The sequence below is a fragment of the Natator depressus genome, chromosome 3 (genome assembly GCF_965152275.1).
Source record: "Natator depressus isolate rNatDep1 chromosome 3, rNatDep2.hap1, whole genome shotgun sequence".
Classification (NCBI taxonomy): Eukaryota; Metazoa; Chordata; order Testudines; family Cheloniidae; genus Natator; species Natator depressus.
Window position 1 is genome coordinate 154,822,251 of NC_134236.1, and position 142,176 is coordinate 154,964,426.

At 47.7% G+C, this 142,176-nt stretch overlaps 1 protein-coding gene across 2 annotated transcripts; it reads right to left on the bottom strand.

The window, feature by feature from the left end:
- Positions 1-34,988: 34,988 nt before the first annotated feature.
- Positions 34,989-110,658, bottom strand: LOC141985216 (uncharacterized). 2 transcript variants are annotated; one of them, XM_074949125.1, is made up of 5 exons: positions 109,865-110,658; positions 88,413-88,491; positions 84,094-84,584; positions 54,556-54,606; positions 34,989-37,427 (listed from the first exon to the last, which is right to left on the bottom strand). In XM_074949125.1, exons 1-5 carry the CDS (start codon positions 109,967-109,969, stop codon positions 37,299-37,301), a joined length of 855 nt encoding a protein of 284 aa, XP_074805226.1. In that variant the 5' UTR covers positions 109,970-110,658; the 3' UTR covers positions 34,989-37,298. The 2 variants fall into 2 exon arrangements, with proteins under 2 accessions (XP_074805226.1, XP_074805225.1); XM_074949124.1 differs by having other exon boundaries at positions 34,990-37,427; positions 54,556-54,609; positions 109,865-110,651.
- Positions 110,659-142,176: the final 31,518 nt, after the last annotated feature.

Here is a 142,176-nt window from a genome sequence, read left to right on the forward strand (position 1 = left end):
GCCCCGGAGTTCTCCCTCCTTGGAAGGGAATAGGAGAGTCAGAGCCCTCACCTTCTTAACCCAGTTCAATATGCTGTTGCCATTCCGATGTGTGAATCAGAGCAGCGGCATTTGTACCATGACATGTTGGAACCCGCCGTGACATTTATATTATGTGCGATCCCCTCCTTTTCTTTTTCGGTTTACCACCTCCCACCCACCCCCAGCGGTGCGTACAAGGATGCTGTGATTTGGGCACAATGCAACATTCATTGCCCAGGCTGTGGCACATAACATTAATGGGATGAAGTTTGTCATGGGATTTGCACCGGAGACTGCCTGCTCAATTAGCATCCACCGTTATCTGAGGGGGAGCGTCAGAGCTGAGTGACTGTTTGCTGCTGAGCTACATGGGTAACACACCAGTTGTTGGGTGACCTCACCTTCCCAACTCCCCCCATCTGTCTGCCTGCCTGCCTTTATTTGCCATTTATACACATACCCTCCTATTGTGCATCTTGTTTGTCTTTAACAACCAATGAGCAGGAAGGGGACATTTTTGAAGACAAACATTTGGATGGAGTTAGTCCTTTTCTCCCATGGTAACAAATCTCCTTGGCTTACGCTTGTTAACTTTTACTGGCACAGGGGATTGAAGAAGCAAAGAGGAAGGGAATGTAGTGGAGAATCTGAGAAGAGGGAGTGTCCAAATTCATCCTTGGTGTAACCCTCTTGAGTCAAGTGGAATATTTTTGTTTCAGATAAGCCTATATACACAGTCGTCAGCTGTGTTGTTGAACCTTTATCAAACAGAAAATCTCTGGGGGGAGGGATTGAACCATGTGCATGGGTATAGAACACTGCTATAATGGGTGACAATGTAATAGGGGCATAATTCCAGGAGTGGGAGAGAGATGTGTCATGGGCTGTTGGTAGTGTTCCAGAGCAACTTGTGATGACCTTCAAGCATATAAAATAATATAGCGAGTCACTGTACAGTCATGCACCTGCCTCATACTGATCCCCTATGGAACTTACTAGTCGAATGAAAATATTCTCCAGCAATTGCAATACACAATAGGGAGCATCAGAACATGGGAAATTGGAACAGTACCCCTGTAATCCATGGGAGGCACCTTTTAAATATATTGCTCTCCATGCTTGGCCAAAGGCCTTGCAAATCTCACTTTGGGGGTCTTGCCTCTTGCTATAGTATGAGTGAGATATCAGTGCCGTGCAGGGTGTCCAGTCCGTGGGGAGCCAGCTTGGAGCCCACACGCCAGGATTCCAGAGATCCCTACGTGACGAGAGCTTGCCCCAGAGTCTGTGTGTGCGTGCGGTAATTCACTGTTAAGGTTATTTCTAGCTGCTTTTCCCGCCATAATAAATGGGGAGTGTTTTGAAAGGAATTAATGAAAGACTTAAATAGTAAATCAAAATGTTCAATGCATTTCACCTTCTCTGCTTCAATATTTTCAAGACTACTAGGAAAGCAAATGCAGACACAGGAAATAAGGAACAGATGCACAAGTGCATCGTGGGATATATAAATTAACATGCAAGTGAGTGGACGTGTGTGTAGTAATAAGGAGTTATAAGACCACACATGTGCCATTGACAAGGGGCTGTAATTTCACATGCTGCCAACACCCTGGAGTACCATAGCAGAGCAAACACTGTTCTGTCGTTGGCCCTGGTAAGCCTGAAGTCAGGGACATTGGCTAAAAGTACTTAGCCCTTTGCAGACATTAGCTAATCCGTTATCACACTGGCCTCCCACAACTGAGCAAACTTTACAGAGGGGCTCACAGACAGACAGGTTCAGTGTGACTTGCCCAAAGCAGCTCACGGAGTGGGTGTCAGAGCTGTAGGCATTCCAGGCTCCCAGCCCGGTACTCAGGACACTAGACTGTTCCTCTCCCTCAGGACCAAATCCTGTTTTGCCTTTGCAAAGACTAAGTACATGAGACATCCCCAGGGGCAGGGAATGGAATACCAGTGCAGTCATTCTGTTGCTGCTATTCCAGCCCATAGGCCATAGTGTGGCCTGCACTTCCTTTACCCCCATCCCCATGTACATAAGAAAGTGGTTTGGGCCACTGGATGCACATAGTTGCACCCCTGCTGCCTATCTCCCCAACACTCCACCAACCCCTTCACCTGCAGGAGTGCCTCCTGCAGGGCTTTTCTCTGGCCTGACCTCCCTCACCGCAGAACCGCTGCAGAGCCCATGCTTTGCAGGCGTTGTGGGCCCATTCAAGAGGGCACATGCTTTGGTCCTTGATAAACAGCTAGAACCACCTCAGTGATGTCTGTTCAGCTTAATTTCTTCTCCCCTCATGAGGGCGGAGTGGCTTCTGCAGTGCACCGTGTGCTCCATACTATTCACAGGAGGAAGGGCAGTGGCTGACCTGCCAGCGAGGCATCTGAGGCGCTGCCCCACTCAGAAAAAGCAGAGACTAAAGTGCCATCAAAACGAATGCACCTCCATCGCAGTGCTATGCTCCACTCACAGCTGTTAACAGCCTAGCCTAGCCATCTATGACTTCTGTACGTGCACCATTGCACTGTGCCGTGAGGAATTAGGCCAGCTGGAGTATTTGGGCCAGATCACTGCTTCCCCCAGGGAAAGCATGTGGAAGGAGAGACAGGGGAGTGGGGAGGGTGATGAGCCAAATTCCGTGTGGTTCCCCTACCAGAGGATTTCGCCAGTTGTTCCATCAAGGGGTTAAGGTTTGCCACCCCCCGAGACAAGCAGCACTTCACCCCTAAACTGTGCTGATCACTCAAGATCCAGGAAGCTGTAGCCTGTTCTGTAGCTAAGTATTCCACACTCGGGGGTTATGCTAAGTAACATCGTGAATCATGAGTGAGTAAAGTGAGGGGGGTGATAGAGACCAAGAACTAGGGCCAGAAATAGGGGGTCTCTGAGTTACTGACAGGAATGTGTCACCCTCCCTTGCTCCATGTAGCAGATTTCCCCAGCATGTACTGTGATGAAGGTGACGTGTGACACGTGTACGCATGTAGAGTGGCGTGGCGGGGAGCTGTGAGAGGCGGATATTCCACTGGGGCCGAAACATGCAATAGAAATCCCAGAATGGAAAGGGAGTGGGGGGGGGAGCAAAGGGAGGAGGATAAAGAAAGCAGCAGCAGTGAGTCCCCATTGGTTGTGGGGGGGAAGATGGTGAGGGGGGTTCTTCTGGTGAAGGAGCCATAACAGTTTCTAATGATCTCCAGCTGAAGGAATGAAAATCCTGCTCTGGGATTCATTAATCTGAGTAAAGGCCTCCAGTCCTCTTGTAGGAAGTTTGGGTTATTGGAGGGATCAATTAAAAACCCAGAGAGGGGAGGGCGGGATTATTTTAACATCTGGTCTGTGAAATACTAGTACCTTGTTTGGAACAGTGGCTGGCCGGTCTGACTGGGCGGAGTGCCCCCCCGGGCAATGTATTCAGCAGGCATTTCTTGGTCTTCAGGGGGTGGCATGGGGGGGTTGTCATGCGGGGGGAATAACATTGGTGGCGGCAGCAGGATTAGAGCAGGTATGAAGCAAACACCCAAAGCAGTCAGCGCTTCTATCAAGGAATGTGAAATGAAAGAAAAGCCTCCTACCCTAACACACTGTTGGTGCAACTCCATGAGCCCTAAGGTGGGGGAATGTGTCCCCTGCAGGGTAAATCTTGTCCAGTTTTCCTCCATATAGCCATACCCCTCCACGCACACTGTCCATCACTTTTAGAACTGAAACCTGACGCTTCGGGCCAGTCAGTCATTAGTCAGACAGATGCTGTCTGGCCTGTGAAGAGTAATGGGGGAGGCAGGAACTTAATGGGAAGTGAGTCTCAGTGATTTGCTCAGAGGCAGCCTTTGAGCGAATACACAGAGCCCATTTCAGGAAGCCCCGAACTGCAGGTCCTTATTCCATGGGAACAGATTGGAGAGCGAGGGCAGCGGGGTCTGTCCATCCGTTTGCCATGCCTCTCACTGGAGCTCCTCCAGGGAGCTATGGAAGACTTTTGTTCAAAAGCCCTCAACCACTCCGCTGGTTTCAGGTCTGGGCCTCTCTCACCCTCTTCCAAGTGAATCCCTGGCTTCCAGGGAAGATTTATGGTTCCCTTTGAAACCATGCAGCAGCTAGCAGTTTCCAATGAATATCATTTTAAGCCAAACCCCAGACTCAGAGTATGAACCCACACACTCTGAAAAACAAGGGCGGGGGTGGGCAGGGCCAGGGGTTTGCACGAAGCCCTGCAGCCTGACACATGTCTTAACCCCTGCAAACGGGAACGGTGGCGTTTCACACGTTGCTGCAGCCGATGATGACCCTCCTATCTTCTGTCTAGGGCCTGAGATGCTCAAGAGGTGGGCCTGAGTCACACAGTGCAGAGCCAGACGCAAACATTCCCCACGACAGGTCCAAGCCACCAAGTTTGGATCAGAACTTTCCCAGGTTTGGGAAAAACCCCTCATGGTCTTACTCATGCACAAATATGGAGCTCCACCCTGCATAGCAGCAGCAGTGGTGCAAAGACCAACCTTGATTGGTTAGGAGATGGACTGACTGGACAAGCTCTCCCCCAAGCTCTGGTTGGGTAGTGTAAGGTGATGAGTCATTCCTGTGCTAGGCTCCAGCCAATCCACAAGCTAGGAACTGGTCTGGTGACTCTCAGGGCAGGTATATAAGCCTCACAAGAGGCCTAGCAGCTCAGTCTGCTCAATGTCTCTCCAGAGTTTGGAGTGCTTCCCTGCCTGACAGTGGCAACAGACTCCCCAAACCTTGGCCTACTCCAGACCTGTTCCTAGTCCTGCTCCAGGCTTGCTCCCACTTTGGCCTTGCTCCAACCCTGCTCTGGACTCCAGATTCTGGCTGTGGCCCCTCGGCTCTGACCATGAGGCCTGACCATCCCCATCATGGCTTCTGGTAGCAAATGTTAACCCTGTCCTGTTGCTAGCTATACTCTCATTGGAAGATGGGAAGGACATTCTATAAAAGACCATGAAAGGGGCCGGGGGGTGCATGCCTGAGTATGAAGTCACTAGGTTTGCACTACACTTCACTCAAGAATCAGCCTCTGCTCTGAGAGCTGGTGGGTTGAAGCTGGAGGAGCCATTGGACTGTACGGTCACTGATGGCGTTAGAGCTCCTTTGTTAAGCAGCTTGGATTTATTCATTCTACTTGCATTAACTCTGCCGGTTAATGACAGTGTGGTTCTGGCCACGCAGATAAAGTTGTTGGACTAGCTCTGTGACTCTGAGTTCCCAGCTCCCCAAAGGCTGTAGTAGGGTTTGCCACCCCAAAGCAAGGGGTGGGAGTTTGGAACAACCTATCTTTGTGAGGGGAGCCCCCTCACACAATTCCAGTGACGTTCAGACATGGGAGCCCATCTACATATGCGCGCACACACAAGCTCACTCTCTTTCATGGATCCTCCTCCTTTCTGTCTCGCATGGAGCTCTTCTTCACCTTCCTGTCAGGTCCTGGATGTATTGGCTTTTCTTCTCCTCGGACCTCTCTCCCCACGCAGCTGAATGTTCTTTGTATGTTTCACAACTCACTCTCTCCATGCCCTTGACATCAGGTGGGTTTGGTAGGTTCTCTGCCCCCAAAGGCAAGCTGGGAAGTCAGTTGACAGCTATCCCTCCCTGGCAAAGTGCTTGGCCAGGTAGAGTTAAAAAGAGGGGCTGTTGCTATAGGGCTCTTTGCATACCAGCTGTCAACAAACGCAAACAGTATGGAAAGTAAATAGCAACTTTTGCTCCCACCCTTCATAAGCACAGAACAATACTTAGCCTGAAGAGCGGTCATTGTTTCCATTCTGAGAAGGCCATTTTGTGTCACACCCTGAAGCGTCTTGGAAGGAGGAAAAAATTCCATTTACTCCCTTTCTCTGTCTCCACCCTTCCCCCACACTTTTTTGTGGTCTCTAGAATATCATGACCAACACCCACAAGGCTAGAATATCTAACCCGGGGCACTAGAACAATTTTTATAGTGGGAGTGCTGAGAGTCATTGAACTAATCTGTAAACCCTGTCTATGATGGAAACCACTTCAAGGTGGGGTGCAGCAGCACCCCTAGTTCCAGCAACTCTAATCTAACCTTTTCCTCTTTGAAAGCTGAGCTCCTGAGGTTAGTCTCATGTCAGACTCCATATTTTCCCTGAGCTAGTCAAGGGAATATTTAGAGAATCAGAGCAATCTTTATATTAAAGACAGGCCAGAACCATCTCTGGATCTGGATCCAGGTTGGAGCTTGCTGACCCAAGTCCAAACACCAATTTCCATCACCCTGAAATCAGTGGCAATTCATATTTGCAATCCCAATGTTTAGGATTGCACAGATCCAGGCAGGGATTTAGCTTGTTCTCTTTGCAAGATGAGAAGTTTGTATCTGGATCTGCAGTTGGATCGAGGGTTCTTGTCTTCTGCTACGTTATATAGACCCTTTCATCCAAATGGATCCCAAAGTGCTTTATCACTTTGTCTGTTGCTGCAATGAAGCCACTAGCGGGGAGTATTGCAGATCCAGAAGAACACCCTCCAATGATGCTAAAGAGTTTCATTCATGAGATGAAGAAGGCAATTGCATCCAGTTGTAATTTTAGGGGGAATTTAAGGTAGGCAGAATGTAACTATCCCAACTGGAATTTTACAAGAACAGAGTAGCACCCACCTCTTGTCAGAACCTTGATCTCACCTGTCCTTAAAAAGACTGAACCCCCAGCAGCACAGTGTCTCCCACCAGCATGCTGGGACATGGATCTAATAGGGAGTCAGAGAGAAGAGCGCCACCTACTGTGAAGCATCAACAAGCTTCTTGTCAGTCTCATGACATACAGAACCATGGTCTCGGTGCTTAGGGCACCAGCCTAGGGCTTGGATGACCTGGGCTCAAGTTCCTGTTCTGCCCCAAACCTCCTCTGTGACTGTGGATCTGAGCCTATGTGACTTGCCCACAAAGGTATTTAGGCTCCTAATTTCAATGGAAGTTAGGAACCTAAATACCTTTGTGGATCTGGGCCTTTGCCTCTCTGTTCCTCAGTTCCCATCTGTAAAATGGGAATTGTAGTACTGTCCTGCCTCCCAGGGTTGGTGGGAGGATAAATTAATTAAAGATTGTGAGGCGCTCATAAGTGTCACAGTTCGGGACAACAGCATCTGTATTCCCCCTCCAGGGTCCAGCAAGAGCACCCACATTCAGGTGCTCAGCTCTCCGCCCATTTCTTGGGCACAGACACACGTGTCGCTCCCTCCTGACTGGGGTATCTTCAGGCTAAATGGTTCCCTGACCACACTGTGAGTTCCCCAGCAAGTCAGACTGCCTCAGGAGGCCTGCTTAGCTTTCTCCTCAGAGGCTATAAACAGTGTAACTGCCCCTAGGTACATGGCACCACACAGCCCTTTCTGAGCAAGCACGTTTATACTTAAGGTAAAAGCATTACAGAGAAAACTACTAAACAATAAAAGAACCGACTCAAGTGCTAACAAGGTTACCAGATCACCCCCAACTCCAGCAAGGACTCTGGCCAGTGAACAGTCCTTCAGACCCCGCCCAAGGGGTTTTTCCAAGCTCACAAGTTTATAAAAGCTGTTAGCTCAGAACAAGCACCCCCATGAATCTGAGAATCACTCCTTTATGTAGTTTGAGCCTCTGGTCTGGTCCTCGTGTAACAGGTGATCCGCGGACAATGGGTTTCTCCTCGGGGGCAGCTTCATTTTTAATACAATGAGCTGCTAAAATACTTAAACTTAATTCTGTAAGGTGTACATTAATTCAATCAGGTTTGGCCAAGAAATTGCCATACCTGTCACAATAAGTATCATTCACAGATAGTCTACTGCTTCCCTTCGCTCTTAGGATCTCTTATAAAATAGGGTGGCTGGGGATTTCTGAGCCTCTCTGAATGGGCTTGTTTGAGTCTGTTGACCCAAAACCCAACCTTATGAGCGTAGCAGTCTCAATGCCACCATGTAATTGATTCATGTTGCCAGGTGATTGTGCTACAACTGCAGCCCAGAAGAACTCATGCTCCAGGAACCCATCCCCAGAGCAAAGGTGGTAGGAGCAGGCTCATGACACTGGTGTGTGACGGGACAAGAAGAGCCTACAATTTGGGAGGTGAACTCTGTGAGTGGTAGGAGAGTTTCTACAGCAGGTGGCATTCCAGAAACCCCTTTACAGAACATCATGAAAAGAGAAGTCAGGAGAGTTCTCCATGCTGACAGCCCCTCTCTACCACCCATGCTTCATCCTCATAGCATGAACTCTACTGTGCTAAGCATCATGTTATGTACGTTACTACTATGTAAACACATTGTGATACAATCAGAGTTTGAAGAAACTATGAATCTAGAACCTGAACAAGACCCATATTTCTTAGGATGTATTCACCCTAAAAAATACCATTTCCCCCAGTCCCTAATCAAATGGTTCAAGCTAGAACCTCTTCTCTCTTCAGTATCCAACGCATCACTTAGCAAAGATCTCTGGGGTGTATAGGGCCTGGAAGGTGCTAGAGAGAACCAAATCTTGTGTTTTTCATAGATACTTTTATCCCAAAACACATCGCCAGAACTAGACAACACAGTTACAGTATTCAATAGCAGGAGGAGGAGGGGAGCGTGTTAAGAAGCACTGGTATGGAATTAAAGAGACAGCATCTTTTCAAAAGAGAGTTAGAGAATAAGTGAAGAGATGGAGAATCAGAGAAGCCAAGAGATACAGGAAGGCTGCTCCAGACTGTTGGAGCTGCAAAGGAGAAGACTCTTGCATCAATAATACCAAGATGGTGAGGAGCGAGTGAAGGGCTACAAAGGGCATATCTGAGTAGAGAGGGTGGGAGGGCTGTAAAAAGATGTCAGGACCCTAATTCTCCTTTCTCCAGGATATTACATCCCTGTAACTCCATTGACTTCTGTCGGGTTGCTCTGGATTTTCACTATGTCAGTGAGAGGGGAATCAGGCTCCGGGATCTTGAGAGAGGTGGAATTAGCTCTGTCCTGGAAGATTTTTAAAAGCAAGGAGGGCAGTTTGGATCTGGACCTTGACATGAGCAGGGAGGGGAGCCAGTGGAGTTGTTTGAGGCCAGAGATGGCGAGCACTGACACACAGCATGCCCCTCGCTGCACAACTTCAGAAAACTGGCTCGCAATAATCTGTTGTCCAGTGCAGCGTTCGAAACCCAATCTTAGTAAACTCCAGTATCAGCTCTAGATTTCAGTAGTTGTTATTATCCGTATACTAAACAATACCAGTGCCTTATTGAAAGCACATTTGCAGAAGTTTAACAGCAATTAAATGCACATGCATCTCTTGCATGGGAGTTTAGTCTCCTGGAATATGGGTTTAATAATCGAGTGGTATTTAGTTTACATGCCGTGAGTGTGATATTAACTCTAAATGAAAACCTCATTGGAGATGCCAATTTTTAAAGTGTGGTGGCCTTTGCAGCTGGAAGCAGGATCCATGGGTAAGATGTGAGAACTGCTTTGGAGGTGCTCAGGCTGGTAAAAGTGTGAGGATCACACAAGTGTAACTGACCTCCATAAATATAAGGGCACAATGGTCATGAGTGGAGATTGAACCCAGAATGTTCCTCACCCAAAGCACAGCACTTGAATCTGAACTAAAGTAGTGTAGGCTAGTAAAAAGCTGTTGAAATCACTGTGACTAGCCACTAGAGGGAGACATGATCACATGCACTATGGTAGATGCTAGACCATGTCTCTCACTAGTCGCTGTTGGCCACAGTGACTTTAAAAGCCTGGTAAAAGTTCCGTCAATTTTGCCTCACTCCCTCTTGTCATTTTTCATTTTGGGGAATCTCTCTGCACATCCTGGCTCTGGGCTAGAGAGGAAGCAGAAAGAGCACTGTTTCCATTTTGGCTGGAAGCAGGCAATCCTGGAAATCTCACCAGACAGCCCTTTTCAGGAGATGTCCAGCCCCATTTCTGAAGACCAAAGAAGTTCCAAACTGGTTCTGAGCACAATCTCCATTCTAGTTCATGGGAGTTGCTGGTGCTCAGCACCTTTCAGGACCGGGCCCACAGTTGGGGTGCTGGCATCTGTTCTTTGGGTGCTCATGTAAAACAAGTCTCTGAAAGCCCTGAGCTTCATCTGTTATGAAAACACACTTCCCTGATCTCTGGGGTTACAGAGTGTGGAATCATACATCCTAGCCCTTTAAAATTGCTCCAGTCCTGGAGGAAGAAGCTCAGTGTAACTCAGTGGAATTCACCCTGCAGGTAGGAAATCCTCTGTAAGACAGGAGGAATTTTAAAGGGCTCCCAGAAGCAGTGTGAGCTAGTGATTAAGGCACTGAACTAGGATTCAGGAGGCTTGGGTTCTCTTTCTGACTCTCCCAGTGACAGCAACCTTCAGGAAATCACTTTGCCTCTCTGTGCCTCAGTTTCCCCACCCACCCTGTATCTGTCTTGTGTATTTAGAGGGTAGGCTTTTTGGGGCAGAGACTGTCTCTTACTATGTGTTTGTACAGTGCTTGGCACCATAGGCGCCAACTCTATGGGTGCTCCCATGGAAAAAAAGGGCGGGAAGAAGCGGGGCGGGGGCTTGGAAGAAGGGGTGGAGTGGGGGCCAAGCATCCCCTGGGATCTGAGTAAGTCAGTGCCTATGCCTTGGCACAGTGGGTTTTCAGTCTTAGCTGGGGGTCTGCGAGTGCTAAAGTAATACAAATAATAAAAAACAACAGGACTTGTTGTCTTCATGTGTAGGTGAGTGAGATTTCAGAAGATAATGCCTATTAATGCTCCATTCGGTGGAAGCCTTAAATCAAGGCTGGGTATCTTTCTAAAAGAGATGCTCTAGCTCAGCCAGAAGTGATGAGCTTGATGCAGAAATTACTGGGCGAGCTTCTCTGGCCTGTGCTATGCAGGAGGTCAGACTAGATGACGCTAATGGTCCCTTCTTGTCTTAAAATCCATGATCACTGCTTAGAGTTAATTTCTTCGCCATATAGTGCGTTGAGGACTTTCCTGCAAGGAAAGTTGCTGTGGGAATAAAGGGGCTGAGATTAAACGGTACCTTCTCTTAATATTAAAAACCAAGCCGACTGTCCTGGGCTGAGTTTCTCTGCCTAAGAGCCATGCCTGGCTAATGTCAATGTTTACCTAGGAGATAGCAGAGCTGTGTTTCCATGTGGCCACACATGGAAACACAGACAGGATTCCTTGGCCCAGAAGGATGAATGAAGGAGGGGCGGGGGTTATAATCACAGCAAAAAAAAAAACAAAAAACCAACAAATCACAAAGTCACACAGCCAGCTAATGCAACCGCTCCTATTTTTACTTAGCAATTTACATCCCTGGCTCCCTTCCTTAATTCATCCATTATTAATCTTCTACAAATATCTCCCAGTTCTGCTGAGCTAATAAATCAGAGGCTCTTTGAAGATGTTGAGCAGCAGTGCAGCAACAGATACACTTTTTGAAATAAACATTGTAGGGATGAATTCTCCCTTTGATGTGTGGCATGCAACCCCCATCCTACACACCACTGTGATTAACACATTACTCTCTGCTAACACACTGAGACTGTGTTAATGGACATAGCAGAGTTCTAAGCATGACAGAAATGTATAACACACACACACAAAATACCAGGTTAAAAGAACATTGTTAAGGTTGCAAGGTCAAGCACTCAAAAACAAAATGGCAGCAGTGGTAGCACAGCACCTCCTAGTCCCTATGCCGGGCTAAGGGTCAGTCGTGGCTCAGAGACAAGAGTGCCACTTGCTGATCTGACATCACATCATGCAATAGCCAGGCTTTCCCTTTAAGGGTTCACATCCATGTACTGACCTGGACTGACCCTGATTAATTGATATGAACTGACAGGCTCTCAGCAGGAGGTAGGAGAACTGTGAGCTTATTGTCTGAGCTGCAAGCTGATTCCACTCTGTCTGCAGGGCGGCCTGAAGCTGGGAGTATGAAGTTAAGGGAGGCGAGATTCTGTGAAGCACTGTGTAAGGGAAAGTCGCTGCCTCTCATTAATATTTGTAATCGTCAAGCCCCCGTGTATTCTGCAGTATGTTGGCCACAGAATTGGGCTTCTAGAATCCAAGATTTCATTTGAAAAAATGTTTCTAGCCCTTATGGTCATGAAAAAAACCACCTTGAAGATATGACTTGAGTGTAAGTGATACAATGTTGTCTTCCTGAGTCTGCAGAGAGCCTGAAACAATAGGTCTGAGAGTGATGCACTTTTTCCATCTCAAAAAGCTTGTTAACTCTGAAACCTAAAGATGATTCAGGTGTCCGTTTTGTTTAACTGTTTCACTACTGGGCATTTTGTCAGAAACATGCAGCTGAGGTTTCAGTGCCACAATCCTAACCAGCCTCTCACACCTCCCCTGGTACCGAAAGCCCCAAGTGCCCCTTGCTCACCTGCCAAAACCTCCAGCTTCTCCCCTGACAGCATTTTCAATGGAGATGCTTGTTGTCAACAGAGAAATCTTTGGCATATCAAAAAATGAAAATGTGGCAACAGCTGGGGGTTGCATGGGGAGCACCTGGACACCACTCCAGACTGACTGGAGAGGCCCCTTCACTGGGGACATTCCATGGGGCCATCTCTGCCAGTTACCCACCCAAGGCATAAAGGGGTGGATCATAACGAGTATTAGGCCCAAGCCTTCCAGTTCCATAACCTCCCACTCCTATTTGCCCCAGGTTGTAGAGGCCTGGCCATCCCCCAAAGTGTATAGGAGTTAGGGGGTTCACGTCGTGCTTTGAGGCAACCACTCTGGCTTTTAGCAGTCGATCCGGTGGAGATATGTTCCAGAATCAGCATGCACTGCAGCAGGGACAGGGTAAGTTAGAATATCAGTGGCTTATTGAATCAGTTTCTTCTTCATATTACCTTCCTCTGCTCTCCCAAAAACAGCAAAGCAAAGGAAGGACTGAAGAAATCATCTGACGCAAATTAATTTCCTGTAAATACTGCTGAGCGAGTTTAACCAACCCCTGACATCCGACACAGTTCAAGTCCTGGTGAGACAACTTGACAAGGGGGATCCGGTGAGCTCTATAGGCCTCAGTGTGAGCTGGAAGCAAACCATGCCGAGCTGTTGTTGATTCATCTCAGGGAAGCGGAGGAAGGGGCTGGTGTTTAGACAGATGTAGGTTGTATATCACAGGCAGAAGGGCTGAGCAGAATGCAGAGTTCCCAATAGTCTGTTATGGATTTTTTTTTCCATTACGGTTTTAACGATCTCAAAAGAGCTTTCACTCCAGCTGCTTCTCAGCCTATCACTCCAAGCCATTGAAGGCTGCTTTGATTGAGGTTTGTGGATGAGATGCTCTCTGCTGAGGAGTGGACTATGCATTTTCTGTCAGGCAGAGAGCAGTGAGGGATAGTCTATTGTGAGTGATGGCTGCAGGAGAAATGGAGACGCAGAGAAGTTGTGACTGGCCCCAAGTTGCAGAACTGTGACTAGAACTCATGAGTCCCAGGCTAATGCTCTAACCACTCTCTCCTTTCTCTTTTGAGATGCTTAATCATTTAGTTTTTTGCTTCTGTCTCAGAAGTCTTGCCGTTTCCTGCCTCAGGATTCACTGAAGCCTACAGCAAGGAGGGCTGACTTCAGTGTGATTGACACTTGTTATGGGAGAGAAGAGCCCATGCTGTCCTACTTCCATACAGCAGGTTAGGACACAGAAACTAACCTTCCAGACCCATATCTGAACAGAGACTGGAAGGAATTCATGGGCACTCTATTAGAGGTGGACAAACATCACCAGGTCCCAGGGGTTCCATTCAGGTGAGCATCCAGAAGTCTGGGGGCCTGATTCTCCTCTGACTTAAATTAGATTGACACTGGTCTGACGCTATTGATGTCGCTTGAGTTACTCCTGATTTATATCAGTGTCAGTGAGAGGAAAATCAAGCCCTGGATTCTCATCTGAACCTTAGTCAAGACTCTTAGCTCTGAAAACCCTGAGAAAACTGGTTTTCTCATGAGATTTCTCATAATACCTCTCTTAGGTCAAGTTAGAAATGCAATGATATCAGCCCTTCTCAGGACATTTGAATGAACACTAGCACTAGTGGTTACAGTGCAAGCCTGGGGATGGAGTTGGAGAGATGAGTTTTGTTCCTACTGCGGCCACTGATTTGCTAGATGGCTAAGTCATTGCAACACTCTGTGCCTTAGTTTCCCCATGTGTAAAAAGATAATAGCACTCATGTCTCACAGAAGATGGGAGTGGGAGGGTTGTGAGGCTTGGGTTGTGAGGCTTAGCTTGTGCATGTTGATGCAGTGCTTTGAGATCCTTACATGGTAGGAGCTACATAAGGGCAAAAGTTTTCAAGAAATACATTTTTAACTGAAGTATTTCCACTCTCACTTCCTATCAAAATTAGGAGTGCAGAGGAATAACAGAGACATGGGCCCAAACCAAACATCCGAGTTTTCACCTTGAACCTGTCTCTATAATAAGCCAAATCTGACCATCCAAAACCTGGAGGAAGTTCAGGTTCAGCTATGGATTTTGAACCCCTGCTCTCTCCCCCCAAAATTTAAAAAATAATAATAAATGTGGGGTTATTTTTCTTTGCCTTCTGGTGTCTGAGTCTTTAGGGGTCATGTCTTCAAGCTTTTCTTTACAACCACGAGGTCTAGAACTGTGCTTTATTTTTAAATGAAAGTTGAAATTCTCACATAATCACATGACTCCAGGAGCTGGGGCTTTTGTGAGACATGAGATAACATCAGGAGCCTTGGCACCAATGGGTATGTTTGTGTCTGGTAGCCCAGTTTAGAGACATGGGGCCAGATCCTCAGGTGGTGTGAATCAGTGTAGCTCAGCTGGCACCCAGGGAACTATGCCGATTTACACTAGCTAGGGATCTGGCCCTCAAAGTTACCGAACCTTTCAGAACTTCTGTAAAAGGTCCCAGTTTGGGTGGCTATTGGTGGTCGGGATTCTCCCCAAACTGATTCTTCCGTTCTTATGCTGTAGCCATTGAGATGAACAGCAATACTTCTGCATGGGAGTAAACACCAGCGTGGTGCCTATCTCCGCTGAGCAGCAGAGACTCCAGTGAGAGGTAGCCACCCTCTGATCTTGACTTACTTCAATGGACTATCCCAGGAGCTGTCAAAAGACATTTCCCTGCTTACATTTTGCTCCTCCAGTCGCACATGAATGCACAGAGACATTTGCACTTGGGTGGTTTAATGCCACATTGCAACATTACAATGCCAAAGATCACAAAGCAGATGTCAGATATTGTGTTGTCACTGAAGATGTTTCAGGAGCTTTTCAGTGCCTTGCCTGCAATATGAAGGACTAGCAAAAATAGTAGGGCTGGCTTGGGAATGCCTTAACAAGTCTCAGGCAGATGTTGGACTGACAGATAAAGTCAGGACAAAGTGGTGGGATGCCTTTACTTTTCACACAGGAGGGAGTGTGAAGACAGATTCGAGTCAAGAACAAAGAGCCAGAAACATGGGGAAGCTGAGGGGAGGAAGGGGAGAGCTGTAGATGTTTTTCCTTGCTTCCTTCAAATCTCCATGAGCTTCACATGGTTCCATCCTTCTCTCTTCACATTTGGAACCTCAAGAGTCTTCCAGATGGGCTACCAATGAAGGTCACAGCTCTGAGGTAATATCACCACTGGGAGTCTTAGGGAAGTAACACGTGTGAACTTGACTATAAAACTCAAATCACCGTCAGAAATCTGATGACACTGAGTGTAAGGTTCTGATGGGAAAACAGGTCACTAACTGTGTGGCATTGTTCCATCCTATGGAAACAGCCTAACCCTGCCAAGGTTTTCAGACAATGAGATGCTTTTATGTCTGTGAGTTTCATAAATGACGAGGGCCTGACTCTCCACTGCAGTGCTCTAGTTTTATCCTGGTGTAAATCCAGTGATTCCAATGGAGTTATATGGGTGTAAATCAGGAATAAGGCAGTTGAATAAGGCATTCATTTTTAATGGAGAGAGTAATTAATCATTGGAACCATTTACCAAGGGTTGTGGTGGCTTCTCCATCACTAACCATTTTTAAATCAAGGCTGGATGTTTGTCTAAAGCTCTGCTCTAGGAATTACTCTGGGGAAGTTCTATGGCCTGTGTAATATAGGAGGTCAGGCCAGATGATCACAATGGTCCCTTCTGGCCTAAAAATCTCTGAATATATTAATAAACTCTGACATTACAACTAATGTGGGTCTTGGCTTATAGTCTATCTTCCCAGACATAAACTTATTTCCTGGAGTCTCAAACTTTGTTTATAACTAACCCCTTCAGATTTAGATTGTAAAGTCCCAAGATAGGGACTTTGTCTTCTAGTCTTCCGTTAAGTATCATGGATATTTATGATGCTTATATAAATATTAACATCCCAGATTACATTGTAACAAAACTGTGAAAACCTGGGATTTCACAACTGTTGCAGTACTGCACACCTGTCACTTGAAACTTCACTACAAACAATGGGGCTAAAACTCAGACCTCTCTGCTCTAAAAAGCATTGACTGCTCTCAGTCGAGCAGAAGGAGGATCCCACTTATCTGCTTGCAAACTAGGGCCTATGACACAGTAGAGCCATTCTCATTTTCTCCTATAGAGGGCAGTAGTCGTGCACATTTGCAAGGTCATTCAAAATGTCATTAGCCAGGTTCTATTTTTCTTGCTGGAATCCTGATGAAGCTTGTAACCCCCGCTGATGGTTCTCCAGAGGTTAACGTATCTATTTGGATCTTGGTTAACAAGCTTATGAAGCTCAAGCAGGAATCTGAGGCCTGTTTTATTTCCTCATAGAGCTCGTGATGGGGACAGGGCTCTGTTGATTACCTCAGGATGCTCTTTGACAGCTCAGCCAAAGCGCAGATGCTTTGTGTTCTGACCCCAACATTGAAGTCAATTCTTGCTACCAGCTTTATGGAGGAGAGGAGGAGCTCTGGAGCTCTGCTAGTTGCTTGCTGAGGGTCCCTTTTAATTTGGTTTAGTAAACTCTAGCAATGCTTTCAAACACAGCCTGCTTTAATTCACAGCAATCTCTTGAGTGCACCATGAAAGGAGAGCTCCATATGGGCTGGATTATAGGGTGGTGCAGTTACTTTTATAGCTCTAGATTCCTGCATGTGTTTCAGAGCTAGGCATACATATGCACAGAGAGCCTCCGGAGATAAGGGCCAGCTTCCCAGCTTGAGACACCTTAAAGGGCATGGAGTTTCACAAGGCAGGTGCGCCGCACTTTTGAAAATCAGGCCTAAATTGTGTCAAATAAGGCCCCTTAAAAAAAAAGCTGAGGTAAGCTTATGCTCAAATAAATTGGTTAGTCTCTAAGGTGCCACAAGTACTCCTTTTCTTTTTGCGAATACAGACTAACACGGCTGTTACTCTGAAACCCAAAATCAGGCGAGTCACTTGAAAATATAGGCCAATGGGTGGGAGTTAGACACACCAATGTGAAATGGGTGTGAAAACACTATCATGCTGATTTGTGAGCATTTTACATCTACTCTACACTGAGTTTACCTGAGTGTAAATGAGTGCCCTGGGTGAAAGGCAGAGGAGAATAAGACCCAGAGTAACACCACTGACATCAATAGTGTTACACCAGATTTACACCCATTAGTAAGCCAGGGTTAAATTCTGCTTTCAGTTATACCATTCATTTCAACAGAGTTACTCTGGATTTTACACCATTGTACCGAGATCAGAATCCGGCCCCCTAGCCTTTCACCAATACCTCTGTTTCTCACATGTCCAGAAAAAGCTTCTTGTAGTTGCTCCAGTGTTTTAAGAAAGGAGACACTGATAATGTGTGGATGGGAAGGCCAAAAAAAAAAAAAAAGCAGTGAGATTCCAAAGAATTTGCAGCTGTCCCTCCTTTCCACCCCCATCCATTGTCAGCTGTAAATATTTATCTGGCAGGCTCTAATGAAAGACATGGACCAAAATAATCATAATTTCAACATGGCTGCCCTCCAGGGCTCTGAATTCAGAGGACTGCATTTTCCACCAGCGTTGTATTAGCCAATGGTGCTGTGGGTTCATATGCAGTCGAATGAATTCTTTGTAGAGAGTTGCATAACATCACAAATGTATTTTGTTTAAAAAACAATAAAAACCCAAGTGTGGGGATGCACGTGAGCCCTGCCATCCTGCAGTTAACAAGCTGGCACTGGTTTGAAATAGAAATGGTGAAAGTCAGAGGAAATGTGAAGTCAGATGGGGTTAGTTAAGCATTTGTAAATCTTTCCCAGAAGCAGCACACTCATTGTACTGATCTTACATTTCTATAGTTCATCCCAAAGTGCATTACAAACTCGGCAGAGAGGGGAGTCACTTTGTTCACCATTGGCAGGTGGCACTTGCTACCGGTTCTGTAGTGTATGGCAATGCTGTGCAGCAATTTCATACACGTGAAGAAGAACACCCGTGACCAGCAATTGTGTGTGCCTCAATTTGGTAGTATCCCACTTGCAACTCTTGTTTTTCAGAAAGTTCTGCTCCCTTACTGCCTGCAAATCGGGCTATGGTAATGTGTCCCCTTTGGGCACCCAAAATCACTAGTCACTGGACAGTGTAGGTCACTCTCTCCAACTGAAAGTGCAAAGGGGATTTTAGGGAAATAGAATGTCGTAACTGAGTTAGAATTTGGCCAGGAGAGTGGTGTTAATAGCCTTGATCTTGTGTGGGCGCGTTAGCTCCAAAAGTGGGCAGGACCTCTTTGTTTTTTTGCATCTTATGTGTATCGTGGAAGGCTGGGTCTGTGGTTTGTTGCATTGGCCTGGAACATCAGAGACCTGGATTCAATTCCCTGTGCTTCAGTTCCCTGTCTGTCAAGTGGAGCTAAAAGCACTGCCCTACTTCACAGGGGGGTTGAGAGTGAGTGCATTGAAGATCATGAGGTGCTCTGACAGTATGATAATGAGTAGGCAGGGGCTGTGTAAGTAGAGAAATAAATGAAAGCGAAGGATGGCACAGAACCCCTGGCTCAGGGATAAAAATACCTGTCAGCATTTGATGGGGGTCAGTGGTGTACGTGAGAGGAGTGAGGTCCTTGGGAAGACCGTTCTTAAAACTCTGCCACCATACTGAGAGGATGTCCTAGCTTTTGATGGAGTCACCTCCTCTGTGAATGCTGTAAAACCATCCCAGGGGCTCCAAAAATATTTGTGAAGTGCAATTATTTGTGCCTTTGGAATAGACCATTGCAGAGATTTTTTTGAAATGTCCCAGAGGAGGATTCTCTCCCCCCCATCACACACACACACACACACACACACACACACACACACAAAGTTCTTCACCCCCACCTGCTCCACCAACAGCCCTAGCTGAGCACCGTGCTATATCTCAGCATGCTCAGGATCTTTTTCTGGAACAAAGTCTAAACATTTCCAGCAGCAAGTGCACTTCATAGAGCTTGGTTTGCCAAGTGGCTCTGCCTCCTTCTTTGGCCATGGTTAGGAGAAAGTGTTTCTGTTTAAATGGGAAAACAAACAAACTAGCTTCCCATGTCCCTCACAGAACACCTCTGCAAATTCAGCTCCACCCCGACTACCCCGATGGGGCACAGGATTCATGACTGGGGATGGGGGTGCTATTTCTATGGGAGCCCCTGGTTAAAATGTTGGCAACACATTGCTGCACTGGGGTGTTTAGGCGCAGGGCATGGAGGGGCTGTTTTTATCTAGTGCTCTACCCTGCACAGACTAGTCCCATTTTCTTCTGTCTTAACCACCCCTCCTTTTTACCTTTCACCCGTCCTTCTTGCCCCAGTCACACCCCCTCCCACTTTGTCTCTCTTTCACCATCATTAAAAGTGCTCATTAAAACAGAGTGAGGGAGTCTCTCTCCTGCTCTGGCCCCTCTATGTTGCTGTGGCAGCCTGCAGGGGTCATAGATAGTCAGCAAGGTGCAAATGAGGAATTTCTCCAGAGCAGAAACTATGTTGGACCACCATGGAGGATCCTATGCAGGCCCCACCCTCAGCTTGGATGCAGGGGCTGTGTTGGGGGTCAGAGGAGGCATGTCATACGGAGTGGGGGCAGGGCCACCGCATACCAGGCTTTGGCCACTGTGGCTTGTGCTGCAAGCCATAGGCCACCCTGGGAAGTTGGCAGTAAATTAGAGCTGTCCCCCTCTCCTCCCACACATGGTGGCATAAGTTAGACCAAGGTTTGTTTCCGCCCCCACAGTAGCCTGATCCAAAGCCCATTCAATTCAATGGGAGCCTTTCCATGGGTTTGGATCTGGCCCTGTATGTACTGAGTTAACCAAGCCTTTGCTACTTGCCTGCTAGAGAGGCAGCAGGGTGCATTAACTTTGGTCCTTTACTTCCAGCGTCACAAACCAATCTGCTGTACAGCTCCCTTTTGTAAATGTATTGAGCAAGCCAATAATTTAGTCTCTAATTAATGGGTCTGCAGCATTGCCTACGCGTGCAATTTTATCACCGGTCTTGTGAAATTTGGTGTATTTCTTAAAGCCCCAGCCCCTGGAGCCAAGTCATTATATGAAAACATCAGCTTGCATTTTTCAAAAAGTAAGTTTCTAGCTCTTGAGATTACAAGAAAAATCTTGAAAATGAGACTCAAGTGCATCCTAAAGGTAGAAGAAGAAGAAGAACCCAAAATGTTTTTTTTTTTAAATCTTTTAACTTTTAAACCAATTTCATGATTCTGGGGGCCCAACTCATGATTTTTGAAGACTTGAGGTTAACAATACTACATCTGTTACCTGTTCAAATGGACACAACTGTTCACTTCATTACCTGTGTCTGGAGCATGATGGTCAATGGTCAGTCAGTCCAATAAATGATATTACCTCACCCACCTTGTCTCTCTAATACCCTGGGAGTAACGCGGCTACAACAGTACCGCATGCAATGCTCTCAAGTGGTCCTAGCATCTCGTAATGTGTGTGCCTTTCCAAACTGACATACTGGCCTGGATCAAGGGACTCTTGACATTTATGGATGTACATTATGGGCTGTACGGCAGATTTCCAGTGCCACTGGACCAGCAACTTGCAGTGTGGAAGATTTCACTCTCTCTGACTTCTCTTCAGACCAGCTTGCCCTCAGGAGCATTTGGAAGCATTGCAACCACGCCCTCTGGATTAAGCTTACTCCTGCCACCCTAGAATAAAAGAGGATACACAAAGGAATGCTAGGACAAGACCGATGTTATTGCCTGATGCCAGTCACATGACATGAGCCAGGGTTACAACAGGTTGTTCCGTTGTCACATGGCAAGGCTCAGCATGGACTGACTCCAGCAGCTATCATGACAGCAGACCAGCTTATTTAAGGGGCAGGTCTATGAGCAACTGGGTGTTCTGTCTTCCCAGTAGGAATGGCTCCTGCTTGCACCCTCATCGGGTTAAAGCTGCACCCAGCTCCCTCAGCTGTACTTCTAATCATCTGTTTTGTAACAGGCCCGACGTCTGGCAGGCCGGAGCACGAGGTAGTTGGCTCCTCTATCATTCTCATGTCTTTCAGGGCTGACTGTTACCACAGCGATCTCCAAGCCGAGGCAGACTGCGGCGGGGCGGAGGGTTTATTATTTCACTGCAATACTGAAAGTGCTGCCGCTCTGCCAGCCGCCAGCCTGAGTCTTGTTATCCCACGGTCCCTTCACCTTTCTTTCAGCTCAGTGGGTGAGATGCCAGCTCAGACTATCGCTGCTGGCTGCCTGTCAGTGTGTGGGGAGGCTGAAGGGCTGCTTGGCCTTTGCTCTCGAGTTTCTATCCCAGACTCTGAGCAGGATGCCCTTTCGGTGATGCACTTTGTCCTCCTGCTTTACTGAACCAACAGTTGTAACTTTAATAAAACCTCAGCGTAGAAACAATTCCTTTTATCTCTACCTTTGTTGGGGCTTGGTATTAACTGAGCCCACATTAGGGTTTCTAGGCTCTGCATTTGCTGGGAAGGAAACAAGTTCCACATGCAACGTTTTTTTAACTGGTTCTTTGTTGTTCAGGGCTATCGCTATTTCAGATCAGAGGCACTTTTCATTTTGCATGACACTGTCCGTTGGTTTGTGAAACCAGAGCTCTCATTTTGATCTCACTCCTCCAAGTATGCAGAGTCACCCAGAGAGGGCTGTTGGAGAAAGCAATCCAGTTTTGCCCCGTTGATTTTTTTTTTCTGTTGCTGTCATGTATACCAAGCAGCTCAGTTAGGCCGAGTTCATAACATGAAAGGACAATCTGAGCTACATCCTGTGTGTTTTCATCTCCGCTCTTTTGGCCCAATCCCAATCCAGATTGCTAACCAGACACTGAGGGAGGGGATGGGGAATGACTTTGTGATCAAGAAACCTTTGATTTTAAGGAGGAAGAAATATTGCCCACTCTGTTGCATTATATCGCTATCCTGCCCAGGCAGCAAAGAAAGGAAATCTGTCACTCCCTTCTGTTAAATCTCACCAAGAAGCATCCAGGCCCAGGGGCTGGCTTTAAAAGACACGGCACTTGTCCGGAGACTGTTCCACCTCAGGCTAAAGTGGCCATGGCTGGAGAGAAAGGTTCATTGTAACACTCTCTATAAAGCAAGATGCCACAGTGGAGCCAGCCCTCATGGGCAGACTCAGTAGAGTCAAGCAACACACATGCAAAATAAAGGGTGAAATCCTGGGGCCGTCATCAATGGCAAAGCTATTGGCTTCAATAGGGCAAGGATTTCACCCAAAGGGCTGGTGTAAATCAGCATAACTCCATTGAAGTCCACCTCAATTTGCACCAGCTAAGGATCTAACACAAAGGGTCAAATCCGACAGGGCTTAGGGCAAAGGATCCATTCCTACCCTCATTGACATAGTGCAGCAGCCGTGACCTCAGGTCAAGGACTGACTTCACCCGAAATTGTGCCCTGCCTCCGACAGTGAGGGCAGAATTGGGTACAATGGACCAAATGTATCTCTTGGGTAACTCTGTTCAAGCCAATGGGATTACACCAAGAATGAATTTCGCCCTGAATTTACCCTGAGGAAGACCTGAAGCACTACAGGGTTATTGCAAGGAAGGAGCTCAGTTTTGCCAGGCAAGTGCTAGAAATCTCTAGTCTAACAGGCCCATGCAAGGAGACAGCAGTGACTAGTACAGCTGTGTGAGATGACCTGGGTTCTATTTCCAACCCGCTACTTTTGCCCCATGCTCTGAGAGGACCTGGTGAGTAAGTGTGAAGTCTGACTATTATTATGTTATTATAATATTATTATGTTAGTATTAATATACCCAGACAGCATTGCCCTGAGCCAAAAATATATGGACAAAGGAGGTAGGGTTCCCATGACCCACGAACGGTAATACACATTTTTCGTTTAACATAACTCCAGCCGGGGATACTGCCAGTTATCTGGTAGTAATTTGGATGGTTACTCATCCTGCAAGATCTATCTAAAGCTTCCTGGATAGAACAGACACTTTAACCACCCAATTCCATTTCTGCCACAGTCATAAATTCCAAGTCAGCCACTGGAGGAAATTCAGCATAACAAGATGCTTGGATCTCTCAGTTTTGGCCAGTCGTGCCCAGCATGTGGCCAGTACTGACTCGCTTCCTGTACATTCCTTTTACGTGTCAGGAAAAATTTGAGTGATTCTTCAGCCGTCTGTGGGCTACTTGGGACGCTCTGAGGGTTTGTCTAGCTGGAGCAGTTGTGTGCGACAAGTTAGGGGTGTCAAGCTGTGGAGCATGAGTTTGCAGCCCACTAACTGTCTGTGTGGACCCTACTGCCACACTATCAGTTCCCTAGTGCATGCTGACCTAATCCCATTTGAAACAGCAGCAGACCAAAGTTAAAAAGCGTGCTCCTGAAGTTTGATCAGCTGAAGTCCAGGTCTTGGTTCAAGATACCTTCCATAGCTGGTCCTCAAGAGGAAAAGTCATGAAAAGAAGGAAGGCAATGTGATATAGCAGTTAGAACAGGGGTCTTGGCAGCAGACACCTGGGTTCTTTTTCTGATCCTGCCACTACCTTGTTGTGTAACCTTGAGCCAGTCATTTAAATGCTCTGATGCTCTTACTGGCCATATGGGCAAAATAATATTCCCCCACCTTTGCAAAGTACTTTGCGATCTTCACTGCAAGGTGCCAAGTTTTATTCTTAACACCATTAGTTAATGCCCCATAGCCGGGGCTGTACATAAGAAAGCAGTGCTGCATATGGCGAGTGTCCTGCTCTTGGGCTGTGCAGCGAGGTGCACAGGCAGAGCACTCTTAGGCCCAGACCCTCACAGGTATTTAGGCTCCGCACTGCCACTGAAATTCAATGTTTTGGAGGATCTGGGCTTTACTGGCTGAATCGTCACCCTCTGTCAAGCTGGTATCCTACTGGCTCATTTTTCCAGTGTTAGTGGAGTTTTCAGTACTGATGGGCCTGAACCAAAACCCCTGGAATTTGGGAGGAGGATTGGCTGAATTTTGCAAATAGCCCCTTACCATGCTGGGCTGAACTATAAACCCAGATCACCCCAAATTCCAGCTCCAAACGTCCTGATTTGTGTCCCTCCCTGTTTTCAGAGGACTCGCCTGGCTTTGGGCAAGGTTATGATGATGAATCCAGGTTGGCGAACTTTTCTTTGAGCCTTGGAAGAAGAAATGGCTGAGCCCTTATGGTATGGTTTTGCCTCATCATAAAGCTTTTTTTTTTTTTTTTTTTTGGCTGAGCTTAGCTTTGAGTTTCTGGGGCATTTGAACTTCTAATTCAAGGGCTTCAAAGCCACGTGAACCAAAGGAAAAAGGTTTACACAACTTTCTGCTAACTAAACAACCGGGATTTGCACAGCTCCATCGGAGTATCTGAGGGGCAAAGGGATGGTGCAGGCTTTTTGGGGGTACGGGGGGAGTCTTTTTTTGATGACATCACCATTAGGAGGAGATAGAGAACCCATCACCGCTTTACCAAATTTACCAGCCATCCACCACTGACTCAACCAGCAGGCAGCTGAAGGGGACAGTTCATCTTTTCCCAGTACAACTCAAGCTTTGGCCTATTCACCTTCAGAAAGCAGCCCATGTGAACATAGAAAACAGATCTTCAGCAGTACTCTAGCACCTGGCTGTGTGTGCATGGGAGGCGGGGCACCTAAATTACTAGTCTTTGAATGGCCGCACGATCCAACCATTGCTTGGCTGTGTTAGGCACACTGTGCACTATGAAGGAAAGGTGGTGGTGAGATTAATGTGTGTGTGGGGGGGTGGGGGTAGTATTTTGGGGTTTTAGTCCTGCCTCTGCTTCAGATTTTTTGTGATGACAGGCAGCTTGCATCACATCTCTTTGGCTTCCCAGTCTGTGAAATGGAGCTTGAGCTATTTTGCTGCCTCCCCGAGTTGTTTGGAGGCTTTGATTACTGATGCTTTGCAGTCCTTGGATGGAAAGCTCTGCACCAGGACAAAGTACGGTTATTAAAACACAGCCACTGGCGGATGGGATCTGTGAACATCCCACTTGGCAAATACTAAATAAGACTCACAACATCCCTGTGGAAGTTGAATGCACTCAGCGCCTCACAGGATGGGTCCTGTACGGACCAGTATCATCACCTTGAATTGCTCCCAGAAGTAGACAACCAGTGCAGCATATGGTGCACCAGCCGGATCTGCTCCCTGTGGTTATCCAGTGTTAAGCAGGGCTGTACGGATGGAGTACTAGGGCTGAACCGCTGACTGAGCTGCCTCAACATACAGAAGCTTTTACTGACCAGGAAGGTCAGCTTTCAGGGTGAGTGCTGAAGCCTTCTTATTTTTGGCAGGATGAATTTTCTCATCAATGAGTGAGATGGCAGGGCCGGTAAGAAATCGGTGTAACACCCACTCCACCAGCAGGGGGTACACACGCCACGCCAGGCCTCTAGTTCCTTCACTTTTAATGGGAGCAACCGCTTCCAAGTTCTGGGCTCCAGGAATGTAGGGCCTGATTTTCAGGAGCTGCTGCTGAGCATTTACATGCCCCTTTATTATAACTGGAATTGTGGTTGATCAGCACCCATGAAAATCAGGCCCACCCAGTTGGGGAGGGGTTGGGGGGATTTGTGAGCAAACGATACATCCTGGGAGTAGGAAACATCAATCAGCTGAGCAAACAGCACAGGCTGCCTCTGGGGCACAGGTGGATGGTCCCCTGCGCAGGGCAGTAGACTGAGGTTCTGAAGCCATTGGTTCAATTCCTGCTTCTACCGTGACTTTGCATATGACCTTAGGCAAGTGTTTCAGTTTTCTGTAAGGTGGGGCTGATACCTCACGGCGGTATTGTGAGGCTGAAATCTCGTAATGATGATGATAACTGTATAAATACCACTATAGAGAGAGGTTCTGTGGCATAATATGAACTGTGTATACTACCCAAGGAATATTTACTGGTGAACTCAGCATCCTGAGTGGCCCCTTGCACTGGACTCGGCCTGAACCACTGGATTACAATGGTTGCTGCAATCTTCTTCTTCTTCCTTGTGTTAATCCCAACAAGTGGAGTCCCCTCTATGAGTCTTCTTCTCCCTCCAAAGTGCTCTGTTCAATGCCATATCCTCTATGTCTTCCTCTATGACATGCCACCACTTCTTCTTGGGTCGGCCTCTGTCTGTTTCCTTCAGTCTTGATCTGTTGGGCTCTCTTACCCACATAGTTGTCTGGACTGCGCTTTACCTGACCAAATAGTCTAGGCCTGCACTCCCTCATTCTTTCATTTATGGGTATTACTTTGAACATGTCTCTAACATACGCATTCCTCACATGAGTCTTCTTGCTTACACCACTCATCCATGTTAACCTTCGCATTTCTGTGGAACAGATCATTTGTTCATGTTTCTTTTTTGTTGCCCAGCATTCAGCACCATATATTAAAACCAGACAGACTACCGTTTTATAGACTGGTATTTTCCTGTCGCATTCTATACTACTTACGTCTTTCTCATTTGAGCCAGGTATTTATTATCCTAGCTCCAATTTCATCCTCCATTTTCCTGGCTTCTGGAACCCAGATCCTGAAAAAATTGTGTTATTGGTACTGTGTGCCCATCTAGTTTCAAGGATAATTCTTCAGAATTTAGATTATTGAAATGATATACCATACGCTCTGTTTGTCCTTTGCTTATTTTGAGTCCATGTCTCTCCAACACATCAATTTATCAAGATCTTCTTCTAAACAGTCTTTCTCCTCACTACATAGAATGATATCATCTGCAAACTGCATGCACCAAGGTGCCTCCTTTTGTATGCTCCTTGTGAGGGTATCCAGGACAAGAATAAACAAGAAAGGACACAGATGCACTCCCATTTTACCGACAGTTCATCTGTTTCTCCACTAGAAATTCTGAGCACTTACCCTACGTGGCTGGAGCAAGCCGCACATAAAGTGCTGGTACCCTTTACTCACTTATTCCCCGCCAGATGACTCTTGGAACTTCGTCAAAGGCCTTTTCCAGATCAATGAGCACCATGTGGATATCTATCGTCTACCTTCCTGGCACAAAGCCATATTGATTTGCACTAATATCTACTGCCTTTCTTGGTCTCTTATCGATGACTCTCTCTCTCTCTCATCGTTTAATTGTAGGACTCATCAGCTTTACACTGCTATAATTTGTGCAGTTGCCAGCAGCACCTTTTCTTGTGTATCTCAGCACCAAGAGACTTTACCTCCATGGGTTAGGGATCCTCTACTATCTCATGATTGACTTGAACAGGAATGTCAGCAGATGGATGCCTTCTAGTTCAAGCTTTTCCCATGCTTCAGAATGAATTCTGTGTGGGTCTAGGGTCTTATTATTTTTCATTTATTTCATCTGGTGTGATAGGCTCCACTACACCAAAGTTCATTATTTTGAAGTCACATTGTGCCCTTGGGTTTTCTGCACTCAAAAGCTGTTCAAAATACCTTCTCCATCGATGCTTTATTTGCCTATTATTAATCAGCACCATATCATCTTTGATGAACCTCACTTCCTTTAGAGCTTTGTTACTTCTGTTCCGTGTGTTCACTAGTCTGTGTGCGTCTTTTCCCACTTCCTTTGTTCCTAGTCCTACTTAAAGTTCCTCAAACACCAGTGCTGTCACTTTTGCAGCGACATTCCTGGCCAATCTCTTTACATCTTTGTATTCCTCCAGATCTTGTGTGCTCCTACTCCTTTGCCAGAACTTAAACTTTTTTCTCTTATCTTTTATCACTGCTTGTACTTCTTCACTCCACCACCAAGTTTCTTTTTGAAGAAAGGTTTTTCCCTTTCGATTCACCCATAACTTCCATAGCACTCTCCAGTATATTTGTGGACATCAAATCCCAAAACTTATCCATTCCTTCCATGTGGTACGGACCTCTTCTTCTCCATAACCAACTCCCTAAAGTCCTTCTCAGCCTTACCCTGCAGTTTTTGCCACCTTATCTTTGGTGTTATATTATTTGATTTCCTCTGTATCTTCATTCTAAGAGACATATATAAGATGCGCGGTCTATATTGATTAGTAAGACTCCCTTCTGCAATCTCCTTGAGGTCTTATATCTTTTATTTTCCACCAGGAACCAAGGCAATCATCAATCTGGCTTCTAGTCCTTCCACTCTTGTAAGCAATCAGCTCTTTTTGTAAAGAATGTGTTGGATACATATACATATATGCTGCACTTTCACCCCTTATTCTTGGATTTATAAAGGACGAAGACGCTCCTCCAGTACAATTGTGATGGCTTTGAATTCCTTTTCTGCTTCTATTTGTATTGGATTTTTCTCAGCGGTCTCAGGTAATTGTGCTATTGAATTACCATTGACCTGGCTCCTCTGCTTTCCCCTCTCTTGTTTAATATCTGCTTTGAAACAGAGGTGGGTGGGTATGTTTGAATAATATTACATAGGCCACAAATGACTAGGGTTTTTTGTTAAATGTTTTATAATGATCTAGTTAATGCAGTATTTATCAGCATAGACAGCAGCATGTGGTACCACCATGGGTTTTATGTTTATGGGCCTAATGCAAAGCCCTCTGAAATCAGTGTGTATGTTTCCATTTACTTAAATGGGCTTTGGAGCAGGCCCTGAGCCCTCAATTCTTCCCTTGGAGCCTTTCAGAGTTATCCCCATCCAACTGAGGGTTCAGTATGGTTAGGCCCAAATGCTGGACCAGTGCATAGCAGAGTACCCAAACATCCTGGTAGTTTACAAACTTCCTGCCAGGCCATGGAGTGGCAGGGGAGCTAATCCATGGCCACTGCTACCATCTCAAGGATGCAGTGGCTCCTGATGCTATTGTGAAAACCCTCCTCCTCCTCCTCTTCAGGGGGAGGAATGGGTGGTGGATCCATGTAGTCAAGCCAGATTGACTCATTTAGACTGACTGTCACAATCACATGTGGCTGTGCTCACTCATGAAGAAAGAGACTCAGCAGTTCTGGGTTCTAGCCCTGTCTCTGCCACATATTCCCTATATGATCCTGGGCAAATCTTTAACCTCTCTGTGCCTCAGTGATCCCATCAGTAAAATGGGAATAACATTTCCTTGCCTTCCAAGATGCTGTAAGGCTCAGTTCATTAAGATCTCTGAAGTCCTTCACTGTTCTTGGATAGCAGGTGTTATGGAAGTTCCAGGTATTATTAATACTGTAGCAATAAGCCAAAACTGGGTTTCTGACCTGGCTGGTTACGGCTTGCCTCAAGCAAGTATCAGACTCAAAGACTGAGGGACTTTAACAAGACTTTCCCCAAGTGCAATAACCCTGTACAGCCTGAGTATAGCTGTTCTGACATGCCATCACAAAACAAAGTTAACAGGACTGGATATCTTGGGGCTTATTCATGGGAATAAAGAGCTTTTCACCTGTATATCACTGGGGCCAATCCAGGTGTAGGTCAGGAGAGGCTTAAAGCGATCACTGTCCATTGTCCAACAGCCTGTTTGGTCACTGATGTTGAAATGACTTGGTGGTTCCTTGAAGCTGAACAGCACCAGCACTTGACACCCTTAGTGCCAGGCACAATCTCACAAAGCCAATGAGAAACAGGCCTGCTGCATTCACCGCTACCATTCCTGGGTGCTGCATGGAGGAGCAGCACCCTTTGCAGCCAGTGCACCAAGGACCATTTCATAACTGAGGTAAAGTTGTCTCTGCTTTCTTTCCTGCCACGAGGACACTGCTCCTGCTCTGTATGCCCGGGGGAGGTGGGGAGAGAACCATGTATAGCAGACAGATGGCCACACAGCCAGCTCAGTTATTACGCAAGTAAATTAGGTAAATCACAGGCTTAACAGGCACTCTCCCTGAGGTAGGAGTGGAGCTGAGGCCATGATTGAAAATTAACAGCCTCTCAGAGGAGGCAGAGGCAATGCGGCTGGGAAGCTTGCAGGGCTGGGGAGTTACACTGAAAAGGGTGTTGTACGAGAGTGTGTTATTATTGCACTTTAAAGCACGAGAACAAAATGTCTGGGACATGCTAATGACACCAGGAGAAACAGCCGCACTTTGATTGGGTAGTAATTGTTCTAATTATTTTCCACCAGAGCTGACATGAATATAACATAATTGGCCTGATTATGTGTCAGCACTGAACAATGCCCATAAATAGTGGTGGATTTATTTGGGGGGATTAGTTTAAAGCTAGAAAAGGGCAAAGCATCCCTTCAGGAGAGGGACCAATAACCCACTCACAAGCTGGAAAATTTACAAAGGCACTTCAGATTCAAAGGAGATTTACAAAAAGAAAAGGAGTACTTGTGGCACCTTAGAGACTAACCAATTTATTTGATCATGAGCTTTCGTGAGCTACAGCTCACTTCATCGGATGCATACTGTGGAAACTGCAGAAGACATTCTTCTGCAGTTTCCACAGTATGCATCCGATGAAGTGAGCTGTAGCTCACGAAAGCTCATGATCAAATAAATTGGTTAGTTGTCTTCTGCAGTTTCCACAGTATGCATCCGATGAAGTGAGCTGTAGCTCACGAAAGCTCATGCTCAAATAAATTGGTTAGTCTCTAAGGTGCCACAAGTACTCCTTTTCTTTTTGCGAATACAGACTAACACGGCTGTTACTCTGAAAGGAGATTTATACACTCAGGGCTTTGCTCTATTATAGATGGATTGGTAGCACTGCCTAGTGCTCGGGTTGCCCAACACTTCTCACCATAAGAACCTGTATTCATTTGCCAAACTTTAAGCGTTCAGGCTGAAATATTCCATGCCAAGTGCCTGCCTGAGGCAGAATTGGTTTTGGAAAGTTTCAGCAAAAATGGCTCAGCCATTTCCAAGAATGGGGTTAAGGAAAACTACAGTTGCCCATGTCAAAACTTTCTTACAACTGAGACTGGGACAAGGAGCCCAGGGAGGGAGACTGGAGTGAGAGCGTGTGGGAGAGACACTAGGATCAGATGAGGTGCTCTGTGGGGGAGACTGGGACTGGCTAGACAAAGAGCCTGGGGAAGGAGACTGGGACTCAGAGGTCTGAGCGGGGGGACGCTGGGGCTGCCTATGCAAGGAGACTGGGATAAGGAGCCAGGGGTGGGGGTGGACTGGAGTGAGGGGTAGAAGATATAGGGCTGCGACAGGTTGGAGGGCACAGAGCAAAGAGGTTAGTCTTGCAGGGAAGAGGGACAGAAGGTTGTATGATCATTAGAGAACACGCCCCCTCAGAGCCTGAAATGAAACCCAGTATTCCTGAGTCTTACCAGTCCTCTGCTGTCAGCAAATTCCTCTGAAATCCATTGGCAAAGTATGTCTCATCCCCTTCTCATCCCCACATAGAGCATATACTCACAGGAACTAGGGGCACCCCCAGGTTTTGCGCAGGGTCTCGGCCACCAGCCCCACACCCGGGGGCTCTGCTGCTGGCCCCAGGTCCCGGCTGCTGGCCTTGTGCCCAGGTGTTCTGCTGCCAGCCCTGGTCCGGGGCTCCACACCTGTCCCCAGCCATAGCCGCAGCCTTGGCCGCCTTACCCCTGTCCACGTCCCCCGCTCCCGGAGCCACAGCCCTGCTCCCGGCCCCAGCTCTAGGGGGCGGTGAGGGGTGCGGACAGGAGAAAGGGGGGCGCTGCTCAGCACCCCCACTCTGAAAACTGGCTCAGCACCGCTGATAGAGGATGACAACGTACTACTGCCATCAGTTACTACGTTAGTTCAAGGTGGCTGTGGTGTGTACCGTTGTGATTACAGTGAAATTCCCAGAGGGCCACTCTGTAGAAAGCAAATTTCCTGCTATTGAAGATGATGAATGTTTTGCCAGTAGAAGTGGTTACTCTTTGCATTTGTCATAAGATGCTTTTTAAACACATCCCTCTCTGCGTTTCTTGGCTCAGCGCTTTGACCCCCTTCCCCCCCCCCCCGCCCCCAGCAGTTTCAGTGCTTGCACTCGTTTGACCTCGCAGCTAGTAGGCTGTGAACAAGTCGCATTGGGACAGGCAATCGACACCAAGCTGGCCAACCCGCTAACAGGCAGAGCTATTATTATAGTGGGCCGTGATGTGCTGCAGCCACAAAAAGGAAAACAGATTGTTGGGCTCCTTGTGTGTCCGGAGCTATCTGCATATCCTGTCCCGGGCTAACTGAAAACATGTGGTCAAGCACTGTCAGCCTGGCTTACAGCTACGCCATTTGCTAGCTCCTGAAATCTCAACGTCTTTTTTCTCCTTAGCTCATTGCTTGTTCCTTGAATAAGTCAATTAAAATCTAACTGACTCTCTGCCAAGATGCCTATTGTTTAAATGCATTTGTTCTCTTCACAAATACTGCCTAATTTTCCTTTTGAGGATGCCATTGGCCTTTGAAGAGTTCCTCTCTCCCTTAGTGAGTCCACTTGCCCGTTGCATCATGGGGCAGCGAATTATCGAGGGAAGCCTGCCCTTGCTTGTCCCAAATCCCAGACAGTAGATCCTTGCTCACCTGCACTGTGCCCATGTGGAATTCACTCATAAAGCACGGTGGCTTCTCACCATTTCTCAGCAGAGATTCAAGGGCAGAGTCACTAGTGAGGTCTTGCTTTGCTAAGACTTTTACAAAATAGAGGCCTGATTCTGCTCCCATTTAAAGGAGCGGGAATTTGGCCCCTGGCTTCAAGGCAAGTAGAATCAGAACATTTGGTAGCAGACTGTGACCTCCTATGAAACAGAATTAAAACTACTTTTGTCCAGTGACAAAGTGCAATTTGTGATGGAGCATCTTTGTTTTTAATTATAGTTGTCCATTTAAGGCCCAGATCATGTGTCTGTTAATGTGAACAGCAAAAACACGCACTGACGTCAAAGGTGCAGAATGAGGCTCTCAAAATTCTTGACTTTTCAGTCAACACAATTTGAGGAGACTTTATCAGCGTGACAAGCTGGGCAAGGGGTGCCAAAAAGTCTGCCAGTTCGTAGTGCAAATTGCCGAAATGCTGCAGAATCCCATTCCAGAACTGTTGCTGTCTCCCCTGCTCCAAAAATTGACCCAATACGTGTACACATACCCTACATGCGTACACCTCCACCTACAACTTCCCCCCCAAACACACATGTCCTGCCCACCCCCACCCACACACACATACTGTAGGGGACCTCAATGCCCATCAGCCCCCTCCCCATTGTATATCTCCTTCTTCTGGCTAAGAAGGGGTTATGATGGCGTGTTTGTTTTTCAATTAGTTATCTTGGGCCTGATTATGATTTCACTGACTGGAATAAGTCCCCTTGCTTCGGTGCCATGACTTCTGTTTTACCCTCAAATTTGCCTAATGGTGGGTTATTAGCGAGAGCTTTGTGCTGGAACACCAGCTAGCGGTTAGAGCAGGTTTTTAAATGCCTTACCTTTCCTAGTGTGTGGATGATAAAAAAGACATGCCTGCTGCAGGTGTGATGCAAACCAGTCATAGTAAAGCAATGCATAGGATGGTCTGGGCGTATTGAGGGGGGACTTTGGATGGTCAAGTGGATAGTAAATAGATTTCTATGGGGATGGATGAAACTCAAAAGGACTGGCAGTTTGGATAAGCAGCCAAAAGGTCAGATGCTCATTTCAAGCTCTTTGCCCTGGGAATGGGGCCAGATAAAGTTAATAGGATTTCTGGTCAGGTGGTACATACAGCAGCCCAGTGGGTAATGCCCTGGGCCACATTCTCCTCTCATGTCCCTGAAATTCATGAGGAAGGCCTCCAAGATCGATGGAGAATCTGGCTCCCCTCTCCCCAGCCGCCTCCCCAGGGATGGTGAAGGCAGCAGAATGGGAGCTTCTGGGCCACACTGAGGCACGACAGTGTTTCCCACGCAGAGCCCAACAGTCTGTTTTCTGCTCTGAGGGGAAACACCTGCATGTCTCCAGCTAGAGACACTAGTAGCAGGGGTGAGGGCTGGGAAGAGAAGTTACAGGCTCTGCCCTATTACTCAACCACAAGCAACCCCCCGCCCTCTTCCCCCCAGTTGTGTGCAGCAGGGGAAGGGCTCACTCTGACGCTGAGATCCCAGGAATCAGGAGGAGCAAAAAGAAGCTATGCTGAGCTAGAACGTGTTTTGTTCACACATCGCATTTTTATAGTGGGTGACATGATTCCTGGATATAGTTTGCACAAGGTACTTGGGAATCCACAGGGCTGAAAGGAGCTGCACACATCCAAGCTATTTATTCGATTACTGCTATTGTAGTTGATTGAGAAATTCCCTTTTGCCAGCTCGCGGGATCTTAGCGCAAGAATTGTGATATTTGATCTTTAACTTAAAGCCCTAGCTCCTAAAGCCAAATGACATGGGCAGAGACTCAGCTTTGGGTTTTTTTTGAAGTAACCTTCTAGCCCTCATGGCTGTAAGAAAAGCTTGAAAACACGACCCAAATGCACCCTAAAGGCTCAGAAACCAAAAAGCAAATGATCCCCCCCCACGACATATTTATGCAGGGTTTTTAAGTCAATCTCCTGATTTGGGTGGGAGGGGGTGCGTGACTCATAATTTTTGAAGACTTGGAGATGGCCGTACTGCCTCAGAGCTTGTCTCATTCTCCATTCCCTCTGTAAACACACCCAAGCCTTAAAAGCCAAAGAGACGAGCTCAACAACAGGCGTGAATATAGCAGCTGTTAACGTTTAACTTTATTTTTCTTCTGATTGAAAAAGAAAAGAGAGAGAAAAGTTACAAAAGTACTAAAGAAAGGCAACGATATTGACAGGAACTTTCTGTTGTCCAGTCCCACCTCGTGGAATATCGTAAGAAACGGCAGCACACGGCATCTCCTCGGGCCAATAAAAACACCTCACCTTGCTGGGCAATCAGGGTCCGATTCCAGCAGCACCGACTGAAGCCTTAGAGTTGGGGGCACTCAAACTTTGCCCCACTGAGGGCTACACTGGCAGTTTGAGGCCCATACTGAATATGCAGAAAAGGGAGCCATGATATGGCTGCCCTCGTCTTTAATATGGAGGGGTGCAGCCCTAGGGGATGACAGTTCTCACCGTGCAATGCTCCAGCTTGAGCCGGTGGCAGTTAAAGATCATGTGCATCATCAAAAGAGGGTATAAACAGAAACCCCTCACCCCCGCAGGGAGAAAGATCAACTGGGAGCGACATCTGTTTTGAAATGAGCATGCCCTGCCGGAAGCCACTAGAGCTTTCATTCCCAACAGAAGCACCCAGGGAATAAATCAAGCCAATGCCCTTTATTTAATGCTGGTGAAAGGGGCTTTATCTGCAGCCCCAAAATCCTCTAGTCACAGCAAGGGCAGTATCAGGACACAATTCCCTCCCACTGCCCTCTCCTGCCAATGTGCCCCAACTCAGAAGTGCAAGGAAAGAAGGGGTGTTCAGTCTCTGTGGCCCAGCTGGCTTCTCTGCTGAGGTTCGCAGCGAAGAGGCCAGTTAGTACTGGTTTGCCATGTGAGCTGTCCTAGGAGAGTGGGACTGGGAGCCCACCAGCTCATTTTATATGGGGCACCAAAGAGCTCTCCATACGAGAGCTCATGGAAATTTTTCAGAAACTCACAATTCCTCCACTGGGCCCCTCGTACTCCAGAGAAGGAGAGGAAGTTACTGCAGCCGTGCAAAGGATGCAGCTTATGCCCCCTCGTACCTGCCCAAGGCTCAGAACGGGGGAGCATCCAGGGAACAGGGGCTTCTGCACCAGACAGGGACACAGGATCTGAGTGCACCAAGCACGGGGCCTCCTCAGCTCAGCCAAGTGAAACAAGGGCAGCCCAACGTTAACTGCACCTTTCATGGCACAACACCCCCCCCCCAGCTGTCCAGTGAGACCTCAAAACTGGTTCAAGTCTCACTGGTGATGAGGCCTTGTGACATGCCTGTGACATGCCTACCCTCTGGAAACTGCCGTGGTCTGACAACAAGAGCTCCCTCCAACACGCACCACCCGCCACGCCTGTGTCAAAATCATTTGCTCTGCTGGTGTGACCAGACTCAGGTGAGCTCAGCATTCACCCCAGCACAGTCTACAAGGCACCAGCAGAATGTGGGTTCAGCAGGCTTCCCAGAGAGCGTGCTGGACTCTGCTGAACGTCGGGTGGTGTCACCAAACTCAACCCTGTCTGGGGCCAGTCACAGGGAGACACCCGACGCCGAACCCCACCACACCTCTAGGGTGGACACAGCCCCAGTGGAGAGGGGCACCAAGGACGCCCCACCCGACTCGGTTTTTCACTCTAGCCCTGTAGCATGAGGACTGAAAGTGGATGTCTCACTGTATCCATGGACTGCTGAGGACAGACCTTCCATTTCCCACCGCAAAGCCCAGCAGAGGACATGGGGATTCCCTTAATGCCGGTGCTCTCTGCCTGCCCATTTTAAGCATCTTTAGATTGGATCGATGCCCCAACAGCAGAATAATCAGGGTAGGCACCTGCAGGCTCTACATTCACACTCCCCACCCCCCAATTCCCAGGGCCCGTCAACTGCAGCAGGGCTTCAAATGAGCAACCTCGCAGAAGGGGCCCATTCTCTTTGTAGGGCGCCCTAGGCAACCTCTGTCTCCAGCCCTGAGAACTCTTCAGTTTGGGGGAAGCGGCTGGCCCTCCAGCAAACCATTAGAAGGCAGAGCATCTGGGGAGAAATCTGCTCAGTTCTGGTGGGCATGCGGTAGCAACCTGCCCGGTCTCCACCACTGCCCTCTACGCAGTGACTGCCTGCTAGCCCTGGAGGGCTAAATACACCTGGCATGTCCGTGGGGCTGACGCCATCTTCATGGCTTCACAGTAGCTTATGAAGCAGACTTGCTCATTTCACTCCGAATGATGTGAAACTGGGCCCTGGTGCAAATCCACCTGTTTCTCCACTGCCACGGAGATTGCTATTGCAAAGATGTTCCCTGTCCCACCCACATTCCATCCCATCCTTGCCGGGGCGATTGGTGGTACGACAATTCCTGAGGTTTCGGAGAAACTCCTTCAGTAGGCACATGACGGTTCTTCAACTGGAGCTATTGGGCTCAGGGGCTTCAAGGTGCTGAGGGAACGGAAGGCAAAGGTTGATGGGTCGTACACCAAGTGGGATGGTGGGCGGCTCCCGTTCACACTCTGTATGGAAAAAAATAAAGGCAAAAGAAATTTGTCAGTGCTCATGCACGCTGCAAGCAGCAAACTGGTTTGTAGGTACGTACATGACTATCCTCTCCTGGATGCAATCATATCTGCCCCAATGTGTGTCACAGGCTCTACACCAACAGCTAATAGCAACAGCACAAACGGTAAAGTTATTTCCTCTTTTTCTTCGTCCCAAAACCATGTCAGACTGGAGGCACCTGGGTACCTATGTGATTAGGACCCCTGGCCTTTGCCAGTAGTTCAGTAATGCAGAAGTGAGAAATAGCGGAAAGGATGTACAGGGTGCAACCAGAGTCAGGGGGGCCAAAACAGTCAAGCAACCACAAAGCATCCCAGTTGTGGCCAGTGAACTTGAATTTAGCTCCTCAAGTGGGTGCTGGGTTAGGATGTGAATTTAAGAATCACCACTCCCAGGCCTGTCAATTCCAAGCTACGCACCAGATTATCATCACAAAATAAGCAGCTTCTGGTATGTCAGTCAGTATCTGTTAGAGGTGGCCCAGACCCAAAACCCTGGGCTCATGCACCCTGAAACACTGAGGATCTGGATCCAGGCTCTGCACCCTGGGCCCATCTCTACCATGTCCCTCTCAAGTCTCCCATCTATTCTCTCTCATCTCTCTCTATTCTGTCTTTAGCTTCTCTCTAGTACATCTCCTCTCTCTCTAATCTGTTTGATCTCTCTAATCTCTTTCTATTCTACCCCATTGATCTCTAATGTCTCTTTAAACTTTCCCTTCTCTAGTCCACCCACCTCTTGCTTTCTGTTGTCTACCTCTCCAATCTATCCCATTGCTTATCAAATCCATCTCTCTCTCTCACACACACACACGTACGTTGCTTCTTACCTAGAACCACGTCACCCTTTCTCTGGGGAGGTTTGAGTCTAACTGGGATTATAGTTTGCCCATGAACCTCTTGGATTTGCAGTCTCCCTCCCTCCCTCCCAAAGGAGTTACCCTATCTCAGTTCAATATAGGCAGGTTCCTCTGTATGTGCCTTATTTTCAGAAGCTCTGAGCATCAGCAGCTCCCACGGAAATCGGCTGGAGCAGTGTGCGCTCAGCATATCTAATAATCATGCCCTCTCTGGATTTTACACGTGGCCTTGAGACATCCAGCCTGCCATCCATTCTGGGCTAAACTGAGCCCCACGCCTCAGACCAGCGTCACTGTCCAGGCTTCCTCCGTGGGAACAATTCCACATGCGTGAACCAGGTTGAATAAACAAGAAATATAACAACCCACAAGGTTGCAAAGACAGCCCAGGATGGAAAGCGGGTAGGTGGTGACCAATGGAGTCGATCTTATCTGCAGAGCTGGGAGAGAGCCTGTCCCATGCAGCAGACAATGCAGTCCCAAAATAAATCACACTGCCTTCGAAGAATGCCCAGGAGCTGGCCGGAGCTCACTCAGGGCCCTACAGATCATCGCAGTCAGGGCCTCACAGCCTGGTTTGTACCACAGCCCCCATAGACTCCTCTAACGACGAATCTACCCCTAGAGCATGACACCATCTCCCCCTTGGCCAGGAGTGGGTATCCGTTAGCACCACCAGGGGGCAGCAGAGCATTCAGGTGGAAATCCTGTGTAGCCCCACAGAGAGTTTATGCCCTGGAATTGGGATACTGTCAACTTATGGTTAGCATTCCCCAGTCCTCTCCTTCCAGTCCCATCCTGCTTCCACTGAAGTCATTGGGAGTTTGGCTGTGGTCATCACTGAGAGCAGTGTGCGGCCAGAAGAGAGGGCAGCTGTGGGCTACACCTTAGGCCACCACGGGCTACATTTGGCTCAAAGGCTGCTGGTTGGATGCACCAGGACCCGACTCCAGCCTCCGCACAGTCTCTCCTCTGCATCCCTTAACAAGGACTTGCCGTTTTCCTGAATGCTAGTGTTACTCGCCCAGCCTGGGTGGACGGCCCTTTTGTCGAGGGAGCAGAGCTTTTAGAAATTATTCGCAGGTCTTTTGTCCCACGGTACAGAGCCATGACCTCTGACACCTCAAGGTCATGTCTAACATGTGGCGGTCACCAGACCCAGAGGCCTCAACCTTTGATCCCCTCTTCCCACTCCCTGATGAATTTTAATTTGTGACCAGCGGGGGGGGCCCAGCCTTTCCCTGCAGGCTTTCTGGCCAGCTGAGGTAGTCAATGGGGTTGTTACACCTTAGAGATGGAAAAAATCTGTTAGATCATCCAGCCCCTGCAGCATTTACTCTAGTGTAGCGATGAGAGCAGGGATTGGCGTGCGATGCAGGAGGTGCGGGGGGAATCAATGTTTCTAGGTTCTATTCCCAACTTTGCCATGAATCCGCTGCGTCCCCAAGTGACAGCATTTATTTTAAAAGGAGACCCGCACAAAAGCATGCGTGCGCCCTGCCTTGCAAGCACAGCTGCCCCGTCATCCCCAAATCGAGGTGGTCCGTCAGCATGGAAGATGCCAAGGTTGTGCCTGGCATCAGCTCGGCCCACAGCTCCAGCCAACAAATCGTGCCCTGCTACTTCCCCTGACACCCTGGCCGGCCCAATGAGAAACAAGAGAGGCATATTTAAGAGCCTCTGCTCAATAGACACCTGCTGTGGGGTTATATATGGTGCGTGCTCTGGCAGGGCTTGGAGCTGGAGAGTAACGTAGCAACCCCTATTCAGAGCTAAGGGGGCAGAATAAATCAGCAGATTTGTCCCTCTCCTGAGCAAAGAAGCTGCCTGTCAATGCGAAGAGGGGAAGGGAACAAAGAGCTGGCAGTGCCCTCCATTTTGAAATGCCAGCTGTGATGAGGGGAGATGTCTAAATGAGATGATTTCTGCGGGGAGGAGCAAAGACCCAGGCAGCAAGAGAAAGATCTGGGGAGAGAGGGACCCAGAGGACCTAAGAAAAGCCACCCACAAAATTCATCACGTCTTGGGCAGAAAGGAGCTCTTTCGTCCTCCGGGATCCACGTGTGGATGAAGCGGCCTTCACACTGGCCCCTGAAGAACCCAACCTGAGGAGCATGGCACAGAGCAAGAGCAGAGGTGGAGCCGAGAAAGACATGGTAGGAAAGGAAGAGTTCCCAGGAGGCTGGTCTGCTCCGAGAGCTGCTTCTAACTGATCCATTGTTGCCCTGCGTCCAGCCCAGCCTGTTTGTTGTATCCAGCTGCTGTTTCACATCACACGCAGTTGAAAGGGATTTGGGGCAGGGCTGTCTGTTTACTATATCTATGTACAGCACCTTCTACAATGGGACCCCCATCCCTGGTTCTGGCTTCTTGGTCTGGGTAATAATGACATAATAAAAGAACAATAAATAATGTTACGTTTGTTGTCATTTAAGACAAAGGCACTGTAGAGACGGTACTGTAAGAATCATTGGAATGCAGCCACCTCTGAGGTAGAAGTTGGCTCACAGTGCACAACAGCCCCACACAACAGCTGCGGACAGGAAGTGAATATTGTATCCAATTGAAGCCACAGGGGAGACAGAATCATGGAATTGTAGGACTGGAAGGGACCTCGAGACGTCTTCTAGTCCAGTCTCCTGCACTCATAGCAGGAAAAAGTATTCTCTGGACCATCCCTGACATGTGTTTGTCTAACCTGCTCTTAAAAATCTCTAACGGTGGAGATTCCACCACCTCCCTAGGCAATTTATTCCAGTGCTTAACCACCCTGACAGGAAGTTTTTCCTAATGCCCTACCTAAACCGTCCTTGCTGCAATTTAAGCCCAATGCTTCTTGTCCTATCCTGGGGTTTACAAAGAATATTTTTTCTCTCTCCTCCTTGTAACAACCTTTTATGTACTTGAAAACTGTTATGTCCCCTCTCAGTTCTCTCTTCTACAGATTAAACAAACCCAATTTTTTCAATCTTCCCTCATAGCTCATGTCTTCTAGACCTTTAATCATTTTTGCTGCTGTTCTCTGGACTTTCTCCAATTTGTCCACATCTTCCCTGAAATGTGGCACCCAGAAGTGGACACAATTCTCCAGCTGAGGACTAATCAGGGTGGGGTAGAGCAGAAGAATTATTTCTCGTGTCTTGCTTACAACACTCCTGCTAATACATCCCAGAATGAGTTTGCTTTTTCTGCAACAGTGTTACACTGCTTAGCTTGTGATACACTATGACCCCCAGATCCCTTTCTGCAGAACTCCTTCCCTAGGCAATCGGTTTTCATTTTGTATGAATGGAATTACTCGAATTGAAACTTACTGAGGACACCCGTAGGCTTGCAGAAACTGCCACTGGATCTTTTAAAATCTCAAGTGCTCAGGATCTGTTTGATGTCTGATCCAAAAGATGGGCTCTCCCGCAGCACAGCACCCCTGAGCACCATGGATTCAGTAGTGGTTCAGAGGGAAGAGCACCCTTGACTGAATTGCCATTATCCCTTCCTGCAGAGCTGGTGTTTTCTTTGGAGGTCAGCCTCCCATCCTCCAGGTGACCAGACCTGACCCTGCGAGACCATTTGGGGGTGCAGCGTGTGGTCATCTCGCTCTAATACTCAGGATGATGTGAAGCCCTACTGATCTCCTCCTTTCTTGGGAGAACAGAGTCACCCTCTGGTTCTGCCTAGTGCCTTCACTTAGTCAGGGGAGCTTTCCTACCAGCCCTGTCCTTCCCTCCGGCATCTAACTGTGCACTGTGGCCAAGGTGAGGAGAGCTGACTCCTGCTGACACAGGAGATCCAAGTCACTCCCCTGTTGGCAGGTCTTTGCAGAGCTTGCCATAAACCTGCTCAGCAGCTGCTGCTGTGCAGCCACAGCCCGATTCTTGGGGCAGCGCCTTGGAAGGCAACGCTGCGGTGGGTGAGGCTCCAAGGCACGGCCTCCACTGTAATGGCATTCTGGGCAGCTGGGAGACTCAGACAGGCCGCAGTCTAGTATGGCTGCACATTCACTGCAATCATTAACCGGGGGTGGGGGGGGGCCTTAATGGATTAAGCAATGTATTTACACAGCTGGAGAGCAGGCTGACAGGCCACAACTCAGCTGCTGACAGAAGGGCGCATACTTGCTTGGACCCACACCTGCTCAAACACACACATCTGGCACCGACTGGCACAGTTGCTTGCACAGGCTCACTTGCCCCTTCACACGTGCACACTCGTTCCCACACAATCACATGCATGAGCACACTTGCACGCACGCACCCCCCCGATCGCTCACCCTGCCCCCCACACACTGTGACATGCAGGCACTCACAGGGCTTGGCTTCCGCGCACCGTTGCCCTAACTTGAGTCCCAGCCACACCCAGAAGCCTTCACGCGGGTGGGGTGGTGCTTTTAACTCATGTTGCCTGGGCCTGGCAGGAGGTATCGGCTACAGTTTGCGCCATTGCCAGCTGCTGACCCCATTGCCCCGTGCAGCAATCCGGTCCCTCTGTGCAGCTGGAGTGCCACTTCACCCTGCAGCTAGGCGAACTTGAGTGCAGTGTGAATGGCAGCTCCGGTAGCTGTACCTGCACTCGCCCTTCTCTAGCCACCTCACTCACAACAGCAGGGAGGACGCTGCAGCCTGGACTTTGCGTGGGCGGTGCATGAGCGTAGGTGACCGGGGGGATCAGGCGGGCCTATGCAGCTGGCGCTGAAGCCCCTGCTGTGGCTGCATGGCAGCTATTTTTAGCGAGCTAGTTCGAGTCCAACTAGCAGGAGCTGCCATTCATACCCTCCCATTTACAACACAGATGTACCCTGAGCCTCAATCACATGCACTCCCTAATGCCGGGGTTCTCAATCTTTTCCTTTCTGAGCCCCCCCCAAACAACATGCTATAAAAACTCCACAGCCAACCTGTGCCACAATAACTGGCTTTCTGCATATAAAAGCCAGGGCTGGCATTAGGGGGTAGCAAGCCGGGCAACTGCCCGGGGCACCCCGCCACAGGAGCCCCCGCGAAGCTACATTGCTCAGGCTTTGGCTTCAGCTCCGGGTGGTAGGGCTCAGGGCTTCAGCCCCAGGCAGTGGATCTTCCGCTTTCTGCCCTGGGCCCCAGCTAGTCTAATGTTGGCCCTGCTTGGCGGCTCCCCTGAAACCTGCTCGCAGCCCCCCCAGGGGGCCCCAGACCCCTGGTTGAGAACCACTGCTCTAATGCGCGCACACACACACACACACACAAACTCACACACTTGCCCTTGTTTGTATATACTCACTCGACACACTTGCTCACGCGGACTCCCGTTCGCCCACTTGCACACTCTTGCAAATCTCGACCATAACAACAGCCTATTACCAGCGTTGTACAAATGCAATAAATAAGAAACCCATCTTGAAACACATTAACTAAAGATCAACTAGAAAAAGTCTGGATGATGACTGGACCCAGGGGCCCCAAAGGCAGGCAGGGACACCACACAGATTCAAGATGACAGAAGAAATCCAGAATTCCAGAGCCCATCTGATTGGCCTCTCTGTGAAAGCAGAGGAGTTTGCAGCTACCCCACAAATTGGCTTTCTGCCTGAACTGTACCTTAGGCATGAATAAAGAACCATGGAAAAAGCTAAATGGGGAAGAGATGGTGGGTTTAGGGCTGCAGAGCTTAGCCCCATATAGGAGTTAAAACCTAACACTACCCAGGAAAACCCAAGGACGGAAAAGGATGAAGCCAGTGCTGAACCAATGCTGTAGCACACTGCTGTAGGGTGCTGTGTTGGCGATGCCATCTTTTGGAGCTGATAGAAAACCAGGGGCCTGACAGCTTAACAAAATCCTGGTCCTTGTCTTAAGACCGAGGAACTTAGCACTGGTTTCCTGGCCAAATTCAAACGCAGGTTAATTCGCACACTCTGCCAGCCTAAATTTCCTTTGCAGTTTCAACTGGACACAGGAGTCTTCTTTTCTCCTTGATCGACGTTCTTGCGAAGTGCTGCTGTGCTCTGTTAAATAGCTGCTGCATTGCACACCAGAGGTGGCTGCCTCTTGGTGGTGGGTGAAATTTGTAGGTCCATTTGTGAAGTCCTTTGAGATGAAAGGCACCATGTAAAGGCTCATACGATCCCCCCACCATGTATGGAAAGGAAAAAGTCCACAGTGGGGCCCTGCAAAGGAAAACCATGACTGTGCGTGGTGCTCTGCCTTCCTGAGTGGGCAGGACCAGAAGTGTACAGGAGGATGTTTCCCAGCCACCGCTTGCAGAGGAGCCTACAGAAAAGTCGGGGAGAGTTAATGCTGCCTGAGTCCACGTGGCAGCATTGGCGGGCGCAGTGTTTTTAATGCCAGTTCCTTCTCTCCTTCCTGTCACCCCTGCAATATTGTCACAAAGCACCAGAGACCTTTCAACTTCAATGTATAAACTCATAAACTGTGGGGGAGGAATCAGGGATCTAGTCCCAGCCCTGTCATGGACTCGGTGTGTGGCACCAAGCAAGTCACATCACCTCTCCTGTGCCTCAGTTTCCTATCTGCAAAATAGGGGGATAATCCCCACCCCACAGGGATGTGCTCAGGATTAATCAATTAATGTCCATGTGCTGAGATCCACAGAAAGGCAGTTTCCTATAATTTACTCTCTTGCTTCAGGTACTTTGCAAAATATAGATCCTCAGGCAGGGTAAGCTGCTGTAGCTCCATTAACTTCCATGGGGGTCCAATGGTTTGCACCAGCTGAGGCTTTGGAGCTTAGTCTGGGATAATATCCAAAATACGTCTCCTGAAAGAACTTAACTTTGGGACCAGGGTTATATGTAAACACAGGTCCCTCTACTGGAGTTAGGCATGAAATCCCAGATCCAAACACTCCCTCGCTTGAGGGAGTTCAGAGCCAGAGCTGAAGTCTGCAGCTGTGGCCTGTCCCTAATGTTTACGGACATCTTGCTGACTTTTCCATCTCCCCACATCCTTCTGTACAATCATGGAACTCTCCAGGTCTTTTCCTCCACCAGCTAAGAGCTACCCAGCACCCACTTCACGTTGTACAGCAATGTTGCTAGGGCCAGTTCAGCTTGTGAAGGTCACAAACACACCGGTGTCCTCACAGAAGGGAGGGGAAAAAATAAAACCACCAAGTGTTTGCAAATGTGTTTGCAGGGTTGTCAGGTGGCAACTGGCAGTGCTACAAAGGTGCCACCAGACAATAATATGTGAACTTCTTTGGGAAGACCTTCGAAGAGGCGTAACACATGCTTTATGGTCAGTTACCCATAACCCAGGAGAGCAGGAAATGTGCCAGATCTGGGTTCTTGCTGACGCCATCCTACGAGATAAGCCTTTTCCTCCCCTCTTTCTGGCATGTTACTGTGCCTTTGAGAAAGCAGATCACAGGCCCTGATTTAGCCTGCCTAATAAGCTGAGGCCCAGAGGGCATGTGATGAAATGAAAACAGCAATATATTTAGCAAGGTATGCTTCTGAATGCAATATGGCTCAAGCTGCGTGGCCCACTTGCCACCGAGACTAAATGAAGACCTGCATTCTGGACACTGTTCTCGCTATGCTCCCATGCGCCGGCCAGTGCGAAGCATAGCAGGGTCACAGCTCATCTGCTTTGTCCCTCGCTGCTTTAGAATAGCTAGTGCCCCAAGCTGTAGCCTGTATAGTGCAGGGACTGCAATTATGCCTGGCCCCTGTGCCGAGAGCACAAGGCGGGATCTCCTGACCTAGCACACCCATGCATGGACAAGAGACCACCTGGCCCTTATTCTCTCAATTACAACTCCACCGAGTCTTTCCTGATCACTTGTCTGTACTCGCTGAAGTGCAGTGCCCCCCTGTCCTCTTCCTATGACAAGGACATCCACCCCCCACAAGGCAACATGGCCTGGGTCTGAAACTTACACTCACTTTTAGTTCCATTCAGAGGCTGGCCCTGGAACCTGCAGAGCAATGGGACCAATTGTTTTGCACATGTTGTGTGCTTATGTGTGACCTCCATCCTCCACTCTGTGTTAGCCCAGGGCAGTGCAATTCCACAGAACTAGGTAGTTTGGCATGGAGGAGATCATCCTTCCAATTTAGAAAGAATCAAAATTAACAGCGCAAAGTGAATATTAATCATCCTGGCATAACTAGGCCGCTGGCACAGTGCACTTGCCTCTGGACAAACAGCCTCAGTCAGGGAAGCCAAGTACAGTAACTGGGGGTAGGATGACACGAGGCACAGACGGAAAGAGGATTACTCTGCTGTGGATTGTGTGAGCGTGAATGGGAGCCAGGTTCTCACAAGCCTCGCGAACAAAGGGGAGCCTGGACACAACTGCAGCAGCATTAGATGCAGTGAACAAGGAAAGTGCCCCACCACCTCTGATTTTACTTCCTGCCGGCAAACAGAAGAGTTCTGATGCAGCACCACTAGCCACGGTGCAACCCTCATCTCCCCCCCACCCCAAAACATTCGTGCTGTGCCACCTCGTGGGCCACTCATTCCCAGAACCCACCCGGTGACCTCACAGGCCCCTTTCCTAGTTGCGTGACCCCATGCCCGCGTCTCAATTCCTCTGTGCAACCCTATAGGTCTCTCCCGCCACCTCACTTGTGATCCCGCAGGCCTGTTTCCTTCCCCCCACAACTGTCACAGTCCTGGGCTTTTTGCTTCTTTGCTGCGGCTCTCCATGTGAACGGCGCTTTCCAACTCATCTTCTTCACAAGTCCCTCACGTAGGAGCACAGCAGCAAACATCAAGGATGGCGCCTCCGCTGGTGCTGGGCCAGCCTCAGAAGGGGCAAGGTTTCAGTTTGGAGGAGCAGCTGAATATCCGGATACTTCTCTGGATTCAGATTCAACAATGTACTGAAAATCTCAAGGAGAGTTTGGGCAACTTTAATATCCACTTCCCACTCCTTTCTCCATGAGCCACTGGAGCTCCTTATGGTACACGATAGTGCTGTCAGCCCCAGCTCCCTAGAAGGGAAGGAAGGGGTGTGACACTACATGGTATGGGATGAACAATGATGCCTCCTCACTAGAGCCATTCCTCCCACATTCACGTGATTAGAGCAGAGGGTCTTGGGACTAAAGCCCAGGACTGAGTTCACCTCATTAAAGACTTCTAGGTTCTCTTCCTGTCTCGCCCAAGGTCACCCAGCGAGGCTTTGGCAAAGTCACTTCGCCTGCCTGTGCCTCAGTTTGCCTCTCTGTGAAATGAAGATCATGAGATTTACTGGTCTGTGAGGCTAAATTCATTAACGCTTGCAAAGCGCTGATAGATGTGCAAAATGCCATCGCCCTCTAGCTCCTTGGGAAGGCACATTCTTTGCGCCTCCCTGCAGAGCGGAGATGTGCATCAGTGATGCTCTGCCACCTGGCATACTTCTCATTGGCAAACAGCACGGGCCTTTGGCAAAGGGGCTAAGGCCAGCACATCTTCCTTTTGGCTCCAAGATGAAAGGTTCCCTTGTTTTAAGGGAAGAGAACATGGTGCGGTTCTCCAGCAGCCATTTAGGATACAGATGCCAAAGATAAGAGGCGGGGAAGCCATTCCCGGGACCTGGCCCCTGTCCAAGCAGGGGACATTCTCAGGCACTGATAAGACTGAGGCAAGAACACAAGGGAGTTTATGTTCTGATTTTTAATCCCTGTTTTATTTTCACATTGCAGAAAACATCTCCCTGATCGGGCAGATTATCAGATTGGCCCAAAATCCACACTCCTTCTCTGCCTGCCCCCACAGAGCTCTTGAGACACATGGGCTCTTAGAGGTTGTGTCCTCTCCATGCCTGTTGCTGCTGAGATAAGAACAGCTCCGTCAGGCTCCCATTCAGGGCTCCTGCACGCACGGTATGTGAGTGAAGAACAAGGAAATAACACAGGGTGATCCCCAAGAGGCAGGGGACAAAAGATTCTCCAATATTATCACGCAGCCACCTTCCTTGGCCAATTGGATGCCTCCCTTCACACACCCATACCCGACCGCACTCACGTACATTATACCCACAGACACACACACACGCTATTCCGCATGCGTATGTACACTGCACAGAAATGCACTACTCACATGCACTCACGCAAATCCCCAACACACACATTACACACACACATCCCCGCACTACATCACAGCTGCACATAGCCATTACAAACGTTGCACACAGAGAAACCCAATGCGCACTTTACCACACCTTGTGCACATGCACCTGCATCACACATGAAGGTATTGCCTGGACACATACTCCACATATCCATTACGCACACATCCGTATTTCACACACAGTTTGTTACCTCCTATTTATTTGTTCACTCCTGCCTGTGGGTGGTGATCCTCCTACTCCATTATGCCTTGAATCCTCTCTGGGGATCTTGTCTTCCACCACAGCACCTGGTGCCTCAGAGTTGCTCTGCAGGTACTCCTGCAAGTGTTTCCTACAAGGCCAAGTCACTGCAATGTTTGGGGTTTTATCAATCACTCTCTATTAATCTGCCTAGGTTCTTGATAGCCCATCACCTTGCTTAAGAAAAAGAACTGCTGAACGGGATGGAAGGGCTGCTGCCTCACATGCCCTGAGCTGGCATAAGGAAAGCAGCGTCTTAATGCAACTGGCTGGGTGAGACAAAGTCTATGCAAAGGTAAAACCCAGGCTAGGTCAGCAGCTCACTCCCGGGAGCACAAATGTTTCTAAATGCTAATGCAGCGTGTGTGCTCCAGAGCAGAAGGGCCAAAACCGCTATCGCTCATCCTGACCTCTACTCAGCGGTGCTACTTTTCACACGATGCTCTCAAGTCCCAGATACTCCAGGGGTGTGGGCAACATCCTCACAATGTCTCACTGAGACACGATAACGCTGGCAATGGAGCCCCGAAGATGTCATGTCACAACAACTATTTACAAGAACAATATTTTTGAAATGGCAACTCTCTCACGGAGATGTAGGCTGCCCTCCTGTAGAGCCTTACATCTGAGATCTCAAAGTGCTCCCCTGACATCACAGTGCTAAGCATCAAAACACCCCTGGGAGGTAGATCAGTATCCCTCTCCCAATCTCTCAGATGGGGAAACCGAGGCATGGAGCGGTGAAGTGATTTGCCTAAGACTATTCAGCAAGTCAGTGGCAGGGCTAGGAACAGAACCCAGGAGGCCCTTGATTGCAGGTCCCTGTACAGGGCCGGCTCTAGGCACCTGCAAAGCAAGCACATTTCCAGGGGGGGCACATTCATAGGCGCCGACTTTACCCAGCACCGGTGGGTGCTGGTGCCCCCCCGGCCCTGCCCCAACTCCGCCCTTCCCCATCCCCATTCCAACCCTTTCCCCAAATCCCCGGCCCCACTCCTCCCCCGGGGCGAGCCGCATTTCCATTCCTCCCCTCTCCCTCCCAGGCTTGCCTCCTTTGCTGAGGCAAGCCTGGGAGGGAGGGGAGAGAAGCGGAGCGGCAGCACGCTCAGGGGAGGAGGCGGAGTGGAGGTGAGCTGGAGCGGGGGGGGGGCGTACGGGGAGGGCCGCAGGAAGTAACCCTCGGCGGGGGGCAGAGGAACCGTTCCCCACCCCAGCTCACCTCTGTTCCACCTCCTCCCCCGAGCACGCTGCCACTTCGCTTCTCCCCCATCCCTCCCAGTCTTGCCGCGCAAAACAGCTGTTTCATGGCAAGCCAGGGAGGGAGGGAAGAGAAGCGGCGGCGCGCTCAGGGGAGGAGGCGGAGGCAGAGCAGAGGTGAGCTGGGGCAGGGGGGCGGGGCGGGGAGCTGCCGGTGGAAGCAGAGCACCCACCAATTTTTCCCCGGGGGTGCTCCAGCCCCGGAGCACCCACGGAGTCAGTACCTATGGGCACATTTCCAGGGGTGGCACATTTCCAGGGGCGGCATTCCAGCCAAAAAGGGGGGGCGGCCAAAAATTTTTTTGCTTGGGGCGGCAAAAAACCTAGAGCCAGCCCTGCCCCTGTACAAACAATTAGACCACACTGCCTCTCCCCCTGCTACACTTCAGGATGACTCTGTTGCAATCTCTCCTTATGCTGCGACAGAATCTAGGCAGTTGCTAGCAATCTGAATTTAAAGAGAGATTGTAAATTCTTTGCAGCAGGGACCGTTGTTTTGTTCTGTGTTTGTACAGCACCTAGCACGATGGGGTCCTGGTCCTTGAGTGGGGTTTCTTGTCGTTACTGCAATGCAAACTGATCTCACTTAGGTACTTATGCATCTAACCTGCTTAGGCACTTTTGAAAATCCCACCAGGTGCACACTCGCACCTTTACACACCTAAGACCTTGAAAAGCTTGCCATTTTTGCATCAACGATGTACATGTATTTGGAATGTGAAATTTTTGCCTGCTTCTAATGTCAAACCATCCTTACTTGGAAATACTTCCATTTCCACTCAGGACCCAGCACTCTCAGTGGGAGGAGCAATTGTCTCAGTTCACTGCGAAGATCACTGACTTCCAAGGTGGATTCATGGGCCACCAAGAACAGCAAGCCACGCACAGGAGCGGAAATGCAACTGGCTTCCTTCCAGCAGCCCAGCCCCCTCCCGCAAGCGGTAATCATGGAAGCACTGATGGTAAATAGAGACTTCGCCTGTGATTCTGACCTTCCTGGATGGTAGAATAGAGTAGAAAATGTTTGGGGCCCTACGTGCACAGATTGTCAACACCTCCTTTGCTGAGGCAAGTCTACCACTCACCTTCAACTATTTAAGAGTCTGACCACTACAAAAGAAACTTTCACTTGGTGATAGAGACCTATGGAAACGACCATTCAGTGTCTCAGCGGCTGTCTCCAGGCAAGCTGAGTCGAGCACCTAGCAAAAAAGTTTCCAGGGCCACTTGTCAGCCCCCATAATCCGGGATCGCTCAAAGTCAGGTTTCAGGTCGGGCCATGGTACAGAGGGAAGCCTTGCCTCTCAGACAGTTGAGCTCCGTACACATCCTACTAGGTCTCTCAGCCCCTTTTATACTGTTCATCACCAAGTACTCCTATCCCACCAGCTGAAGGGGGAACAGAAATGCCCTGAAATGACTCATTCTTCTTCTCATACCAAACCCAGAAGGTCATTATGGGCATCTTTCAGAGCCCTCCCCTCTGAGTCACGCACGCTTCAGTCCTCTCTCCCATATTCCTCAACATGTATATGATGCATTTACGGGAAACAGTGCAACCACAAGGGCAGAAGTGCTAGCCCAGTTCAAGGTATCTCCTGATATTCAAAGCTCTTAATGGCACTGGGCCTAGCTACATGAGGGGTCACCTCTCCCACAACAACTATATTCCACTGGAAAAATGAAACTATTGGGGAGGAGGGAAGAAATGAGCATGGGGTACAGAACTTTGATAGGATCTGGACCTACACTATGGAACTCACCCCTCACAAGAGGTAAGGATGACCAGGAATGTCACCTCATTCAGAAACAAATGCAAAACTATCACTGACATGGCTTCCCCTCAATACGATCCTCTCACGTTCACAAAACCCCAACAGTCTAATCACAAGACTTGCTCCTTCCTGCAGAGCAGCAAGAGAGAAAGGTGCTGATATTTTACATCCCTGGATGGTGTCATAAGAACCCAGATAGACAAATTTCTACTTCTGTGAAGTCCACGTGAGTTCCGCCAGAGCAAGGACTGAGTAAATGCTTCAGGAGTTGGACCAATACAAGTGTAGTAATATTTTGCACTCCAATAGGGCCTCACACCTAAGGATCTCAACATGTTTTAAATATTATCTCCATTTTATAGATGAAGAAAACGAGGCCCAGAAAGGTTAAGAGATTTGCCTGAGGTCACACAGTGAGGCAGTGGTTTCTGACCCAGCTCTAACCACTAACCTCAACTCTACCTTTCTAACATTTGGCTCTTTTCTGAATTAAACCTCCAAATGGCTTTCTTTTAGCCCATCACCAATTAGGACTGCACTGCATTGTTATTTATCAGCAATGCTGCAACAGGACTGACCCAGCCCGAGCCGCTACCGAACCAATGTCACACAAAACCAAGGCAACCACCCAACTCAACGTTGAGCATATGGCACTAGAAGTCTTCCATGTAAGAAGCTGGTTATGTGGCTCGACAACAAGAATGGTCCAGTGGTTAGGGTACCCCTGGGCCTTAGGTGACCTGACTTCAATTCCCTGCTCTGTCACAGACTATCTGGGTACCTTCAGGCAAGTCACTTAGTTGTGTGGTGCCTCAGTTTCCCAGCTGTCAAATGGGGATAACAGCACCTCATGGGGGGAGAGGGGGCAAGAATAAATCCATCAAAGACAATCAGGTGCTCAAATCCTATGGTAATGGGGCTCACATAAGTATCTCAGATTGAGAGATGCCCTTATCCCTGTTTTCCTGGGGTGACTTCAGAAGCATGAATCTCACCCCACCTGTCAGAAAGGTTGTGCTCTACTTGTTTGTTTTAGTGAGGCCTGACATGGTCTCAATAGGGAGGGAAGGAATAATTCTGTCTCGGCTTCTCCAGGGCATACGAAGTGAGCTGGAGTAATGAGCTCACAGCACTCGGGGAAACCTCCCTTGAGTCTCTCACCTCCCTTTTAATAGGTGCCACTGAAACCTGTGGGGACCGGTTACCCAAGCAGCACAGGAGTAGCCACCAGCCCAGGGACAGAAAAGACAAGGGGACTGAAAGTGCATGTGCACAGGTGTATGGAAAAGAAGGAAGCTGATAAACAGCTTGCACCAAAATACGAGGGCCATGACTAGACTGGCAGCCTGTGTGTGCAGGACAGATACCGCCCTGGGGAAGCCCAGTACTGGAACAGCAAGAGATGGTTGCTGGGAAGGCGTGAGCTGCACTGACAGAGCACTCCAGAGGGTCAGGCTGGGAAAAGAGGGGGTGCACTTCAAGTCAGGATGGAGAGACTTGATACGAGTTGTGCTGGGTCACAGCTGGGGTTCCTGCAGGACGCAACTGGAGTGCCTTGGCAGAGGGGATTAGTATGGAGATGGGGGGAGGGGGAGAAATGATGGCATGGAAAGATAGTGCAGCAGATTTGGGCACACAGAGGGCCTTGATGCTCCAGTTCTCAGTTCAGTTTGCTTTTGGGGTGAGATGTCATGAGGATACAGCATAAACCACGAAGACACTATCATGCATGTTGGTTTGCATTTGCCATTCATCACCTACAGCTGCCTAATTGTTGAATGCAATTACTGCAATGATAGTGGCTGTTTTTACACAAGGGACATTTGCTTTCTTCTCTCTGGTTAGCTGATGGTGTTGTTTTCGCCTGTACATTACAGTTACACTGCAGATCATCTGAGGATCATTTGGGACTCAGCTGTTAGCTGACTGAGGCATTTGGTTTAGTCTCAGGAATGCTAGAGTGTGGGATATCACACACAAATCTCCCACAATGCCTTATAGATAGAATTGCTAGCTACTGTTCACCAATATGGAGCTAAGATACCTCTGAATGAGATGGTGGTTAGTCAAAGTGTCAGCGAGAACAAAGTCAGTGTATTAGGAGAGTATTGTGCAAACCCTCCCATGAAGCTCTACCAGCAGACCTCGATGCCAATGTCCCCTTGGAGAAGGGCAGTGTGGTTCAGTGGTTAGGGCACTGGCAACCTGGGTTCAATTCCCTGCTGCACTCCACCTTGTACAAGTCACTTAGCCTCTCTGTGCCTCAACTCCTCATCTGTAAAGTGGGGCTAATAGCACTGCCCTGCTTACTAGGGTGCTGTCAGGATACCTTCATAAAGAATGTGAGGCGCTCAGGTACTCTGGTAATGGGGGCCACATAAATACTTAAGATAGTCCTGACCTGCAGCCCCATCCCTGGTTATTCCAGTCCTGAGTCCCACACAATTCTCTTCAGTTGTAACCTGTAGCCACGCTCCCTGCTACTCTGTATCTGGGACTCCCGCACAGCCCTGCCGATGCATCTCACTCCCACACTGCTATAGCCCTGTTATTGCAGACCTGGTCCCCTCCTGATCGAGGAGGATCAGAAGTGCTCTATCAAAGAGTGGCTTTGTGTAATTACATGCATTTACAGGATGCCGTAGACTTTCACTTCAAGCAAGATTTGACCCCAAGGTCTCCAGAGCGGAAAGGCCAATATATGATCCTCTTTAGCACCACGCCTCAATAATGTTGACTGTAGTCCAGGCTTGGAAAAACCCTCCAGACTGACAACTCAGAGGTAACCCTCCACAAAGGAAACCTCTACAGACCAACTCTCATTTGTAGAGATTCAGAGAGTACCACCTCATTCATACACATCTGGAAACACACCGGAAATAGGCAACTTACGCGAATTTTAATAACTCTTGTCTTTGCTCCACAGTTCTTCTTGAGCAGCATCTTCTGGAAGAGAAACAGAATGCAGAGATTAGTAGCAGTGGTGTGGTGGGAAAACAAAGCTTGCATGGAGTCACTTTACGTCAAACAGGATGGAAGGTTCAGAAGAGTAAGATAAGACAGGAATACCAGATCAGACCAGTGGTCCATCTAGCATACTGTCTTTTATGGTGGCCAATACCAAGTACTTCAGAGGACAGTGAAAGAAACCCTATAGAGAACAATTATTGAAGAACTTGCCCACAGGGAAGTTTTTTTTCCTAGTTTTCATCAATTAGTGATTGGTTCAGGCCCTGAAGCAGGAGAGTTTATATTCCTTTTGGAAGAAAAAATTATCCTATTTAATGTACGTGTGGATGCTCCTGTTATCCGTATTTATTATATTTATTTATTTAGAGTTACATAATAGATTTTAAAAGCACCGACTCATGGCTCTAGGTTCCTCTAGCAGGTATTCAAAATGCCATCACACTTGTCATAAAATATGGAACCATACACCTTGAACAGGAGGAGTTTCTTACAGAAAACAGCTACAGAGACAACCAGGCTTCCACACAACTTGAGTCCCAGCTCTGTCTCCTTTGTTCATCAGAAAGTTTTATACAGCACCCAGACAAGTTGGGGCTGAATAACATCAGAGTTAGTCCAAAAAAATCTGATAAAAACTTTTGTAGTTGGAAAATAAGAGCTTTATTGAAAACTAAATATTTTATGGAAAAATATTTCAGTGAAATATTTCAGTTTTTCAAAATGAAAAATTTGGAGGAAACACCAGTTATTTTATTTATTTTTTTATACAAATAGTGGATTTTCCGCCCTTTCTGTTTTCCACTTTTTACTAGCTGGAAAAGAGTAACAAAGTATAGAAAAGCGTTTTCTTCCTCGCTTTCCTACACTTTGCTACTGTTTTTCAACTTGAGAAACTTTCCCCCACTTTCTGGCTGATTTCCAAGTTTTGCCAATTGGAAAATAGTAAAAAAGTGAGAAGACGGGGGTACTCCCCAGTTTTTCACACTTTTTAAAAACCTTTCTCTTCATTTTTCCAGTGAAAAAACAGGCAAAATACATAAAGGGGGAACAAAGCGTCTGAAAACTAAAATAAAAAACAAAAAACCACAAATACTCGGTTAAAAAAACTGAAACAAAAGTAAACATTTGAGGTAAAAAAAAACCAAACATTTTTTGTCCTGAAACAAAACAACAAATTCCCATGAAAACCAAAAAATTTTGATCCACTGGGGAAAAAATAATTCCATTTTTTCACCAGCTCTAAGTAATCTACTACAAGTAAACACACCTTTACAGTACTAGTGCAAACAAAGAAAACAAAGCAACCTCCCAAAACTTAGAAAGGGAAGAAAAAGCCACCCACCACCAGCACAAATACCAGGGCAGGGCACCCAGCCCTCCGCAAACCATCCCTCCCCAGATACCTGGGGAAAGAGATGGGTCTTGCAGTACATCTTGAAAGCTAACAGATTTGGGTTTGTTTAGACCAAGTACATTTCAAAGTATAGGTGCACTGAGGACTGTTAATAGCTGACAAATATAATTAGCTACTTGCCTGAATCCACCATTTTCACTGGCCATCAAAGGGCTTTGTCGCAGCCACACGTATTAGTTCCCGCCCCAGAATTCTGCCCTGTAGCCACAGCCTTTGGTGTCAGTGCAGCCCCAAGGTCTCTCACCCTGAAGGGACCCCAGCAGCAATTAGCACAAAGTAGGTGCAAGCAGACAAAGAGAACGGCTGAACTAACCCAGGCCTGTGCCATCTGGATCAGCGAGTACTTTTTTGGGAATTCCTATAAAACAATGCAGGGCTCCATTCCCAGCACTGCTATGGGGGAGTTATTCTAAACTTGGTATTTACTGAGAGGTGACTGCCTGTTTTTAAGACCCCCCCACAATTGTTGAGTGAGATGAGGGGAGGACAGGGCAGGGAACTTAGTGGGGCTAAATGTCCTTTTACAAAGAGACCGACTGCATGGTACAGGGCATGCGGAAGCAAAGAGTCGTGGGGTCTTACAGGGTTTGGTCCTCACCACAAGCTTCTCTTTCAAAGCCACTGTGTGATGTCTCACTCTCACCATATCTACTCACTGGCTGGGAGGGTAAGGCAAGTCCTCCCAAGACAGCAAGTTTACATGCTGTTTGGCTCTGAGGGGAGGAACTGCATACAAAGGGGAGCAGCATGGTCTAGTGGTGAGAGCCTAGGTTTTAATCCCACCTCTGAGAGGGGAATGTTGCTAAAGCAGGGAACTGGGCAGCCAGGACTCCTGGCTTCCAATCCCAGCTCTGTTATAAACTGTGTGACCTTGGGCAAGTCACTTGACTTATCCATGCCTCTGTAAAACTGAATTTATACTACTCAGCAATCCCCCGGGGGGAGGGAGTTTCAACACTTAATTCAACAATACTTGTAAAGCATCTTCCACAGCTGAAAAGAGCAAAGCATTGTCAAGCAGCCTGCTTAGCCCAGCCCCTGCTTACAGGAGGCAAGCATGGTACCTCCCAGTCTCCCCTGCACAGCGTCCACTGATTCAAGGGTTCCCACTCATAGATCCCTTTACTCTGGCAAGGCACCATGTATTCACACCGTTCCAAATAGCCAGCTTCAAATTAGTCTGGACACCAAGGCCCTGGTGTTTACTCAACCCAGCCTCTGACTAAATGTGGGGACAATTCACTGTGACTGCAGCTGCACTTACGTAAGTGCCTAATGCTGTTAAAGAAGAAGCCAAAAATTACTTGAATAAATACTACATATTTTAATGAACTGGCTTGGGGGGGAGGGGGAGTGAACGGATAGATGGATGAACAGAGCCCTCTGAATGGAACTAGTATTGCTCATCTGTATCATAAGCCCTATACTGCTAACAGATAAATGGAGATTCTCTTTTACCTAACGTAGCAGGGCTAAGCTTTAAGAGTGAGAAGATCTTAGTTCCATCCCTGCTTCTGCCATGAAGTTCCAGGTAGCTGTGGTAGACAGCATATTGGTTAGCTATGAAGCCCTAGGCAGCCGTGGACATGTTATTTGGTAATGACCTCTCTGGTATGCCCCCTGCTGGACTTTCCCTGGGTACAGAAGTAAAATCTAGGGATGAGGGAATTCCAAGAGGTTCTGAGGTTTGGATAACAACTGGTGCAACTCAGTCCCTTTGATTCTCTGCCTGTCGCACATAATGGTCTCGTCTCCTGTGGGCTGTAATACTTTGGTCTCAGTTTAGTTGACGGGTCTAATGTGTGGCTGTTGAGGGGTGCTGGTGGCCTGTGATGTACAGAAGGTCAGACTAGATGGAGCTGGTGGTCCCTTCTGGCCTTAAACTCCATGCCTCTGTGCGTGCCCCCACCCAGGCTCTTGGGTCTGCAAAGTTGGGCCATAAATCTCTGCTGAAAAGGCTCTCTCCTCTGAGGCTGCAGAGATGTCCGACTTCTGCTTAGGCGGGAAATAAGGGGAGAGCAACTGTGTTGCAGCGTTTCAGCTTTGCCATGAGGATCCAGGAGGTGCAGAGGGGCATGAAGTGGCGGGGAATTAAATGTTTTTGCCCCTCAAAATGAGGCTGGGTCCAGCTCTTATTTTATCCAGTGAAATTTCTTGCTGCTTTGCTCCTAATCACGCTGCCATCACCCCTCTCCAGGTTGGGCTGCAGCACCCCAGCAATGGTACAATTACAAAATAAAATCAAGCCTCTTTGTATGGTTTTACGTCCCTCTGGTTCCCTGTTCCAGAGCCAGTTCACTGCCAAGCCCGAGCGCTGCCTTTCAGATTAGGAAGCTAAAGCATGCTGCTGCCTAGCAACAACGTGGGGGCTTTCCAAGGCAGCCCCTTCTCATCCTGGCTCTCTGGAGCTTTCAGTCCGGCTCTAAGAAGCAGAGACTCATTAATTCATAGACACATAGGTACAGACATGGCTGAAGTAACATTAACTTGGCTGCATGACTTGGAGCAGCTTAAAGCCAGGAGGAAAGGCCTAGAAGAAAGGTGGCATGCCCAGTTACCACTGTGCTACCCTGCTAGTAACCCTTCATTTCCCATTTTGCAAATGGGGAAACTGAGGCAAGGAGGGGTTACATGATTTGCCTGCAGTCACAAACTAGCAAATGAGTGGCAGAGCTGTGAATAAAATTGGATGCTGATTCTGAGGCCTTTTAATCACAAGACTATCCTTCTTCCCTCTGCAATAAAGGGAAGGGGATGAAAGAGGCACCTTTCCTACTCCCAACCCCCTCATTTAAACTAAAATGTCCTCCTTGTCGACCTCAAATTGGCTATAGGCTTTACAAGCTGAACTACAGTTACCAGAGCAATGGAAAGCATATTGTAACAGGCTGGTGGCTCCCAAAGTGAAGGCAAAAACAAACTGACTGAAGAAAAGAAAAGTTTCTTCCAGGACCACATGCTGAGCAGCTCTGAAGTGAAGGCTGAGTGAGCTGACCGAGGGTTAAATTTCTGAGCACAGCAGAATCAGTTCAGCCTAAGAAATCCTCCCACCCACTCCACCTCTTGCACACAAGAGCTCCACAGCGATCCCCTTTATCCCAGACTGGGATTTAAAAGAAAATTCCAGTGATTCAATACAATCACTTAGAGAGTTACATAGCCACTGAATAAAATATTGCAACTAACCCATGATCCCCTAGGACTTGGCTGTATATCACAGCCATTCAGAGTGGCATGTAAACAGCAGAGACAAAATACTGAGCCTGCTGCTCTTAAAGCACCACCCTCCTAACACTTGTGCTACAGCGAAAATCTCCATGTAGGCATTAGCAGTATAGAGCCTATGATATGCTTTGGAGCAGTTCTGTTTCTGTCCAGTAGAAGTCACTGCACGTTTATGTTTATACAACCACACATAAGCTACCATGCTACCAAGTTCTTTGCAATCTATATTAACAGACAAAAACATAATTACCCCTTAAGTTAAGGTTGCTTCACTAATTAACATGAATGTTAAAAGATACAAATTCTAAATCATGTTACAGTTTTTAGAAAATGAGCATTTAAAACTATGGAAATGAACAGTTAAAGGAAAGTGCTGTGGGTTAATAATATGCAAATTCACTTGCAGCTGAGACAATCTTTTCAATGTACAAGTGTAAAAATCACACTACACGCTGAAAACCAGCCTTAACTCTCCGCCCATATGCCTATTCAGCCTCAAATATGTATACATGAAACAATTTTTAGAAATCTTGGTTTCATTTTTACTGTCTCCACAACTTAAAACAAACCAAAAAAGATTGTTTTGTTCTTTTTTCAACTGCTGGGCTTCTTTCCACTCCAAAGTTGAACTCAGTAGAAGAAAAATTGGGTTTTACATCAATTTAGACAAATTGGTGCAAACTCCTGTGTGAAGAATCTTAATTCAGTTTAATATTGATTTCCATCAATTTAATTTAAATGAACAAGAGATCAGCTTAAGATAAACTGAAATAAATCAAGTTGAAAGTGAATGAAGAATGTCCATCTAGAGGTTTTGCACCAGTTTAATGAAAATAATTTTAAAACACACCTTTTAGTTTAACTGCTGTAACTATATGTGCAGATAATGCCTTCGTTATAATACAAGGAATGTCGAATCTGCCCTTCCCTGGTTTTGTGGAGGACTGGGAGTGGTCTCAGCCTTTATTGAAGGTGTGCAGGTTTTTTGTCAGGGGTTGGAGTTAAATAGGTGTTCACAAAAGAAGCAAAAAAATGTAAATAGCCTGAATAAAAGTCACTTGTTCTCAGCCAGGTTTACTTTCCATTCTAGAGAGGATATCATACCCTTACTAGTTCTCCAGTAGTCCAAAGAGTCTTCTAGGAAAAACAGGGCAGGCAAGATCTGGTTTTCTAAAGTAAAAATAACATGCAGGGAAACAATTGCTTGAAAAAGAACTTTTCAGGGTTTTTTTAATCCATCATAAAGAAGTAAAAAAGGCAGAGAACATTTTCCCCCCTTTGCGGGACACCTTTAAAGAATCGCCTTGCCTCCAGGGTCTTGCCCTGTGCATTCTGCCTTCTAAGACATCCACATTAACTTGTGACACAAAGGGAACATATGGCACTTGGAGACATCATTTTTTAAGCATAGCAGAAGCTTTCAAACTTGCAGAGAGTGGGGATCAGGATGATTTTGGGGTGAGAGAGAAGGGAGAATACTGGGCAAGCAAGGGGGAGGGGAAACGTATATAAAGAACTGGATGGACCCGTGGAAGAGTTGAGGACTAGTTTGTTTGCTCAGGGGACTGGCAATGGGCAACCCTTTCACCTCTAGATCAACAGGCCAAATGAGACAGAGGGCACTTGCGGTGGAAAGCCATGGCCCTCCAATGGCTCCTTGGTGGCTGAGGTGAAAGGAGTGCGGGGCTCCCTGTCCAGTTCCCACTGGGTAGGAGTCCACATCACCAAAACCACAATAACTCACTAGCCCCCTTGTTGGCAGAGCCACCAGAGAAGCTAAGGACTCAATGGGGCCACCGAAAGACTCCCCTCTTGCCCGTAGAGGTGGGATGAGACAGATGGCCAGGGTGGGAGAAATTCTCCTTGTCCAGGGTTCAGCCTCCAGGGCTGTCGCTTTTCAGGGGCACTAATCCGCTTTACAGACAAGAACTGCCGCTGCCAAAAAGTAAAGTGCAGCACGTGACCAGGTGAAGGTTCCTCTAGGGCAACCACACAGTGTCCCTCCTCTGCAGGAGACCAGGGGCTAGCCCAGTCTTCCCCCACTGCCCCAGTGGAGACCAGCCCGTCATTAGGGTGGGAACAGCAACCTACCACACCCCAGCCAACAGCACCAGCGAAGGAACAAAGCGACTTCCTCCCACCTCCCCAGCAATTATTGCATCTGGCCCGGCACGCCGAGGGTTAACACCCGTGCAGGGGAGGGAGCAGCTGCAGCGTGGTGGACAGATGAGGTCAGGCCCCAGCACAAAGTGGCTATTGTGAGGCACGCTGCTGCCGCTGCAGGCTTCTGCTTGACCGAGTTCCACCTAAGTCTCACCGCGTGGCAGGACGCAGGCGGGGTCGGGGTGGGGGGATGGGATACCCGTGCCATCTAACACGCTGCAGCCTCGCCCCATCCCTCACCCCATCAGCCCAAATGGGATTTCAGCTGGAGTCTATACAAAACAAGGCCAGAAAGAATGATTGAGGACATGGGGATAGGCCATCTCCAATAACTGGCCAAGGGCTGCTCTCCCATACATTGCCCTCCCCGCCAGGAGCCTCCTCTAAAATGCCTGCCGGACACAATCAGAGCTCAGCATCAGACCCAGCTCCTTCAGGTTCTCCTTCCCCTGCCACCTCACAGTTTCGCCATAAAACCATCTCAAAGCCTGACTCCCCACACCTCATGCAGTCATGTACACCGCAGGGGAGCAGTGCCATGCTGCCAGATCACAATCAGAAGCACTCGAACAATTTGTACAGTGGGGGCGCTGAGAGCTATTGAACTAAACTGTAAACCATGTCTATGATGGAAACTATTTCAAGCACGGGGGTGCCGCAGCACCCACAGTTCCAGCACCTCTGATCACAACAGTTGTGCTTTGCACTGGTGTGAATCACTGCGCAGGGTGCAGAGCAACAGAGAACCGGGCCTCGCTTGTCCCTTCATTTCATTTCCTTGGCAAGAGGTTTCCCCAAAGCAGAAGACAGATTTCACCTTCTTGTGAGTCTGGAGAGAACAATGAGCGATTTCCCTATTGTCAAGGCTTGGGTTGGGTATTTGGTTTTTGAATTCCTTAGCACTAAGCAATGTTGCTAGACCTTGGACACAAATGCTTCGGTCTGGTGAGGAGCCTACAATGCAAAAAAACATGGGGGGAAAGGGTCAGATTCTGATCTCTATTTCACTGGAGTAAATCTAGAGTAACTCCACTGGCTGCAGATTTACACCAGGTAGTGGGATCAGAATCAGGCTCAGACTGGATGGTGGGGGGAATCAGAGAGGCAAGTCGACAGATGCAGATTAGACAGATTATTAATTAACTAGATTAGATTAGACAGATAGGCAGTCTATCTTTTTTTTTTGCTCCACTCAACACAGGCATCAAGGTGGGGTAAGGAAGGAAGGCTAAGGTGGCTTTACACCACTTTTACACCTCCCCTGTTCTCAGGGCGGCCTTAATTTATCCCAGGCTATCTGTGGCCCCAAGGGGCCGTTGAGGCAGCTGGGAATAGCCAGAGCAGTGTCACTGTGGTTATGTACTCTTTCCCTCAGCTACGCCCCCTACAGCAGGAGAAGATTACAAGGGGGGAGGGAGAATTGATCCCTTGCTCTAAACCAATTCCTCTGTATGAAGGGAATTCCCCAGTGGCCGGATCCACTGGCTTTATGGCTAGCACAATGAATCAAGCCCTGTGAGCTCATGTCCCACGCTTGGACTTGGGTCCCTGCCCAGGGCTAACACTGCAGGGTGCTGTCTTTCACATAAAATGTTACACCAAAATCTCTTCTACCCAGCTCTGGGAGCTGCTCAACTGGAACTTACAGACATCCTGGGACTTTTGGAAAAGGAGTATGGGATAATTCAGGTATCCTGGCCCATCCCCCCTCTTTCTGTCTTGCAATAAAATAGATTCTAACATCCCTGGCTGCATCTGAGCTATTGCAGCATGTTAAATGGCTGCTGGATTCACCTACACAGTCACTGCCCCGGTAGCCCTAACGAAAAATAATACACTATCAGTCCATAACCCTGGGGAGAGGTGGTGAGGGGGGTAATACTAGAGTAAGCTGCAGTGATTTTGACCTGTACCATGGAATATCGTTGAATTTCTTTAAGGGAGTATTAGAGAGACAAGGTGGGTGAGGTAATATCTTTTATTGGACCAACTTCTGTTGGTGAGAAGGACAAGCTTTCAAGTTACACACAGCTCTTTTTAAGGTCCCAGAAGTTGGTCCAATGAAAAACATTACCTCACTCACCATGTCTCTCTAATAGCCTGGGACCAACACGGCTACAGCACTGCATACATATGAGGGAGTATCTCTTTCTTGTGTATGTATTATTAATCATCGGTCTCCCATTATGCTTATCTCCAAAGATAGTATCTTAGTTCCTCAAAACCATTGATGGACATAGCATCACAACACCCACTGGAGGGAAGGAGGGAAGTATTACCACCCCATTTTACAGATGGGGCAGCAGCTGAGACCTACAGAGTTTAAGGAGTACGTTTTCCAAAGTGTCCATTAAATGTAGGAGCCTTTATTTTGGGGTGGCATATAGGGCCTGAATTTAGGAGCTATGGAGCACCTAGAGTTCCCCTTGATTTCAGTTACAGTTGTGGATCTTCAGCACCTCTGAAGATTGGATCCTATGTGTCATCTGAGGTTAGAGAGTCAAAATCAGGGGGCACATATGAAAATTGGAGCTTAAGTGTGAGGAAGCAACTACTTCACTACACACAAAATTCTCCCCTGCCCCGCAAGAGATGAGAGACTAAACAAACCACAGGTGACAGATGTTAGTCACCTCACTTAATGCACTGCTGGAAGGCGCTCAGATCCTATAGTGAGGAGGACACAGTAAGAACCAATCTAGAACAGAACAAAATAGAATCGAACCCTAATTTCTGCATCACAGCTCGGTGGGGTCTGCAATTGACAGTGCTTCTGGATCCCACCTGTTCTTAAAGTCCAAGGTAGCGTCAGTGACACCAGACAAGCCCACAAATGTTTTTTGGGACCATCCTTGAATAGCACTTGGAAGCTACAGGCAGTACAAAGTGCAGTTACCCACTTGCACAGAGCTATGAGCTCTCTAGGGAATGGATTGTCTGAATATACGTAGGTGACTGACTCTCTATTGTTTCTGGGTTGTCTCTATGACGTATGGGCTCCAGGTATCTTTATAGACAGCTCATCTCCTTATGCACTGCTCAAACTGGTAAGATCAGCAAAGGCATCTTTGCTAACAGCCCTAAGATTTGATTTCTGAGGCCAGGGAGCTGGATATCCTCAGAGGAGAGCCCTCAGCTCTGCATTCACTTCCCAATTTGACCTGACAATTTGGCCCATGCCTGTTGATCTGCAGAGCATGTCATCAGGTCCATCTATTCACGTACAGCCAAATATTAAAGTCCTTTCTCAGTTTTCTCTCAGGCCTTAGGCAAGCAAAACTCCATTTGCACATGGAAATGGCCCTGTTTGAAAATACAGACACCTGGAAGGTGAAAAATAAACACGGAGGCAGCATTCATTAAATCCCTTTCAGTCCAGCTCGTCTGTACAGTATGTGCCAAGATTAGCCACTGCTTAGACAACCAGTTAACTCTCCTGTTTGCAAGACCCTGCTGAAATGTCTGGGGCTTTAGTTTCACAGCCGTCAAGCCTGGAAGGGGACTCCTCAGAAGCAGCTCAGAGGCTTTTGATTCATTGTTGCCAATGTGACATTTCCTCCCCAGGTTCCTGGTGCCGGCTCCCTCGCAATCCATAGGGAATGTCCAGTCTCGCCTAACGTATTATCTGATGTCTACATGGTTCATCTCACTTTTGCAGTCACCGCCAGAGACCCTTGGAAATATTAACAAATAAGTCCTGGCTTAGATGTGAGCTGCAATCCTGCCAGCAATGTTTGCCATTGGCAGAGCTGTTACACCAATGGAGACATCTCCTGCACCACTTTCTTGCTCCCTTTCAAGTGCTGAAGCACCACCAAAGAGAAGAGGAAATTCTTGGGTACCTCTCATCCACAAGGCCCAACATGTGCCCATCCTTTTCTTGTTAGTTGTTTGCATGATGGCCCTGAGCGCTGTGAAGGGGTTAAATTGTTAACACAAATCAGGCAGTAGAGTAAATTAAGGTGTATATGCAGGATTGTTCCTTCAACAGCAACACGGGGACTTCTCAAGCTGGAGAACCTCCACTGTAGTCCCTGGACGGGAAAGAACTCACTGCAAGACGCAGACTTCCTTGTCAACAGTTATCTTTTAGCTGGACATCAGGAGGGACAGGATTCAGAAACTTCTGCTCCCAAAATAAAGGTCACTTACAACTTAAGCTAAAGGAGGGGCTTATTTAGGCTTCATGGGCAACATAATTACATACAGCTGAGCAGGTTTTCTCCAGGAGAAGGAAGCACAGACGCACACACCAATCTACACAAATGCCTAACAGTTGTACTGGGAATACTGAGATTTCTAAAGTTAATCAGATATGAGTGCCAACCTGCAAATAACATGGGGACTTAGAACCAATACAGGCTGGGGCCACTAGGAGGGGACACTATCATCTACACTTGAGACTAAGCCCTTGCCAGAAAAGCAATCAGCTTTTAGGCAATACAGGTTCGGTGACTGCATTATGCGGAGCACAAGAGGCTCAGGGATGTAATGATATGTCTTTGCAGTTATGCTATTCAGGCATTAGATGTCCCTATACTGCATAAATGTTTCTAAAAAGGGAGTGGTCTTGGGGAATCAATAAAAGGTGGAAACCAACTTGTTTTGTTAGTAGTTTGCTGCTCTCTTCCCCAGTAAATGCCTGCTGATCAAGGAGATCTGTGGCCCTGAGTATTATGACGGGAAAGGTGATTCCCTCAGCCTCAACAGCGCTGCTAAACATAATCTTTTGGCGCCCAAAATAAAATCCCTTCAATTGCTTCAAATCAAACATTCCCCTCCAGAACTTGAGGAGCCTTTTCAATGCACTTCTTCACGTATATATGCAACACTGCCCTCTGCTGAACGGAAAGTCAGACCTCCTGATGCCTTTCTGCATATGTAGCCCTCTAGTGGCTGGAGGACCCTAGTGATTATAAATCAGACTAGTACTGGGCCTTAGGGTGCTAGCCTAGGACTCCAGAAACCCATGTGCAATTCCCTGCTCCACTATAGACTTCCTGTGTGACCTTGGGCAAGTCATTTACTCTCTCTGTGCCGCAATACTCCATCTGAAACTTGGGGATAATAGCACTTTCCTACATCACAGGAGCGCTGGAAGGAGAAATACATTAAAAATTGTGAGGCACTCATGAAAAATCAAAATTGAAGGAACCCCCAGGGGAAAACAGAAGGTTTAAACCCCCAAAATATGTCGTTAAACCATCTGATTGCATACTGTATTATATTATAATATATATCAAGTAAGGTAGTTTATGAAAGCTTATAATATTCTGAACTCAATGGTCATCACAAGACATGTATATAGACCATGGTTATGAATTTATGTATTTGTGTATATAGAAAACTCCACAAACTCCAACTCCATCTCCCGGCAGGGTGGTGAGCAGTTAAGCGAGGAGCGGCGCTTCCAAAGTCAGATGTGTACACGGAACTGGCTTCAAATAACCATCCAATGTCCAGCCCAGGACAAAAAATGATGTTAATGGGAAGACACTGAGACATCCTGGCAATCATGTCAAGAGGGAATTCCTTGATGGGAATTCCCCACTCTGAATAACCATGAGGCAACATGGTTGGGGGGGGAGGAGAAAGGAAAAAGCCTTTTAAAAAGAGGCTTGGAATGGAGGCTGGTCATCCAGCAACTCAGAACAACATCTAGGTGGATCCATGAATGCTGGATCCCTCTTATAGCTAGTGGGTACTCTGGGAACCTGTTCAAAGGCATTAGGTAGTTTGTATTAGAAAAAGGATTTTGTCTAATACCGAAGCATAAAGCCTAAGGTTACATCTTTATGTTTATTTTCTGTGTAACTTGTGTATGTTTCCTCTCCCTCGCTATTTCATCTTTGAATCTGTTGGTTTTCTATTAAATAAACTTTTGCTTTGTTTTTATTCCAAACAGGTCTCTGTTGTGCAAACCATGTGGACCATGTGTGCCAAAATGAACTGATACCTGGAAGGCAGGTTTCACGCTTTTGGGGGTTACAAACCAGACGAGAATGGTCAACGTGTCTGGTACTTAAGAACATGGGGAGGACAGATTTGGGGACACCCGGTACATGATGGGCTGTTTGTATCATCCTGCAACAAGTAACTAGGCTGGTGAGCACCAGGCTGAGACCTTATGCTTGTGGGCTGGCTACTGGTGTCAGGGATCTGAACCATAGCGATATGGAACCACAGCACCCTGAAATTACAGGCCAGGTGGTGACAGAACCCTTTACAGCCCTGGGTGGCAATAAGGGCCATATGAGTAGACAGACTTGAGATTCTCCATTACCTTATAAGTGTCCGAGGCTGGTATTTTGGACCGTGCATTCAGAGGTCTCTTCTCCATACCATACATATGTAAACTAGACAGTAACAATGGTGTCCAATGCTTAAGTCACAAATCCATTACATACTCTGAAGATATTTCTGTTATTACATCAGATTTATAAAACTTTTTAAAGAAAACAGGATCTAAATGTTAAGCTTTAAAATTATCTGAGAGCAAGTGCCCCTTTAAAGGGCAGGTGTACTCTGAAAAGTGGCTCTGTAAACACCACTGACAATGTTTATTGCCTTGCAGTGGCTCCAGACCAAATCTACTCACTCTGCAAGGTTAGAAAAGGTTTTTTTTTCCCCCTAACTACCAGCCCTGAAACCTTTCCACTCTGATCTGAGAGTCTGGTCTGATCTGGTCCTTTCTGACTCATTCATCACCTGCAATAAGGATGAAGTGAGCTGTAGCTGAGCTGTAGCTCAGGAAAGCTTATGCTCAAATAAATTTGTTAGTCTCTAAGGTGCCACAAGTACTCCTTTTCTTTTTGCAATAAGGAACCTGTAATCTGAATGTTATTAAATCCAGCATTATAGTGGTGTTTCAAGTATTCACTGCTGTCAACTCTCACAATTTTTTTGAGCACCTTCTAATATCAGGTGTTTTGTTTCTTAAAGCCCCAACTGCTGGAATCAACAGATTGCATGGGAATTTCAGCTTTCACTTTTTTTAAAGTAAATTTCTAGCTGCTATGACTGCAGAGAAAAATCTAGAAAACAAGAAGCAAGGGCAGCCTCAAGGCTTAGAAGACACATAAAAGCAACCCAACGGTTAACTGTTTGTGAAATCTCATGATTTTTTGGACCGTGACTTACAATTTTTGAATGCATGTGGTGGACAATACTGTGTATTTGTGTTTAATGGGCCAGATCCCTGGGGCAGCTCAAAGCAGCCAAAAGGCTGTCCTAAAGGGACAGCTAGCACAGGGGAATCTCTAGGTGGCATAAAACCAGCATTGCAAGCTCTGTGGCACCTGCCTCCATTCCCCTCCCCCACATATGAGGGGTGTATGAAGAATTTGTCAAGTATGGGACTGGCATTTGGTTCAGCAGATCCTTGATCAGCACAAAGATCCCTATATGGGACCTCTCCCGCCAGTGTAAAGTGTAGCCCTCGCATTGCTCTGAGTTACACCGGGGTCTTTCAGCAGCCTCAGGTGACTTAGGACCATCTTCAGCTCAGGATCTAGCCCACTGAGTTTATGTTGCCACAGGCTGCTTTGTTAACCCAGGAGACAGCCATTTATGGGGGGGGGGTCAACAACCCCCCCCACAAAATCTGATCTTCACCTAAGATTTAAATGCCTGCGTGGTGGAGTAGCTTTGAAGAGGCCAAAGCTCATTATTTTGACTGCATCAAGGGCTCTGCAAAGCCAAAACAAGGCTGCATAAAACAGACACACAGGCCGCTGCTGAGACCCTGGGGTTTGCTTGATCTCTCTAAGCGCCATCCCTCCCTCCCAACATACACGCACCCACGTCATGACAGCCCGTCAATGTCTTAGCAAGCCTTTCACCTTCACATGCCTGGGCTTGTTTATGAAGGATTAACTTCATTTGTGTATGCAAATGAGCACAGTTCTGCATAAATAAGTACAATATTAGAAATTACAGGCCAGGATGATTAACAGACTGAAGGGACTACTTCTCATAGCATTATGAGCTACCAGGGGATGAGAATAATACAAGACGACGACTAGAATAATAAATAAAATAATAAATAATAGAGGGAAATCCTGGACTAACCCATTTGCTCTCCACCATTCACTTGCCCCCGTATTCCCTTCTGAACCTCATGTACATAATAACGACACAGGGGAACACACTGGAGTTGCTGGCTGGCTAATAGGATAAAAGGATCTCACTCTCCAGTGAGCTAATCCATTTATTCGACACGTAATTAACCGCTGTGCTTGCAGAACAGTCTCCCCAGCAGTTGCTCGGCTTCCTAAGACTTGCATGAGGCCTGAATGCAACGGAACCCTGTCTGCACCTGCTTCACATCCAGATCGTTTCACTAGCTGGCAAGGCTTAGGGCACCATCTGTGGCAATAGCACGTTGGGCTGTGATGGAGTTTGATCTCACGTGCTAAAGGGCTAAACCATGCACCTGGTTGAGTAATCACTACGGAACACTTCGGACTTGCTATTCCACTGCCTTAGCGCTTTGTCTGTCTTTCCGTGCATGCATGTATATGGCCCTCATCACTGTAGTCTCCAAGCACTATTTGGATCGGGTAGCATTTTACATCCACTTTGCTCCGTTCTAAATCACTGCAGGTGGTGCACGGTGGTGGAGAATCAGGCCAACAGGAGCTAGATACTGCAGGAAGTGGAGTGGGCAATTCAATAGGCAGCACTCTTCCCCATACCCACATACACACTTCAACCAGACAGGACTGAGCTTCAGCAATTATCCTTGCCCCTGGCTGTTAGCACACATCAGCCGCCACACATCACACCATTTTAAACTTCTTATGGCAAGAGAGATCCATTTGGACTTCATCAGATCTCTCTTGAAACTACTTCTGCCTCCTCTGCATTCGTGATCTTAGTGTATGTCAGTGCCTTCTTTCAAGCAAATTCATTCTTAGCACCTTGACTGAAACAAGCTGCTGCCTTAGTGATGCATTTGGAGCCAAGATTTTGATTCAGTCCATAATAGCAACATTCAGAGTACAGATGCAAATCTGAACTTCACAAGTTGTGTTTGGCCCTTATGCCTAATGACATTAAGATAAAAAAAGGCATGAGCTTATGTGTATATATATATATATATATAAACTCGTGCCACGCATGCCTATGTCTTTTAATACACATGATTTGGATCCAGAAGTTTGGAGGGCAAAAGAAACCAGTGGCTGAATTTAGTGGAGAGTTCTGTACTGCAGAACGAGCAATGTATGCAAGTTTCAAAATTGCTAACTCCTGCCGCTTTCTATCTCACCCAACAGCCCCACCACATACCCAGCAGCCGCACTGGGAGGAAAATAACCTGGTATTTTTCAACCTCTTGTGGTTTATGGTTTCATCCATCTCTGAGGTCTCCCTGTAGAATATTCAGAGCATCTGCCTGTAGTTGGAGAGCTTGCAAAATGTAGCGAGCAGAAGGGAAGGATTATGGCAACATAAAATGCCTTTCAAGCACACCATGCAGGATGACTCAGTTAGATATTACAGAAAAAACATTATGGTGATGATCAAAACTGGAGAGAAGACACAGGCATATTTAAGAGGATCCTGTACTATCGCTATCTTGATCAGTGCACAATGTATTTTTCAAAAGCCCTGAAAGCATTTTCCATGTGGCACCAATTCCATCCTTGACAATTAGACTCACTCCAAAAAGCATTTCAAAAAGAGACAAGAGGGCTAAAGGTGTGATTTAGGGAATGATGAGAACCCTGATTAAACTGAAAGAATGTTTTAAAAACACTTTGCACATGGTGTCTTTGTGTTATAAATAAACGACAACCAAATAGCACCCATCATGATATCACAGCGACATGTCAGGCAGTGAGTACGGACCAAAGCACTCCAGCTTTGCTTTGGAGGTTTGCATTAAGATACACTGAACTTATAGTCTTCTCACCTAGCTGGGCAGAGTGTGTTCTTTCTCTCTGTATCGGTGTGCGTGCGTCTCTTCTCTTTCTCCGGTACAGAGTGACACTAGACTCCTCAGAGGTAAAGGCTGAAACAAGCCTTCCATTATAAACCTCATTATACTCCCCGATCTCCAACAGCTTCACCACACCATCCTGCCTGCAATGTCACAAGCATGAACTTACAGCAGCACAGAATTTATCCATCCAGGAAAATTTGACAAGGTATTTGAAATGAAACGGGGCGGGGAGGAGGCAAAATCAGAGGTGCTCTCACTTTGTAGACATTTCCACATTTCCACAGTGCAGGCCCAGTTATATGAGCTTCAGAAATTATCTACTAACCTGCCAGATGCTTCCTGAATACTACGTTTGCCCCATGCACCGTTAAGCCAAAGCCTGCAAGAGCATCTGGCGAATGTACAAGGGGATTTCTACCCTACAGAGCTTGCAAACTCTGCAGGAGTAGCCAAAGGTGATATCTGCACTAAGAAAAGTGTGTGTTTTTACAACAAAATAGCTAACGTGTTATAAAATCCTAATATAGGCAGGGCAAGCTGTAGTGTTATCTTGATGTACCTGGGCAACTAGGGTTCACCTTAACCAGCTACACAGAGGTAAAACTACAGGTTGACCTGGCTACACTAGGATTTTACAATGTTAACTATCTCGTTGTAAAAAACACACCTTTTTTCCTGGTGTAGGCATGGCCATAGATTTTACAACACAGGCTACAGGATTCCTACAACCCTTAGGAGAACTCCAAGCTTTGCAAGCTCATTCCTATGTGAGACCACTTTGTATAAGAAATAGGCATGAAGGGCATGGGGGGGAGATCTCCCAGCTCTACTCTCCAATTTTTATTTTTTCACTTCCCTTTAGCCAGCAGAAATTCTACATTTTCTCGATGCGTGACTTTAAACTACACTTTGCTTTCCAGGGGTTTTCCTTTAAACCCTTGACCTTTCTCCACATTAACTGCAGCTCACCAAAGAGCTATGTGTACGGGAATAGAGCCGGGTGAGATTTTTCAAAGGCACTCAGCATTAGCCTAACTCCAGGGGGAGCAGAGTTAGACCAACGTTGAAGGCTTTAAAAATCTCAGCCTAGGGGTTCAAACACAAAGGTCCCAGTCCTGAATGCAAAACACCCACTGATTTCAATGGGTGCAAGAAAGGCAAGATAGGCCCACAAAGGTGCAGTTTTGTAACTTTAAAAGTCTCCTTTGAACCAAGGAGAGATGGACTACTCAGAGTTAAGGCGGAAAAATCTAAGTTAGGAACTCAGCCCACGCTAGGACAGCTGTGCTAGTAACAGCTGGGCTGCACAGACTCCCAAGCCAAAGCTTTTCCAAAAGATTATTTCCTGGAGTATTAACACTAGTTACAGGACCGATGGCACAGCCAGTCCTGCCCATCGAACTGGAACAACAGAGACTCTCAAACTTGGCACAGGAAAGCTCTGTAATAAGTCTCTCTAATTCTGTTGTGGCACAAGGGGAGTGCAAAAGCCTGGCACTACTTACTAATCCCATATCATCATGAGACCATCCTATTTCTACCGCTTCCATATCCAAGCCGCAGTCTTTCCCTCGCTTTCCTGCTCTTCTTGTACCCAGGATCTCTCCATGGGGAGATTACGTGATCCAGACACATCTGTGCCATGTCTCATTGCAACAATGCTTGGTGCTGTCAGTTAACTGCAGGACGGTGCTATTGGAGGGAGGGGGTATAATGACTAGAGCAAAGATATGTCTTTCGGGGTTCTGCTCCCACATCTGCCACCAACTCTGTATAACTTTGGGCAAGTCACTTACAGCCAAGAGTGCTCAGCAGCCAGCTCCCACTACTCCCCTCTCAAAAGTCTGGCCACTGAATTAGGTGCCTAAACAGGAGCTGGTCTCTTGAAAATCTGGCCCGTAACCTCTCTGCTTCAATTTCCCCATCTATATAATGGAGATACACACTAACACACAGGGGTGTTGTGAGGTTTAATGAGCGTAAAGTGCTTTGAAACCCTCGGATGCAAGCCAAAGTGCAACATATCACTGACGCTAATATTGGATGAGCCGAACTATGTGGAGAATAGCTGAGCATGTTCCAACAGCCACGTGCCTTCCATTGCCCAAACACCTCCTGGTCCTCAGCCATCAAATGCTTTCCCCTGGGGATTCCATTTGGGGCTCGGGCTTTCAATGCGAGCAAAAGGTGTGGCTTTCCAGGCCTGGAAACTGAAATCGATTCACCCACAGAACAAAAACAACATGGGCAGCAACAGCATATGGAGGAGCTGCCTGCCCTCTCCCACTCCCACAGTGCAGTAAGGAGTGTGCAGAAAACGTGCGGTATTTGCATCACAATGAAGTACCCACACCAGGGTGGGTTGGGCCCGAGAGACAAACAGTCCATTCAGAATCCTAGCTGTCTCCCTAGCCTTGATATGCCAAGGAGAATGTCGGTGGGACAACCCAACCCTCCCCTCTCTCTATCCAAGACCTATAGTGCACAGGTCAGACCCCATCTGTACATTCCCAAGCAGCATCTACTAACTTGTCCTGCAGGAAAGTACAAACAGGTTCCAGCAAAACTTTTTAATCCGCCAGAGCCCTCAGAGCCAGCTGGGGCAAGTCCAAAGCCAGGGAGAAAGCTGGCATTGTCCTCCTGGGCTGGGTTGAAAGAACGCCTTCGGGAAACCCTCTGCAGAAAGGAAGCACCCAGCTATCTGAAAGAGAAGTAGGAGGGAAATCCCAGTGGACCGCTGCTCCTAAGGATCCACCCTTGCGTTCACGCAGTGAAAGTTGCTCGTTCCTCCTCAAGTCACAAATTTAAACCAAGTCACTTTTGTGTTAGGACAGCCCTCGACTTACAACCCCACCCCCAAAAAACTGTCTGGCCTGTACACGGCCTGCCAGTCCAACACGAACAATTCCAGACGCTGGCAGACAAGCACCCAGCGGAGGAGGAGGAGTCAGGCTTTGCCAAGCCCTGCCATATGCAACGATATGACTGAGTGACAAAGACACTTAAGGTTCAGATCCCAACACGCTCCTCCCCCATGCAGATTCCCCAACAGCCTCTTAGTGAGCGGCCTGTTTTTTTGCTCGGGGGCAAAGTCACATGCCATTCACCAGCCAGGCCAGGCCACCTCTCACCAGTAACTTGGGCTAGACCACCCCATCTCACGGATTTGGTCCTTAGAGACACATATACATTTCAGCTCCAGCCCAATCATAGATACTGGAAACACTCCGGACATTGCCCTGTGCTGGATCATCTCTGAAGTATCCATGCCAATGTGCCCATCTGACCTCCTTTCCCTCTGGCCTGCAGCCAGAGCACCGGACAGCAGGGCTGGAAAGGTTTCCAGCCAGCCTGCCAACCCCAATTAAAAGCCAGTAACTTCAACTTCAGGCTCACAGTTTAGTGTCCCTGATGCCAGGTGCTATTACTGTCTCTTTGAAGATCCCGATACACCCAAGATGGCTTCCTTTCTTGCTCCTCAGTGGGCTCCTCTGGGTCTCCATACCCTTCAACTCATTCTCCCCCAGCCCATGCACATCCGATTTCCTTCCCTTCTCAACGCCCTGCAGTGCAGCCACAAGCATCGTGAGGACTGAACAAGACTCTCTTGGGGACTTGCTGATGCCGCCATTACGTAGCCGGAAGGGGTTGCTGTTGGGTCACTGCCTTTCTCCATGGGGGCTGAATCCATTACTGTTTCCCATTCTCTGCTGTCCTGGGGAAGGAGAGACTGGGACTATTAATCCAAGTGTAACCTCCTGCTTGGTAGGTGACCACTAGATCTCAGGAGACTGACTCCTGCTCCCTCAGGAGACGCCCAATCCTGCCTTCAGTCAGGAACCAAAGCAGGAGCTCGTCAGGGCAACAGGCTCCAGATGCTCCCAGAAGGAACAGACGTGAGTTTGCTGCTGCTAGCTGATAACAGCAAGCGTGGTGGTAAGATAGCATGACGCTCAGAACAGCTATATCCACCGTGCAGGTTTCTCAGTTGCACAAGCTCACAGGGACGGAGAGCACAGAGGAGGCGATGCTGTGTTGCTGGTCCCTTAGGGAGAACAAGATGGAAGCACAGCTGTCTTTTCCTGACAGAGGCACCCATGCAGAGACTCACCCATCCATCCTCTTTCAGCCTGCTTCCATTGCGTGTATGACAAAGGCAACTCTTAACTGGCTCAAGATAGGCCAGGACCTAAACCAGAAGGAAGGCACTGAGGGACAGTAGCAGAGATGTGTGGGCCTAGGAATGGAATAGCAAATGTATTCCACATCAGGACTGAAGTGCGCTGGTAGAGTTGTGGCTGGAATAACAGGAGATGCTAGAAGGTGGGAACTGGGTTCATTAGCAGCACAGCTATAAGGAGACCTAGAAATGGAGCAGCAGCAGCTGCTCCAAGACAGCACTGAGGGGCAATAGCAGAGCAGACCGGGGGGCAGAAACTGGAAGAGCAGAGGGGTGCTCACAAATAAGGATTATTGATGTGCACCCAGAGAGCTGCGTGCAGGGAGCCCACGACTGGAACAGCAGGAGGCACTGCCAATCAGAGCTGCAGGAGAAGTTATGAACGGTGAGTCACTGAGGTGGAGACGCACCAAAGGATTCGTGGTGACCCATGCTCAGAGGCAGCTTTGCTGATCAAAGCGAGCTGCAGCTCCTGCAGAACAGTGGCTGATCTCTAGCTGAGAAGCAGCTCTCCTCCTACTCCAATTCAACCAGCCGTGCCAGCGTACAAGAACTTCCACTGTCATGTGTGTTTGCACAGAAAACATCTCCCAGGCATTCCATGATGATACCCATCCACAGCACACTTACAGGGCACAATGGAAGAGAGAGAGAGAGCTGCTGGCTGGCAGAATTATAATCACCTCCTCAGAGGCAGGGTGGGGGTGCCCACACCCTCCCCATTGAGCCTCTCTCTACTTCCCAGCGCCTGGGTGTTCTCAGATGGCACCCCTCCCTCCCTCCCCTGCTCTCTGCCTACACGGACTCTATAAATGTCTTAATCAGCAAACCAGACATCAGCTCCGATGGCACAGAGCCAGAGATTCGCTCCAGTAAACATTGGACCAAGAGGACAGAACAGCCGCTATCTCCCTGCCTCCTCCAGGGAAACAGAGACAGGGGGTGGGAGAAAGAATGGGAATGATCTGCCATTCCTCGTGGGCAGCGAGTGTGGTAATGTCTGATCCCTTCTCTGCTGTAGGGCTATAGATCTTTGTGGGCTTGGCGGATCGGATGAGCTAATAAAGCTTTTCAGTCCGAAACTGCTACAGTCCTAGGATTGCCTCACAGCAGTCAAGCCCCCCCCATAATGCTCTGAACCCCTCATTGTGCCTGGCATATCATCCCAGAATGTTGGCTGGGGGAAGGAGCACAGAGCGGCAGGAGACTCCCCCATTGTGATAAGGCAGAATTGCAAGATGCAATTTGGCGGGGAATCCAGGATTTCATAATTGCAGAGGCCAGAGGGTTATGAAAAGCAGGAATCAGGACACTGATGGTGCACTGGGGATCAGGCTGCTGCTGTCATGGTTTTTCACAATATGGCTCCAACTAGGAAGCGGAGCAGCACTTACACACAACAGCAGCTAAGGCCCACATTTTCAAACTCCAGTGCCTATCATTACGCCACCCAGTCAACAGCTTGATTTGCAGAGCTGTTGAATGATCACAACTTCCACTGAAACCAATAGGAGCTGTTGGGGCTAGATTCATAGATTTTTAAGGCCAGAAGGGACCACTGGGCTCTTTTGGTCCGAGCACCTACAAAACTCAGGCCAGGAAATTTCGTGATGTATGGCCCTGGAGACTGAAGTCCGCCACTTAACCACAAAAAAAGAACAACATAGGTAGTGGCAAGTTAGCACCAACTGTGGCAGCTGTTTTGCAGGATCCATCAAGCAGGCGATGAAGGGCTCAAAAGAGCCAGCAGATAAGCATTCTAACCAATAGTCTAGGCTGGATCCTGAGCAGCTCAAAGGGGCCCCTAGTCACTATTTAGTATGTGTTGGGGAGGCACAAAAATACTCCTGCTTAGGGCCCCCAATGGGCTCGCAGGGCCTCTGCAGCAGACGGTAATAATTTTCAGTCATTAACAACCTGGGCTTGATTCAGACTGGTGACCTCTAGAGCCTTCTCTGTCCAGAGGCTGCTTTTCCGGTCTCCATTTACCAGACAAGGGCAAGCCCCAGCCGCCATGGGGATTTGTAAATCACCACCATCCCGCAGTCCCCTTTTACTTAATGCAGTGAAGTCAGCTGCATGTTTACAGCTCAGCAACCAGAGCTAAATGGGTGCTGAATTCCCATCACACTGGGGCAGACACACGCATACACACGCACACGCACTTCCCACTCTTTCTCTGCTCCTTCATATGACCGTTATGAGGGCCAAATGAGCTTTCAATGCTGCCCCACATGGCAGGTTCATTCCACCTGAAATGCCAGTATTCGTCAGCAGGAGAAAGGAATGGCAATGTGACCTGCAGCCATACAGAAGCTGGAGCAAAGGAGCTAAAGGGTGGATTTCGTGGATAAGTCCAGAGGAGAGGATTGCCTTGAGTAGTCAGTGGAGCAGATGTTTCTCAGATCCTTCACATTTGGTATGACATCACTAGGCCCTCCTCCCAGCTTGGTTTGCTCGCACACTGAAGGTTTGTCCGCCCGCCAGAGAGGATACAAAGTCAACAGGGGGAGCTCCATTTCTCCCTTAGGAGACGCTCCAAATGAAAACACCGGATAAGTTTTCCTCTTCTATAGCCCCTTGCATCTGAGGATTGGAATGCACTTTACAAATAGGAATGAATTACACCCCAAATCACCCTCTGGGAGTTAGATATTATCCCCTTTGATATATGAAGAAACTGAGGCACTGAGGTGCACTGACTTGCCCAGAGTTTGGGAGTTCCAAATAAACACCACACCCAACCCCAGAGGCCAACAGCGGCCCCAGCCTTTCAGGGACATGCACAACCCTCATTGAAATGCATGCAGCTGGCATGGACGCTGCCCAAAGACAATGATCAAACGGCAGCTGGACCGGCTATTCACTGGAGCTGTGTGTGCCTGCGTATGCCAGGGCATTTCAGCCCAATTAAAAGAAAGAATGGAAAAAGATTTTCTGGGCTAAATTTTTTAATCCTTTGCAGTAGCAAAGAAAGTTTATTGACCGCATCATGCCAGCTCCAAAAGGCAGAGACTGTGTGGCAGCCAGGCATGGCAGGGAATGGGGCTGCCACTTGTCCAAGCTCGTTGCTATGGCACAATGCGGCACCATCACGCAGTGATGTAATGCTGGGAAGGGATAGCCAGACACCTGTCCAGAATGATTTTCTTTTAAAACTCCACCTGTTTAGGTTAGACTGAGAGGCCAGGCCAGAGTCCTCTGGTTATCTACAGGACCGGTAAGGTGTGAGAAGCAGCAGGGCAAGCTTCCCCCATACACTATACTTCATAAATGTGTATCAGTCCTGAACCAGGGGCACCATACCTCCAGAGGAGAGAGGGGAATTCAGACTCAAAGTCCATTATTTGTACTCTTGTAGCATCTCGGAGCTCCCCCCATCAGGGCCCAGGACCCTGTTGTGCTAGACATTGTTGTGACAAAGCTCTGTCCTTGTCTCCGTGGGTCCCGCGTTTCCTGGCGGATTTCGCTAGCCTCAGAGGCTCACTGTGACCCTCCACGTAGCCCGTCTCTCTCTAGAGGCAAGGGTCACAGCCTACTGAGCCATTTTCATCATAAGCCAGAAAAGGAGGTGAGGAGAAGCTACCCTCCCTTGCACAGTCTCTGTTGTCTCCAGTCTCAGTGATTAATCAGGGGGGCAAAAGGGGGAGCCCGGGCCCACCCTCTACTCCAGGCTTCAGCCCAGGGACCCTAATAGTATCAGCTATGGTAGCTGACTTTTTAGAAACAGGACGCGTACAATTCCCTGGGCTACTTCCCCACAGCAGGCTCTACTTCCTCAAGCTTCTTCTTTGGGCCTGATATGGTTTGTACCACTCAGTTTCTCCAACAGCGCAACTTCCGCCTACAGCTCCTGACACGCGTGCCCACCTGACTAACTGGGAAGCTTTTAACTAGTTTCAGCCAGCCCCTGATTGGCTTCAGGTGTCCCAATCAACCTAGCTGTCCTCCCTGCCTTCTGGAAAGATCTTAATTGGCCCCAGGTGCCTTAATTGACCTGGAGCAGCTGCCATTTGCTTATTCTGGTAACAGGGATTTGTTTAGCCTGTGGCTAATATATCTGTCTCCCATTACTTTACTTTAGTCATCTGGCCTTGCCCCGTCACATAGTATAAACACAGAATAAACAGACAGTCCCTGCCCCAGATTGCTTAACTAGCCAGTCCTTGGCCTCTCTTCAGAGACTGCCAGGGAGTGGCCAATTGTGTCAATTTCTTTGGACACTGGGAACAGGACTGAGACTCACCATCTCATTTCACAGAGACCCAAGCAACTGTCTGGATCCACTTTGTGTCACTATTCAACCTAGACTGGGTTTGACGTAGAGGTGAAGGACTCAACATCCCACCTCTGCCTCTAAACCATGCAGTCCCCACTCACCAAAACAAACAGGCTCCTTCTTGCTCAGCCCCACATCTTTGCTCCCTGCCTGTCTGAGTCCTACCTACCAACTTCCAGCACTCACTGCTGGCCGTGCAGACCCAGTGCAGCCAGGGGAAAGCAAGCCAGCTTATTTTCCTCCTTGCATCAAACAAAACCATCAGCTACATTCTGCTGGCTGAATGTGTATTAGTAAAGATAATGAACAAGGCAGAAGGAGCAGCTTGATGTTCAAAGCTCAGGTGGCATCTGCAACTCCTGGCCATTTTTATTACTACTCATTTGAATTACACCAGTATCCAGAGACCAGGGCTTCATTGCACCAAGTGCTATACAAGCATATCATATCAAAAGAGACAGTCTCTGTCCTGAAGAGCACGCGCTCTAAAGAGTCAAGTCAGACAAAGAAAGGGTTATTAGGTTATTCCCATTTTATGGATGGGGAACTGAGGCACTGGAAAATTACATGATATGCCCAAGGTCAAACAGGAGGTCTGTGGCAGAGCAGGAACGGAAATCAGATCTCCAAAGTCCCAGCCAAGTGTCTTAATCCACAAAATCATTGATATAGCTGAAGCAAAGTGAATCTGAAATGACTGGGGGAGACTAAGGCCTGGTCTACATTTAAAAGTCAGGTTGACAGTTATAGCACTCAGGCACATGAAAAATAAATACCCCTGAGCACCATAGCTATGTCAACCTAAACTCCATTGTAGACACTGTTAGGCTTACAGAAGAATGCTTCTGTCAATGTAGGTACTGCCGCTCATGGAGGTGGAATTCCTACAGTGATGGAAAATCCCTTTCCATTGCTGTAGGAAGTGTATGGTGCCGTAACTGAGTCGCTGTAGTGTAGACATGGCCTCAACAGTCCACTCAATCATGTTACTTCTATATGGATTTTTCTGGCAGTAGCCACCCTTCATTGGTGCTTTTAGACCAATCCTCAGAACACAGGGGAGTTCCCCTGGACTTGGGTCTGTCCTGCAGAACTGGGCACAAGCAGCAACCAACGAGGGCATAAATGAGAGGCAAGACAGCCCTTCTGAGCTGTGATCACGAAGCTCTAAGTCTGCAAGTGTTTGGTTAGCTTATGTTCAATATTTTTAAAAATAAATTTGTGAAAAAATTCAAAATTGTTTCTATTTCGCAGGTGTCAAGATGGACTGACCCATTTTATTCCTCCCCACCCCCTTTTTTTTTTTTAAATCAAAACCATTATTGAAGTTTTTCATTTACCAAAACTTGGGGTTTCTGAAAATGAAAAGCGTCAATAATGTTCTCAATCAAATTTTCTTTGAAGAGAGTCACAAAAAAATTCTAAAACGGCAACTTGCAAAATGTTTCATTAAAAAAACAAAAACATCATGTTCAAAATAATTCCAGCCCACTCTCCTCTTCCAGTTCTCATGCTGTGATCCGAGCGGAGAGGAACTACTGTGGAAAAGGCCTGTCCAGTGGAACTTCCATCCTCGCTGGAAGCAGGAAGAAGCTTGTTTCTGCAAGATTCCCCAGCTCCACTTCACGGTTTCTGAAAAGCCTCAGCAGTTTGGGAAGCTGAATCGAAGGAGCCTCCAACCCTTTTGAAGTTCACCCTTTACCAACGCACACTTGTAATCATGGTGCTGCGCAGTGACCACGGGAAGAACCAATTCATGCCCCTGACTCTGAGATTAGAGACATGTGTCAGGTCCCAAGAAAGGGTCCCAGTCCCTCCAACCATACACACACACACACCTCCCGAAACGGACGCATTTTGCTCAGCTGAGCACTGGCTCTTCTGTTTTTTCTTCTCTAACTATGCAGGGCCCTGATCTGTGCTCCTTGCCCAGCTAACACTTCTGTAGGCATCAGTTGAAGTTTTGGGTGCACCGGGAGTACAGAATTGGGCCCTCTGAATGTTCTGTCATTAATTGCTCGTTGAGCAGGGCAGAGAGGTGGGCGGATGGGGGTAATGTGCTGAAATCACGAGGCTGGGCATTATGCATTCATGGAGCACATGATGCCAGCTGTGATGGAGAGGGACAGCTATTGTGATAGGGTCGATGATGTCTTGGAGACAATGGAAAAAAGGGCCCTTTGTTCTGTATTTTTTTTAAAGATACAGAACAAATTTGATCTTTCTTTTAGAGGGACCCTCACACAAGTTGAAAAGGGGCCTTGTTAACAAAGCTAAATTCAGTACACCAAGGCAAAAAACAGAGCAGGAAAAGTCTGAGTTAGAGGCCTGAAGGCAGGAAATTCAGAATTAAAATAAGAGGCTCTGTCCTTAACCTACTGCACTCCACTAGGGTCACCAGATGTCCAGAGGCATATGACACCCATTTTCCACCTGGTGGGATTTTAAAACTTGACACTACATCAGTCTAGGAAGAAAAGCAAATAATAAAGTGAGAGTTGAGATACTCAACACTGGAATAATATTCTAGTGAAAGAGACAGATCAAACAGGCATGAAACAGAACAGCCAGTCCTTCCAGAAGCAGGACATCTATCCAGCCCATAAATATCAAGTTTATTTATACTCAATAAGAGTCAGTGCAAGATCCAGTGATTTATATGTCTTGATCCTGCTCTGATACAACATTGTGAAATCAGGAGCAATGCCATTTAAGTCAATAGTTACACCTGAGTAAAACCCATACGAGTCAGCGAAAAAGTAGGCTCAAGAGTCCAAAACATTTAGAAAGGGATCCAACATTGTCTGATTTACAGAACTACATTTATTCATACAATGAGACTTAAAAACAAGACTGGGCTACCAACAATCCCTGCCTCTGAATAACTGAACGTTGTGGGTGAACCTAAGACCTGGAAATAGTAGCTATAACTCCATTGAAGTCAACCGATTTGAATCTGGCTCTCTATAGCACAATGAACTGGCTAGTGTGGCTGTGTCACCTCCGCCCTCTTAATGGATGGAAATCAGGACTGCTCAACTGTGTCACACAGAGTCAATACAGCTAATGGAGCCTTTACCTCAAACAAGAAGTCCTAGCTGGCCACAGATCTAAAATTCTAGAGAGGAGAAGAGGGATGGACTGATGATGCAACTGGCCTGGTTGCTGCTGAGGGAGGGGTAGTAACTCTGTACATTGCTTGACTTCATGTGAAGTTAGACTTATCAGCCTGTAATTGCCAGGATCGCCTCTGGAGCCATTTTTAAAAATTGGCATCACGTTAGCTATCCTCCAGTCATCTGGCACAGAAGGTGATTTAAGTGATAGATTACATACCACAGTTAGTATTTCTTCAATTTCATATTTGAGTTCCTTCAGAACTCTTGGGTGAACACCATCTTGTCTTGGTGACATTACTGTTTAATTTATCAATTTGTTCCAAAATCTTCTCCACTGACACCTTAATCAGGGACAGTTCCTCAGATCTGTCACTTAAAAAGATGGCTCAGGTGTGGAGATCTCCCTCACACCCTCTGCAGTGAAGACCAATGCAAAGGATTTATTTAGCTTCTCCGCAATGGCCTTGTCTTCCTTAAGTGCTCCTTTTGCATCTTAATCATCCAGTGGCCCCACTGGTTGTTTGTTAAGCTTCCTGCTTCTGGAAGTACTTAACAAATTTTTTGCTTAGTTTTTGAGTCTTTTGCTAGTTGCTCTTCGAATTCTTTTTTGGCCTGCCTAATTATATGTTTACACTTGACTGCCAAAGTTTATGCTCCTTTCTATTTTCCTCAGTAGGATTTGACTTCCAATTTTTAAAGGATGCCTTTTCACCTCTAACCGCTTCTTTTACTCTGTTGTTTAGCCATGGTGGCATTTTTGGTCCTCTTACTATTCTTTTTATTTGGAGTATACAATTCATTTGAGCCTCTATTATGGTGTTTTTTAAAAAGTTTCCATGAAGCTAGCAGGCATTTCACTCTTGTGACTGTTCCTTTTAATTTCCATGTAACTAGCCTTTTCATTTTTGTGTAGTTTCCCTTTCTGAAGTTAGATGCTGCTGTGGTGGTGTTCTTTGGTGTTTTCCTCCTGCCCCCACAAGGATGTTAAACGTAATTATATTATGGTTGCTATTACCAAGCGGTGTTCAGTTATAATCACCTGTTAGACCAGATCCCTGTGCTCCATTGAGGACTAAATCAAGCATTGCCTCTCCCCTGTGAATTGCTGACTTTTCCTGTGTGAAGCTGACTTACCTGCTGCATTTTTTCCAGGTCAAGGCTGGGTCTGCTGACTTTGTCCCCGTAGCCTTGCCGGTGTCTCTTACAAGGCATGACTTGCTCAAAGCCGGCCCCAACACTTGTGAATATCAGAGGCCTGGAGGCTGGGTTCCGCACCAGGGGCTGGAGTCTCTTAGGAGGGGAGGCACTGAACAGCACGGGGCTGGGGCTAGCATGCAGACCATCGGCTTGTTCCACTACGGGCCGGAAGGACATGCCACACAAGTTCTTCACTTCCTCGTCACTGGAGGACGTGTTGTTGCTGTCACCGCAGCAAGAAAGCCTGCTGACCTGAGACCACTTCCGCTTCTCGGTGGCAAACTCTCGGTTGATGCGCTCCAATTCCTCTTCTGAGCTGTGGCGATCCAGGCTAGCATGGAAAAGGGCCCGGACCTTACAGCATTGATTCTCCTGGTTCTGGAGCTGATTGGTCGCAAGAGGGGTCAGTGCGCAATTCCGTCTTCTCTCTGAGAGAAGGAGGAGAAATGTGAGTGGTAGGACAGGTCTGAATCACACCTGCTATACAATCAGGCCCATTAGCTTCTGATCACCCCTCCTTGCTCCTCCAAATAATCGCCTCAATTGCTCGTTAGCATATGGCTGGAAGTCCACAGATCACAGCTCAACTTTAAGCTGGCTCACTGGACCCCAGCTGGAGAACCACCAGTTGGACACCGACTGTGCAGCAAGTGTATTGACACACCAGTTATTTCAGCACCTGAATCTATTAAAAAGCTGGGTCCCTATATAATGTGCTGGTTTTGTGTGTGTGAACAAGTGGATGACATTGCCTTCCAGTGGCTGACTCTGTGAGATGATATGGGACTTAAAAAAGTAGTGTTATTTAAAGGAATTTTCCTGAGATTCTAACAGCTGAAGTGGTGTTTTTGAGCTACGTATGCACTACCAACCCCCCTCCAATTATTAAAGTCGCTGAACACTTCATTATTAGATCCTGTTTTCAATTGCTTATAACTTTGCCAAACATTAACCATTTGTGCTAAAATTTTCCATGCCAGGCGTCGACCTCAGACTGAATGTTTCCAGAAAACTTCAGCCACAATGGTCAACTGGTTTCCAAGAACAAGGCTAGGGAAAAACACATTTGTTTTGCCAGTGTTAAAAAAGTTCTGCCGACCTTTTCTTTGAGAAGCTCTAGTGCCCTCGCACAGCAGGGAGTTAAAATTTGGCATGGGGAGCCCTTTATGTCAGGCATGTGCCTTTTGCCTTCCCCATAAAAATCCACCCAGATTTGCACACTCCCCCCCACCCCCCAAAAAAATGAATTCACAGAAGCTCAGCAGAGGCTAGCTAGAGTTTTGCAGCTAAATTCTCCAGAGATTTCATTGCACTGGGCCTGCTCCAGTTGAAGGCTGAGCAAGACTTCCCCTGCACTTCCAGCTGCTGTGGACCATGCCCTGGAGCTGAGAGCTCTCAATGACTCCCCTGCTGGGTCCAGACAGTGTGGAGATGGATGCTGCTTGTTCAAATGCAGAGGGGCCAAGAGCCAGACCTCAGAGTTGGGGAGCAGAAAGGAGTGAGGACAAGGAGTCTGGGAGAAGTGGAGACTGGGACTATTTGGGCAAGAAGACTGGGAGCTTCTGGGAGAAGAAACTGGGAATGGTTGGGCAAGAAGATTGATATAGGGAGCCGGCAGAAGGAAAAGAGTGGGGAAGGAGATGGGGTGCAGGGAGTGGGACAAGAGGTCTGGAGGGATGAAACTAAGACTTGCTGGACAGCCAGACTTGGAGGGGATGAGAAGCCTGGGGACTGGAGAGAGGGACTGGCTAGGTGAGGAGAATGGGGTGGGACAAGGAGCCAGAGCGGGGAAGAGACAGGACTGTATGGGGTAGAAGGGGTCAAGTTTGGAAGGAAATGGGCAGAAGAGTCTGGAATCCTTTCCAGAGCCTGGAATGGAACCCAAGATTCCTGAGTCTCACATTCCTCTTCTGTCAGCGAATATCTATGAAACCCACTGGCCACAAGTCTCATCCCCCTCTCGTGCTGGTCCACAGAGGGGACGGCAACTTGCTACTGCTGCTACCCGTTACTTTGTTAGCCCATGTGGCAGTGATCTCACTGGTGGATCTCAAGGTTCCGCCCGGCTGCTGACCCACGTGGGTGTTAATCTGATGCCACATGATGGAATTTCTGTTTTCTCCGTTTCTTTTCAGAAAACCTATGAAATGGCACCCCCAAAACAACTTAAGTTAAAAGAACCATATGAAGGGTTGCAAAGTCAAGCTCGCAAAAGTCAAGCAGCACCAGAAGTAAGGTTGCCTGTGTTTCTTTAAGTCGGCCCCCTTGGTGTGTGCCTTATGAGATGGTCTCAATGACATGAGCATACACTATTTTTTCCACAGGACCCTGCCTCATTCAGTGCACAGGATCGACCATGCTCTGGAGATGAATCATGGTTGTGTAGCGAAGGAGGGGAAGACTGTGCCCTATACAACTCCTGCCTCGTATGTGCAGTGCAGGTCCAGTCACTTCAACAGAATCAGGTGTGTAGTGACCGAGGCAGGGGATTATGCAAAGAGAAGGAGTGAACTCATGATGTAGGCAGTTGAACGCCATTATGGAGAATTGGATCCTATCCCTGCTTTTGCCACAGAGTTCTTACGTGGTGCTGGGCAAAATACTTCAACCAAACTTTTCACAGGTGACCATGAATTGTGTGTTCCTCATTTTCTGGGTGCCTGACCTGAAAACCTGGGATCTCATCTGCAGAAGTGAGTGCTTATCACAGCTGCAATTGAAGTCAATGGGAGCTGTGCTTTGGACATAGAAAGTGCTATCCAATGATAAGTTCGCTGAAAAATCAAGTATTATGTATCTCAAATGGGGCACAGGTGTGTTGGGAAAATAAATTCATTACTCTTTGTGAAGCACTCTGTTACTGTCATGATGAGCACCATAGAAAAACCCAGGAGGAAATGAATCATTGTGTCTTCACAGCAAGGTTTGAACGGTGTGCAGTAAATAATGAACACTCAACAATGATGAGAAAACAAAATATTGAAGAGCTCTCATTCAGTGAGCATTGTACATTCTGGGCACTCAGTGAGCAATGGGTCCTGTGGAAAAAAAACAGTATGTGCTCATGTAGTTAAAAACTGTCTCATAATGCATACCCCCAAGGGGACTGATTTAAGGTAGCACACGCAATCTTACTTCTAGCACTTCCTATCTTCTGAGAGCTAGACTTGGCAACATTAATCATGTTCTTTTAATGTACTTTTTTGTGAGTAACATGATACTATAGAAAAACTAGGTCTGTTATCTGAAACTTATGAAGAGAAAGCATTGTCCAGTAGATAGGGCTCTGGATTGGAAGCCAGAAGACTGGGTTCTAAGCTCTGCCATTGACCTGCCCTGAGACCTTCTCCTCCCTGAGCTACTGTTTCCCTGCCCTTAACAGGAGGTTAATGATACTTAGGGCTTGTCTCCACAAGGACTCTCAATTGAATTAACTAAATGTGTAAAATTAAAGTGCATGAACCCCACCCCGCCACGTGGATAGCCTCATTCAGAAGTAAAGAGGAATTAGTTCACTTTTTCTTCACTCCTTTTAAAGGAGGATTAAGGGCTTTGTCTACACTTGAAATCCTACGGTACACAGCCACACCACTGCAACTGCGCCACTGTGGACTTCAGTGTAGACACTACCAACGCCGATGGGAGAGGTTCTCCCATTGCTGTCATCATTCCACCTCCCCGAGAGGCAGTAGGTAGGTCCCTGTGCAGACAAGCCCTTAGTGAACAGCTTACAGAACTGCGGCCTTGGTCCTGCAAACACTTGCACAATTTCATTGATGTGAATAGTCCCATTGACTTCAAGGCTGCTCTGACTTACTCCAGGGACTGAGAAGGTCTATGCATGGTCTCAGAATCTGTGGGTGCAAGACTGACTTAAAGCCACTCGAACAGAACAACTGAAATTAGTCCAATTGTGTACTTGTACACTGGCTGGGACCTGTTCATGTACAGGGAGCTTAAAAAGGATCCTTTCTATTGATACCCTTGCGAGCTGCTGTTTACAACCCCTGCTGATTCCAGCAGCCCCATAGGGCTTCCTGAGCAAAGGTTGTCAAGCTAAGGAGGATGTGCATGGAGATGGGAGCATACGCAAAGCATCCACTAGGGAGATGCGGGCGGGACAGTAGAACTGGCTATGGTGCAGGAGGGATAATATGAACTGGAAGGCAGGTCTCCTTCAGGGCAGAGGGTCAAGGCAAAATGCACTTCCACCATGGCAGCCCTGATTTATCTTCTTGATTCCCTTGTCCCTTTACCTCTGTCGATCTGAGCAAGCTCCTGGTTCTCTCCCTCAGAGTCGTCGCTGTCCTCCTCATCACTTGGGGGATAGGAGATCTAGGCAACAAGTCAGAAAGGGAAGGTTTCATTGTTGGTATTAAACATCTGATGCCCCCTGCACCGCTGCTGTCCACACCCACTTCCCCAACCTCTCCCACTCATACCCTACACCCACTCACCCCCATGAACCACACTCACGCTGCCACCACGCAGACACTCTGTGTAAACATCCTCCTCCCCAACCTCAACTCCACCCCCACCCACACGTACCCAGCTACCGAAACCCAGTACAAATGCACACCACCTGCTTCCACCTCACCTCCCCGTCTCCCCGTAACACAAACACATCTCCTCCTCCCAATCCCCCCAAACACACACACCCTGTAACCACACACAACCTGTCTCCACATCCACCCCACATGTACGCCCACTTCCCCAACTCCTCCCCACCAACACAGACACCATGCTGCTACCAACTCCCCCCCCCCAAACACACACACACATCCTGTCAACAACCACACCATCTTACAAACCACACACATGGCCCTACTCCAGTTACCCAACGTACGCACCCACCCTCTCCTTCTAGGAACACATGAACCACCTAAGAACATACATGCCGTGCCACACTTTCTGGAAGAGTCCAGTGAAATTTACCAGGGATGATATAAATTAGATCCTATAGAAATGTCATAGGGCTGTCTAAAATTTACTCCCAAAAGCCTATGGAATATGACAGAAAGATTCTTTCTATAGGCCTTTTAGAACCACCCCCCAAAATTTTATAACAAATTAAATCCTATAGGACAGATGAAAAAGATCTTTAGAAAGGTTCTCATTTGCTATTATGCTCTATAGAGCAGTGGTTCTCAAAGCCAGTCCGCCGTCTGTTCAAGGAAAGCCCCTGGCGGGCCGGGCCGGTTTGTTTACCTGCTGCGTCCGCAGGTTCAGCCGATCGCGGCTCCCACTGGCCGCAGTTCGCCGCTCCAAGCCAATGGGGGCTGCGGGAAGGGCAGCCAGCATGTCCCTTGGCCCGTGCCACTTCCTGCAGCCCCCATTGGCCTGGAGCGGCGAACTGCGGCCAGTGGGAGCCGCGATCGGCCGAACCTGCGGACGCGGTAGGTAAACAAACCGGTCCAGCCTGCCAGGGGCTTTCCCTGAACAAGCAGTGGACTGGCTTTGAGAACCACTGCTCTATAGACTCTTCCATAAAGGACCTTACACTTGGCCATGCAGCATATACACCTTTTTCTCCAAAGCCAAAACACCCACAATGCCCCTTTTCTACAGGCACACATGCCATGCCACCACACACCCACAAACGCACATGGCCTGCCACCACTCAACCCACACAAACACCCCACCATTAGGCTTTCCCCACTAGCAGTGACTTGATTTAGCAGCCACTCTGACTGGTGCTAAATCTTCTAGGTATATTTGGAATAGACATTTCAAGCTGCTGACAATTCCGGATATACCTGGATTTGGCCAACCAATGCGCCTGAACCAAAACCCCATATCCAAGCACCCACTAACATGAGGGGTATGGGTTTGTTTGGAATTTTTTAATCTAAATTTGGTGGCTGGCCCCTGTGCCTCAGATGGACTGAAGCAGAGCCCCGGATCAAATTGCTGCAGCTTGGGTCCCATTCTAGATAGAACACATCTGACATTCTGCTGAACATTCCACATATAGCTGGGGAAAACACACCTATTGTGTTGCCAGATGTGCTGATACGCCTATGGAGGCTGTGCCTGCAACGCTGCTGAATGTGGCACACATCGGTATTACCATAGTGCTCAGACCTGATATCCAGCTAGCCCGTATCCCATCTCTGCTAGTGGCCAGCACCAGATGTTTCAGAAGAAGATGCAAGAATCCCAAGAAAGCCCACGTAATGGACAATTTTGGAATAAACTGCCTGTAGAAGAATTTTCTTTGTAATCTCAGGCAATTAGTGGTTGCCCAAAGCATACAATTTTCTATCCCCCATACATTTTTAATCGTACCTAAAATAACTGCATGTTCCTATTATTCATCTAATTATCAACATCTTTTTCTGAATCCTGCTAGACTCTTGGCCCACAACAGTGTCCTGTGGCAATGAGACTCAGAGGTTAATTATGAGTTGTGTATGGGAGAGAGGGGGAAAAGATACTTCCTTTAAAAGTTTTTAATAGGCTGCCTTTTAAATTGCATGGTGATCCAGTTAGAATGCACATATGATGTTGATACACATCCATCTTCTCATACTCCACTGGTCCCCAGGAAATATCACTGGAGTGACACAGCCCAACAGGTGCACGCAGGACTAGCAGTGAAGAAGAAAATTCACTTCACTGGGGCCATATGTGGAAAAAACAAATAAGAGGAGTGGAGAAGGTCTACAGCTGGCACCTAACACAGGCACGGCAGCTGTATCAACCCAACCACCATCTGATGTAAGCGGACATTGGCAAGTATTCCCTACATCCCTTCACATTTGCTTCTCACCCGCCTGTATTTGCAATGCCCTGCTAGAAACTGAAAAATATTTTCCTTCCTGGGTGGTTTGATAATTTCCCACTACTACTTGTCAAACCATGACTGCAGGAGCTGGATTTTCCTGAGCTTGGCATGCTGCTGAAGTTAATGCGGTTGCTTGTTTCTCCACAGAAGCTAAGATTATATTGTGCGCGTGCATGCGCGAGCACACACACACACACAAAATTTAATAAGGACATTTAGCGCTGAGGAGAGGTGCCAAGTTAACAGCCATGGAGTATGAAGTCCTCCAATTGTCCACAGAGCTGATACAATATGTTGCTATTATTTGTATTATAGCAGTACCCAGAGGCTCCAACTGAGACTGAAGCCCCACTGTGGGACACGCTATACAAACACACAGTGGGCTTCTCTTCAATGCAGAGTTAACAACTTGTAATTCGATTGCTGGCCCTAACTTGAGTTCTGTCCACACACACTGAATTCAGTTGTGGTTGCTGTTAACTCAAGCTGGCTGGCTTAGCAAGGGGGATAGGCTAAAACTTGTCAGCTGCTAACATGGCCACTCTGCAATATGGAAGCAGGTTAGCTCCTCGAGCATCGCTACTCCTCCAGTGCCTTCCCACAATGCCCCATGTGCCCAGAAAGGGCAGACAAGTTCTCCCACAATGCCCTGGGAAAGAATACACAGAGCGGCTCAGCTTACTGCAGTGCTAAGAAGCATGGGATATGTCGGGTTGCCAACTTTGGTTGGTTGAATTCCTGGAGATTTCATCACATGACATTATCTTTAATTAAAGATAGATCTTTATTTCCTGGAGACTCCAGGACAATCCTTGAGGGCTGGCAACCCTAGGGACATGCCCTCAGAAGTCTCAGCATGCCACACACCATGGCAGCTGGAGTGTCATTTCAGGTTGTGACTGCTCTCGCTCAAGCTGAGTAGCTCCAGTGGAGATAACGAGTTAACACTTCAGCGAAGGCATGCCTAGCAAGAGATGGTCCCTACCCCAAAGAGTGTACTCTGTGCTTTTAACGATGATTAGAATGGAAAAACTGAGCCCGTGGCAGTAATACCACGGGAGTGCCCATAAGTGTTCCCATACTCTGGTACAGCGAGCAGAGTGATATAAATGCCCACATGGATAGATGTGGCTTCTAGCATCCGTATAACTATTTATCATACTGAGACAAATAGGTTTTTAGCACTAGCCACGAGACAATAAGCTATGCTCTGTTCTACCTCACATGGCATTCACAAAACCACCAAGTGAAGTCTAATTCCAGAATCACAGCAATTAGAGATGGAAAATACCTACTGTCATAAATATAAAGGGAAGGGTAACAACCTTCCTGTATACAGTACTATAAAATCCCTCCTGGCCAGAGGCACAAAATCCTTTTACCTGTGAAGGGTTAAGAAGGAAGAAGCTCAGGTAACCTGGCTGGCACGTGACCAAAAGGACCAATAAGGGGACAAGATACTTTCAAATCTGGGGTTGGGGGGTTTAAGGTTTTGGTCTGTCTGTTCTGTGTGCTTGCCAGACACAGATCAAGGAAGCAAGCAATCCAACTCCATTCAAATTAGTAAGTACTAGCAAGGGAATGTGTTAGCTTATTTTTGTTTTGGCTTGTGATTTTCTCTGTGCTGAGAGGAAGGTGTATTCCTGGTTTTCTTCCTGTAACTTTAAAGTTTGGCCCAGAGGGAAATCCTCTGTGTTTTTGAATCTGATTGCCCTGAAAGATTATCTTCCATTCTAATTTTACAGAGGTGCTTCTTTTACCTTTTTTCTTTATTATAAAGTTCTGTTTCTTTTAGAATCTGATTGGGATTTTTTTTAGTGTCCTAAAAAAACCCAAGGTTGGTCTGTGCTCATCTTGTTTATTCTCAAGCCACCCCAGGAAAGGGGGTGTGGGGGCTTGGGGGAATATTAGAGGGGGGGGGGAGTAGGAACTCCAAGTGGTCCGTTCCCTGATTCTTTGTTAAATCACTTGGTGGTGGCAGCGTACCCTCCAAGGGCAAAGAATGTGTGCCTTGGGGAAGTTTTAACCTAAGCTGGTAGAAATAAGCTTAGGGGGTCTTTCATGCAGGTCCCCACATCTGTACCCTAGAGTTCAGAGTGGGGAGGTAACCCTGGCACCTACTAAGTCATCCTATCTCTCCCCCAGCACTTCCCTGGGGAGGCCATTGCACCATCCAACAGATCTTACCAGTAGAATATTTCACCTGATACTCAGTCTAGACTTTTCCTTTGTTCAATTACATCCCAATACTCTTATTATAGTTAGACCCCTAGAGACCACACTTAAGAGTTACTCTCCCTTTTTGGTCTTTGCACCTTACAAATATCTGCAGACACCTATCATGCACCTCCATAGTTGTTATTTAGCCACGCTAAACCTGTGTGTGAAACTAGCGGGAATGGGGGTCTCCAGTTCACACACACACACACACACACACACACACCTGAATGTTCCCAAGCCACAGGTCATGGGGTGGAGCACGAGGGCCAAATGTGCACATAATGTCTGCATGTGTGTGTGTAACCCTTCTGCCCGTCAGAGTTGGCAGAAACAAGGGCCGGGTTCAGTATCTAGGGGTTCCATTCCAATAACACAATGCAAAACTGGCTCGAGCCCCCACCCAGTGACCTGGGACAAATATATACCACCCCCGCTGGGCGCCTCCAAGAGGCAATACTTCCCCCTCTCGCAAGCACAGAGTCTGAGTGTAGCAAAGCCTTTTAATAACAGAGAAAAACAATGTGGCATTATGTTGGGGAAACACCACCAACAGGATTCGTAACACAACCCATGAGCAAAAAACCCACCCCAAGCAAATAGAGCCACCATCCCACCCAGGCGAAGGGGGAAAGGACAATTCTTCTGCTACCGATGTGGTCAGAATGGACACAGTGCTACCAAGTGCCGTAATGAAGAAAATCCCTCCTTAGTGTATGGAAAGCTGAGGATCAGTTGGGAGAGATCCGGTAGCTGCCAGAGGGTCTGGGGACAGGGACCACCTGCAGGATTTGAAGATTCCCCCAGAAAAGACTGTCCAGGTGGGATCCCCGCAGGACTGACAGGGCCTCGAGCAGAGGTCACGGTGAGGATTGAAGGGGTGGAGTGTAAAGCAGTGCTTGACACTGGATCTCAAGTGACTATTATATTTCAGTCATTCTACCAACAGATGCTTAGGCACCTGCCTATACAGCCACTGACTGGCCTTGGTCTATGTGGCCTCAGCATGGATGAATACTCCTACCAAGGGTATGTCATAGTGCACCTGGAATTCCCAGAGGAGGTGGCTGGGGTAAGAGAAGAGGTAGACACAGCTGCCTTAATATGCCCTGATCCTAAAGGGACCTGTGTCTGTGTCTATGCTGATAGGGACCAACTTCAGCCTCTTCAAGGTACTCGCGGATTACTGCAGAAGACGGGCTGGGGACCAGTACCTGAATACCCTGATGATCCATATGCTTTGTGCTGAAGTCTATAGCAAAATTGAGAGCGCTAAAAGGGAGACATCTGAGCTACTGATTGGGGCACTGAAGTACGCGGGCACAACCCCCTTCGTAGTGCCTGCAAGGACGGAGCAAGAAGTGCTTGTCATGAGTACCTCGCTGAAAGGCAGTAAAGGGACGTTAGCAACGATAGAGCAGCCAATGGGAGGAAAGCTCCCTGAAGGAGTGCTGGTCCCCAGTGGAGTCATAACCCTGCCTGCTGAAGCCCAAGAAAAGGTGACTATACTGATAGCTAATGAAACGAGTTGTGCTGTTGTTGTGAAGCAAGGACAAAAGATAGCAGACCTCTTTGAGCCTGAGTTGATTCTAAAACCCCAGTGTGAAACTCAAGTTCCGGCAATAGACCCAGCAAAGTTTGACTTTGGAGATTCACCAGTGTCCGGGGAGTGGAAAGATCGCCTGAGGAAGAAACTTTGTGAAAGATCCAAAGTGTTCTCACTGCATGAGTGGGATGTGCAAAAGGTATAGAGCACAACATCAGACTACAGGACTCTTGACCTTTCAGGGAGAGATCTAGGAAGATTGCTCTCTCTGAGATGGAAGATGTGCGACATCATCTTCAGGAGCTGGCTGCGAATGGCATCATTACAGAGTCCCGCAGCCCATACGCCTCACCCATTGTGGTGGTCCGTAAAAAGAATGGGAAAATCCGGATGTGTATTGACTACTGCACCCTAAACAGCCATACTGTGGTTGACCAGTACACTATGCCTCGAGTCCAAGATGCCTTAGACTGTTTGCTGGGAAGCCAGTGGTTCTCTGTGTCGGATCTTTGAAGTGGATACCAGATCCCTCTGGGAGAAGAAGATAAGGAGAAGACAGCCTTCATCTGCCCATTAGGGTTTTATCAGTTCGAACGCATGCCCCAAGGGATTTCTGGAGCACCTGCCACATTTCAACGTCTCATGGAGAAAGTTGTGGGAGACATGAATTTACTGCAAGTGTTGGTTTATTTGGATGACTTGATTGTGTTTGGAAGAACCTTAGAGAAGCATGAAGAAAGACTTCTTAAAGTGCTTGATAGGTTGGAGGATTATGGTCTGAAGCTTTCAACTGACAAATGCCATTTCTGCAGAACCTCAGTGAAGTCTGTGGGTCACATCGTGTCCCAAGAGGGTGCGAGTACTGATCCCGATAAAATAGAAGCACTCACTACATGGCCATGTCCAAGAAACTACAGAGAACTCAAGACCTTTCTTGGATTTAGTGGCTACTACCGCAGATTTGTGAAAAACTATGCTACGATTGTAAAGCCTCTGAATGATCTTACCAGGGGATACCAGTCCAGCAAGAACAAATCTAAGAAAAAGAATAAGGGGAGGTCCCCATAGCCTCCTGTGCAGCGACACTATGGCCCCTTCGAACCATTTGGGCCACGGTGGGATGAGAGATGTGAAAGGGCTTTTCAAGAAATCATTACTTGCCTAACTCATGCTCCAGTCCTAGTCTTTGCTGACCCAAGCAAACCGTTTATCCTGCATACTAATGCCAGTTTGGAGGGTCTGGGAGCAGTCCTGTACCAGGAAGTGGAAGGCAAACATAAACCTGTAGCCTTTGCCAGTCGAGGATTGTCTGATAGCGAAACTCGCTATCCCACCCACAAGCTGGAATTCTTGGCCTTGAAATGGGCCATCACTGAGAAATTTCAAGACTACTTGTATGGTGCTCAGTTCCAGGTGTGGACAGACAACAATCCACTGACTTATGTGTTAACAAGTGCTAAGCTGGATGCTACAGGGCAGAGATGGGTGGCTGCCTTGGCTAGCTATAAGTTCAGCATTCAATACCGATCAGGGAGAAGCAATGTAGATGCAGATGCATTGTCCAGGAGTCCGCAGGCACCAGAAGTTGCTGCGATACCCACAGATGGAGTGAGAGCTATTTGCAGTGTGAGTCGCCGAGAGCCAGAGGCCCGTGAGAGCCCTCATGGATGTGTTGCAGAAGCTTTGGGCCTGCCCCCTGAATGCGTGCCTTCTGCTTCAGTGAACTATATTGCATTGGACCAATCTCCCTTGCCCATGCTCAATGCAGCTGACTGGCAAGAAGCCCAGCTGCAAGATATTGACATTCATGATACACTACTGGCCAAAAGGGAGGGGCGAAGCCCAGCTGCAGTTGTCCCACCTAACCCGGAGGGTAAACTACTATTGAGAGAATGGACCAAACTAAAACTGATCCAGGGAGTGTTACACTGAATGACCACCGACCCTTTACAAAAGTAACGAGCACAACTAGTGCTGCCAAAAGAGTACAGAGCCCTGGCCATGAGGGCCCTGCACGATGACTTTGGACATTTAGGGATGGAGAGGACCCTGGAACTTATTCGTAGTAGGTTCTATTGGCCCCAGATGGCTGAAGATGTTCGCAAGAAATGTGAGACTTGCGCTCGATGTGTTCAAAGGAAAACTCTGCCCACGAGGGCTGCATATCTCAAGAACATCACCAGCAACAAACCTTTGGAACTGGTATGCATTGATTTCTTGTCTTTAAAGGTAGACGGGAGGAATGTTGGGAACATTCTAGTAGTGACTGACCATTTTACACGGTATGCGCAGGCATATCCCACAGGTGATCAGAGGGCCACCGCCGTCGCTCGAGTATTCAGGGACAAATATTTCTCAGTCTATGGATTCCCAGCCCAGATACACTCGGATCGGGGCGGGACTTACAGAGTCACCTTCTGAAGGAGGTGCTGAGGATAGCGGGAATTAAAAAGTCTAGGACAACACCTTATCACCCACAAGGTGTTCCTCAGCCAGAGAGGTTCAATAGAACCCTGTTAGATATGTTGGGGACTTTGCAACCAGAGCAGAAGACAACCTGGAGCCAACATGTCGCATTTCTGGTGCATGCCTACAACGCCACAAAGAACGATGCTACGGGAGTCACCCCATATCTCTTGATGTTTGGGCGAGAACCAAGATTACCCACAGACTTGTGCTTTGGTGCATCAGAGGATGGAGATAGCTATGAAACTCATCAGCAATACGTATCCCGACTAAGGGAAAAGTTGCGGGATGCCTATCACTTAGCTTCATCTGCGGCTCGGAAGAACATAGACCGCAACAAACATCGATATGATGCTAGGGTACGTTTGCAGGAGCTCCAGCCGGGGGACAGAGTCCTGCTGCGGAATTTGGGAATTGCTGGCAAACACAAGATAGCTGACAGATGGAAGGCAATACCTTACCTGGTGATGGAAAAACTGGGAGACCTGCCGGTCTACAAGATCAAACCTGAAGAGGGTCCAGGGCAAATAAAGACAGTGCATAGAAACCTTTTGCTCCCTGTGGGGGAATTGGTAGGCACCCCTTATGAGATGGGCCACAACAGGGCAACCGGGCAGGATAAAGGTGCTAGACCAAAACCGCCATCCAACACGGACAGCGGGCCCCTGCAGCTAACCTACCCCTATTCAGCACATCCGAGAGTGAGTCTGTGGAGGAAGACACAACCATGGTGTATCCTGGAATGGAGACAAGATTTCAGTCTCGATCAGCTGAACCAAGAGAGATCTCCCCCTCCTCCGCCCTAAACCCCATGGCAGAGGTATTTAGGCCCGTTACTGGCACCCCTGTGCCACCGATGGGACCCGCCTGTGATGATGCACACAAGTTATTGGACAGTGGAGACATCCAGGCGGAGGGGGCCCTAGTCACGTTGGACCTTCCACAGTCAGAACTGGAAATGCAGGGACCTATGCCAGTAGCCGAGGGATCATCAAAGGAAACCTCTCCATCCGTTGCTCAAGAAGATGTCCTGCCTACCCCTGCAACAGAAATTCTCAATAGACGAGATAGGGTAATAAGACCGGTAAAATGGTTAACGGCTGGAGCGGCTCATGGGACGGCTGGCAGAGCAGAGCGGCTGGTGGAGCGGAGCAGTTTGTGGGATGTCTGGAGTAGCTCATGGGGGCGGCTGGCAGAGCGGAGCAATTCGTGGGACGGCTGGGGGAGTGGAGCCCCATGGAGAGGTGGGGCAATCAGCTTTAGACCACGTAAGGTGCCCCTTAACCCCCCCCCATCTCCACCCAGGTTGGGAGGTAAAACTCTGCAGATAAACTTTTGAACTCTGGGGCTGCCCTGACCAGGGACACACTTTTGGGGTGTTGGACTTTTGGGACTTTGGGTGATTTTGGGTTGCTGGACTCAAGAACCAAAGGGAAAGGACACGCCCCAATTTGCTTGGGGTGGGTTGTTTGCTCATGGGTTGTGTTATGAATCCTGTTGGTGGTGTTTCCCCAACATAATACCACATTGTTTCTCTGTTATTAAAAGGCTTTGCTACACTCAGACTCTGTGCTTTGCCAGCCATCCCACAAACTGCTCTGCTCTGCCAGCCGTCCCGCAAACTGCTCCGCAATATATCTTCAGGCTCCCCCACTACTTAACACAACGCTCAGTGATTTCAGCTTGTAATAGTAGAGCCTCAGTGCTAGTGCACCATTGGCCCAAAGTGAATTCAGCTCAGCAGCCTGTAACTAGATTCCTAATGGAATCAAAATTAGCTCTGATATTCCACAGTAGAGAGAGAGGAGGAAGTGCAATTAGCATGTAATACCCTCACCATAGGGCCCATACCACCCAGTATTAATACCTATCCCCAACCTCTCTACATTCACTGGGTTTTGGAACCCATGACCCTTGTCTAGCGGGTGCTGCTTAGTTGATGGTGAGTCCCTCCATCATAACAAAAGGCCAAGAACAGTTCCACTGTCCTTGATTCACATAATCAGGATAATAACAGTTTATTCCTGCCCCAATAACAGAGAAACTGGGGCTCCTACAGCAGCCAAAGTGACCATCTAGGCGGGGTGGGTGTGCCTATGCAAATGAGATCAGCCCCTGAAGTTCTTTTCCACAACCCACCATGACTCGCCACCAGATGTAAGGGTAGAGCTCATCCTGACTCTGCTTACATGTGAATGGCAGTTCGTCGGTGCACATGCGAGACAATGCAAGCCAGTATGTCTGGTAGCATGTCTGGGTGCAAGTATAGATGTGTGGCTGTTGTGTGTGCACGGGAGCACCAGGGAGTGAGAGCAAAGGTATGTGCTTTGGTGCATCCGTGCAAGTGTTTGAACGGGTGGTTGTGTTCGCCTCTCGGTGCTAGCAACATTCATCTCTGCGCACAAGCGTGCGTGTGACAACATTGCTGAGCATGCATGACTGCGTTCAGGACAGAGAGGCTGGGAACGTATGCGAGTGCACGACGCACACGTGTGCTGAATCAGAGATCTGCTCCTGCTGTTTCCAGGACTCCCCATGACGCACATATCGTCTCAGGGGGAAGCTGCGGCAGTGTAAATACATTCATGAAACAAACCATCATCGTGGCTGGAAGGGCAGGGGATTAACTGCAAATCATCCTCAATCTCGCTCATTCACTCTCCCCCTTCAAGCTGGAAAACTCCTGCCTTTCCTCAAGCAGCAGCTTGTTCCATCCAAACTGGTGACATTAAGTGTCTGAGGCAGCTGGGTTCGCTACAGATGCTCCTTCTGGACCCGTGGCCTGCACTCCTGGATTGCATTATGAATGTGTGTAGGCCATGGGGCCTCACCCCGGACACACCTAGGAAAGCAGGCCACTTCTCGAACGCTGGCTTCCTAGGATAGTTACCGCTGTGCTTCAGAATACAGAGCTCCTTGCTGCACGGGCTTAGCTCAGCCCTGACTCTCCAGAGAGCACCTCATCTACTACTAAATGAAGGCCCAGATCATGCGTGCCCTGTAGAGAGACTTAACTGAGCTAGTCTCAGTGGTTGCAGTGGGCAAAGACAAACCTGTCGGAGAGAGACAGAGGCCCCAGCCCTGCTGCTGATTACATAGCTAGGGAGAACTCATTCCTGCCCCCCTCCCCCCTTGGATTTCAGGCAAGGGGCTCGGATCAGCTCTCACTTCATTCAAAATGGTTTGCCCAACCATACTGTGGTGCCTCCAGCAGACTTTACAGTGATGGGCATCCTACAAACCCCACAGACAGACTGGGCCCCTGGTGCTGGCTCGCTTCCTTCCCCACTGCGAGGCTGAATTGAGAGACAGTTACAATTTGCTAAATATGTTCCCAGTATTCTTTTTACAGGTAAGCGGTGGCTGTAGTTTCCACTGGGATGTTACAGGCTCATGAATGGGAGGAGGCAGTCAGCATGATTGCGAACGGGAGGGGAAGTGTCCACAAGAGCTGCATTCCACCTTAAGAGATGGGCAGGCGCTGGGCCGGGCACTTAGAAGGGTGCCCACGGCGAGACGGAACAAGGGGTGAAAGGTACAGCCACCCTGGAGCCATAAAGCCTTCAAATTCCTCCTGGCCTGCTGGGCATTTTCTGCTGTGCAGGGTGAATGCCACTGAATACCACCGAGGTCCTGCCGGCAAAGACAAGGCCTGCCCTTCCTGCCAGACAGCAGAAAGGTATGGGTCCAGTACTGTAGGGTTCCTATGCCTTGGAACGCCCAACCTCAGAGGTAACTAGTGAATTTGCAGGCGGTGAGGGGCAGGGGCGTTGTCTCCTCAAACCAATCATACGTTGTTAGCTTAAAGGGCTGGGAGAGTCTAGCAATTTATTGTGAGGAGGAGGAAAATTGTGTGATTCCCTGATTCTAGTCTTGCCTTTTTCAGTCAAACGTCCCATCCCACATCTCACCCTCCAAGACAAGTATCTGGCCTCCAACAAGCTTCTTCCATAAGAAGACACACACCCCGAATCCAGTCTGGAGCAAACACCCCTGCCACAGCCTCACCTTGGTCAGCAGTTAACCACACATGACACTGCCACACAGTAAGTCTCTCTCCACTTTTGTGTCTCAAAGCTCATGGCTTTGCTGATGTGGTCAAAAGATTTCTGGGAGCAGCACAGGAGGGCACAGGGCCGGGCGGGGAGGGGGTTAGTGGAGGAAGGAACTCGCAGAAAGTTGCCGCACGCACTTAGTAGGGGGAATAAGTTAGGGAAAGGGAAGTGAAGATTGGGAGGGAGTGATACCTATTCACAATAGTGACCTCAGCTCATGCAGCTATGGGTGGGGTGGGGAGATGGGTGCTGCCTACAGCAGTCCCATCCCCAGATCCATCCAAGGTCAGAGAGGAAGCTGAGGAAGCCGTAGGACTTTAAATACACATGCCTCCCAATGGAAATGCATTGTAAGGGGCAGCACAGATGTTTCAGGCAACCCAGATAAATCCCAGTTTAACCCTTTCGGGGCCAGTGGATCTAAGTGCCCCCTCCCCTCGGGATTTACATCAGGTCTCTTGCGTTTCACCATCAAGAGAGCCAAGAGCGTAGGACTTGCCATTCAGGATCAGACCTTGGCTCCATCTGCTCAAATGTCTCCTAAGTAAATCTCAGAGCTTGTTAGCCACACAGTTGTCCAGTTCTGGTGCCCACAATCTCAGATCACGGGAGATGCTGCTGGCAGAAATCAGGACCATCCAGAAATTTGGGGTGACCCTAAGTGCTTTGGATCCTTTCGAACCAGGCAGCAGATTTTCCCCAGGTCCTCCCATTTTGGAGAATTTGATCTTGCAGCACAAGAACCAGCCAGCAGGGCTTCCTCCCCATCACACACATGATCCGGTCCAGTGGTAACAGGCCAGCACACCCGAGCCTCTGCATGGTTACATGCCAATGTTACATGGCAATCCAGTGATGCCCCAAACAGAAACTGGGATTGCTTTTACCCTTGCAGGTTAGACTCACGCAATTCAAGATGAGTAGCAACCCAGCTAGCCAACCCGGTGGCCAGTGCAATACACTGTGCATTGAGCCGGAGCCCTGTGCTAGTCTTCTCGCTCACTCAGGCTAGCAGAGGGCAGGGAAAGCTGTGGCACCGGAAAAAAAATTGCTCAGTCTCTGGATGAGAGGAGGCAAAAAGAGTGGGAGGGAGCTGCGTTGCTCTACAGTGACCCCTGCAGGCTGATTGAGGAATGTCACCGACAGGTTTCCCAAGAGAGAACTGTCCAATCCGAACCAGCTGAAGTGGCCTCTGTTACCCAAAAATATATACATAGAAGGTGTTGATCTCTCGGTCTGTCAGCTGGGCTCCCCCTCGCCCTAGCACGCACACATCTGGCAGCAGCACAGCTCCCTAAAAGCCACTGGCCATGGTGCCAACAGCAATATTAATTCTTAGTTGCCTCACTGTCTTGTTTATCTCCTCCAAATAACAAATCTGACTTTAGACGGTCGTCTGGAACAAACACGTTGTTTCATATGTAATAGGTGAAAGGGCAAAGGAGGATTTCTTTTCCCCCCAGCTCAACTGCAGACCCTTTCCCACCAAATTGCTGTATCTGGCTGGCACTCCCATATCAAGAGAGGAAATTCCCCATTCAAAGGTCTCCTCTTCTACCTCATGCCCACCTACACAACTGCAAGCTATGACCTCCAACACAGATAAGAGAAATCATCACTCAGACGAACCCACTCCAGCCTGAAAAGGACAGAGATGCCGAACTTGCTCTGGGACTTTTAAGGATGGGGGAAAAAAAATAAGGAGGAACTAGGAAGGTCGCTTGGACCAGCGACAAGGGCCAAATGTGCAAAGCCACACACAGATAGAGGGCTTCGGGTATCACCTTGAACGCTTGTGGTGCATTTTAGACACACTTCTGTGCATGTTCGCTGCTGCCTGGGATCCGGGAAGGGAACCCAGCTTAAAATGGACCATAAACCAGAGCAAGTAGACCAAACTATTTTCACTGAAATTCAAAAAGTAAATGAATAGTGTTACAATGAAGGTAAAGTATATTAGGATTTTTTTAATTTAAACTCAGGGATTAGTAAATATAGGGACAAACCCTGAGGTCCCTTCTTGACCCACAGCTAAGGACATTTCTTTTTTAAAACTACAGGTTAGATCTTTATCAGATATAAATCAGTGTCATTTCACTGGCTTCTCACTTCTAGTTACACAAGCCTCACACTGTGTGATATTTTTCTTAAATCCCCAGTTTCTGAAGTCAAGAGATTATATGAAAATCTCAGCTTTCAGGTTTTTTGTTTATTTAAGTTTCTAGCCCTCGTGACTGAGGAGAAAAGCTGGCAAATGTGAGTCCTAAAAGTTCAAAACCCAAAAGCACCCCCAAATTTGTTCAAGGTCTCATGATTTTTAAGCCAATTTCATGACTTTTGGCAACCTCATGAGCCATGATTTTGAATGGCTGTGGGTTGGCAATACTGTAATATGGATCAACTAAGGATCTCATTTTAACCTGCTGGTGTAATTTTAGGCCCCAGTTCCACTAGGTATTTAAGTATATGCTTAACTTTAAGCACATTAACAGTTCATTTTAAATCAGTAGGTGTACTTACATGCTTAAAATTAGGCACATTGCTTAAAAGTACCTTGCTAAATTGGGTCCTTAGTTATTGCTTGACTCCCCAAAAGTGCTACATAAGATTGAAACTAACCAAAATAGCATAAAGCCGCGAACAGTGATGAGGAAAGGAAAACGTCTTCAGTTCAGATTTTTAAACGGAGCCTGACGATCTTAAGGGAATGAATTCTTTGTGATGGGAAGAACTAAACAGGCATGAGCAGCAAGCAGAAAGGGATGGGGGAAATAGCCTCCTAAGGAGACAGAGATGAAAATAAATTCCATTGAGCAAGACTTTCATCAGCTGAATGAGCAATCTGGTAGGAGGCCAGCGGATAGATGGAGCACACAACTGCAGCAGCAGCAGAAAAATCAGAAAGCCAATACTCTGCCCTGACGAATAATAATCATGAGCACTTATGCAGTGCTTTGTAAGGGAACCCATTCAGCATTAGTAATGAGCTAGATGGTAAATACTATTTTCCTCATCTTACAGATGGGGAAACAGAGAGAGAGAGGGGCCAAATTCAGACCTGGTAAATGGCTAGAGCGGTTAAGTGGCGTGCCCATGGCAATACAGAGTAGTGAGTCAGAGCAGGGTCAGAAGTCCCTATCTGCCAGTCCCATGTTTAGCCCACTCGACCAGTGGTTCACCTTTTTCATCCAGGGCTCAAAATCCATCCATGGCTTCTTGGCAGCGCGGGGCAGTCAGGGGACAGGGAGTCGGGGGGGTGGATGGAGCAGGGGTTCCGGGGAGGCAGTCAAGAAGGAGAGGAGGGGTTGGATGGGGCAGCGGGGGCCAGTTAGGGGCGGGGTGTTCAGGGACGGTCAGGGAGAAGGGGTGGTTGGATGAGGCAGGGGTCCTGGGGGGGTGCAGTCAGGAAGGAGAGGGGGGTTGGATGGTGCAGGAGGTCCGGGGGTGGTCAGGAGACAGAGAGCAGGGGAGGGTGGATGGGGCAGAGCTTGCCGGGGGGCCATCAGAGGGCAAGAAGCAGGAGGGGTCGGATAGCAGGCGGGGGGCTGGGCCACACCTGGCTGTTTGGGGAGGCACAGCCTCCCCTAACCAGCCCTCCATACAATTTCAGAAATTCGATGCGGCCCTCAGGCCAAAAAGTTTGCCCACCCCTGGACTAGACCATATTGCTCTATGCACTGAGCAGTCATGAGAGGCTGTTCTCGTTACAATGAGACTCAGATGAGAACAGCATTTGCCTGCCTTTCATGGGCTAAAAAGTAGACACCCTTCTCGTTCCCCTAACCAGAAAACAGTGCTTCACACCAGTACAGAATTAGTATTCCAGATACAGAGTCATTTCAATAATATTCTGGATTAAAATAATAAGTGTGTTGATATTACAGTAATTCAACAATTACTGTGTTGTCAATAAAGTTATTCACTGTTGTCATGGTGTCAATAAAAAGTGATTGGCTAGAACCTGGGATGGATGCATCAACACTATGAATTTTGTGCACCTTGGGCTAGGTATTTCAGTCTGTCACTGATTATTTGCATTGCAGTAGCACGTAGGCGCACCACTCAAGGCCCTCGTTTGACAGGCATTGTATAGACACGCAATGAACACACAGTCCCTGCCCCAAAGAGCTTGAAATCTAGGCTTAAAAACTAGACTCGTAAATTGCACCAACTACATGCATGCAGTGGTGCCAACAGTTAATTGTGGATGGAAGAAATGCATCTGTGTGATTTGTGTGAATAAAAAGAGTGCTGCAGCTGCACATGCAAACTCATTTGGACACAATTAGCCATTTTGCTATCGCTGTATATTTTTGCACACTCGGTTACCTACATCTTATTTATCCCATGTACCCAGGTACAACTTCATGGCATATTTTTGAAAACTGGCCTTCTATGGTTAGGCCTAGTTTTTCCAGAAATGATCTCCAATGCAGTGAGCCCAAAACTGGGGTGTGATGGTTCTCTGCATACCCAGGACTGTGAGTCACCTTATCATCTTCTGCTTCTAGAGAGTGGGAGGCTTACCCTTACCCGTGGTCACTGGGTATTAGCTCCCTAATACCACCAGCTTATTAACCATTCAAACACTCTCCTCTGGGCTAAGCCAGCCCTGCCTTTGCCCTGCAGATTACCAAGAAGTGCACCCCAGTCGCCATGTCCCTTTGAAGCATTTCCCTGTGACTCCCAACCCCTGACACCAGCTACTCACAGAAATCCCAGATCCTCTGTGCCTCAGTTTACTAGGTTTCCCTTAAACCACCACTCGTAATAATATACAGCACTTGTAATGAAACAAAGGAAGGTTTATTTAAGAAAGAATAGCGATTCCCCTAGAAACAAGAGAGAGTGATGGAAACAAATGAATACAAAACAAAATCAGAAAACAAACTAGGGCCTATACGTATTAATAGTTACCTTTCCTATCTAATACACGAGGCTTTCCCCCCAAAGTTCAGTCTGTTGCAGAGCTGGCTGGTTTCACAGGGACCAGGATCCAAACGTACACGAAAACACCCCTGTTCAACAAGATGTCTCCTCAGTGAATGGATCCAGAGTGCCTCTCTTCCCTCTGTGTTATACTGAAACACTCATTTGTCTCTATTCATAGGCCGGGCAATCCCCTTTTCTGTTGTAATGGTCCTTTTTTACCTCCAAGTGGCTTTGACTGTTTGCAGTTGTCTGATGTTTTTCCATTGACTGTTCTGGGATGGGGCAATGGTAGACAACTGAGCCTGGAATTGCCTCACCAGCTAACTAGGGAGAAGTGGCAACTCCCTCCTGCATGAACAGGCTGACACCAAGTAATATCGTTCCTTGGGTAATCCTTTTAACCTTAAGACCACAAGGGCATAAACTTCCATGTAACTACATTATTCCTTACATACCACATGTACACACGTTACACTATGATTATGAATATCACTAAGTTGCAAGCTTTCAACAGAGACCTTACATGTTACTCTTTATGGATAAATACCCTGTAAGCAATGTACTTGATGTACTGAGTTTGTCAGGTCTGAAACGACAGTTGTTAGCAAAGAACTGGGGATCATTTGCCAGTGTGTCATGTTGGGGTACAAATAACTGCACTCATTTGGATATCTAACTACCTGCTTCAGGGGTTCAATTTTGGAGGCCTCGTTGAGGCCCAGCTAAAAAGCAGGACTCTTGGAGAGGTATGGTTCTCTCTTACTCCCTCACTTGGAAAATTTCAACAGAATGCTGCTCACAAATTTAAACTCCCTTTCTCATTCCTCTAGACACCCTCCCCGCCCCTACAGAGTCTGTTCTACAGCTGACAGTTGTAACAGAAGATGGGTCCCACACTGTAAAATTCAGATCTGGCTTTGCCTCTAGATTTCTAACACTCCATCGAGGTTTTGAGGGTTTTGTATTTCACGTTTCAAGTTGGGCCTCCTCTCTAGCAAATATGGTCACATGACAAAGGCAACAGGTGAAGCTGTATGGGACAGCTCAGGGTAAGGAAGGAATGGCCACATGCATAAAGACACCATCTTTAGTAGGAATAGAACCCAGAGCCGCCAGCACTGACAGCACAAGCAGCGCCAGAGTAGTAATTCCATCAGCTGCTACGGTAGCAGGTTCTTATTCTCAACGAAGCCAGCCACTAAAGCAACGTGACCAGACACACTAAGCCCATTTATTACATTCCGTACCATTAGTTAGATCCACAAAATGTTCAGGGGCTCTACTCTGAGAAGCATCCAAAAGTTTGAGTGCCAATCTAAAAATCTTTCCAAACTTCTTGAGTCTGCAAAATTAGGCTGGCAATCCACTGAAGAATGGTGTGAGTTGCAAGATTTCAATACTGCCTGCTTCCAGTAGCGCTAGAAATGTAAGAACAGTCCGTTCCATGGTATTAGGAACTTCCAGCAAGCATGTGAAGTGCAGAAGCGCAGGACAATGTGCATGGAATCAGCTAACCAGATTTTTTTTTTTTTTTTTTTTTTTTTTAAAAGCTCAGAAATTGCTTGGTTTGGGTTTTGGCTGGAGGTCAGATCTTGTTTTATCCGAAGTGATTCACTCATCCTTAGTCTGACAACCAGGGACCTGATATTACTGCCATTCATGGCAAAACTCCCACTAACTTCACTGCCAGCAGGACTGGCCCCTTAGACTTTCGAAACAGCCTTGGGTGAGTAATTGTAACCCAATAATACATGCGTCACACACGCAGCAAAATGTGCACATCAGGAAGCTGAGGAGATGCTGACGTGTGCTCCGAGAATGGGGAGCTCAGAGGGCCCGTTTGCGACCAGCTGCTCCCAGCGTGTGTACAGGAGCGGGTGTGGGGTTGGGGCAGGCCCCAGACACCAGGCACAACTCTCCAAACCACAGGGACTCCACGTGTCCCCAGTGGTACCTTCCCCAAGTCAACAGCCGCTAGAAGATCTATACAGACACACAAAGGATAGTATTGTGTACTCCATGAACAGTGGGGAAGGGATGCTGGCCTGAGGTAAAATCCCAGCCAGAGCTCCCCACAGTGGTTCAGCTCCACATTGTCCCCAGTGGCCATTAAGGCACGTTTGAGTCCAGAGTGTGGAAAATCTGGCTTCGTGCCCACACACATTTGTGCCAGTCATTGTACTAGCAACTCCGGCAGGTTGCAATGCCACTTGCACAGGCCTAAGTGTCAGGCTTTGGAGACACTGAGATTTAAAGGCCGTATCAATAGGCCTTCAAAAATGCAAGTTGCTTGTTTGCACCGCAGAACCTTGGCGCTTGTGTGAATAAAATGGCTGCTGATACCCTATAGCACCAGTTTCTGTGGATGCGTATGTGCATCCTGAAAGCCTATGGGGCCCTCTTGGTTCTCAACGTCTCGCCTGCAGCCCCAGAAACCTTGCAGGTTTCGGAATTCAAGTTTCAGAAAGAGAAAAAGAAAAGTAAAACAAAAGGTGGCTAGCGCCACACAAGGCCCAAAGAAATAGTCCTGCACACTGCCCACGCACAAAGCGTGTCCAGCACGGGATCAGTCCGCCACAATCTAAATGTCCCTATTGCCTCCTAACAACTCCCTCTCCCCCACACACCTCAAAAACAACAGAATCCACCATCCAAACTGGAAGAAGTGAACGGGTCACAGAACATGGAGGAAATATCAGCCCCATTTCTCATAAAGTTGCCACCAATCTAGCCAGAGCAACTATGCAGTAGCACAGATGCATGCTACAATCTTCCCCTGTGTAATGCATACAAAAGACTCCACTGGAGACTGGGGCATAGCGCCCCCCCCCCCAAACCAGGCAATAAAGGCTGCTACTTTTCCCTGGTCCCTTCTTTGATTTGCGGCCAGATTCTGCTCTCACCTACACCAATGCAAATCCAGTGAAACTCCACTGATTTCAGCAGGATTACTCCAGATTCACCCCCAGTGTCCTGAACCAGAACCCGGCACTTTTTGTATTCCTCTCACCATGGCTCCATTTTTATTTCACAGCATATGGTTGATAAATTCCTCCTTGCCTTTTGCAGAGGGGGCTTGGATATACATTGTCCTGAGTTTTCAGTCCCTAGCTTTCCTGTACAAACTAAACAAGGATATAAGCAAGGTTCAGAAAGCCTTAGGTCAGTGAAGTGAGCCAGGCTGCAAAATCCAGGTCTGATTCTGGCCTTCAGATCCAGGAGAAAGAGAATTGCAAACATACTGAAGCGAATGGAGCTCAGAGCTAGTTATGTTTACACAGTGCCTACCACAATGGGGCTCCAACCTGGCTGAGCTCTCTAGGTGCTACTGCAACATCAAAGAGGTGTGATACATATATAGATATAGATACACATACCTCTGCTAGGCAACTCTCTCAGCACTCAAACATGCACCTTATTAAAAATATTACTAGGCTAAAAGACCAATATATAGGTTTCTCCACCACACACCCCTTCTATATTATATCCTGCCTTAGCAAAAAGGCAGGCCTGCCTTCAAAGGAATGGGTCTTAATAACATTAATGCAGTACAGGCCAATTCCAACCCTGCCTGGCACTCTGAGCGGGGTGAAAGGCAACTGACCCAGTGCACAGAATGCTGAAAGTTAATAGCTTTATTATCCCTGTTATTAATTAGCTGCAGCATGCCAAAAAAAAAAAAGACATGCTGGGAGCTTTTCTTACCTTTAGCTGGAAAGGCTGGATCTCATTCAAACTCTGGTCCCTGAGCTTTTTGGTTAGGATCTTCAGCATGGTATAAATCCAGGGAGCGAAGAAAGGGTTAAGCATGCACACCCGCACACATCTACATCTGCTGAGCTGTTGCTGCTGCAGCTTTGCTTGGAGGCACTCAGAATAGCTTGCATTCAAGCACCCCCCAGGTACACAGACCTCCTAAAGGCGGCCAAGCTTCAGCTACCCTGATTTCTGCACTGCCCCTCCCCTTTCTCCTCCACCACGCTCTGTCTTTTGGCCCTCACTTAAAAAAAAATCCCTTTTCAACACTTAAAAAAAAATGAAACTTCCCTTCTTTCTACAGGCTGCAGAAGGAGTGAAGGTACCAGCTGGCAGGGCTCTGCAAGGGACAGGAGACATTTGGTGGAATATGTTTTTATTAAGAAATGGAAAAGCTGTTTAGCAGAGGCCCTGGGCTCTGCTCATGGTAATGGTCTAATATGCCATCTCTCTCTCTCCTTGATGCCTGCTGCTCCAAACAGGCATCCTCCCTCTCTGCCTTTCTCTGTCGCGCCCCTCTTCGCTCTCTTCCCCCCCTCATCCACGCTCCCTCACACACACACTGACTCTCTGTTTCTCTCTCTCAGTCTCTGTGTCTTCCAGCAATGTGAAACTTGTAACAAACAGAACACCCAGCCAAGGCTCCCATTGGCCAGTCAAGGAGGACTGTGTCAATTTCAGTGGGCAGGGCTTCCATTTAAAGGGAAATGGAAGGGGGCAGAGAGCCACCCCCTCCCCCAAACCACTTTGTGGGTCCTGGAGTGGCAGGATAAGAGGTCTCCCTCTCTCCCCCCCAACCCCTCCCACACTCTATAAACCTTGGAAGGGGGATTCAAGAGAGATCACTGCTGTGTAGCAGAAGGAAGTGTTTCTTATTAAAACAAAAAAGAATCAAGATGCGTTTCTACTAGCCTTGCCCCTGCCCTCCTCTCTCATACACAATCTGATCCTGCTGTACAGGATCATATGGCTGCCTGTGTTGTCCTATGGTGACTACTGACAAACGGGGGAGAAGCTGAAATCCAGGAAGCCCATCAGCTCCCTGAACCCCCCTAAGTGCACACAGAATGTCTGGCATTCCCTTTCTAGCAGGGAACTACAAGGCAGTGAGGGCAGGCAGGGGTGAGCCCACCTACCAGAATACTGGGAGGTAAGAGTATCATCTGCTCATGGACTGAGACGTTCAGAGTCAGGATGGCTTTAGGAATCAGTAATGGAATATGGAGCCTTTCACCACTGGTTTGAATCCACCCACATAGTGGCAGAAAGTCCTCATTAACTAATGGGCACTGAGTGGTCTCTGTCCAGTGGGCAGGTGTATCCATCACTATAGGGCACCCTTATTAGCAATCTGCTCACACAGGAGAAGGAAGGAGTGGGTCACATGAACTGACCTCCTGGAATCTGTCTATCCAAGTCAGATTCAAACCCATGACCTAGCACTGAAACATTCCCTATCTAACCCCTCAGCCATCCAGGCCCCTTTGGGAAAGGCACCGCAATGACAGCCTTGGAGACAACTCTTCTCTCCGCAGCGCAGGTGCAGCACGGGTAGTGACAGCACCAACTTCCCCCACACCACGGTGCCAATGTGTCTGCAGCGACCCGCTCTGTGGGTAAGGGGGTTGTGCAGGTGCCAGGAGCCATACGCATCTCAGCCTTGCTGGCAACCCTGCCAACAATGGTACCAGTGGTCCTTGGCCACTCTGAACTAATGGTCGGCCACCAGCTCGTTTCACATAGGCTACCATGTGGCCTTTGGGATCAGTAATGACAAAGTTATTTCAGTCACTCCCAATTTACACTGAATTTGAACCATCAGTTTATAGGTGAAAGGCCCCATTGCCCGCCCTTCAAGCCAACCAAGCCTTTCAGCCCCACCTGTCCCTGGGAAAAGGAGGTCTCAGCTAGCGTAGGAATCCCAAGGAAGGCTGGCGTGGTTAACACGTCAATTCTCTGTTCTCAGCCAAAGTGCCTGTAACAAGATAAGGCAAGAACTGATAATCTGCTGGCTGCGGAGAAGTGAAAGAATGTTTTAGCTTCGCAAGAAAGGGACTGAGTTCAGCTCCAGTCAGCAAAGCTATTTTTCTTAAAGGGCCACCACACTCCTTGAGCCTGCATCACGAAGACACCCCCTTCATCTTCCAATGCTGCTTCCTTACAAGGTGATGGGAGTGGAGGACTTCAACACTTGCATCTGGTATCGTGTACTCAGAGCATACTCCACCTCTATCAGACTACAGGCCTGATTGATTGTTTCATTTTCAGTGGATTGTCCCTATGTCTCTCCAAGAGGTACTCCCAAATTACACCAAAGTGAAATCAAACTCAGACCCTATAACTATGCCTCAACAAATATCAGGAGACTGTCTAGATATCTCTATCTATGTGTTTCATGTACATCGGAACATGGGTATTGGTATATCAGATCAGACCATAGGTCCAGCTAATCCAGCATCTTGCCTCCAACAGAGGTTAATACCAAACGCGAGAGGAAAACATAAAACCTCCACAAAGCTGTGAGATATTATGTCCTGTTGGAATTATCCCTAACCCCCATTTGGAAATAGGCACATGCCCTGACGCATGAGGATTCAGAGCCTTTCTAATTTTGTTGTTCTAATGAGTGTCACTGCAGAAGTTCACGCAGGGCCAGTTCCTGAGGCCTTTATTCACTCCATATTCAGGCACTGGAGACATGTGAGCTTTGCCTAAATAAGGAGTATGGGCTGTAAAATATGACCCATAAACCTCAGTCAGCTAAAACTACAGGGTTTGACTCCTTTCCTGTATTTGAGCAACCCCTGGGACCGTGCCAGGTTTGCTCACACTTCCTACCAGGAACCAGGACAGGCGCGTTCCAGAGCCCACTTGTTTGCTTCAGGGCAGAAGAGGGGATAAAATAACTACCTAGAACACAGTGCCATTCCAAAGGGCCTGCAGGTTGTGATAGAACCTGCCATCTGACAGGCCTGCAGCTGGCAGCCTCTGTGTAAACCCGCATAGACCCAGCGGAGTGCAGAATAGCCACCATGAAAGTGACGTGACAGGTCCAGCACCAGTGGAATCTAACACGTTTCCTGGATTGGTGCTGCTAACAGAGCATGCAAGAGAAAACGACCGTGAAGGGTTGTGATTGTGCCTGAAGCATGAGAAGACCAATAATAATTATACTTTGTATTGACACAGGGCCTGATTCTGCAGCCCTTACTAACGCTGACTAGCACAAACTCAAACAAGCAAGCCCGTTTCGTACTTACGTTGAGCAGTACATCTCACTCGCCGCGCTTATGTAATACCGAGAGACCCCGATCGGTGGCGGGCAGGATTGAACCTGGGACTTCAGTCATGAACCTCTACTGCATGAGCTAAAAGCCATGTGGCTGTTAAGCAGACTCATTAATCTCTCTCTCTAAGTGGTCTTGGTGCCACTACATGGGAGAGAACAGCACACCCGGTAGGTGTGTGGGTCACACTTACTCACACTGAGTGGCTCGTACTCACATGAATGGTCCCACCAGTTTCTCATGCTGGCAAGCACATGCTCCCACCGGCAGTCCCAATGGCTTGTGGGATGTTACACCTCAACATGCGTATAGGTTGCAAAATCTGAACATAGTAACTTTCACACAAGGATTGCAAAATATTTTCCAGTGGTGGGTAAGTGGTATTATCCACCCCAAAGGAGAAAACTGAGGGACAGAGAGGTTAAGTGACTTATTGAAGGTCACACAGGAAATCAGTGGCAGATCCAGGAACAGAAGCTATGTCTCCTGGCTCCCAATTGCATGCGCTAAGCACTATACCAGATTGCAACCTAACCTGTTGTTCGATGAAGGATCATAGTACTGGAGCTATGCAGAATTCAGTGGTTTCACTTCCAAGGTTTCATATGAGCATTTGCTTTGGTTTTGATTCTTGTGGGTTTCTCACCCCTGGAGTTTTGCTTTGAATATTGGGTTCACACCAAAGCTCAATCTCAAACTGAAACTCAGTCAAAGGGGTTTAGTTCCATCTGGCTGCACAATGAAAACACAACAAAAATGGAGAACAATGCACAATGATGATGTAAAACAGAACCCACGGATCGGCTTCAGCACCATTCAAAAGGTTAGTGAAAATAGCACATTCCCTGTGTCCATGCCAAGAGAAAGGGATGAAGTTAAGGCAGGAGCAGGGACCCCAGAACACTACCACCTTTACCTTTACTGTGTTGTGACATTTTCACCCCCATATTCCCATGCTGTGGTGCAGCATCCTAAACAATCTCAGACCTAGAGACAATTTGAATGTCCAGTGAGCTTCAGCCTAGGACATGAGACAGCCCATCAAAACCAGACCTCATCCCCTGGGATGGGATCTGGATGGAATGGAGACTAAGGAAGGGAAAGTGACTAGTTCCCTGTACAACATGACATACAACATTGCAATTGCACAGCCAGGCCAAGGATGATGCTGCGAGCCAAGCCAGCTATCTTCAGTGAGACCCACCTGTTGCATTTCTTATTGCCTTGGGGAAGGCAGCTCCTGGAGAACATGCCTTAACTGTCTGTGTGATGCACCTTCCTCATCAGAGATGCTGCTTTGTGGGAGCCATGCCAGAGCAGCGCAACTGGGGGGACGGGACACCATGTGTGGTTAAGCAAGGATTAGTTTAGGGCACGGATTCCCTCTACGTTCCCCCATCCATTACACCCCGGGGACAACATGATACCTGAGGCAGCTCATCCAATCCATCTGTCCCCCTGACTCCCTTGTTCCAGACACAAGAGCAGGAAGCTAACAAGTGGGGGCACCACATCCATGCAGCAAGCCAAGCAGGCAGGCCCAGACGAAGGATTCTTCTACGAGAAGAGCTGCTGTGGACATCACTAGGGGATTTTTTTTGGCCCACAGCACTTTGTAAACTGATGGTCTCTCCTACCTTCCCTCCCTCACCTACCAAGCCAAACTGCATCGCGCTCTCCAACCTAGACTGTGGATTGAACAGGCCAGGCCGTAGGGGAAATGAACTGCAGGCCAGATGGTTCAAGTGCCATCTAGTGGGCATCTCCTGTCATTACACCAAAACAAGCTGCAGAATTAGAATGACCCCAGGTCTGCATTTGGCCCCAAGCATGGAACCATGGACCCAAATGGTTTGCAAAAGTTCCCAAAAGTTTTGCAAAAGTTGATAAGCAAGGGCAGCAAAGCAAAAGCAGGGTGAAAGCGGAAGCTAGAGCAAGGCTGCATAGGGATACTGGGCCAAAATGAGGTAGATCCAGGGGAACATGACTGTCAGTCAGATTTCAGTGTCTGTAAAAAGAAATGGGGGAGGAGGATTGTTTACATAGCCCTGATATGTATAGAAATGTTCTCAAGAAATTGTAAGTGGTAAAGGAGAGGTAGTGTGGACCATTGGCCACACCACCGTACAGAGGCACTGGGCTCTGGCTCTATTCCTGGCTTTGCCCCTAATCTACCATGAGCAACTCTTTAACCGCTCTGCACTTCTATTTTCCCTCCCATCCTCAATTCCTGTTAGATTATAAACTCCTTGGGGTGGGGATTGTCTCTTACTATGTGTTTGTACAAAGTCTAGCCCAGTAGGGGTCCCAGTCTTGGTTGAGGCCTCAATGCACCACTGTAATATGAAAAATAATGACATAAGTGACCCCACTGCAAGGCATTGCTGTGAGTGTTGTGATTAGGGTGGCCACCCCTGCATCCCCAGAATATCGGGCATTCTGGTACTTCAGGGAACACTGTGGGCCCGCCCCTGTATGCGTGGCCCCACCCCTGCTGGCGTGACCTCACATGCATGGCACATGCGAAGTCACACCAGTGGGGACGGAGCGACATGCTCTTCAAAATGGCATCCTCCAGGTGTGATGCTGGACAAAACCATCTCTGGTTTTACACAGTACCAGACAGTGGACAGACCACACAAAAACAAGGCTGTCCGGCTTAAAACTGGACAAGTGGCCTGCCTGGGTGCAGTCCACATCAATCCCCTCTTATGTCTGGTAGCATGAATTCAGAGACAAGCACTGTGCTCTTCATGCTGCAGCCCCCAGTGGCTTCCCCTAAAAACTTGCACACTATGAGTCACTGAGGATTCCTTCACTAGGACTACTAGAAATAAGGGATGCAAACAGCTTAGGCACAAGATCCAATCAACTGAGTAGGTCACTGTCAAAAAAATCCTGTTTGGAGAACAAGGAATGGGTGTGTGATTAGAAAGCCACTTAGGACTAGACACTGAGAATGTCCAGTTATTGACAGATGCTCACCCCATCCCAGAGGTCTCCGTAGAGTGTGTTTGAGTAGTGTCTATTTATCTGTGATGGCTGGTTTGGGCTGATATATTTTATTTGCAAAGAAAAGAAAAGAAAAGAAAAGAAAAGAAAAGAAAAGAAAAGAAACTGTAACATTGGGTTCAGTGGCTACTGACCCCTTCAGTGTGAGTGCACCCATTGTAACCCTGACCCATGCCATGTGACTGGGACCAGTCTCTTAACAGCACTGTTGTGTCCCCTCCGCTTTATTGCAATAATTCAGGCTACAGCTGGCTACTAATCCCTTCCTCTGCTTCTGCCAGTGTGGCAGCCACTGTCTCGCCAGCCCACCAGGGATCGAGCCAGGGACCTCCAGAATAAAAGCACCAGCTGCTACAGCTTGTCATAACACTCCTCTAGTTGGGGACTGTAACAGACTCATTCTCTGTGGATTGGCATAGAGGGAGGCCTTGTAATACAGTTATACTCACAGTGGCTTACACCAGTAGTGCTCGTAGTAGGCCGCAGACAGGTGCTTAGCCCAGCTAGCAGATGGCACCAGGCCCATTGCTATCAAGGCAACCCTGCACCTCACAAACTAAGGCAGACTAGAGGAGAAGACTCTCCCAACTTTAGGAAGTTGCTTCCTTTTAACCCTTGGAGGAGGGTGTGGCTTCTCCCCACACACACACACACACACACACACTTTATCTCCTTCTCCAGCAGCCTTCCCTACACACAGAGCTGCAGAAAAGCTGGAAGGCTGACATCCACTTTGTCCCTATGCAGTGTGCCATGGCCTCTCACTATCCCTGCCGCTCTTGCCATAGATATCAGAAAGAACCTAGTTGGGGATGCTCTCCCCACTCCCACCCCACCCCACCGCCCCGTGCACTTCTTGGCAACTGTCCGGGACGCTCCCCTGCTTCCCACCCTTGGAGACATTTGGTAGAAACTCCACAGTTAAGGTTGCAATAATGGTTTCATTAAAATGCAGGATCCTTGTTAATGCAAAATCAGGTTCCCCTAAAACATCCTGTCCTGATTATTGCTATTTACCCTGCACTGAGGTGAGTAGCTCTCTGCACCTGTGCCATGTAGAAAGCAGACTGAGTGGCAATTCAAACCTGTACTGCTAAACAGAGATGAACAAATGTCTGGATTAGAAATAGAAGGTAGCACTTCAATACTATATTTGGGTCCTGGACTCACAACGTCTTTCTGGCTCCTTAGGCATTTCATTCCCTCTGACCTCATGCACGGCACCTGAATCTTCAAGGGACTCCCAGATATAAATGTTTGTAAATCCACAGCAGTGACTCACACAAACCATCTGGAGCATTGGAGTTACACACACAAGAGAGACTTGAAAGGCAGGAAATTCAAAGTTTAAAATAAAACACCAAAAGTTGGGAAGTCAGGAAATTCATAGGTGAGACACCATAAACAGCTTTCACTCTGAGCTCAAGTTCCTGGCCACTGGGGAATTGTTATTAATTTGCCATACAATGATTTATCAAAGGATTTGAGTAGGATTATAATCTACAGTGCCAGACCTGCATAGTTTCAGTAAGACCTGTCAGATACATTTCTTATGGTATCTTCTGCCTAGGTATTTTTATGTCCCACTTCAACATAGCATCTGAGCACCTCACAATCATTTCTGGATTGTTGTCCTCACACCACCCCTGTTAGTCAGGGAAGTGGCAGATTTGACAGATGGAGCCGAGATGCCGGCTAAATGAAATGACTTGTCCCCTCTCATGTGGCTGAGCCAGAAATAGAACCAAGGTCTCCTGTCACTAGGTGGGGTTTACTACCCAGCTCAGTGGTTACCGATGTCAGACTGCCTTCATTAGAAGAGGAAAAAATTAGAGAGACAATCGGTGAAAGAGGGGCCAACAGCACCAGAAGTGTCCCTCGGCAGTCGGCAGCCTGTGTTACAAGTGGGGAATGTTAGCTAGGGGATCGCTCAGAAGTCTGAGCCAGAGTTTAAAAAGCCGTCTGTGTACCGAGGGGACCGCCAAGTCGACTCTGGTACAAGAGTCCATTCAGAGCCAAGCTGTCAGCCCAAGTCATGTGGCTAACATCTCTGGGTCCAAGAAGTGACTGAGCATTAGAGAGAGGTGTTGTTTTGTTCTTGTCAAAGGCCATCAGCCTCAAACAAGTTCTGTCATGTCCCCCACACAGGGTTCTCCAAGAGGCAGTCTCCCATCTGGTTGCCTCCTTCCAAGTGTGCATATTTCTCTTCCTGCAAGCATGGCCAAGTGAAGGCAATTGAAAGGCCAAGGAATACTTCCCTTGGCGCTGCCCCTCATACTGTAGCCCACCCCTATGATTGGCCCCACCCCTCCTTGGGAGTTAGGATGAGTGAGGCGGTTCAAACCTCTTGGAGCTAGGGTTTCAGGCTGCCTGCATACTCAGGTGGACATCCAGCACGCTCAGTTCATATTGTCAAGCTTTTCTTTGCATCTGTAAAGGCTAGAAGCAGGGGTTTTAGATGAAAACTGAGGTGCTGATCTCACCACACCACTCCAGGATCTGGGTCTCTAAGAACGGGCTTACAGTGCCTGTGTCTGACAGCTGCTTGGCCCTCACTGGAGGGCCTGCTTTCTTTACTGTCTGTTCTTAAGGAATGTTACACCCTGTTACAAGTCTCACCACCCAACAGCACCCCCTCACAGCATGACTCAGTACTGCAGCTCTCCCACCACAGATTCCCCAAACACCCTACAGCCTAAGCCCGCTGAGGAGGTGACTTGGCCCTCCAGCCACGCCACTTTAAAGCATTCATCCTGTACCAGGGTAAGAGTCCCTTAGTCCAAGCCCAGAAAAACATCAAAACAAGAGTCTTCTGCCCCTTTCCCTACAGGCAGGCTCCAAGCAGCAATGGCTTGTTCCACTGTCTAACCACCAGTTCTACCCAGGAGTCATCTGAGTCAGGTCTACCTCCTACAGAGCAACCTGCCCACTTTCCTAGCCAGCCTACCCTGTTCCTCTTCCTCTTTTTCAGGGTGGGGCTAATTTAACAGGGCTGCCTGGCCCAGGCCTCCTGGCCCTTAAAGTGGCAGGCCATCCTGTAACACACCTCCAGGATGATGTCTTTAAAATAGAGGTGTTCTCATCCCATTTTTCTCCACCTTCGCCAAGACCAGGGTATGCAGAACCTGAGCAGTCCCCAAAAAGTGTATGCATCGAGAGATCGCTTGAATTTCATACAGTTATAAACTTAGAGCAACATCATACTCCACTGGCCAGATTCTGCTCCCTGTGACACTGATGTAAATGTGGAGTAACAGCATTGATGTCAGTGGTGTAACACTGGATTACATCAATGTAACTCAGAGCAGAATCTGACCCCATCATTTCAAGTATCTTTGTCACGTCCAGATTTCTAAGAACATTCTGTCTTCAAATCTGCAAACCATAATACACCAAATACAGTCCTTGGCCTTAGGGATGTGTATGATGCATAAGTGAGGAAGTCTTAGTCAAAGCAGAGCAGTGTTTGGAACGGGAGCTTGTGGATGATGATGAGAAAGGGAGCGGTAGGTCAGGATTACCAGGGTGGGAGTGACGATTAGCAGTGCAAGAAGTAGAACGTGGAAAAGTGACCATGGTTTGGTCAGTTGGAAAGGGATTGTTGGTGAAAACATGGAGGATGGGTCAGAGTTAAGGTTGTCTGTGGTAAATTAAATATCATTCATGCCTGCCCCTACTTCTAACTTCAGGAGGGGAATGAGAGTTTTACCACTGACTTTAATAGGTGCATGCTCAGGCCCAAATCCCTTAAGAGTCAAGGATCCAGTGTTCTGAAAGGGGTAAGAGAAACACAGGCAATTTATTTATTCATTTTAAATGTATACAAAACATCCATTGCGTCATCTAGGAACATGTGCATAGCCATTAAAGGCAGATCAATTAATGCAGAGCCAAACTGATGCCAAGGGGCCCAAAGAGGATGCCCAGTAAAAACACAAACTTAATATAAATTCACAGACATGCTTAGGTCCCACTGTAAGAGTGGCCATATAAATACTAGGCAGAATCACCCCCCCTCCCCCATCAAATCACCCCTTAGGTAAAAACCTTAGCAAATATATAGGTATTGCCTGAAGTTCAGCAGAGCCAGGCTCTGTCAGCCTAAGGGGGAAGAAGATTACAGCGTCAAGGGGTCGGCACTGACACCCCAACTTTGATGATTGTCAGAGAGAGTCCTAGCTGCCCATTGGGTACAGCTGAGAAAGGTGACTGCTGGGTAAGCAGGCTGTGGAAGAGTGCACTGAAATGAATTAGAAGCCAGCACGTTCTACCATGGTCTGTGTGGGGAATGCCGTGGAGCAGCCGCATTCTCCACTAGCAGAAGTTTCTGAGTGCTCTTTAGGAGGGAGCAAAGGCATGGGCAACAAGGGCCAGGCCTGTATCCAAGAGGAAATGTCACACTCTCCTGGCCAAACAAAGAGCACTCCTTGAGGAAAACCCTCTGACCTAGGAATGATAAGTCTAGCAGGGTGATATTTTCTAAATAACAGGAAGTTACTCCTGGGAGCTGCTGGCTCCTTTTTAACTACAATTAATGGACAACGTTCAATAATCCCACTCTTACTGTGTGTATTTTTATTCAGTGGGACTCATTGAAACAGCTGGAATTAAAGGACATTCAAATTTTCCAGTCCCTGGTGCTCCAAGCAGGGAAAACAAAGTGGATGCTTGTCACTATGGCTAGTACTGAACAGCAGAGGGCTGCCAAGCCCTGCAGAACTCACCCAGGCAGACAGCAATGTGACTATTAGCCACCAGGGGTCAGCAAAAGAACGTGATGGTGAGAGCCAGTCCCATTTATACATAAGACACAGTCCAAAGTTATCCATAATTATATCTTTAACTAGAGTCACTAAAAAGGGAAACTTTTGAGCAGTTTTTAAGGCAACGGGCCAGATTCAGCCCTAATTAATTCAGCACCAGCTCTTGTTGAAGTTGATGAAGTTTTACCTTGTCTAAATTTGATTGATTATACTTTGTTTTATTAGCAGTTAGAGAAGTAAATGTGTTCCCAAGAAGAAACTGGCCCTTCCTAGGAACCTAATAATCCTGGGTAATTATATACGCTCTTACATTTGAGGATCTCGGAGCACTTTGAATGAAGCCTCAACAAAATGCAAGGTGAGGAATATTATCACCATATTGCAGGTGGAGAAGCTGAGGCATGGAGTGGCAAAGTGGCTTGCCCAAAGTCACACAGCATGGCTGTGGCAGAGCAGGAGGTCTCCTAACATCAAGGCCTCCCTTGACCACTAGAAAATGCCACCTCCAAAAAGACATATAGAAGATCTCCAGTAAACCAGACTGAACTGGGGGCCTGTTTAAAGTTTGCTTTCATTAAAAAAAAATAAAAAATCAGTCTTGATTCCTTAGCCCTGACGGAGCATCTCAGGACATCCCACCACTACAGTCACTCAGTGGGATTAGCTATGTGTAACTGGGGCCTGCTACAGGCAGCCTGCCATCAGGTCTGCTCTCCTGTGTATCCCACCATCTGAGAGCTCAGTAAGACACGCAGTTCCAGGCATGGGGATGGCGTAGCGTGGTTGGGTTTATTATTTCCTGCACATACCCTCCTCTGTGCTTCCCTCCTCAGATAGTTGATGAGGTTTTGTGAAAGCAGGATGCTGTAGATTATGTCACCTCCCCCTCTAGGATTCCCGTCTTGGGTGAGTTGGGACACTAGATGATGTCGCAACTCCTTGCCAAGATTTTCCCATTGTGATGGCTTGCGAGTTCCTTCCCCTTCCCCCACCCACCAGATCCTGCTAAGTTACTGGAATTACTGCAGTCATATTATTAGCATCTCCAGACCACACATGAGTTCCCCTTGGAAAGTGACTTACGCTCGCAACTCACTGCAACAATAGAGCCTTGTCTAGCCCCTACCTTGTCATTTGCCACCCCCGCATTTTTCTCTCTGAACGCGGCAACGGCTTTATTCTTAGTTTTGACACCACTAATTACTAAAGCAGGCCCCCAAAGCAGAGCTGAATCCCACTGCCCAAACTCCGGAGGTACTGCTACAATAGGAGCCACAGCTGAAGCACCTCTAACTTTGAAAAACAAATTAATCAAGAAGGGGAGAGGAGCTGCAAACCTAAACCCAGTCATGGGCCTCTGCCACACAGCTAGCTTGTCAGCACAGTCCACCCAGAGACAGGTGAGGAGGTGTGCAGCCTGCATAGAGATAATCGTAAAATACACTGGAGAGGGAGAATAAAAATTAAACCTGAGGCAGTAGGGTTGTGTAGCTGGTGTGGTCTAGGGGTAGTGTAACCCACACACCTCCTGGGCGTGGTGTTCTGTCCCATCTAGGGGCACTAAGACCACTTAGAGAGAGAGTTAAATGAGTCTGCTCTATAGCCTTAGCTAACAGCCAGTTGGCTTTTCGCTCATGCGGTAGAGGCTCGTGCACTAAACTCCAGAGGTTCTGAGCTCGATCCCGCCCGCCGACAACCCGGGTCTGCTGTAGCACAGTGGAGCAGGATTCCTGGGTCCTATATCCAGATTTTTCTACTGACTGTCTTCAGACAAATCTCTGAACCTGCCTAGCTGTTTTCAGTGTGACAAATGTGGATAATACCCACCTCTGCAAGTATTTGATCCCTCTGATGAAAAGCTCTCTGTAAGGTTTCAGAGTAGCAGCCGTGTTAGTCTGTATCCGCAAAAAGAAAAATTTATTTGAGCATAAGCTTTCATGAGCTACAGCTCACTTCATCGGATGCATGTAGTGGAAAATATAGCAGGGAGATTTTATATACACAGAGAACATGAAACAATAGGTGTTACCATACACACTGTAAGGAGAGTGATCAGGTAAGATGAGTTATTACCAGCAGGAGAGCGGGGTGGGAGGAGGGGGAACCTTTTGTAGTGATAATCAAGGTGGGCCATTTCCAGCAGTTGACAAGAATGTCTGAGGAACAGTACGGGGCGGGGGTGGAAATAGTTTTACTTTGTGTAATGACCCATCCACTCCCAGTCTTTATTCAAGCCTAAGTTAATTGTATCCAGTTTGCAAATTAATTCCAATTCAGCAGTCTCTCGTTGGAGTCTGTTTTTGACGTTTTTTTGTTGAAGAATTGCCACTTTTAGGTCTGTAATCGAGTGACCAAAGAGATTGAAGTGTTCTCAGACTAGTTTTTGAATGTTATAATTCTTGACATCTGATTTGTGTCCATTTATTCTTTTACATAGAGACTGTCCAGTTTGGCCAATGTGATCTTTCAGTGAAGATAACAAATAAGGAGGCAGGGTTCTTGTGCTATCTCTACCACTGACATCTTGTATGGTCTTGAGAAAATCAATTCACTTCTCAGGGCCTCAGCGTCCCCATCTGTAACAATGTGACAATAATTAATTAATGGCGGTAAAGTACTTGGAAATTGTCAAATAAAATGCACCACCTAAGTACAGGGCATAAACAAAATCTACTTCTCTGGATCCCTTGTTTCCATGCTTCGCCTCCTACATGGGACAGAAAGACACAGCCCACGCCAGTTCACATTGCCCACTGCCTCTGGTCTCTTCCTCCAGCCTCAGGCTCTGTTTCTGTGGCCTTTCTGTGCCACCAGAGACTGAAATCCTTATCTGCAGCCAGGTCCACTGCTGAACTCTGAGAATGTAGCTCCTTTGCACAGTGTTACAAAAAAGCAATCCAACAGCAGCAACCTGAGAGCAACTCCTTTGCCTCCAAACCCGGGAAGCTTGTCTGTGCGCTTCAGTTTCAATGCCATGGCAGAGGCAGTGTGGTCCAGCAGTTAGAATAGGATTCATGCGGTCTAGTCCCACCTGAGTGTGATCTTGGCAAAGGCACCACTCCTTCATGTGCCTCAGCTTTTCCTTTGGTAAAATGGAGCTAATACCAATCAAACAATGAGGGCGGGGGACAGGGGAGTTAGGTAATTAACATTTGGAAAGTGATTTGAATTTGACATAGGAATAGCCAGTATCCACCTAGTCCAGAGCAAGTTTTACACAGCAACTACTGCCCATCACTGTTGACCTAACCTGGAATGAACCAGATTACCTAGTGGTGACTCTTTGGGTTCTGTGCATGTACACTCCCTAGCACAATGGGGTCCTGGTCTGTGGCTGGGGCTCCTAGGGGCTACTGCAATACAAATAATACAAAACAATAACCCTTTAGTCACCTCACTTTCCTCTTTCCTTGAAGTGCAGAATTGTGATCGTCTTATTAGCCAGCAGAGCTGGCCTATGTGCCATTGGGTATTTCAGACCTGATGACTCACCCAACATTTCTAAAGAGGTGACTGAGGATGGAGAAGCCACCTATATAATTAAAGCTGCACATTATCTTGCTGGGGTTTCTCAAAGAAGAGGTTTAAGGAATGTAAATCGCCTGGGTGTTTTACGAAATCTCCAGAGGGGTGTTAATTTTGCATTCACCCTCTCCCTTAGTGGTATATTTTTATTATCTTCCACAATCAGTCATGCTGTAGCTCACAACTATAAATATTTTGGCATTGCCTGACAGCTGCAATGTTCCATATTGTTCCACTTCATGCTTCACATCATCCATTATCCAGGCCCCTTTGTAGCAGAGTTTCGGTACGGACTTCCTCCTGCTAAGCCCAACAGAGTGCAGACCTCCAGCTGCAACGCAGATCAATGCCAGGTACATTAAGAGGCAACTTCAAAGGAAGGAATGATCCCACCCCATGTGGTGTGAAGGAGATGCAAACGGCAGGACAGAACCACTAGAAATATTAGAGGTGTCCACTCACGACCCAAGGAGATGGGGTGGTTGGAGAGAAAGGAGGAAGACAGAGAGGTGGAGTAGTTTGGGAGAGGGGTTGGAAGGAGAAAGGGAGTTGAGGAGGGAATGGAACGTGTCCTGGGGAGAAGGTGGGGTGGGGTAGAGGGAGGGAATAGTGCTCATTGGTGGAGAAAATGGGATAATTTTGGAAGGAGGAAATGGGATGTCTGGGGGAGAAGGTGGGTGATTTGGGGTCATAGAATGGGGCTGTCTGTGGAGAGAAAGCCCATGGCTTGTAGGAAGTGAATGGAGGTCTCAGGGGAGATGGTGGAGTGCTTTAGAGGAAGACAATAGTGGACGTAGGTTGGGAGGCATAGGGGCAGACTGGTGGGAATCTGGGTGGAGAATGTACAGGGCTCTGAGGGAAAGAATGGAAGTGTCTGTGTGGAGACTATGGATCCCACTGTCCCCAGCCTCCTTTCATGGTAACAGCTCCCTCCAGTCGTGTGCAAATGCCCTAGAAGAAGCCAGTTTTGCTGCAGGCCTTGCAGCTGATGCCTTGGTCGTTTCTGACATGTCGCTAGCGGGGAGAGATTTAACATGTACTTATTCAACGTCGCTAAAAATACTTCAGCAGTTGCGGGGAAGGATGGAGGAGGCTGATTAATGGGGGAGGAGGAAAGGTACTGGTGACTTGCAAGTGCTGAACCGCAGTGTCCAGGTACTGAATTTGGAGGGCTCCCTGATGAGAAACCACTGAGTAACCAGGAAGTCTCTGTCCATACGATCTGCTTTCAAGTGTCACTTTATATCAGGAATAATGGGTGCTGGGGACCAGAGACACCCTCCTAATAAATAAAGACTGATTAAAGGGTGGAAATTACAACATTAGGGTCCGGTCTAAATCAGTCAGTTTCCTGCTCAGAAGGTGCTAACTCGGTTTCCCTGGCCAATGCAGAGAAGGTCTTATCTCATTTCATTCCAGACAGGCTTGTATGTTTCTTTGTTACAGTGAGTCCCTTTGCTGCCGTGTCTGGACTGACTCACAGCCCTGCAAGCCTTTGTCTACTTCCCAGTTTCCCCATGTGGTCGAGGGAGTGGACGAGGCAGAAGGCCATCACTCACACTGACACCCTGGGGCACAGCTGGGTGGACCATTCTCTTTTCCTTCCCTCACTTGGTAGATCCCGACCACCAGGTGTATCCAAACCCATATTCTGCTGGGTTGTGATGCTTGCTTCTTCCCCCAGCTCCACAACTAGGTTTTTCTCTTCAGCCCATCCAGGCCCAAGAGGGGGGAGAGATTGTTCTCTCTCCTGCCCCCATATGGTGGAGAGAGAAGATCTATGGGGCATTTGAGATGAGGGAACACCCCAGGTAGAGGAGTCAGCAGAGCACAGAGAGTCACTGCAGTCAGGTGATGCCAAATGCCCAAGAGATGATCAGGGATATTCTTCCACACCAGACAGCTCCGTTCCCATCCCTGTTAATGAGAGATGCGCCTAAATGAAGAGCTAGGATTCAAACATCCTTGAACACTGAAGGCGCTTGGACCCAGATCAGAAAGTGCTTGGATGCCATGGTGACTGGCACATTAGAAATTCGATAGATTGAGGGAGCACATTAGAAATAGATAGCACTTTGCAGCCTTGGCCCTTCTCTGCCAGTTATTATTATTAAAGATGATGTTTCACATCAGCTTCAAACTCCTGTGCAGAGAGAGAACAAGTAATCTCAGCCACCTAGAAGAAGATTGTCTGGATATGACAATGTTCAACCCCAATGGGCTCTGCCATGCTGCATTATTTAAGCCTGGTAACCAAATTTAGTAACCACCCCCCTGAGGCACTCTGAGAAAAAAGCAGCTCCTAGAGATTCATTCCCCAGCAGCGGTAAATCCAGCAGTAGCTGTTGGCTTCTTCCCTTAAAGCCAACTTTACCTCTCCTTCTCCAGGCAGGCTAGGGTCTGATTCTCCATTGCCATGTACCTTATGTTGTCATTTACATACATGCAAAGTGAGCACTGAGTGAGTGTGAAATGCTACTACGTTCAAATGACTCTTTTACACCCCTGTGCACAAAGGTGAATGGTGACCTAACATGCAAGGCAGTGGAGAATAAGGCCCACACAGTTTTTCTAGCAGCTACACTTGGTGGGACTAGAAGTCATTAAAGCTTTCAACCCTTATGCTTCAGGGCATAATGGGATCAACTGCTGGGGGGTCAGGAAGGCCACTCCTCCACACCCCCACATGCCAGGGTACAGCACTGTACAATGAGATGCACAATGGAGGCTAATCTGTTATAAATGAGTGGTGGGCCTGGCCCCAAAACCCAGCTCCAAATATCCCTCAAAGCTGGGGCCTTTTCCCTATTATAAAGAACAGCAAAAGGACAAGGCAGGTGATTATACAATGCATTGCAGTGAGGAGGGATGGGGGGATCTTGGAGGGCTTCCCTGTCCACATGCACCCTAGGCACTTGCCCACCCCACCACCATTTTCCTGCCTGCTTGTTTTTAAGAACCGGGTGCCTTTCCTAACAGCATTCCATTTCCTCATCTGGGCTGCAGTCTGGGTCTCCTGGGGTATTGCTAGGAGACAACAGAGCCCAAGGCAGGGTTTAAGACCATGCTGCCCTAGGGGATCTGGGGGAAGGAGGGGTGGAATAAAGTAAATATTTAACCAGCACCAGGCCTGATGTGAACACTCATCCATTGTTTCATTTATCATTACACAGTGGTGACCTCATGTTTACACTGAAGGCAGCAGAAGGGAGCTCTCCCTGGATCCCAGCAGAGCTGGCTTCAGAGTTCTGGGATTTACCTTGGCATGCGAACAGGCTGTTTCATTAAAAGCTGAGCTCACCTCCCCCCCCCCCAGCCCCCGTGGGAGCCAGGAAAGGATGCTCAAACCTGCCTGGACCAGAGGTGACTCCCACTGTAATGGTTATTAACTGCAAGGCGTGTCTGCTCCAAGGCGGCGAGCAGACGCCGCAGCCTCTTAAACCCATCTGCCGTCTCTTGCATCCCTCCTTGGCCCCTGCCCGGGGCCCAGTGTACAGCGAGACGCAGACTGGTGTTTCAAACACAGGCTTTATAACCCTGTGTGGAATAGGGAAAAGGCATGAGCCCAGCTGAATGGCCCCGGGAAGAGTCTGTATAATCGGAGTGTGCATGAATTGTCATCCTGATCCACCTCTTGTGTCCCAGCTGAGCCACTTCCGAGCTGCCAGGGGAAATAACAATGGTTTCAGAAGGCTGTTCATTACCTTTTTCCCAGTGGAACACCACACAGAATCAACCCTCCTGCCCAAACTCCCTTTGGTCTCTAGCCATTGTGACAGATTGGCCAAGCTAAGAACATTTGGGGTATACTTGGAAGGGAGACCGTCCAGGCAAGGGATAGCCTGGGGGCTGCATGAATCTGTCTTGATAACTCAGTAGGCAATGCCGTCTGCTTTCCCCCACGCACGCTGCTAGGGGTCAGCTGTGCTCCTGGAACTGCCCTTTTTCAGCAGAGATGTATCGTCATCTGACCAGCTGTGGTTATTAAAGATTCCTTGGCATTTTTTCAAGAGCATCTATATTAGTCCCACGGTCCTGGCCAGATACTAATGTGGGTCATTTATGACCTTCCTAGGACACTGTTTCGAATATGGCCCACACAATAGTAACCCAAACTCATCACTGTCTGTCGGTCATGTGATTCATATGGCATTGGGTGGGTCTCAGTCTTCTTCCCGGGGCCCACATCACAAAAGTGACCACCATGGTTGGTATCAGTGTTGGCCCCCTTTGTTGACACTCCTAGCACAGAGGCTAAAGTCCACATAGACCATGGAGAGTGAGCTACTCTCTACTTCTTAGACGTGGTCCTGTGGCCCATTCTGTTCTTGCCTTCTTGGCTGAGACTGCCAACAAGGTGGTGAGCTGGGACAGCAAGGGCTTTGGTGATGGGGAGACTGGCTCATTGGGAAGGGAGCCCAGGTAGGATAGAGATGACTTGCAGCCACTGCTGAACTATTCTGGATCTGAAACCACAGCCTGGAGAGGGGGGAAGTTCTGGGATTAAGATCTATCAGCCACCCATTTCTAATCTTTTCAGAGGCCTTGTCTACACGGAGAAACTGATCAGCACAGCTACTGTGGACTAAGCTATTCTGCAATCGCTATTCCGGCATAGCTCCACATATGGACATTGTATTCTGGGTTAAAAATCACTTTTCTTCTGAGAGAATTACTCTGCTTGGCAAGTCTGACTGACTCCCTTCCCCCCACCCCCCCTCCTTCGTGACATGAAGATGACAAGCCCTTTGGAATTAGATTGCAAGTTCTTTGGCCAGGGGCCACGCCTGGGGTGTGTTCATGCAGTACCTAGCACCATGGGGCTAGAATCTCAAGCGGCTAACATGACACCAATAATAAACTGAGCACCCACGCAAGGTGAGCGTGCAGCAGCCAGGGAGTCTCAGCCCTCCCACGTGGAAGCCAGGCTGGGAAAATAAGAATAAAGATCTTAGCGTGATTACAGCAAAGGCTTCCAGCAGCTAGAATGAACACACGCCTGTTTGGCAAAGGGTTAGGTCTGCACCTCGCTCTGTCTCCAGGGAACCGCAGCAAGGGCACAAGTGGGATCCTTATCTGATGAAAGGGAGGGTGGGGAACATGTATCCGTCCAGCCTGGGATTTCCCTGAGACTATCACAGAGCTAGTGCTAGTCCCAGACAGATCCAGGCCAAGTGAAGCAGCTCCAAAAGCAACCCACAGGAAGGGGAAGGCGTAAGGCTGTGTGTGTGAAAAAACAGATGAGCTTAGGCCAGTCCAAAGCTATTCTATTAGGTGCTCTAAATGCAAGGCCCAGCAGTCAGCCAGCAGCCCCAGACTGTTCTGCCATGCTAGCTGGGGCGGGCAGGGTTCTATCTGCTAGGGGGGAAGTTGAGGCAGAGGGTGTTTCTGGAGTGGGTGGACTGGCAGGCAGGGAGGGGAACAGTGGCTGTTGACCAGGCCAAGGGACAAATCTGCAATGTGTCTCAGCTGTGATGTGGGAGGAGGCCTCCCATTTCCTGCTGGGGCTCAAACTGACTTGTACAGCGCTCTCGTCAGCACCCAGCAGCGTGGGCACTGGAGCATGTGTGGGAAATAGCAATCTTTTCCTACAAGGATGGGCCCTCCCTGGGACAGCAGGCTTCACAGCCTGACCCTGGGACAGGCTTCCGCGGGACGGAACTGGCCAGGCTACAGCCTAGGGTGTGGTGCGGCAGGGTGGGAGCCCTGCACCAGCCCGGGGAGGAGCGTGCGGTGACACAAGGCAGCACAGGCTGTGCTCGTTGGCTTGGGAGCTAGAGAACCGCAGGGCAAATGTGTAATCCAGCAGGCGCAGCAGAGACTCCCCTTTTCGACTCATTGCAACTGAGTCGCGTCTCTTCTCTACCGTGAGACGCCCAAACGCTGGGGTAACATTCTTGGCTTCAGATGAGTTACACCGGGGGTGAGTTTGGCCCACCGTTGATTGTTTTTACATCTCCCGGAGGAAGCTGTTTCCCAACTGCAGCCTTCGCATTCCTTGTCAGGTTCGCTCTCTGCGGCGCTGACATCCACCTCGAGCGGAAAAAATCCTGTCAGAGCATTCAGCTCTGCAAACTGCAGGCCCAATGCTGCTCCCACTGGACTCAAAAAGGGAGCTTTGCCATCGACTTCAGCAGGAAGAGGATGGGTCCCTTGGCTAACTAACCTCTGAGCCCCAGTTGCAAGAAGGCTGGGGAGAGAATTTCTAAGAGGCAATGCTAGAGAGGAAGTGGGTGCAGGAGAGCGGAGGGGGGCCAGGGAGGTGGAGAGGAGGAATACGTATGTCATGGCTTACCTCAGAGCCAGAATTAGAAGCTGGGTAAAAAAATAAAATCACAGCAGGAAATAATGTGTTGCTTAAAATAGCAACATCAAGTGGGAGAGAGAATGGGGAGTGGGTGGCGTTTGAGGTTGCTGTTCAGTTCCGCCCTCAATGGCAGGCTGATTAATATGTCTGCACTTCTTGTGTTTATGTAACAAAGGCCACTAAAGGCCAAGGCTGTATTTTTGTTCACACTGCAGGGGAGTCTGTGAGCCTTTTCTCCCCCCCATAGCATTAAGTGGGAGGATACGCACTTGTACTTCCTGCCCTAGAAAAATCCATGCTTCAGCAGCATGCACGCAGTTAGGTTGCCATGGCTTGGCCAGCTGGAGCAGAGTTCCTCAGTCCTTGGGCCGCATTTTCTTTCTTCCCCACACAAAGCTCCTGCTCTCCAGAGCATACCTGCAAGTGCAGTGGAGCCACCGGCAATCGCCAACAGCACTGTAATAGCACATGAGGTGCCAGTGCATGTTACTACGCATTTCACGCCCGCTCTTTGTATTTCGTAATGAATCATTGATATGTGAGACAGGTCAGGGAGTCCATTTCCCTGTCAGTGCAGGGCTGTTCCCTACAGTATATTTAGTCCCTGGCACTTCCCTAGAGAGTCTTAGCTCTTTCTAAATTGTGGCCCACCCACATGCTAATGTGCTGTGATCTCTGCTGATCTTACACACTAAGCCAAGGCAGCTCTGGCCAGTACCTCCAAAGACAGATGGGAACCCCACCAAGAAAACCCAAAGTGCTGTAGCAAATTGGTGTTTCAGCAGGTCTCACTGGCCTCCGCACCTTTGAATGGTGTGGGAGGATGCATTGCTTGAGGCACCCTCTCTCAGCTGTGTGATAAAACCAAGGCCCTGGCCACCAGTGACTATGACAAATCCCACAGCAATATTCATAAGGTTAGGAACATTAGCTCTGGTCTCCTGGCTACATTCCAGCTGAGGGGATTACATTTTGCTTCATTACAAATTCTCCTGGCAGTTTCAGTGGATACATTTTTTAACACCGCACCCCTGGGTGGATGCTTGGCAGAGGGGATTGGCCTCTGGCGCTAAAGACATGAGCCACTACTGGGTGAGCTAAAAAAAACCTGGCTCTTTTACCCCAGCCTGTAGCAGGCTCATGAGCCACCGCTAAAGGGAGCTAGAGCACCACTCTGAGTGGGTGTGGGTCGCACACGCCCCCTAGCTGAGGAAGCTCATCCCGAACTTTTAACACTGCCCTACGACAGAGAGCGATGCGGAATAGGTGTGGGTTACCCAGTATTCTTCTTACTTCCTGCCCTAAGCTGTTGGCTGGTATTTCTGTAAGATGTCAAACAGCTGCTGAGTTCCATCTCTTCAGTGGCTCCATTACAGTGGCAGATGAAGCAATCTCTTCACAATAGTTTGTAAAGCCCCAATCTGCAGTGAGCACTGGTGGTTGAGACCCCCTGTGCCACGCGCCCTTGGTATGTCTTTAAACCCAAAGTCAGTTTTGGAGTGTGCCAATAAGGCAATATCGGGTCAAAAGTTGTGGGATGAAAATTGTTATATTAATAGAATGGGCCTGATTCCCCACTCATGTACACCGTGAGAATTGTCGAAGCCAATGGAGTTAATGCTGGTGTCAGTGAGAGGAGAATTGGACTCAGAGGTGATACACACATTCCCACAGAAAGAGACAGGTGGAGCACAATGATTTGTTTAGCCAAGGCATGCAGGAAGTTGCGAACAGTAAAAGTTCCCAGAAAACTCAGTCAACATGGAGAAACATGTAACTTTCTGGTAATTAAATCCAATCATAGTAAATAGATCCGTCCTCTATGTTATCCTTCCAGTCAAATATAGTACCTTCATGGAAGAAATTCCTCAGTATGTTTCCTGTCCGGGGCTTATACTTGCCAGGGATTGAATTTCCTGTAAATCTAGAGTAAGGAATGGAAAGCAAACAAGCTAAAAAGGAAATCAGGAGCTACATATTTTTACCTGTTCTACAAAGATCAGTTTGAACAGATGCACTTTTCCCCACTCTAAAAATAAGCATGAAGCACTTGGGTTTACAAGTATTAATGGGGTTAATTTTCATTGCAAATTCTTATTTTTACTTCACTCCCTCTATTTTTTTAATTTCCAGCTGCGATTCTGTGACTTTCACAGCCTGCAAATGAAAGAGGTTGTTTTTGCCAATAGCAAAGCGCTCTGCATCCTCTCAACCATCTGGAAATGGGCTTTTTTTTTAACTCCCCTCCCCTTAAAAAATCTTTGCCTTCCGGAAGCTTTTCAAGCATCAGAGTGGATGGTTATGTAAAGAATTCATGAAAGAAAGAGGTTTCGTGGTAACAATTAAAAGGCCAAAATATAACAAATCTGGTGGCTTTTTGAGTAACTGGCTCTGACCAAAACTGCCACCATCAAGAAAAATAGGTGGAATGGAGAGTGTAGTCTAGCAGCTAGAGCAAAAGACTGGACTCCTGGGTTCTATTCCTGGCTGTACTGTGGACCTCCTTTGTGAACCTGGGCAAGACATTTAGCCTTCTGTGCCTCGGTTTCCCCATCTATAGAACAGAGATAATAATACTTTTCTATCTCATGGGAGGATAAACCCATTAATGTTTATAAAGTGGCCGGAGATCCTGGGGTGAGAGAGGCTATTAAAATGGGAATTGCTATTATCGCTATATTCAGAGACTAACAGGGCTGTCTGGGAGCCAGAGACTAGACTTGAACTTGATCATCACTCACCCCAAGGCAAGTGTTACCTGACCACACTAGCTAGGAAATTGCAGGTCTGCAAGAGGAGACAGAAAAGGAGCTGGAGCCATATTGACTGGTACAGACATGCTTACGGTGTCCAGCTGAGAATGAGTAACAGCTGCTTTCTCATCATCCCGAATTTTCTGTCACTACTGAAGTGCTGCTGTATGCTGAAGTGTCCCATTGCTGTGACTCAAGTCTATGAGTCATGGGCTGCATCCCTAGCATTCACTTCACTCACTCGCTGGGATGAGACCGCAGAAATCACAAATCATCTCTGGTCTCCTATGGCGACTAGTCATAGAAATATGGATGGCTATTTACAAACAGGTCCAGAACAAATTTCATTCTGGTGTGACTCCATTGACTCTACATCAGGGATCCATATTAGAGAAGGGCAGGAAATTCGCCCGGGGCGGGGCAGAAAGAGTCAGCCATAAATAGAAGCTTCTTCTTTTTTTTTTTTTTTTTTTTTTGCAAACATTTAATTCCCATTCCCCAAGCAGCTCTAGTGCATTTGAACTAGATGAGATGCAATACATGTAATTCTAACCCTTCCGCCATTCTCACTTTTACTGGTCACAGCTCAGAGCTGGGCTGGCAGTTGTAAAGTAGCATGTCGATTGTCACCTCTCAGTATTAATCAGAAACCAAAGGGGGGAAAATCTAAGTGAAAGAAGTGGTTGGATGAATGTATTATAAAGAGTCATCAGGCTTACCCCAGGCATGTGCATAATGAAAAGCTCAGCTCCTAGATTGCTGTTTGTTAACCCTTCTCTGGCTGTCCCTCGACTCCTTGCACTACTTCTAGGTTATATCACTTCTAGGTTACATCTTCCTAGGCATACCTGTAATATTTAACAAGCCATCTGGTGCTGTCTGGATATTGTGTGCAGCACTGCCTGACACAAGAGCATACACTAGAGCACCTAACCCTCCCAACCCAGACATGCAGTAGTAACTTGCCAGGAGCCCTGAGCCTCACATCTAATTTATATCACCTTCAGGTCACCCTGCTTTTTGACAGGGAGCGGCCAACCCATGCAATGCTTTGTCTTGAGCTAAGCACATGCCACTCAGATCAAACTGGAGCAATGTCTGCTGGGACCTGTAGTATCTTTGAAACTCACGGCTGCATCGAAGAAAGATTAGAGCAGATCCACATCTGGTGTAAATTGTTGTAGCTTAATTGACTTCAGTGGAGCTATCTATGGAGGTTCTGCACCACTGTTGGCCTGTGCATCATCGGTTCTGTGGATACTTAGACCCAATCTACACTAGAAACACTTTGGCAGTATTAGCTGAGTTTCCACAAGCAGGGTTAACCAATATAACTATACAGGCAAACCCTTTCTTGTATAGGGTTCTTTTGCTGGCATAGTTTATACCAATTCCCTAAACAAAATAAGCTATACTGATAAAAGGAATTTCCTGCCTATAAAACTGTGTCTATACTATGGCTTTTTGCCAGTATAAAAATGTGGTAAAGAATCACCCACCTAGCCAACATTATTATACCAGCAAATGTTTCTCGTGTAGACCTGGCCTTAGATGACCTCAGCATTCAGTGCTATCAGTCCTTTCCTTGTGTCTGTGGGCTCCCGGTTCTGAGAGATTATTCCATATGCTAAGAGAGGCCTGGTGTTTCAGTTTCCCTTCTTCAGTACATTTGGCTTGCCCAGGCATTACTCCATTTAATTTGTGACTCTGAACCAGTCTAGACAAGCTCCCAGACACATAGTGGGAAAGCAAATCCAATGCAAAGAGGAGCGGGTACTCCCATGTGTCAGGAAGTGACTTCAGCAGTACCAAGTCCTTTGTTCCCGTAACTCTCTGTGGGTTTTCCAGCAGCCTTATCATCCCTGAAAATAAAGGGCTGTTTCAGCTACCTGATTACATCTTTTGCTTTCCTTTGTGGTCACCCTGTTGCTACTTATTCCTGACAATCGGTGCCATTGATAGGTTAAAAAAAGATGCTTTTGCATATTTCTCTATTTGCTAACTGTATTGACCCAACAGCCCTTGCTGAACTGGAATAGGAGCTGGATTGCACTAAGAACTATTTAATCCTTACAACATTCAAATGTGCAGGTCACATGCAGAGGGAAAGGGTGAAAATTGATCTGTGGGTTCAGCTGGGCTGAGGTGCCAGAATACGGAACCAGAACTGGACTAGCAGGAGTTGATTGATGCAGGTCCGGGTGGAACTTTGTTAGGGGAGCCAGGGGATGGGGGACGGACACAGCCAGCACAGCAGGTTGTACAGGTTAGGATGGAGGAGCACTGGCAAACATGTGGGGGTGCCCAGAGCTGGGTTAGTGGGGAGTGTGACAGATCAGGTGAAGCACAATGGCAAGGGCTGTGGAGGAGTCCAGCTACAGATCGGCAGGAGGAGCGGCAGCTTAGGACTCAGATGCATTAGTGGAGCTGGGGGTTCGGAGGGGGGCGGGATTTGTCCAGCATCTACTTATACTAACAGTAGCAGTTGCTCATTGTGATAATTCATGCACCAGATCCACTCACCGATTGAAAATAAGAAAACCAATGTATTTTGGATCTATTGGCAGGGACAGTTTAAACACCGATATTAAAGAAAGCCAGCCTTACTGCATACGAGAAAAACAGTGAAGGGTAAATGTACAGAGCTACAGACATGATTTTTATTATTAATAATAATAATACTAGTGTGCCAGGAATATCAGACAGAAATCATACTATTAGATCAGTGGTTTTCAACCTTTTCCACATGGCAACCCCATGTTTCAATGGCAAATAATTTGGGGATCCTCCCCCCATCTACCCATAAAAAAGGGAAGGGTAATCTCAAACCAGCAAAGATCTGTGCCTAACGCCCAGAGTGAGAATTAATATGCATGGACAATTCATTTTTTTCATTAAGAGCACACACACAGATAAACATGCAGGGAGGCTTACTTTATAAATAAACATGGATGCATTTGTTCTTGAAGGTTATGCTCCAGTATTTGATCAAAAGGTTTGTGCATCTTGATCTCAACACTTCCCAAAGAGCCTGACACCTTTATTTAAAATTCTCTCTAATGAACTGATAGGGTTAAATTAAATGATAGAACTGCTCAATCGTTAACTTTCACTTAAGGAAAATAACACCATAAAACATGGCCCACATTCCTTCTTAATGTGAGTCACTGGAGTGACGCCAGAGATGGCTTTAACCCAGTTTGCTAAATGACTAGAGGATGGTCAACTTGAAAGTGTTTTTTTCCTCTCTAAAATAGTTCCTGGAATCCTGCTTGCAGATGCCTCACTGTGATTTTAGTTGATGTAACAGAGTGGGTGGTGCATCTGAATAGCATTTTGTTTGACCTTTTGCTTTCAGAGGGTTGCTTTTTTTGTTGTTGTTGTTGATTTCTTCTAAGAAACTCTCACACAAGCCTCTTTCCCCCACCCCCTTGAACAGCATCCACAGCATCCAACCACGATCCTTCCAGAGAGCGGTGTGGCTTGAACAATGACGACACCACACTCTTAATTTGTTCCAGCCTGTTTCACGCTGACATTTTAGAACTGATGTCATCAGCTGCTGAGATTTCATTGCTGCTGCTAAAAATAACAGACCTGCTCATCCCCCACCTTACCCCCGAATAACAATTCATTAATACAGTCTGGCCCTCGACTTATCTTTCCTGCCACAAAAACAGGGGAAGGTATTGGTAGCTAAGAAAACAGCAAGCAGAAAGCGCTAAGAACACCTAGAGACAGTCTGGCAGGCTACAAAAATAAAATAAAATAAGGTAAAGTGATATTTTTGTAAAGAGGTAGATGTGCTTTTAAAAATAACGTGAAATATATACATGTAGAAGACCAACCTGTTTTAAGCCTATCTCAATGGATAGTAGGAGGCACAGGTGACTGTCAAATGTCTTGGGTCAAATTCTGTCTGTGCAGCCACCCCCACAAAGCCCAAAGGACCCTGATCCTCTGCCATCCTGCACAGCCTTGTGCAGTCACCGGTACCTGTGCAATGTGAGTGTGAAACACTGCCACATCAGAATTCACCACTCACTTGCATGGGGCCTGATCCAAATCCTGGTGAACTCAGGGAGAGATTTTCCATTCACATCTGTGGGCACTGAATCAAGCCTGCAGTTGGGAGGGTTTGACACCCTGTTTGCACTCACTTGGTGACTGCATAAGATGCGGAGTCATGGAGACTGGCCCAAAGTCACTGAAAAGAGTTTTAAATGAGAGCACAGCATGCCAGATGGGGAGATTTTTGATCCTTCAATCAACCGTTCGAATTTGCTCCATATTGGTAGGCATTAAGGGCCAGCTTTATGAAGGTATTTAGGTGCTGAGTGGGATTTACATAAGTGCTTAAGCAGGTTAAGTGCCTAACTCCCACTGAAATCAGTCAGGCACCTAAGTTGCCTAACTGGGTTTGAAAATCCCACTACACATCTATTTGCATCTTTAAACACTTAAATCCCTTTGTAAAGCTGGCCCAAAGTCACTAGCCTCGGAGAAGTGTTTGGGGACTTCTGTGAGAGGAACTAGTGTCATTGCCGCTGGACAGGACCCCATATTCTAAGAATACACCCAACTGTGGGGATGGAGTCAGAGCTGAGTATTATCTGGATACAAAGGGCAGCTCACCCCTTTTCTTCTTACCAGTCAGCAGTTATGGTTCTCAGGGGACCCAGGACTGTGAATCTCCTTGTTCCCTCTGCCCCCCGCCTCCAGTGAGGGAGAGGCCTGCTTGTGCTAACCTGGGGGTCAGCTCCCTGACACCCCCAGTCCATTGGCCACCCAAACACCCTGCTCTGGGCTTTGAAAGCCCTTACGTTGCCTTGCAGGTTAACAATAGATGCACCCCAGCCCTGCAGACCCTTTGAAGCATTTCCCTGCAGTGTCCAGCCCTTCTCCACAGAACACTCACACAATTCCCAGCTCTGAGGTCTCCAAGGGGACAGCATACTCACCAGCTTACTTGGTTCCACTCAGAAGCAGCACTTAACAGCACAGTGCTAAGATATATTTATAGTGAAAACAATCATTTATTATCGAAGAGCAAGATGTAACAGGTAGTGAGTAAGAATAAAAGAAACAACAGGTTACATAGAAGTATATACTTTCTAGAGCCTACATTTAACTTTCCTGTACAGCAAACAGGAGAAGACCAAGAATGAGCTCTCCAAACTGGAGACTCTCAAACAAAACCAACCTTCCACACAAACTTCCACGTGGCTGCACTTTACAAAAACAAGACAAGCCATTTACAATGCACACTTTACTTCTCTACAGGGGAAAAATGACAGTAAACTATTTAAACTCCTACATGCCACAAGGGGCTACAACAGTGGTACCCTTAACTCACACAATATTGTTAATCTATCCAACCACCACACTTAGCCCGACAGAAGAGTCTGTCTTACCTCGAGGACTCTCTTTCTGCCTCACCACCCCCATACACATGATACAGTTCTGCGGTGATCTGGAAGCCTACTTTTGCTGTCTGTGACTCAGGGAATATTTTCAGCACAGCACTGAACAGTGCACTGACCCACAGGAACCCTCCTACCAACACTACAAGAAGAAGAATTCTGTGTGGACTCCTCCTGACAGCCAAAATGACAGCTTGGACATCTACATAGAGTGCTTCCACAGATGTGCACAGGATGAAATTCTGAACAAATAGCATCACTTGCCCCATAACCTCAGCCGTACAGAATACAACACCATCCACAGCCTCAGAAACAATTCTGACATTATAATCAAAGGGGCTGACAAAGGAGGTGCTGTAGTCATCGTGAACAGGTCGGATTATGAAGAGGAGGCTGCCAGGCAAATCTCCAACACCACATTCTACAGGCCACTATCCTCCAATCCCATTGAGGAGTTGTACCAAAAGAAACTACACCATCTGCTCAAGAAACTCCCTGCTAAGCACAGGAACAAATCTACACAGACACACCGCTAGAGCCCTGACCAGGGGTATTCTATCTACTACTCAAGATTCATAAACCTGGAAACCCTGGATACCCCATCATCTCAGGCATTGGCAGCAGGATTATGTGGCTATTGGGACTCTCTCCTCAGACCCTACGCTACCAGCACTCCCAGCTATCTTCGAGACACCTCCAACTTCCTGAGGAAACTACAATGCATTGGTGATCTTCCTGAAAACACCATCCTGGCCACCATGGATGTAGAAGCCCTCTACACCAACATTCCACATGAGGATGAACTACAAGCTGTCACGAACAGTGTCCCTGATGAGGCCCCGGCATATCTGGTGGCTGAGCTTTGTGACTTTGTCCTCACCCACAACCATTTCAGATTTTGGGACAGCTTATACCCTCAAGTCAGCGGCACTGTTATGGGTACCCTCATGGCCCCACAGTGTGCCAACATTTTTATGGCTGACTTAGAACAACACTTCCTCAGCTCTCGTCCCCTAGCACCCTTCCTCTACTTGCATTACATTGATGACATCTTCATCATATGGACCCACGGGAAGGAGGCCCTTGAAGAATTTCACTTGGATTTCAACAATTTCCATCCCACTATCAACTTCAGCCTGGACCAGTCCACACAAGAGATCCAATTCCTTGTCACTACAGTGCTAATAAGCGATGGTCACATAAACATCACCCTATACCGGAAACCTACTGACTGCTATATTTACCTACATGCCTCCAGCTTCATTCCAGGACACATCACACGATCCATTGTCTACAGCCAAGCCTTAAAATACAACTGCATTTGCTCCAATCCCTCAGACAGAGACAAACACCTACAAGATCTTTATCAAGCATTCTTAAAACTACAATACCCACCTGGGGAAGTGAGGAAACAGATTGACAGAGCGAGAGGGGTACCCAGAAGTCGCCTACTACAGGACAGGTCCAACAAGGAAAATAACAGAACACCACTGGCCATCACGTACAGCCCCCAGCTTAAACCTCTCCAGCACATCATCAATATTCTACAACCTATCCTGGAAAATGATTCCTCACTCTCACAGGCCTTGGGAGACAGGCCAGTCCTTGCTTGCAGACAGCCCACCAACCTGAAGCTAATACTCACCAGCAACTACACACTACACCACAGAAACACTAACCCAGGAACCAATCCCTGTAACAAACCTCGTTGCCTTCTCTGTCCCCATATCTACTCTAGCAACACCATCGTAGGACCCAACCACAACAGCCACACCAACAGAGGTGATATATGCCATCATGTGCCAGCAATGCCCCTCTGCCATGTATATTGGCCAAACCGGACAGTCTCTACATAAAAGAATAAATGGACACAAATCAGACATCGGAAATGGTAACATACAAAAGCCAGTAGGAGAACACTTCAATCCCCCTGGACACTCAATAACAGATTTAAAAGTAGCCATTGTTCAACAAAAAAACTTCAAAAACAGACTTCAAAGAGAAACTGCTGAGCTACAATTCATTTGCAAACTTAATACCATTAATTTGGGCTTGAATAGGGACTGGGAGTGGCTGGCTCACTACAAAAGCAATTTTCTCTCTCTTGGTATTGACACCTCCTCATCAATTCTTGGGAGTGGACCACATCCACCCTGACTAAATTGGCCTTCAACGTTGGTTCTCCACTTGTAAGGTAACTCCCTTCTCTTCATGTGCCAATATAGATTTATGCCTGTATCTGTAATTTTCACTCCATGCATCTGAAGAAGAGAGTTTTTTACCTACGAAAGCTTATTCCCAAATAAATCTGTTAGTCTTTAAGGTGTCACGAGACACCTCATTGTTTTTGTGGATACAGACTAACACAGCTACCCCTCTGATACTTGGTACCATATTAAATGGAGATTCCTTGCCACAGTCGCAACACAAAAAGGTAGAAGCTACAGAAAAAATAAAGAGCATGTGAAAGAGTTATAAAGGTTTGACTAAAAAGGAACATACGAGCTAGAAATTTTTCCTCTGACCTTTGTCAGCCATTCTAGTCCAGCATGGAACAGTCAGAGGGGTCATATGCCTTTGGGCTGAAGTGAACCTATCTTTCTGCTGACGTGCATCTCCTTGCGGACGTCAGGACTGGTCTGGTTTGAAGCCCTGAGGGATCTCTGAGGCCACTTGCTTTCCTCAAACTTCTGTGCTAACCTTTGCAACCAGTAATTCAGCACCCCCATTCCCAGCTCCTCACCGGATGCATTTTTGCTTCACTAGCTGCTTGCTGCGTGGCACCTTCCCTTACAGATTGAAAGAGGAGTGGGAGCACTTGACAGATCAACTAAGGGGAATGAGGAGCTGTGGAGGAGCACTGCTCCTTCAAGCCAGGGAGAGGATAGGGAGTTCCCTTTTGACTTTAACAGATAAAGGGGAGCTGTGTTCCTCCCCATGTGCCCCTATTGTAACCCTGCCTCCTGTGAAATACAGTTAAAAAATGCTTTAGTCGAACAAGCACATTTAAAAAGAACAGGAGTACTTGTGGCACCTTAGAGACTAACAAATTAATGCTCAAATAAATGTGTTAGTCTCTAAGGTGCCACAAGTACTCCTGTTCTTTTAGCGGATACAGACTAACACAGCTGCTACTCTGAAACGAATCACATTTAAGTTGCTACAATATTTTTTCATTACAAACCTGCAGC

Coding starts and splice junctions, on each gene's coding strand:
- LOC141985216 (XM_074949124.1), bottom strand. CDS start 109,969: ATGCTTAACCCTTTCTTCGCTCCCTGGATTTATACCATGCTGAAGATC. Junction 88,492..109,864: donor TCCAGCCTTTCCAGCTAAAG/GTAAGAAAAGCT, acceptor CTTGTTGCCTAG/ATCTCCTATCCCCCAAGTGA. Junction 84,585..88,412: donor GCTTGCTCAGATCGACAGAG/GTAAAGGGACAA, acceptor TCCTTCTCTCAG/AGAGAAGACGGAATTGCGCA.